This window comes from Polypterus senegalus, chromosome 6 (genome assembly GCF_016835505.1).
Source record: "Polypterus senegalus isolate Bchr_013 chromosome 6, ASM1683550v1, whole genome shotgun sequence".
Lineage (NCBI taxonomy): Eukaryota > Metazoa > Chordata > Cladistia > Polypteriformes > Polypteridae > Polypterus > Polypterus senegalus.
Genome location: NC_053159.1, coordinates 11,569,884 through 11,714,062, shown reverse-complemented (window position 1 = coordinate 11,714,062; position 144,179 = coordinate 11,569,884). Strand labels below are relative to the sequence as shown.

Below are 144,179 nucleotides of genomic sequence, written 5' to 3'. Positions count from 1 at the left end.
ATCTCCGGTCCTCCAGGGCATCCCGGCCGGGTCGCCACCCCTGCCACCTCTGACAAAGGACAAATAATACAGTATTTGAATCTGTAAATTTTGTATCACTGAAATATTTTGAATATGTTATGGTCTCATTTTCACAGATGCTGATTCTCCAGCTATAAGAAGCCTGGGAAATGCCGGGCAGTTGAAGTCAATATAAGGGCTGCCATCTTGCTTAGTGCTTTTTGAACAGGTCCCATCATTTCTTGCAATACTTTCGTAGGTACCGCCACGTCATGGACATCAGGAATGGCCATCGCTAGCTTTGTGGGACATAATGAGTGACATTCGTGGACTGCGGCAACACTCTGACTGGCATCCAAACTTTGGATCCTCAAAACAAAGATCTGCAAGAGCAAAAGAAGACAGAAACCATAAATAGCTTAGTTTGTTTGCAACTTTGTCTGGATTTTAAATGATAATTTTGGAATAATGTTTTAGTTTAGGTGAAAAGCTCTTGGGGTGGTACGGTGGTGCAGTTGTGGTGCTGTTGCCTGGCAGTAAGGAGACCAAGGTTCACAACCCTGGTTGTCCTCTCTGTGTGAAGCTTGCCTGCTCTTCCCATGTCTGTGTTTTTTCGGGGTGGTCTTGTTTCCTCCTTCTGTCCAAAGACATGCAGGTTAGCTGATTTGGTGATGATAGATTATCCCTGGTGTGTGTGTGTGTGTGTGTGGTCACCCTGAGATGGACTGGCACCCTGTCCAGGGTTTGTGCCTAACTTGCGCTCTGTTTGAGATGGGATTGGCTCCAGCAGCCACGTGACCTTGGTCTGGATTAAGTGGGAGAGAACATGACATGACATACAGCACAATACAATACAATACAATACAATACAATACAATACAATACAATACAATTTATTTTTCTATAGCCCAAAATCACACAAGAAGTGCCGCAATGGGCTTTAACAGGCCCTGCCTCTTGACAGCCCCCCAGCCTTGACTTTCTAAGAAGACGAGGGAAAAATAACCCTCATAGGGAAAAAATTGAAGAAACCTTGGTAAAGGCAGTTCAAAGAGTGGGTGTCAAAATAAGGGGGTCAACACACCACAATACACAGAACACAACACAAGTAATCCTCATACAATACAATAATACAATAAAAATATTACAAGAGCAGAGCAGAATTCAACAGTAGATGATATCCCATAAGAGGATTCCGATTTGTCCAGAGTCCTGGTGACCTCAGCCATCAGGCTGCCACAGCTGAGTCAGTGCTGAGCCAGCCAATCCGATGAAAGGACCCCTCTACTCGATGATTCTTGGAATCCTCCATCAGAGTTGACTTTATCTTAGGCAGGCAAAACAACTTGGCAGGTGGGCAGTGGCACCAAGTGGCACATTTGAGTACCGAGAAGAGAAACAGAAGAGGGTTAGTAACAAATTCTAGCTATCATGTTACTTATGTTTTAGTGTTAATGACTAACAACAGAGATGCAGTCTGCACAGTGAATCAGCAGCTCTAGTCAGGGTGTGCTAAACTGAAGTTGTGAGTCTTCAGCCAGGAATTGAAAGCTGAGACCGAAGGGGCATCTCTAGTACAGAGAAGAGAAACAGAATAGGGGAGGGTTAGTAACAAATTCTAACTGTCATATTACTTATGTTTTAGTGTTAATGACTAATAACAGAGATGCAGTCAGCACAGTTAATCAGCAGCTCTAGTCAGGGTGAGCTAAACTGAAGTAGTGAGTCTACAGCCTAGGATTTGAAAGCTGAGACCGAAGGGGCATCTCTAGTACCGAGAAGAGAAACAGAATAGGTGAGGGTTAGTAACAAATTCTGTCATACTGTATTACTTATGTTTTAGTGATGACTAAGCACTAACAACAGAGATGCAGACTGCACAGTAATTCAGCAGCTCTAGTCAGGGTGAGCTAAACTGAAGTAGTGAGTCTACAGCCAGGATTTGAAAGCTAAGACCAAATGGGCATCTCTAGTACCGAGAAGAGAAACAGAATAGGTGAGGGTTAGTAACCAATTCTAACTATCGGGTTACTTATGTTTTAGTGCTAATGACTAACAACAGAGATGCAGTCAGCACAGTTAATCAGCAGCTCTAGTCAGGGTGTGCTAAACTGAAGTTGTGAGTCTTCAGCCAGGATTTGAAAGCTGAGACCGAAGGGGCATGTCTAGCACCGAGAAAAGAAACAGAATAGATGAGGGTTAGTAACCAATTCTAACTATAATATTACTTATGTTTTAGTGCTAATGACTAATAACAGAGATGCAGTCAGCACAGCTAATCAGCAGCTCTAGTCAGGGTGTGCTAAACTGAAGTTGTGAGTTTAGAGCTGAGATTTGAAAGCTAAGACTGAAGGGGCATCTCTAGTACTGAGAAGAGAAACAGAAGAGGTGAGGGTTAGTTACCAATTCTAACTGTCATACTGTATTACTTATGTTTTAGTGATGACTAAACACTAACAACAGAGATGCAGTCAGCACAGTTAATCAGCAGCTCTAGTCAGGGTGAGCTAAACTGAAATAGTGAGTTTAGAGCTGAGATTTGAAAGCTAAGACTGAAGGGGCATCTCTAGTACTGAGAAGAGAAACAGAATAGGTGACGGTTAGTAACCAATTCTAACTATCATGTTACTTATGTTTTAGTGCTAATGACTAACAACAGAGATGCAGTCAGCACAGTTAATCAGCAGCTCTAGTCAGGGTGTACTAAACTGAAGTTGTGAGTCTTCAGCCAGGATTTGAAAGCTGAGACCAGAGGGGCATCTCTTATAGTAGCAGGCAGCGCATTCCACAGTTTAGGGGTCCTCTAAAAGGCTCCTTTAAATGAAAAGCATTTGCCGAATGTGTGACACTCCTATTTGACTTCCTCTGCCGCTCAAATCTGTGCAGATGAACACGACAGTTTTCTTAACAATTTACATTCATTAACCAGTCCATGCTGTTTCCCTGTCAACGGATATGGAAATCGATGGAAATTGTAATCACGAAAGTTTGTTGAAGGACTTTGGTATTATGACTTTTTTTTTTTTGTTCATTATCTGACATTTAAAGTTTTTCAGATATAAATTAGTCACCTGCCGTTGTTAGCACTTATCGCTGATTTAGCTCATGCTAATACCCAGACGCATGCATTTACAAACAGGAGCTGCTCAGGTTTAACATTTAACTCTAATTGAAAGTTGATTGCTAATTGTGCATCCACAGATTGTTCCTAAATATTTTTTTAATTTGCAATTCTCTGCTTAGATGATTTTAAGTGAATCGGTATTTTAAATCAAAGAGAGAACGCTGTCATCAGCAACATGACAAAAACTATAAGCAAAGGGCCATCAGCTCCTGCTGGTGAAGTGAAGATTTCAAATGACTGGCACTGAGCACACTCCTTATACACTTATAGAGAAAGCTCTTAGGACCACTGCGCTAATTCCAGGTGGGGGGGATCCCTTTGCTCTCAATTCTTTACGTCATGGATTCCACCAGATCTTTGAAACGTTCCTTTGAGATTCTCGTCCATGTTGACCTGTTGGCATCACACACGTTCTGCAGATTTGCCAGCTGCACATTCATGCTGTGCATCTCCCACATTGCAGAGGTGTTCCTGTGACTGGGAAGGCCACTGAAGAACACTGAATTCATCGTCACGTTCTTGACATCAGTTGGAGACGACTTTGGCTTTTTGATTTCTGGAAGTGGCCATTGGTGGGCATGAAGGGATGCTCATGGTCAGCAATAATACTCAAATAGGCCCTGGCATTCAAACGATGATGACTGGTAATAATGGGCCCAAAGTGTGTCATGAAAACATTCATCACACCATTACGCCAACGCTGCCACCACCAGCCTGGACTGTTGATACAACGCATGGATTCATGCTCTGGGACCAAAATCTGAACATCTGTGTGAAATTGAGGTTCATCAAACCAGCTATATTTTCACTCACAGTTTTGAGGAGCCTACGCCCACTGCAGCCTTGACTTTCTGTTCTTGGCTAACAGGAGAAGGTCTTCAGGCGTAGTTGCAAATCCATCTCAAGGTCTGACGTATTGTGAATTCTAAGATGCCTTTCTGTTTACCACAGTTGAGTATCTGAGTTACGGTGGCCTTTCTGTCAAGTTGAACCAGTCTGGCCATTCTTTTCTGTCCTCCCTCATCAGCAGGTCTTTTCGCCTCATTCTGAATAACCTCTGAAAGACTGGTGCGGGTAGAAATCCCAGTTCCAGAAACCAGCCCGTGCGGCACCAGCAGTCACGCCAGGGTCATGTGATCAGTGTGATCATTCTGGTATTTGATCTGAACACTAGCTGAAGCTCCTGACCTGCATCTGCATGACTGTATGTATTGTCCTGCTGCCCCATGATTGGCTAATCAGACAATTGTATGGTTAAGCAGGTATTCCTAATAATTTGACCTGTGAGTGCCCAATATTCATAAAATGTCAAATAATAACAAAAGACTGTCAGTAATGGCTTAAAATTGAGTCATTAAAAGGACAAAAGGGTTGTGTGACATCTAAACATTAGCTAAGAAGCAGGTCAGCTGTGTGACTAACTGGCCCAGAAGAGTGTCAGCTAAACTCAGCCAGGAACCCCATATACTTCCAGCAGGCTTCGAGAAGAGCAGGTGCCAAAAATGGGGAGCTGGTAGAACAACGCTAAATATCGAGAATTCAATATAAAGGTCCCATGAGAGGGAGGATGTCCAACAAAACCCCAGGCTTGTGAACAAAAGGGCAACAAAGGATCTTTAGGAATCAAGGGATTTGATGACAAAAAAATAAAATAGAAACATACAGAAAAACGCTCAGTAGAGCAAAAAAAGACAACCCTAGAGCAAATGAGTACCAATACACAGTCTAGAAGAATAATCCAAGAACAAACAGAGGATAATAAAAAAGAAAGAAATACTTCCAAGACTCCACAATGAATAGATGAATGTTTTCCCACATCTGTGTCTTCTCAAATGAGTAAAATAGGCAGAGAGGGGGCTCAGGAGGCCTCAAACATCCAGTCCTGCCCCATCCAGAGGGTGTTGTTAGGACAACATGTGAACTCCTCATTAGCTCTGACAATGACTGACACTATAGGATTGAGTGTCTTCAAAATCCAGCCCCGCCCCTAAATATCCAGTCCCATCCTGTCCAGAGGCTGTTGTAAGGACAATGTGTGAACTTAGCAGCAGCTCTGTCAATGACTGAGACTAGGACTACGTGTCTTCAAAATTTACCCCAAACCCAAACACCCAGTCCTACCTTATCCAGAGGCTGTTATAAAGACAATGTGGGAACTCTGCATCAGCTCTGATATTGACTGACACTAGGACTGTGTGTCTTCAAAATCCAGCCCCGCCCCAAACATCCAGTCCCAGCTCTGATATTGACTGACACTAGGACTGTGTATCTTCAAAATCCAGCCCCGCCCCAAACATCCAATCCCAGCTCTGATATTGACTGACACTAGGACTGCGTGTCTTCAAAATCCAGCCCCACCCTAAACATCCAGTCCCAGCTCTGATATTGACTGACACTAGGACTGTGTGTCTTCAAAATCCAGCTCCATCCCAAAACATCCAGTCCCAGCTCTGATAATGACTGAGACTAGGACAGAGTGTCTTCAAAATCCAGCCCCGCCCCAAACATCCAGCCCTTCCCTATTCTTCAGACTGCAACAAGGTGTACTTGAAACAACAGGGGAACCTCAAATGGCCTGCATGCTGCTCTGATCTCAACCCTGATCAACACCTTTGGGATGGACTGGAACACCAATTGTGAGTCAACTCACCGCACAAATGTGCTTTTGGCTGAATGTTCACAAATTCCCACAGACATACTCTATAATCTTATGGTAAAAGAAGAGTGAAGGCTGTTAGAGCTGCAAAGGGGGGCCGACTCCATATTAATACTGATGGTTTTGGAATGGGATATCCACCAAGTTCATACAGGTATGATGGTCAGGTGTGCACAAACTTTTGGCCATATTCTATATGACCAATGGTGGCACAGGGTTACTGCTGCTTCCCAGTCTTTTCAGAATGAGAATACGTATAGGTGCCAGCACCCTAAGCCTTAAAACTGGACTGTGCAGAATCAGTAAATGGATGAAATGGAAGATGAAGTGCAGGAGTATGCAGGACCCTGTCCAGGCATGGACCATTCCAGTTCAAGTTCAGTTCCTGCTTTGTTCCTTGTGCTGCTAGGATAGGCTTTGGCTCCTTAACGCCCCATTATGTGAGAGTTGGGTAGATCGCCAATTCTAAACTGGCACAGTATGTACATGACATCCTTTTGCAACTCATATTGTCAGTCAGTCAGTCAGTCATTGCCCAACCCGCTACATCCTAACACAGGGTCACAGAGGTCTGCTGGAGCCAATCCCAGCCAGCACAGGGCGCAAGGCAGGAACAAATCACGGGCAGGGCACCAGCCCTGGTCTCATGTTGTGCTGAGATGAAATTCAGAAATTGTTCTTAGTGGAAGAACCAATTTTGAGAAAGCTAGCTGGACAAAGCTGTCTAATAATCAGAAAACTACAAACCCCGTGTGTTAGAACAGGCCTGGCACACATAAAGAAGTCTTGTCTTGTCTGAAGCCCACCTAGCCACATTAATACAATCCCCTTGAAATGTGTATAAATTCTTCATAATGGCCTTTTCCATCAAGAAGCCTTTCACTGATAAAGTGCATCTGCCAGAATGACTTTCAACTCACCCGTAACTGATTGTCCTCGCAAATCCAATAAAATGTTCAGAGCCTGAGTGTCTTTTGTATCCGTCGATTCATCAGCAACAAGAGATGTACTGTCAGAAGAGTTCCTCATTTCATGTTTTAGTCCACCACTTGATCCCCGGTTCACGTAGTCAGCGTGGATGCATCTTCTAACACGTCTTTAGGTTTAAAAGCTTGAGTTGGGCGGGAGGAAATGGGGAAGGTGGGGGGAGTGGCCACCTTTTTAGATTTCACTATGAAATGGGTGGGGCTGTCTACATCAGTATCCACCCCCTTTCAAGGATTTGACATCAGTGCTACTCCTCCCACTTTCTTTCCATTGGCTACCGGTGCACAGCATTTTGCTATTTTTTTAATTTAGGAATGAGTGTAGCTGTGTACTTGAATGTGCCTTGTGACGAATTAGTTCCTCATCCTGGGTGGCTTCCTACGCACGCTTGTTACTCAAAGCTGCCAGAACAGGCCCTGCTTCCATGAACTGGATAAAGAAGGTTAAAAAATAAACAGATTATAATTTTACAAACTGTGCTACTTGTCTAAGATGGGTTGAAATCTAGTGTAGATCTCAGGATTAATGCACCATTTTGTAATAAAATGTGTTACATTTGTCATTCCAACAGATGGTGCACCACAAACCTTTGTAACAGTAGGTAGATCTGTGAATCGTAAACATGTGAAACACGAGGGCTGACCTGTATATATAAAAATGACAATAAATAACAACAAAAACACACATAAGAACTTCTAGCTTGGATAATGAAGAACTGCTGCCTTCTGATAACAGGCTTGTAGGTGACAGTAAGAAGGTGAGACCTGTCCAGATGTGCCCTGGGTTTATATCTAAAGGCTTTAACATCTGATTCCAGCGTGTCCAGCTTGCTGCGTCCACAAAAGGAACACACCGTTAGAAGTTTGTTCATTCCAAAGCTGCATGGTTGAAGACGCCAGCGTTCAGAATGACTCATCTTTAGAGTGTTCACAACAGAGTGAAACATTTCTGCTGCTGAGTGTAAAACTACGCATCAACAAGATGATGCAGCCCGATCCTAGTCAATAACATGGACAGAGTCAGACTGAATTTCAAAGTCTGCGTCGCACATTTCAGCTTTAATTGTAATGTGCTTGCTTTTTATAATAAATAATAATAATTAATAATAATAATAAAATTATTATTATAATAATAATAATTATTATTATTATGAATTAATTAATTAAATTTATTTATTTATTATTATTATTATAATTATTATTAATTCTTTGCATTTATATAGCATTTTTCTCACTACTCAAAGCGCTCAGCAATTGCAGGTTAAAGGCCTTGCTCGGGGGCCCAACAGAGCAGAGTCCCTTTTGGCATTTACAGGATTCAAACCAGCAGCCTTCCTAATACCAGTGCAGATCTCTAGCCTCAGAGCCACCGCTCCGCCAGGAGTTTTTCTTACTGACTGAATTAAGAGGACTGTAGCGTGAGGCCAGGGCCGGACTCCTCCAGGCTGGGAGGACCAGGGGAGCAAGCGTGGCCGGTATGTTATCTAGATGGGGTGCAGCGGTGCCTCAGTCTCCTGCAGGGCTTCATGGGAGTTGGAGTTCGGTGCAGCCCTGTTGGGATCTGCAGGCGCCACCAGAGGGTGCTGCAAGCTGGAGTTGCTGAGCCGTTATGGGCAGTCCTTCCACCACCCCTGAGATTGTTTCCGGAAATGGGCAATCAAGCACGTGGAGCACTTCCGGGTGCCTTATAAAAGGAGCCAGCGGCCACTACTCCAAGAGCCAGAGTCGGGAGGAGGGAGACAAAGCTACCAGGAGGGGTGGAAGAAAAAAGAAGATCTGATTTGTGTTTATTTCAGTTTGTGCTTGTGCTTAGTGTGGGACTGTGTTGTGCCTGAGGAACACGGGGAAGACGTGGCCCTCAGGTGAAAAAAAAGTAAAAGTTTATTTCGTTTATAAGTGTGCCTCCTATGTCTGTCTGTGTCTGGTCGGCGCTCATATAGCGCCTTTTTGTCATAGGACAAACAACATCAGTGTTTTGGGGCACCTTGCTGCCAACCCTGTATAAATAGAATGATGCAAATTAAAAAACAGACTCAAAAAGGACAACGCAAAAAGGAAATCGAGTCTTCCTCTGACTTCCATCTCCTCAGTTTGACTGCCCAAGATGGCGGCTCTTTCAGTTATCAGGCATTCTGGGAGGAAGAGGCGGATCCAGGTGGACAGAACCCGGAAGTGACATCAGAGATGTAAAAAATTGTCAGTCTTCCTTTCTGCTTCCTTTCCATTATGACATAGTGCCATCTCCTGTCTTAGTAGAGAATTGCCATCACCCAAGCCTATAAGCTGTCTCTCTTGTGCATGCGAGTGGCATCGTGTAAGTCGTCAGGCCCCCTTCTTGCTTTTTGCCCTTTGTCTGATCATATCAGATGTAACCCGTCCCACATTAAATTGTATCGGATATCAAAAATAAGCAATACCCAATCTGTCACCATACCTGTGATTGATCTTTCAACCTAAAACGAGACCGAGGCTGGCCAGCTTTTCACTTTACGTTTACCCTCGCTCTGGATCTTCGCCTTAGCGATCCTTGAACGAGCGGTCCGTACGATAAAATGTGAGGTAGATCCTTTGGCGGTAGTGATGCAGTGCTACCAGCTGAGAACAGGAATATAGAAGATATCGTATTTTACATTTATCAAAGTCTCTTACATTTACAGATGTAGTGGACGTAAGGTAGCCTTCAGATCCTCAGCGCTCACCATGTAACATTTTTGAAGTTCACAGCTCATCAATTGAGTCAGTGATGACAGCAGCATATCCTCAATTTTAAGGACCACTTAAAAATTAAATAATAAATAGTAACAAGCCAGAGGACACATGACTTATAACAAGTGTTGCAGTGATGGTTGTCCTTCTGGAAGTTTCTCCTATTTCCTGACAGGTTTGTGCGGTGGGGTCTATTGGTCAGCTGTCTTACCAAGGCCCTTCTCCCACACTAACTCAGTCACTCTGGGAAGAGTTGTGTTTGCTCCTAACATCTTCCATTTAAGGATTATGAAGACCACTGGGCTCTTAGGAGCCTTCAGAGCGGCAGATCTGTGTGCCAACACAATCCTGTCTGTATTATCGAGGTATTTCCCTTTACTTACCCTTTACCTAGGGATAAGGGTACTCATCAGGTTCATTACCGGGTTGGTCTACTGTCGCACCTTAAGGTTATCACACACATACATAGATACACACACACACACAGACCCTAACCACAACAGTGCCCCCTATGAATGACACACACACAGCTAGTTAACCTCTAGCACTTTAAACCACACAGGTGCCTTAGGAATAACACAGCCTGTCACTCTCTCAGCACTTCAAGAGACTTGCTTATTATTGGCACGAACAACAGACGATGTTTTAATGATATCTCAGACCTAAATATTACTTTTTGGTCTCTAGAAATATATTCAAACATTAGCTGTGTAAGTCTGTGCTGTAAAAGGCCCGGGGTACTAGAAACTATTGAGGTCGTCAGAAAAAAAAGAAATGTAGAGTTGTCAGGTAATTGAAAGAAACTACGTTGAGCATCTCTCACCTAGGAGGATTCATTTTGCCTACATGCTTGCATCACTTGTGCATTAGCAGTTAAGTGACTTTGTCTTTCTTCTGAGGTTTCGTTTTGCCAACGTGTTCATCTCATTTGTATATTAGTGGCTAAGCGAGTGTCTCTTTCTTCGGAGGTTTTGTTTTGCCGACGTGCTCGCCTCGCTTGTGTATTAGCGGCGGGAGGAAAAGTAAAAGGGATACCATTTTGTCGATGTGTTTGCCTCACTTCTGCATTAGCAGCTAAGCTACTTTGTCTTTCTTCTGAGGTTTCATTTTGTCGATGGGTTTGCCTTGCTTCTGTATTAGCGGCTAAGTGAGTGACTCTTCCTTCGGAGGTTTCGTTTTGCCGACGTGCTCGCCTCGCTTGTGTATTAGCGGCGGGAGGAAAAGTAAAAGAGATACCATTTTGTCGATTTGTTTGCCTCACTTCTGTATTAGCAGCTAAGCCACTTTGTCTTTCTTCTGAGGTTTCATTTTTTCGATGGGTTTGCCTTGCTTCTGTATTAGCGGCTAAGTGAGTGACTCTTCCTTCGGAGGTTTCGTTTTGCCGACATGCTCATCTTGCTTGTGTATTAGCGTCTGAGCAAGTTTGTTTCCCTGGAGGTGGAGCCCTAACCCCGATTCTACCTCTCAATTCTGGGCCAGACAGACAGAAATGCACACTTCCATGCGTAGACGTTTATATATAAGATGCAAAGGTTCAGCATCCTTGGCTATAGGCCATTTATCAACCAAGAATGCCTTACTTCACGTCCTGTTCAATACTATTAGGTGGAGCTCACACCCTCAGCCTCAATAAACTTTGCAGCACAGAGCGTATGGCAAACCTCCGGCTGCACCAGGTGCTCAAAGAAATCTACCTAGTACTTCAATCACTCTAGACATGAAGACAAAGCATAGAAAGTTAAAAGCAGCATGGTATTTACTACAAGAATAATAATACCAGTAGAGAAAAGCATAAAAGAAAATGTGGATAGCAAAGTCTGGATATATATAGTCTTTAGAAAAAGCTTACGAAAAGTTAAAAGATGACAAGGATGAATGCCCTAGGCAGTACACATGTACAGCAGGTTAGATATTGTGAAAGTACTAAAATTCGAAAGTCTCAAAAAACTGATAGTAAAGATTGCATTAGCGTAAACAAGTGGAAATTATTATTTGATGAAATAACGGAACAGCAAAAAGAGATCGAATATATGGATATAGTTGATAAGACAAAAGTATATAGATATTGTTTGGCTTTAAACTTTATGTCGGAGACTTGCAGATCATGTAATTCATGTTGCCCTCAGGGAAAAGTAGTGTTTTATCCCAATGAAGAGGCGCATCTGCGAGAATTAAAATATTTGTTGTTTGGTGAAAGTGAAATCCACATACACGAGCGGCAGAGACACAAAGTGGTTGGCACATAGCGCCCATCCAGGGGTTGGCGAGTGAAGCGAGCAGGGGCCAGAGCCCCCTAGTTAATTATTAAATTCTACCGTGGGAGGGGGGGTTTGCAAGATGTGATTGTTAGATATTCTGATTGGCTGGCTGTCAATGTGATGAAAGAAGATAGATAGATAGATAGATAGATAGATAGATAGATAGATAGATAGATAGATAGATAGATAGATAGATAGATAGATAGATAGATAGATAGATAGATAGATAGATAGATAGATAGATACTTTATTAATCCCAAGGGGAAATTCACATAATCCAGCAGCAGTATACTGATACAAAGAAACAATATTAAATTAAATAGTAATAAAAATGAAAAAAATGAAAATAAAATTAATGTTAGCATTTACTCCCCCGGGTGGAATTGAAGAGTCACATAGTGTGGGGTCTCCTCAGTCTGTCAGTGGAGCAGGACGGTGACAAAAGTCTGTCACTGAAGCTACTCCTCTGCCTGGAGATGACACTGTTAAGTGTTAAGTGTTAAGAATTCACTTGTCTGTTTTCCCAAACAATACAACTTTTTGAATGTTGCTTAGTACCTACTGGCATGTCTTCCTTTCCCAGACTGTAAACCAGTTTAGCAACTTGTTGTCCCAGATGCCCAGGTTTTAAAGTCATCAAAGGCCCTTTGGCATCTCCTGAATTGCTGGTCAGTTCAAACAAATGGTGCTGTGATTTAGGAAAACTGATTGTCTTTGATCTTAACTGTCCATTCAGGTATTATGTTTATCTATACCAGTGGTTCTCAAACTGTGGGGCAGTCCCATCTAGGGGTGCGTGAAGTAACAAAAAGAGGGGCGTGAAGATGTGAAAAAAGAAAACAAGAGTCCAAAATATGAAAAATACATCTATTGAAACCAAATCAAATTAACTTAAATTACATTCTGTTACTAGAAAAATAATATATAGAGTTAGATAAATGTTGATAACAGTTAAGTAGGTATAATAAAATATGCATCTATGATATCTCATTAATTAAAAAAGAACAAATTGGTATTAGTGGGCTCTTGTTAAAATGTTAGGGGGGCGCAATTAAAAACTGTTATGAAAACTCGGGTCGCAAATACTTAAAGGTTGAGAAACGCTGATCTGTTGTTATGTCTTGAACAAAATGTAACGAAAGCATAGACCAAAATGTACAGATTTTGTACCTCACAACACTGTAATGGCCGACCCCTTACCCAAACTGGCCATTACACTACCAAGACTACTCCTTGGATCACCTGAGGTTTCTTGCTCCTTACAAGTTGAACTTTTTTCCCCACACGATGAAATAACCAGAAAATAGTCAGGAATGTAAAATCAAACATGGATATATTGTAAATGAAAAAGACAACAAATATTCAATAACGTAGATATGTGTGCACAAAACACCACTATCCCAATGACACCAGTGACTAATTACTATATAAAACACGAATGTACAAATATTTACATTGAACCCTCCCTTGCCCCTAAACAATGAATAAAAACACGTAACACAAATACAAACACAGATTATTTAAACACAGCGATTGAAATGTGGTGATGAATGAATCCAAAATAAAGTCCGGCGGTATTGATACTGGCTGTAGTGTTATTGTGCTCCTTCCCGACAACAAAACAACCTTACCGTGAAAAATCCAGGCAATGGCTGGGATGAATCCGAACCCCGGGGTTTCTCGGCTCTGGCTGTCTTGATGTTGAATCAGATGTTGAAAAAGCATAATAATGAGATAAAGCAATGAAGGGCAGTGATGAGTTGATAAATGAATGGTTAAATTGTCTTCTTTTCGCTCCTCGATTTTCTCTCCCTTTACTCTACATCCTCTCTCTTACCTTTCGCTCCTCTTGCGTAAATTCAAAATGTCTGGGATTTAACTGGTGGATCCAATAGGTGTTTTCTGTCTCGGGGCTGCGGTCTTTCTCCATCATCCATTTACTGACGCACATGTAATGGACAGTAAAGTATTAGGATTAAAAGTCAAGACAGAGGTAAAAAGCTTAGGGGTGATTGTTGACTGTAATCTGAATTTTAAATCACATATTCATCAGATCATTAGGACAGCATTTTTTCACTTAAGAAACATAAGTAAAGTTAGACCTCTTATATCACTGAAAGATGCTGAGAAATTAGTTCACGCGTTTGTTTTCAGTCGACTAGATTACTGTAACGCACTCCTCTCAGGACTACCCAAGAAAGACATCAGAATGCAGCTGCTAGAATCCTAACTAGGAAAAGAAAATCCGAACACATTTCTCCAGTTTTGATGTCACTACACTGGTTACCTGTGTCATTCAGGATTGACTTTAAAATTCTGCTTATGGTTTATTAAGCCTTAAATAATCTCGCCCCGTCTTATATATCGGAATGTCTGACATCTTATATTCCAAATCGTAACCTCAGATCCTCAAATGAGTGTCTCCTTAGAATTCCAAAAGCTAAACTTAAAAGAAGTGGTGAGGCGGGCGGCCTTCTGCTGTTATGCACCTAAAATCTGGAATAGCCTGCCAATACGTAAACGTTAACATTATACAAAGTTATTGTCTGCTATACCTGCATTGTTATCACTCTTTAATTTAATATTGTTTTATATCAGTATGTTGCTGCTGGATTATGTGAATTTCCCCTTGAGATTAATAAAGTATCTATCTATCTATCTATCTATCTATCTATCTATCTATCTATCTATCTATCTATCTATCTATCTATCTATCATATAGTGCCTTTCATATCTATCTATCTATCTATCTATCTATCTATCTATCTATCTATCTATCTATCTATCTATCTATCATATAGTGCCTTTCATATCTATCTATCTATCTATCTATCTATCTATCTATCTATCTATCTATCTATCATATAGTGCCTTTCATATCTATCTATCTATCTATCTATCTATCTATCTATCTATCATATAGTGCCTTTCATATCTATCTATTGTCCCGTTGGCAGTTTGCAGCTCCTTAGGGTGCATTTCAAGAAAAGTGGATACTGTAAATGCGCCTTTAAGGGGGTTTCGTAACATGGACAGGATGGTTGGTGCTGAAGACTTTAAACCAGAAAAGAGGGGGGAGAGAGAGAGAGAGAGCGATATCGTGCGGTGGAGCAAAGGGAAGCGATGAGGAAGCGGCAAGAAACACACCTGCTGGAAAAAGTTTTTTTTGCTCACTCAGCGACACACAGTGGGCCGAGAGAAGGGACCTTCCTCACTCACTCGCCAGCTTCGGGGCATGGTCCTTAACTCTGCTTAGCGAGCGAACGAGAGAACAATTGAATTCAACTTTGTTTGATATTTAAAATAAAGTGTTACGTAGTTCGGGCAGTGCAGTGGGTATCACTGCTGCCACACAGTAAGGAGACTTGGGGTCGTTTCCTGGGTCCCCCCTGCATGGAGTTTTCATGTTCTCCCCGTGCCTGCGTGGCTTTCCTCCCACAATCCAAAGACATGCAGGTTAGACGCATTGGTGATCCTAAATTGTCCCTAAGTGTGTGTTTGGTGTGTGTGTGTGTGTGTGCCCTGTGGTGGGCTGGCACCCTGCCTGGGGTTTGTTTCCTGCCTTGCGCCCTGTGTTGGCTGGGATTGGCTCCAGCAGACCCCGTGACCCTGTAGTTAGGATATAGGAATTTGCCAGGCTGATACAGTAGAGCACTTTAAAACACTGCTGAAAACACATTACTTTAACATGGCCTTTCTATAACTTCAATTTAATTTCACTTTAACTTAATCCTGATACTCTATATGTTCAGTTCATCATAATAACTATTCATGGTGGCTCTAAAATCCGTACTGACCCCTACTCTCTTTTCTGTTTCTTTTTCCGGTTTCTGCACCTGCGCCACCACCACATGCTCAAAGCTTCATGATGCTCCAACAATGATGGATGGATTAAAAGACAGAAGTCTACGTGACCATCTTCATCATCAAGCCCTTCCGTGAGAACCCTAAATCCAAAGAGGACTGTTTCATTTATGTTAGGTAGAATGCCCAGAGGGGACTGGGTGGTCTCATGGTCTGGAATCCCTACAGATTTTATTTTTTCTCCAGCCGTCTGGAGTTTTTTTGTTTTTCTGTCCCCTGGCCATTGAACCTTACTCTTATTCGATGTTAATTAATGTTGATTTATTTTGTTTTATAATTGTGTCTTTCATTTTTCTATTATTTAATATGTAAAGCACTTTGAGCTACTGTTTGTATGAAAATGTGCTATAGAAATAAATGTTGTTGTTGTTGTTGTTGTAAACGGGAGGATGAAACGAAATGAATTCGGCACAAACATAGAACATTCTATTATTATGTAGCCAGGCTACAACACTGCAGGAATTCCCTTTGGCCACTTGGTTTGGTTTTTGCTCAACTGTAGGACCACCTATATAGGGTGGTCCAGATCTAATTATGCAATTTTCATTATGCTAAAACTTAAATTAAGTTTATTACATAGAAAATCACCCGAAAAATTCCCGGACCATCGAGAAGTGTGCGAACTGACAACATGAAGAATCATCTTTGTGCCGAACTGGAATCGTCCCCGCATAAATCAAAGTCACCCAGACAGATCTGGACCACCCTGTAGAGAGGTGGGTGCCACTCCTAGTTTTGTCAATCAGTTGAGTTGACCACAGATGGACTCCAAGTAAGGTGTACAAACATCTCAATGACGACCAATAGAATGGGATGCACCTGAGCCAAACGTCAGGGGTCACAGCCGAGGGTCTGAATACTTGTGTCAGTGGGCCATTGCGGTGTTTTATTTTCAATAAATTTGCTCACATTCTTAAACTTCTGTTTTTGCTTTGCCACTCTGGGGTGCTGAGTGATTCTTGACGATTGAAAAAATAAAAGTCCATGATTTTAGCACAAGGCTGTGACATCTCGGGGTCTGAGTATTTTCTGAAGGCACTGTATGTAGATAGGGTTGACACATTCATCCAAGGCAACACACAAGATCAGAAGACGGTGGAACTCTTTATGGAGCGACTTGCTGAGGGTCACACGTTGAGGCAGCGGTGGGATTTAAATGCTCCATCTGTAAACACAGCTAAGGTTCATTTAGCTCGGATTACTTACTCTTCATTACATTTCCATGCCTCTTCTAATTCCGGCTGCCTCGTAGCAACTGTAATAATCCATTTGTTAGCATTAAATCTTGCGATATTATTCTATCAGAAAAGATTTTGTACCCATGCAGCTGTATGCAGAATAAAATTATTTATTCCACGTGATTCACTCTGAACTTGACACAGTGTTTGAAAAAATCAAGGGCGAACATTGAAATTTCAGAACAGTTTAAAACCAAATGAAAATATTCTCTTTAGAATGCACTTTCATGCTCAGAGGTTTAAGGGTTTTATTAACCAAAGAAACAAAATATGGAATTGTCTTTCATAGCTGAGTATTGACAGCAAGTGATGTTGGTCAATCCCGGCTGTTCATTTGCAGGATGCACTTTAAAATATGAAGTCTTCTGCTCTGGTCATGTTGAATCAAAGTGGCAAAGCTTTCCTCACTAAGGCTGCGTGTCATTTTAAGAGCCTCAGAGTTGATTATTTGCACAACTGCTCCATCTAGTGGCTCAATGATAAATTACACCCAGCCCCATGTTTCTCTATGACTTGCATTAGTTTCAAGCTACATAACATTTTCAAATTTTCTTCATCCAAGTTAGGATTGTAGTGTGGGTGGAAGGTAAGAACAGCGCTGGAATGGCCAAGGTTGCCCACCGCTGGCATACTTAATTGAACCCGGGGTCGTCGATAATTAAGTCTGAGGATGACCCTCTAAGGACACAACACAACAAGAGGCAGGTGCAAAAAAGTGCTCTGCACTATTAAAACAAACCAAAGCAAAAGCAAACCATGTCCAAAGTGCAATAAATAATCCATAAAAAACAGGGATAAAAGTGGAGGTTAAAAGCAGTCACTGAATAAGTAATATAAATTGACACAAAGAACACAGATTTGGGGTACCCCATATAATCTAACAGTTTGAGCAGAGTGAACACGTAATATCTATACAGACACGAGTCCAAACAGAACCCAAGTAGGTAACTGGTTTGCCAGTTTATGAAGGAAGTTGATAGGAAGGGGCGGGGCACCAGTGATGACATCAGTGATGGTAGGGTCATCAATCACCCGGTTGGCACAGAGAGAAAGGATCAGAGGACAGTGCCAACAGTGCCTGGCTCGGCGGGTAATTACATTTAATAGAGCACATTAGCTGCCCCCCCATGTGCACGTGCGTGACAGTACATAATCCAAAATGATAAAAATTGGGATTACAACAATCCTTAAGAACCATTATGAGCCTTGGCACATCACTCTAAAACCACAGCTCACCTGAAAGGGTCAGCAGACGAGTGCAGTCAACCCATAAACCGATTTGTGTCCCTCAACACCATCCTTTGGCATCTACGTGAACCCCATGAGCCCTACTACTTTCTCCCACCGCCATCTAGAGGCCTATAGCAGGAGCCCACTCAGTGCATTCTGGGAGCAGCAGTGACCCTGCCCTTCAACGCACCTTACAATACAATACAATACAATACAATTTCTTTTTGTAAATCCCAAAATCACACAAGAAGTGCCACAATGGGCTTTAACGGGCCATGAGCCCCCTTTTTTTTACTCCCAAACTACCTGGAAAGGGGTCTCTCTCACAACTGCCTTTCCTCAGGTTTGGTATCCACCATTCTGGTACATATTGTCCAAAGAAAACTGTTCCAGAACTGGACTGGTCAAAATCTAATCTGTCCTTCCTATGCTTGAGGCTTACCAGTCTTTACTTTCATGAAGTCTTCACTTGCTTGTAGGCTTTGGCGATGACAAGTTGACCTCCTGGAGAGTGGTCTTGGTTGGGCTACATGTTCTGAAGGGGTTCATCTTCACCAAGAATAGAATACTGCAATCATCCAGGCCAGTTGTCTTCAATGATTATCCAGACCTTCTGGAGTTGTTGAGCTCACCAGCGCGTTCCTTCTTGTTAAGAATCTACCAAATGGTTGATTTGACCACTCCTGGTGTTTCTTCTGTCTCTCAGATGGCTATTTTTGTTATTTCAGCCTAATGATTGCCTGCTTTTACTTGCATGGACGGCTCATTGGACCTCAAATTGAGAGTTCACAGTGACAGCTTCTAAATGGAGATTCTACACTTGGAATCAACTACAGACCTTACAATACAATACAATACAGTTTATTTTTTGTATAGCCCAAAATCACACAGGAAGTGCCGCAATGGGCTTTAACAGGCCCTGCCTTTTGACAGCCCCCCAGCCTTGACTCTCTGAGAAGACAAGGAAAAACTCCCAAAAAAAACCATGTAGGGAAAAATGGAAGAAACCTCGGGAAAGGCAGTTCAAAGAGAGACCCCTTTCCAGGTAGGTTGGGCGTGCAGTGGGTGTCAAAAGTAGGGGGTCAATACAATACAATATACACAACAGAACAATTCCTTAAGACAGCATAATAATAAAAATTTTAAAAGTACGGTTTAACAGTAGATGATATGACATAATTAGGTTTGGATATTTTTAGAGTCCTGGAGACCTCATCCATCTAGCTGCCTCCCCATTTGGCCAGGCCACAGGTGAAACGTTGCTCCGATGAAAGGACCCCTCTTTCCCATGATTCCTGTGATCCTCCATCAGGGATGACTTTACCATAGGCAGGCAAACAACTTGGCAAATGGGCCGTGGCACCAATTGCCACATTTGGGTACCGAGAAAAGAAACAGAATAGGTGAGGGTTAGTATTCAAATATAATTATCATGTTACTTATGTTTTAGTGCTAATGACTGACAACAGAGATGCAGTCTGCACAGTTAATCAGCAGCTCTAGTCAGGGTGTGCTAAACTGAAGTAGTGAGTCTACATCCAGGATTTAAAGGCTGAGACTGAAGGGGCATCTCTTATGGAAGCAGGAAGACCATTCCACAGTTTAGGGGCCCTGTAACTAAAAGCTCGACCTCCCACTGTTATTTTATTAAACCTTCTACTACTTTTATCCATCCATCCATTATCCAACCCGCTATATCCTAACTACAGGGTCACGGGGGTCTGCTGGAGCCAATCCCAGCCAACACAGGGCACAAGGCAGGAAACAAACACCTGGCAGGGCGCCAGCCCACCGCAGTCTACTGCTTTATAGTTAATAAAATAATGAGGGACCTGCTCACACCTGACCATGGAACAGCTGGTCGGTCAAATGTCCAAATACTTGTGAGCTCCTTAGAAATGTACGATAATGCCTGGTTACACTATGGTTAAAATTAGGGTTGGGGAAGGAGTTATCTGACTCAGGCCTGTAGCGGGTGCCACATGTGCTATTGGATGATAACTTGGACTGGACTGCCAGTACTGATGTTCTGTGTAAGAAAGGTCAGAGCCGACTATACTTCCTTAGAAGGCTGGCATCCTTCAACATCTGCAGTAAGATGCTGCAGATGTTCTATCAGAAGGTTGTGGCGAGCGCCCTCTTCTACATTGTGGTGTTGGGGCGGCAGCATAAAGAAGAAGGACGCCTCACGCCTGGACAAACTGGTGAGGAAGGCAGGCTCTGTTGTAGGCACAGACCTGGACAGTTTGACATCCATGGCAGAGCGACGGGCGCTGAGCAGGCTCCTGTCAATCATGGAGAATCCACTGCATCCACTGAACAAGATAATCTCCAGACAGAGGAGCAGCTTCAGTGACAGACTGAGGAGACCCCACACTATGTGACTTTTCAATTCCACCTGGGGGGGTAAACGTTAACATTATACAAAGTTATTGTCTGCTATACCTGCATTGTTATCACTCTTTAATTTAATATTGTTTTATATCAGTATGTTGCTGCTGGATTATGTGAATTTCCCCTTGAGATTAATAAAGTATCTATCTATCTATCTATCTATCTATCATATAGTGCCTTTCATATCTATCTATCTATCTGTTTTGCCTTCCCTATCTATCTATCTATCATATAGTGCCTTTCATATCTATCTGTCTATCTATCTATCATATAGTGCCTTTCATATCTATCTATCTATCATATAGTGTTTTTCATATCTATCTATCTATCATATAGTGCCTTTCATATCGATCTATCTATCTATCATATAGTGCCTTTCATATCTATCTATTGTCCCGTTGGCAGTTTGCAGCTCCTTAGGGTGCATTTCAAGAAAAGTGGATACTGTAAATGCGCCTTTAAGGGGGTTTCGTAACATGGACAGGATGGTTGGTGCTGAAGACTTTAAACCAGAAAAGAGGGGGGAGAGAGAGAGCGATATCGTGCGGTGGAGCAAAGGGAAGCGATGAGGAAGCGGCAAGAAACACACCTGCTGGAAAAAGTTTTTTTTGCTCACTCAGCGACACACAGTGGGCCGAGAGAAGGGACCTTCCTCACTCACTCGCCAGCTTCGGGGCATGGTCCTTAACTCTGCTTAGCGAGCGAACGAGAGAACAATTGAATTCAACTTTGTTTGATATTTAAAATAAAGTGTTACGTAGTTCGGGCAGTGCAGTGGGTATCACTGCTGCCTCACAGTAAGGAGACTTGGGGTCGCTTCCTGGGTCCTCCCTGCGTGGAGTTTTCATGTTCTCCCCGTGCCTGCGTGGCTTTCCTCCCACAATCCAAAGACATGCAGGTTAGACGCATTGGTGATCCTAAATTGTCCCTAAGTGTGTGTTTGGTGTGTGTGTGTGTGTGTGCCCTGTGGTGGGCTGGCACCCTGCCTGGGGTTTGTTTCCTGCCTTGCGCCCTGTGTTGGCTGGGATTGGCTCCAGCAGACCCCCGTGACCCTGTAGTTAGGATATAGAGGGTTGGATAGTGGATGGATGGATCGATGTTACTTAGGTCTTGATGAGTTTGAGTCCGGATATTCCCTTAAGCGTATGCCACATTGAAAAGACAGATTGCAATTCAGATTGTGGATTGTGATATGATTTTTTGGAAAGATCGCCAACCCCTAATTTGACTAATCAAGTTTTCAAACTGATGTAGGATTCATTAACCCTTTGGTGAGCTACTTAGAAAGGGGTTGCGAGCTACCGGTACGTGTTGGAGGCCCTGGTATATGTGCTGTGAAATTGTTCATTACTTGTGGCTGAGGTGGTGGAGAGCACTGTGAAGAAAAGAAAAGGAATACAACGTGTTGTTGGTGCTTTTAACTCGTGCTGTCAGCATCTGTCTGTTGGGTTAGAGGAGCGGCAGTGCCCTCTAGTGTTACAGTCTGATGAGATCAAGTATTGTGTGTGTAAGGGAAAGGTATTGCTGGAGGCTGGATGGGCATGGAGGAATTGGCGGAGGTGTTCATAGATGATGGTGATGGGTCTGATAGGATTAGGTTTGAGGTATGTGGAAACAAGGCCTCTAAAGTGGTGTCATTGCTGTTTTCCACACTGGCATGGCTCCTGTGTCTATCAAATGCGAACCCCACCAATGTAACGGAATGCTTACCTACCAGCGACCGGAACAGTCTGGTTTTACCCCTAAGAGTTCTACCATCGACCGCATCCTGGCACTGAGGGTTCTCATGAAGTGCAAATGCCAATATCAGCAGAGTTTCTTCGCAGCCTTTGTCGATTTTCATAAAGCGTTTGACTCAGTTGACCGAGCTACCCTGTGGGACATCTTGAGGGTTCACGGGATCCCCACGAGGTTGCTGGATATCATGGCTGGCCTGTACACTGGTACTGTGAGTGCTGTGCAGAGTGGAGCGAGAACCTCTGTGTTTTTGCCAGTTGATTCTGGGGTTCGTCAGGGGTGTGTTCTGCTCCTACGCTGTTCAATGCGTGTATGGACTGGGTGTTGGGCAAGGTCGTGGGGTCCAGCGGCTGTGGGGCATCTGTTGGTGAAGAAAGATTCATGGATCTTAACTTTGCTGACGATGCTGTGATCTTCATGGAGTCAATGGAGGCTCAGATAGATAGATAGATAGATAGATAGATAGATAGGGGCACTCGAGAGACTGAGTTGAGGAGTCCGAGTGTCTGGGCTTGCAAGTGTCCTGATAAAAACCAAAGATCAGACCTTTAATGACCTCTTTGGCATGACCTTCAGCAGTGTGTCTGTCTGCGGAGAGAGTGTCGACCTCATCGAGAAGGTTTACTTACCTTGGCATTGACATTCATGTCTCTGGTGACTCTTCCTATGAAGTCAGTAGACGGATTGAGAGATCATGAGGGGGCTATGAGGTCACTGGAAAGGGGTGTGTGGCACTCGTGGTATCTCTGCAAAAGGACGAAGGTCCAAATCTTTAGAGACCTGGGGCCTCATGTATAAACGGTGCGTATGCACAGAAATGTTGCGTAAGAACTTTTCCACGTTCAAATCGCGATGTATAAAACCTACACTTGGCGTAAAGCCACACACTTTTCCACGGTACCTCATACCTTGTCGTACGCAAGTTCTCCACTCGGTTTTGCAGACTGGCGCCACCCAGTGTCAAAGCAGTGCTACTGTTCCTGTGTGGTTACACCTTATTTTCCTGACGCGGCTTTATAAATACACAGAAACTAACCACATATTGTTTATTAGTGTAATGCATCTGATTGTAATTAACTCGTAACAATATAATGGTCCAGGGAACAGCCATAGTATTTCAAATACCATAACTGCTTTAGCGTTGTTACTCTTACTTCTTCTTCTTCTTCTTCTTTCAGCTCCTCCCGTTAGGAGTTGCCACAGCGGATCATCTTTTTCCATATTACTCTCACTGCACCACTCGGAGTATTTATATCACTGTATCTGAGTGTGAATCACAGCAGCAGCTGATCGGAAAGAGAATTATCGATATCTTTAAGGACACGCTGTCTCTGCCACTGCGAAATGTTTTAAAGTCTTTCCTGTGCGGACCTCGCAGTTCAAAACAGTTTCATCCCAAGAAATTTAAATGCAGCCAATCAATTGCACCTTGTAGAACTGTTAGTACTTATAAGTACAATCACCTCACTGTAAACTTGCACTACAGTTATAATATCGCATAACCTGAGCCACTGTATAAAGCGTGTATTTACATATGATGACGATATCATTTTTAAGGTGAAATGCAGCAAAATATGTTTGTTAAATTATACACATAAAACTTTAACTTCATTTAAATAATCTATATTCTACACTGGGAGTGTCGTTAAGGATAGAATAATTAAACATGTACTACGAAGATATTTCAATGTTCCTTAAACGTTTTGAAGAATCGGCGCTAAGCTTACAGATGGCTTAATTTCTATTACAGAGCTGATTGTGTGGCGATCGGTTATTTGGGGAAAGAAAAGCAAGGACTGCAGTGACGGCTACGCCAATATATATTGAATATAAAACAGAAAGAGAAAATAACAACACAGCTAAAAACACAGCGACAAATTTCGGCAAAAGTTAAATGCTTGTGTCATGAGCACGAGGCGGCTATGCAGCCATCCACTGTGCATAAGCTACCTTACTGACATTGGCGGGCGAAGGAGCCACCGATTCTTCCTCTGCCCAGTGCCACCACAAGCCTAGAGCCGCCCCGGAGTACTGCTGCAATAAATTATTTCATCGAAGTGAAACACATGTTTAATAAGGTGCTTTAACTCCTATCATCATGAAAATGACATCACGTATACATCTCAGTATTTTAGTTATTCAGAGAGCTGTAATATCACGAATGTAATGGACTCTGTGTCCAGTTGGAGGAAGAGAGCCGGTTTAAAAAGCAAGTAGTGATTCACACACATAGATCACATACGAGTAGAAGATCAAATACAAAACAAAGCATTTAACGTGCTACTTTAATTACGATGTGATTTGAGAAACTGATTAATTAAACGATTTTAAGATGAAGTTTATGATGTTCTACTTTAATGACAAAATCAACTACGTGATTAAAGTGGAAAATTCGAGATTGAAGTTGACATTTCGTGCTTTTTCCCCACCGTGTGCCTTTTTTCTCTGTACCCTAATAAGCTTTCATAGGACACTCAGACAGTGGGCTTACAACTCGGCTTTTCACGGCGACTTTGATATGTGACTTCTTTTTTATTTCTGGCACTGTGCGATTTGTGAATGTGAGCTTTCAAGTTTCTCCAACATGCTATGTCACTCGATCAACTTCATTTTGTTGATTATACCACGGTTTATTTCAACAAATAGTATGTTTTTCCTTTGCCTCCACTTGGTATTCGCTGAAATTCTTATATTTTCCCCCGTGCTTTTCCCATTGTCTTTTCACAGAAGGCTGCGCTTAAGATAGATAGATAGATAGATAGATAGATAGATAGATAGATAGATAGATAGATAGATAGATAGATAGATAGATACTTTATTAATCCCAAGGGGAAATTCACAAGGGAGATTTATATTGATTTGCATATTCAAATAGGCGTAATTCTGGGAGGATTTGGGGTGTTACATAATGCGCGTGCACGAGCGTTAGTTTTCACGCTGATCGGGATTTACGTAGCGGAAGAATGTGGAAGTTGGAGTACACACAGATTCCTGCATCTGGATTTTTCTGTGCGTAAGCACATTTCGGCTTTTGTGCTTACGCCATGTTTTAATGCGAGTTCTACGCACGGCATTATACATGAGGCCCCTGGTGCTTTCTGTCTTGGTCTATGGTTTCGAGACATGGACGCTATCCAGTGACCTGAGATGAAGACTGGACTCCTTCAGTACTGTGTCTCTTTGAAGAATCCTTTGGGTACCGTTGGTTTGACTTTGTGTTGCTCATGGAGTCCCGAATGAGGCACATTACCTGCATTGTGAGGTAGCGCCAGTTACACCATGTGGTGCGTTTCCCTGAGGGTGATCCGGCTCGTAAGATCCTCATTGTTGGAGAACCAAGCGGCTGGACCAGGCCAAGGGGTTGCCCATGTAACACCTGGCTGCGGCAGACAGAGGGTCATTTCCGGAGATTGGGACTGGACCGCGTGTCTGCCTGGCGGGTTTTTTCGTCATATAGTACCAGCGTACCAGTGTATGCTTCCCAACTTGACTTGACTTGATCACAGTATGTACTCAATAAAAATGTGTCCCTTGGCATGTTCTTCAGAGAAAATGAGCCGAGACGTGGACAGTAGAAGGAGCGCAGGAGAAGTGAGATGTGATAGTAATGAGAATGCTGAGATGGATGTGTGGAGTTACAAAAGAAGAAGAAGAAGAAATGAGACCATCAGAGGTACAACAAAAGTGGGAGAAAGTAGAGTGGAGTGGTATGGACGTGTGGCGAGGAGAGACAACGATAATGTGGACAAAACGGTGATGGGAATGCAAGTATGGGGGGGAAGAGAAAGTAGAGGTGGATGGATAAAGTAAAGGAGGAGGTGCAGGACCGAGCTGTGTGGAGAAATTTGATCAAGCACATTCATGACACAGAGAAGAGGGGGGGGGAAGATGAAGAGGAAGAAGAAGAGTAAACACTGAAAATGGGTTTCATGACCTAAACACCACACACAGGATACATTTGGATTCTCTTATTTTGGGAAACAAACCTAAATCTGGCACAATTGTCATAATTTTGGCTCTGTAGGTCATCACAATGGATCTGAAATGAAGCAATCAAGATGTGATTGAAGTGTGAACTTTCCGCTTTCACTTAAGGGGTTTACCAAAAAATATCATATGAGCCATTTAGGAATGGCATCCCCCCAAAATTTCTAATGAGCTCACAAGTATTTGGACGTTTGACCGACCAGCTGTTCCACGGTCAGGTGTGAGCAGGTCCCTCGTCATTTCATTAACTATAAAGCAGTAGAAGGTCTCCATTTAGAAGCTGTCACTGTGAACTCTCAATTTGAGGTCCAAAGAGCCGACCATGCAAGTAAAAGCAGGCCATCATTAGGCTGAAATAACAAAAATAGCCGTCTGAGAGACAGAATAAACACCAGGAGTGGTCAAATCAACCATTTGGTAGATTCTTAACAAAAAAGGAACACGCTGGTGAGCTCAACAACTCCAGAAGGTCTGGATAATCATGGGAGACAACTGGGCTGGATGATTGCAGAATTCTATTCTTGGTGAAGATGAACCCATTCACAACATGCAGCCCAACCAAGACCACTCGCCAGGAGGTCAACTGGTCATCACCAAACTAGAGAAAAGTACGAAGAAGAGAAGGAACGGCTCACGAACTGATGAATACCACATCATCTGTGAAACATGGTGGAGGCCGTGTTATGGCCTGATCATGCATAGCTGTTAATTAAAGTGGGTTGCTCGTGTTTATTGATGATGTGACTTCCAGCAGAAACAGCAGGATGAATTCTGAAGTCTATGGGGGTTTATATCATCTGCTCAGATTCAGACAAATACTGCAGAACTGATAGGACGATGCTTCACAATACAGATGGACAATGAGCCAAAACATCCTGCGACAGCAAACCAAGGGCTTTCCAACACAAAGGAGTGGCATATTCTTCAATGGCCAAGCCTGTCAACTGACCTCAACCCAACTGGACAGGCAGTTCACTTGCTGAAGACAAATCTGATGGCAGAAAGTCCAACGAGCAAGCAGCACCTGAAGATGGCGGCAGTAAAGGCCTGGCAAACCATTACTGGGGTAGAAACTGAGCACTTAGAGATGGACATGGATTCAGACTTCAGGCAGTCATTGAGTGCGATGGATTTTCGACCAAGTATTGGAAATGATCCTGAAATTTTTGATTATGTTAGTTTGGCCAAACACTTTTGAGCCTCCGAGAATGGGGGTGGGGTGGGGTGTATAAAAATGCCCGTCTCCTCTAAACAGCTCATATAATATTTCTGTTAAACCCCTTGAATTAAAACTGAAAAGTCAGTCAGTCAGTCAGTCAGTCATTATCCAACCCGCTATATCCTCACAGGGTCACGGGGGTCTGCTAAAGCCAATCCCAGCCAACACAGGGCACAAGGCAGGAACAAACACCAACCCACCGCAGGGCACACCCACACCAATCACACACTCGGGACAATTTAGGATCGCCTATGCACCTAACCTGCATGTCTTTGGACTGTGGGAGGAAACCCACGCAGACACGGGGAGAACATGCAAACTCGAAGCAGGGAGGACCCGGGAAGTGAACCCGGGTCTCCTGACTGCGAGGCAGCAGCGCTACCCACTGCGCCACTGTGCCGCCCTATGATATTATATTATAGCTCATGACACTGCTTAGGACGAAGTGTGTTAGAAAATGAATGAATTAATGAATGGATAATAATTCATTAATCAATCCATTTTCTAACACACCTCATCTTAAGCAGTGTCATGGAATATAATCTATCTATCCATCCATCCATTATCCAACCCGCTATATCCTAACTACAGGGTCCCGGGAGTCTGCTGGAGCCAATCCCAGGGCGCAAGGAAGGAAACAAACTGCGGGGAGGGTGCCAGCCCACCTCAGGGCACGTGCACGCACACACACACACACACACACACCAAGCACAATTTAGAATCGCCAATGCACCTAACCTGCATGTGTTTGGACTGTGGGAGGAAACCCACGCAGACACGGGGAGGACATGCAAACTGAAACGTCTACACTTCAATCACATCTTGATTGCTTTGTTTCAAAGGGCATCATGGTGGCACACAGAGCCAAAATTATGAAACTTGCATCCAAATACTTTTGGACCTGACTGTACTTTAAAACCAATTAAAATGTACTTATTTGATAGAGAAACAAGTATTCCCTTCAAAGTATGTTTATGATTCTTATTTTTGGGCACCACTGCCCTGCCCCAAAAGGTGTTCAGGGCAGCAAAGTGTGGAGGAAGACCTGTGGATAAACCCAGAAAATGTCTTTTAAATGAGGATTCATTTGTTGCATTCCCTTCTGCCCCATTTCCATGTACTAAGCTGCTCCTCCAGCTGTTGTGCATGCATTTTGCCTCCATTACAGCTCCTCTGCCATTTCAGACGGTGCCCATTTAGTAATGAAAGCACAGCCTCCTGCAACTCCTTTTTCTCTTTTATTTTATTTATTTTTTTTAAATCGGAGGTGTCCTTGTACCCAGTAATCATATTTTAAATCCATCTCCCTCTCCTTTACAGAACCGAAAGACTGGCTGTGAAAGCAAACAGCTGGAATCTGAAAACCATTCGGAGACATAATTGAAATCATTAAACTCCCTTCGTAACAAATAAAAGGCTGGAGAGGAGCGCTGTCAAGACAGATAAGGCAAATCTCTTCCCTGGACTTATTGCATTATTTCCCTATCAGGCCATTAAACTGCCTCGACTTGTGCAGCTCAGCTGAATCCATTTCTGTTCACACCTATTTACCTTATCAGCTTTTCCACTTTCTGCATTCTGCTTTCTCCATTTTTTATTGGAGAGGCTCCATATCCATTGTAATGACATGTGCTATAATCGCTTCTGTCTTCTTCTGCCAAGTACAATCCCCGAGCTGGGCTCTAGAAAAGAATTCCCAGTTTACCATAAAAGAAAAAAGAAGGAAAAAAAAAAAAACTCAGAATTTCTGCTGACAATTTTAGAAATCACGCCAAACCCAAGGGGCAGCTGCATGAAGGGCAAAAGGCAACCAAAACAGCACGTCTGACACTTCAGCTCCCTAAGGGCAAATCGGTACTTTTATTTTTACTGTGGATGAGCTGTGCTACCCGTCTAAGAAGGGACAGCAGTCAATGTAGGCCTCTATGTTAATATCTGCGAGCACCACCTACTTGAATATACAGTATGTTGTAACGCATGTAGTAATAAAATGCTGCATTACGACAAATGTTTGGGATGTGCCATCAGTTGAAATGACAAATACAATGCAAATAAATGGATTTGTTATATGCTATTTGGTATGGGATTTGTAAAATCAGTGTTAATGTTTGTGAGGCACCATCAGTTGGAATGAAAAATGCAATGCAAATGCTTCTCTTATATGCCATTTGGTATGGGATTCATAAAAACAGTATTAATATTTGTGATGTGCCATCAATTAGAATGATAAATGCCATATAAATGTCTGTGTTATATGCTAGCTAATATGGGATTTGTAAAGATTAAGATAATATTTGTGATGTGCCATCAGTTGCAATGCAAATGTCTTTGTTATATGCCATTTGTTATGGTAATCGTAAAAGCAGTGTTAACATTTGTGATGTTAATATCAAAGACATAGCAACCAGATGGATCCACTGATACTTGTGTGTCAAATCAGTAGCCATGTAAGACGGAGATTAATTGTAGGCAACAGTGTGCTGCCTCTTTAAAGTGGGCATTTCCAACTGTTTTAATAAAAGGAAAATTTGAATGTTGACCGTTATTTTCCATTTGCTTTAATGAGAAAGTCTCATCATTAAGCAGCAGTCTGGGATCTCAGTTTTAAAAGAGAATTGGGACAGAATCAGATGCAAATAATAAAGATAAGAGAATGATAGGACAAATTACAACATTTCTCAAGAATTGAAGGACAAAAACACTCAGTCAGTCAGTCAGTCATTGTCCAACCAGCTATATCCTAACACAGGGTCACGGGGGTTTGCTGGAGCCAATCCCACCCAACACAGGGCGCAAAGCAGGAACAAACTCCGGGCAGGACGCGCACACACACACACACACACACACACACACACACACACAAGGGACAATTTAGAATTCCCCAATGCACCTAAACTGCAAATGTTTGGACTGTGGGAGGAAACTCACGCAGACACGGGGAGAACATGCAAACTCCACGCAGGGAGGACCAGGGAAGCGAACCCGGGTCTCCTTACTGCGAGGCAGCAGCGCTACCACTGCGCCACCGTGCCTCCCATGATAAAAACAAATCTGTGAAATACAGATACGCATCTGGTAACTAGATGCCAACATTTGCGCGGGTCAAACAAAAACTGTTCTTTTATAATCGAATGCCAGCTTTTGCCTTTGAATAAGAGCCCTTTAAAAATAAATATGACCTATATTCAAACAGTGACGTTCGATCTAACAGCCCTACTGAGGAGTAAGGCAAAGCTCCAGTTTTCCAACGGTCAGCAGTCAATCATATAAAACCTGTAAAAAGTGATGAAACAATATTTACACCAATTAACCTAAACTATGCACTTTCATGGCAATTAACATTTAACGTATGCACACTACACTAAATCAATATCATTTGTATTCCGAAAAGAACGGGCAGACTACACACAATTTAGAAATGATTTTGTGCCTTTATTGGAATGTATCTAGGCATTTTGTACACCAATTTTTATCACTGGATTATTTGGTTTGAAACAAAAAACAAGGCTTTAGGCTAGAATACTGGTCCAACAGTCTTGAGTTTGTTTTGTGTTTTTTTTTTTTCTGCAAAAAAGAAATGAAAGGCATGAAATATTTAGAAAGCACTAGCAGGCATTAGTTTGGAGAAAAACAAAACAAAAAAAAAATTCAAAAATGAAGAAAGGTTTGTTCCCAAAGCACTTCCTAGCAACCATTCATACGACTGGGAAATGGAATTGGTCACGCAATCAACAAAAAAAAAAAAAAATTATTGTCACATAATTGTATGAAGAAATGTATACATGTCACATCATTTCATATGGGGAACTGCTAATTTCATTGTTTTGATTGTTATAATCTTTTGACGACTTTTTAAATCTCACCTGTAAGGTTTATGTATAAAAACTTGTATGAAATAGAAACACACTCTTTGCCTTGTACAGGTAAAAGAGTTCAATTCAAGTATAAGAGAACTGATGTTTTAAAGGTACTGTATTCAAATCCTGTCAAAAAATCCTGAATAACTCATCCACATACAAAAAGGGCACATTTAAAGTTCTAAAACCATTACGGAAGTTCATAACAAAAAATTTTCACAATGCTTAGCATATACGAAAATTTAACTGAAATTAATTTGGCTTGCTATTTCGTTCATTTTTGAAGACATGTTTACTATATTTTCCAGCCTGATTGAATTTGGTCTTTTTAAACCAGTAATTATTTTTTGTTTTCCTTTTTAATATCCAAAATGGAAGCCATCCAGACAAAAAAAAAAAAAAAAAAAACAGCCAGTCAAAGCACATCTCCCTCCCAGAGTCAGCCCTGAGGTTACTGAGGTCATTTATGACATCACTCCAAACACAGGGTTGTGGCGACAGATGCTGGGTCCAATTTCTTCATAATCTTTTTTGGTGTGGCATACTTGGTAGAACTCGGGCTAAGAAAAGGAAAGAAAAACCAAATATTATAAAATAAGAACGTAAGAAATATGACAATTGAGAGAAGACTATTTACTCCAGGGGTGTCGAACTCCGGTCCTGGAGGGCCGCAGTGGGCGCAGGTTTTCATTCTAACCATCTCCTTTGCTAATGATCAGTTTTTGTTGCTAATAAACTTCTTTTGCCTTTGTTTTAATTGACATGACTCAGACCCCTTAGTTGTTTCTTTTTCCTTAATTAGCAGCCAAACAATAATGAGACACAAAACAAGCCGCCACATGACACAGCTAACCTGTGCCCATCACACAATAGCTGAAAATAAAGAAAGGTGAAAGTCTCAGTAAAACAGAAAATCAACAGTTCTGGAAATGTCTGCTGTGGCAGAATGAAAGCAGCAACAAGCTATGGAATGAAATGACGGGTTTAATTAACAGCAAGAATCGGCATCTCATTAAGAAACTGGTTTGAGTGAAATTGGTTGGAGTTTGAATCCCCAGTTTAACTGGTCAACTGTTAGCTCGTTTCATGTCTCAATACCTGTTTGGTTGTCATTTAATGAAGAAAAGAATCGATTCAGGGGACTGAAGCCTTAAAAAAAGGGCTAAAGAAAAGAATTATCAGTTAAAACTGGTCATTTATTACGAAAAGGGTTAGAATCAAAACCTGTTGCCACTGCGGCCCTCCAGGGCTGGAGTTCGACACCCCTGATTTAGTCCATCAAGCTCGTTTGTTTAGCTAATAGCTAAGCTATCCTGCTATCTCATCTAGATTCAAATTAAAGGTTGTCAAGGTTTCTGCTTCAACTCCATGTCTCGATAGTTTGTTAGTTTAATATAGTTTGTTCTAGTGTTTCCTGGCTTCAGTTTGAAATGCACTTCCCCTTAATCTCCACTAGGTGTCCTCGACTACGTGATTCTCCCTTAAGCTCAAAGAATGCTGCTGGATCTACTTCATCAGAACGATTAGACACAGTAAGAAAATTAGATTTTTACTAATTGAGAGAAATTACATTATGAGTTGTCTCATAAAAAAAAAAAAATTTTACTGGCTAGTATTTGTTTCACAGAGATACAAAGGTAATATTGCCGTCTGCTGCTGTCTTACAAACAAGAAAAGAATAAGTGCATTGTGGTCACAAAATGTATAACAAAACTCAATGGTGTAAAATAAACCAAATCTGCTAATTGTACCACAAACATAATTTTCAGACTTCGAGACATGTTAAGGAGAAAGTAGAGCTTCTCTAAAGTAGACCTCTTTGGTACTCATGTAATATATTACACCACAGGGTTGGGAGCATGCACTGATAACACATTGCCGCATCCCACCACCCAAATTTCCACCTGGATTGGGACCCAAGTGTAGCGGGTGAAGCTTTAGCACTGCACTGGAACATTGTGAGGTGTGGTGGTTGGAGTGCCAGTCCTGCCACCAAACCCCAAGTTTTCCCATAATGCACAAGGTCAGGTCAGGTCAGGTTAGGTTAGGTACAGAACGATGCTGCACCCACCACACGATGAAGCAGCTTGGGATCCTGGTTGGCAATTCTCCAGGCAGACACGCGGTGGTCCAGTCCCACCCTCTGGAAATGACCCTCTGTCTGCTGCAGCCAGGTGTTAAGTGGGCATCCTTTTGTTCTAGTTCAGCCACTCGGGTCCTCAACAGTAAGGATCCTATGAGCTGGATCACCCTCGGGGAATCGTGCCACATGCCTGTAGTGCCATAACTGACGCTTCCTCACAATGCAGTTAATGTGCCTCACGTAGAAGTACCCAAAAAATATCTGGTCTATTACAAATGAGCTAACAATTTCTAAATCATATTATTAACAATAATACATTATCAGGAAAAATAATAAAGCTCTTTAAAAATGTTATCATCATTTTTCATTGTTTTACATTTTGCTAAAAAGTCATTTAACAGTTTTTATGAAATGTATTCACCCTTGGAAGCTTTCACATTTTATTATTATACAACAATGAATCACAGTGGATTTGAATTTAGGTTTTATGACACTGAACAACAGAAAAGACTTAACATCTGAATGAAAAAATGCCTTTGCGAAGAGGCCTGGAATTAATTATAAACATACTGTAAAACATAAAAGTACTAATTGCATGAGTGTTAACCCCATTTAAGTCGGTATTTAGTAGATACATCCATGACAGCCTCAAGTCTCTGTGCTCAGGTCTCTTTCTTTTCTTATCAGCTTTACACGTTCAGACACTGACATTTTTCTCTGTCCTTCTTGCAAAGCTACCTAAACTTTGTCAGTTTGCATGTTGATTGCGAGTGAACGGCCATCTTCAAGTCCAGCCACAAATTCGCACCGAGATTTTGACTCTGCCACTACACATCATTCTCTTGTAGTTCTGAAGCCATCCCTGTGTAGCTTTGGTTTGGTTTTATGCTTGGGGTTATTGCCCTGCTAAAAACACACATTGTCTTCCAAGGTGCAGGCTGGTTGCAGACTGCATCAGATTTACCTCTAGGATTTTCCCATATTTTGCTGCATTCATTTTACCTTCAAGCCTTCCAAGGTCTGCTGTAGACAATCATCCCCTACAGCAGGGGTCCTCAATCACGGTCCTGGAGAGCTGCAGTGGCTGCAGGTTTTTGCTCCAACCCAGTTGCTTAATAAGAAGCACTTATTGCTCAAGTAACACTTCATTTTAGTTGTCTCGCTTGTTAAGATTTTAAACCCTTATTGCTCATTTCAGTCTTAAACAGGTGTAGTCTTGGTTTTTAATTGCTCCTAATTAGCAATAACAAGCAAATGACAAAAGAGACCAGCAATTCTCCATTTTCACCTGTGTGTATTTATCATGCACTATTGGGTTTAATTAAATACTTGGAAGGAAAGTAAAGAGAAAAAAGTGAAGGACTGAGAATTCCTCCTCCATTTTAGCCTTCAAATCATTTGGATGATATCCTTAGGATGGGGATGAAAATCTAGGAAGTGAGAATGGCCTGACATAGCAGAGTTAAAGCACTAACAAGCCATGAAATTAAATTATTGACAAGAATGGCTTTCTAATTAAGGAACTGGGTTAGAACAAAAACCTGCAGCCACTGCGGCCCACCAGGACTGTGATTGAAGACCCCTGCCCTACAGCAGGAAGCTGCCACCCCCGTGCTATATGGTAGGGATGGTGTTTTTGATATTATGCACTATTTAGCTTATACCAAATACAGCATTTAATCTAATGTCTATAAACCTCAACTTTAGTTGCATCAGACCATAGAACCTTCTTCCAATTGACTTCCAATGGTGCTTTTCCTCTGCATAGTACAGCACAGCACGGTTCAGTACAGCTCACCTTGGTTCGGCTCGGTTTGCGTTTCGACTGCAGTTTAGTACCGCTTTAGAGTGGGCGGGATTATCCACGTGTCGTTATAGTTGCGCCGCCTCAACTGCTCGCTCTTCATTTTTTTTTAACTTGTCCCTACACTGTTTGTAAGTCCGATGGTAGCCATGTGCGCCCAAGAGCTTAGCGACCTCCTGAAAAACTTTTTCATTCCGCGTCGCCCCATCCAGCTCTCGCTGGATCCGCTCCTCGGCTACGAATGAAAGGAACGTCTGTACTTCCTCAATAGACCACGAAACAGCCATTTTTGGTTAAAACAAAATGGTGCGTCTGAACCTTCGCTGGCTGTGCTAAAAATCTAGCGGGTCTGTTGTGTCTCGTGTTGCAAGTTCAGTGACGCAGTAATGATGATTCTCTCCGGCCAATCAGTGACCAGCAGAGTTTACACGTCACGTTTTGGTAACAGTTCGGCGCTTGGAACCTCGGCTGAGGTGGTACTAAAAAAAGGACCAGGTACCAGGTACTGTTCCCAGTGGAAAACCCCCCAAAAGTGAGCTGAACTGAACCGTGTCGTGCCGTACTATGCAGTGGAAAAGCGCCTCAAGTCTCCCATATATACCTTCTGGCAAACTCTAATCGATATGTCACATGTTTTTTCTCTTTGCTACTCTCCCATAAAGCTGCAACATGTGAACCACCTGGGCAATAGTTGTTGTCTACACAGGTACTCTACAGTCACAGAAGCTTGAAACTCCTTTAGAGTTCTCATAGGTCTGTTGTTGGCCTTTCCCATTTGTCTAAATCTTGTACAACCACTCAGTTTCGGTAAACGGCCTACTCTAGGCAGATTTACAACTGTGCCATATTCTTTCTACAATATTTCTAAATGATTTAACTGGACTCCTGAGGGATATTCAGTGACTTTGATATTATCTTGTCTCCATCCCATGACTTGAGCTTTTCATAATTTACATAAGAGTGTTCTTTGGTTTTCATTGTGTAGTTTAGGCCACCATATTAGTGTTTGCTTAAGCAAAATAGAACACAGTTTTCTTTCATAGCTATAGATTATGGTAAAACCTTTTCTGCCCTGTAAGTTAACATGAGAGAGAACCTTCTTAGCTATAATACAGGGTGTTAATTAAATCAGTGTGTGTTTGGAATTGGCTCACTGAAAGACCCACTGGCAGGACGTAAATGGGACAGACATACAGTTACAGTATCTGACCATTTACAAATGGTACCACTGTATGAGTGGACTTAAAGAATGAAACAAGATATATAAAAGTGTTAAGCAGAGCCTTTCTTACATGAAAACTTTATTTTTTATTTGCTATATCAATTTTACCTTGAGTTTTCACTAAAGCTTTTAAAAACGAAGATATTTTGTCTGTGGAATCATTTCAACATGTCAAGCTATTGCCAGAATCCCATGAAGCAAACTAAAGCTGCAGAACTTTGGAAATTTTGGGTAAACATGGCTACAATTTGGCTGACGTCTTTATCCAAAGCAACTTACAGCATTTGAGATACAATTGGTTACATTTCTCTTTTTTTTTTTTTTTTTTTTTTTTTTTTTTTCCATTTGGCGCACAGGTGGATGAAGTTGACTTGCTCAGGGACTCAGAGTGTCAGTGGCAGGATTTGAACCAAGAACCTCAGGGTCTGAAGTCCAAAGCCTTAACCTCTGTGCCACACTGCCTGCCTCAATCAAATTAAACCCACTGTGACTCAGTGTTGTATAAAAAGAAAATGCCAAGAGGTTGAATATTTTTTAGGCAATGTATGTTTTATAACAGACAGATTTTTAACAGCTTCTTATAATGGAAATGTAGAATAAAGTGTTAGAAAAAAAAATGTTAGATATTAATAACAATCAGAGTAACAAAATGCTAATTAGTGTTGTTATTCCATTTTAAAGCTTTCAAAGAAAAAACAAGAGTTTACAACTTACAGTTGATGCTAGCATAGATCCTCCAAACCAGACTGCATATCTCTGCATGTGATGTGTAATGACCTGCACATCAATTGGTTTTGGCTGTACAAAAAAAATTAACAAAAAGCATTAAGAACATTTCAACAAAGGTTAAATACATTCAAAGTATAAAGTTTGTAAAATCCACACCTAAACAGACAGACAATGGTGGTGAAATAGGCAGCAGCACAACAGTTCCATCCTAAGTTTAAGACTCGGTGCATTATTTGAGAAAACTGAACGTGTTCACATCGATTTCCTCCAGTTGCGATGTGCTGTATGGTTTCCCATTTTTAAAATATGTATCTTTACAGGCCTGTGAGAAGTGTCAGATAGACCAATAGTTCTGAAACACTGGGTTGTGACCTATCGTTTATAATGGTAGTGGCTTGTGCTTGAAGCGATCTCTGGATCACACTCAATTTCCCCTTGGGATTAATAAAGTATCTATCTATCTATACAAGGCCCAGCTCTGACGATACTGTTCAAAAGTCAGGCTTGATGATTATACTCGATTCACCAAGGGGGCATCAGTGGGTCACAAAGACACTTGAAATGGGGAAAAAAAATGGATTAACACCCCAGAAAGGATGAGAAACACAGAGCCAGAAGTAGAATCTGGAGACAGAGTCTTGTCTAGATTTTTTGAGATATCACAGGGTTACACTCTCCATTAATGCTAGTCATAAAAATGGCATTTTTTACTTTCTCATATATGAAGCATATGGAAAGTATTAGACTTCTCCAAAGATTTGATGTTGAGATCTTGATGAATCATGATGTTTTAGACCTTCCTGACTTTCTCATATATGAAGTATAGGGAAAGCATTGGAATCCTCCACAAATTTCATTTCAAGATTTTGATGAATCTAGACGTTTCAGACCTCCCTGAGGCCGAAAATACCGTTTTTGGAATAATGTCTGTGTGTAAACATGATAACTTGAGTATGCTTTCACTTAGGTGAACCAAATTTTGCATACAAGTATTAGGTACAAAACAGCTTTCTTTCAACTTTTGGGTGATTTACATTAACCGGAAGTGGTACTTAACCCGCTTAACACATTGAATTTTTTTTTTTTATTTATGCAGCTGCAGAGTCCGATTTATTAAATTTGACTTTTATTGTAATTGTTCAATATATTATTAATTTGATTTGATGTTGATGGTTCTTTAATGTACATAACATAAAAATCAAATCATTATCTCGTGGTTTGCTTCTCAAATATCCATCCCCATATCTGATTATACGAGAAAGTCTAGGGTATACCACTTCAGATTTTTTCACTGTGGATTTTACCACACTATAGTTATACAATACACATAATTTTATAATATGTAACTTCTTGAAGCAGTGCTCCACTGTTTAGTGGTGCCCTTGGGTGGCAAATCATTTTGAAGGAAGAGCCATGATAAACGCCTCTGTCCAAAATAACAGCTTTGCTATTTGTTGCTTCTCCTAAATGCAAAGATTATAGCCTACTTTAACTTATGGGATATTCTTAAACCTTTGGTAATATGAAAACATTGTGTACAATACTACTGATCTGTTTTATTATAATAACAAAATACCTTAATATTCTCAAAGCTAGACCCAAACCTAGAAAGACATTGAAACATAACTTATGTTACAAAGGAAGAAGAATAAAAAAAAAAGCCGAGCAGCACATGTTTTCGCTCTGTCTGCTTAAAACATTTAACTGCTCCAATCAGTGCTCGTTTTATAGAGGTTCACATTGCTTTTATTGAAAGTATCCTCACTTTCTCCATAACAGTCTAGTATGGCAATATGTCTGCTCACTCAAAACAAACTGCAGCATGTCATTTGGAGAGCAGAAAAGATAGTTTGTCTGAAACTGGACTTTGCTGGGTACCTGTAAATATCACGGGTCAAGAAACATGCCAATCATATGATCAGAGGCTACACTCACCTGGGTAACCATCTCTTTCAGTTATAACCATCAAGGAAACCTGAGTGGTTACTAAACATATGATCTAAAATAATGTACTCACTATGGTTAAACACAGTCTTTAATTCATCTCTGTCTTTTGCTGAACTCGAACCTATCCCGTCAAACCTAAACGTCTATTCTAAAAAGACTCCCCTGAGCGCCATTCCACATTGTTAAATTGTTTCACATATTTGTGCTTTGTATAATGTATCATTATTCACTGTTACTGCACATAGTGTTCTGATGGTGTCATGTATTTTATGTTATAATGTTAACAGTACTTGTCTTGCTTTGTAATGTGTATGGCTGTAACAGCAAGCAAAATTCCTAATAACTACACTGTCTGGCAATAAAGTTCAAGTTAACTCCACCACAGTGTCACTCAAGTATACAACCACAAGCAGACAATTTTAAAATCTCAATTAAACCTAACAAATATGTGTTTAGGGTGTGGGAGGAAAACCTGAGCATCTAGAGAAATCAAAAAACAGAAGTTCTCCCTCCTATATATTGGGAGAATGTCTACAGAGATGGTGACTGGGTGGCAGGATTTGAACAGAAGAGGCTGGGTTGCTAACCACTCTTCCGCTTCACAGCTATTGAATTTTCATTGTTTTGCCTTTTTCACAGATTTCCAGTTAGAATATATTTTCAGTTTATATTAAAACTAGGGGGCTTTGCCCCCTGTTCACTTCGCTCGCCAACCCCAACCTGTCTCTAAAGCTCACATTGTCAAGAACGGGGCTGAACGCACCCCAAGGAGATGCGGTCGCTCCTCCGAAACCCCCTCTTAAACATACAATGGGTAACAAATAGTTTTTTTTTTTACCTCCTCTTTGCTGCTGTTGCCGTGCCACGTGATCTGCATCTAACGCAGCGCGGTTTTGTCATATCACCTATGTTCATATATTTGATCTCTTTTTACTTTTAACTTTTCATCAATATCGCATTGAATTTTGATTCTGTGTTTGGAATTACATCGTGCCAACAGAACGTATAACTGCCCGCGAGTGAATATCTTTTTTTTTTTTCTCTACAAGAAATGTGTCTGAGAATAGCATTCACACAAATGAGAAATGATTTTTCTTGCGGGATTTCACTTTCACCAAACAACAAATCCTTTAATTCTCACGTTTATGCATCTTCATTGGGAAGAAACACTACTTTTCCCTGATGGCAATACAAATCAGACGATCTACAAGTCTCCAACTTAAAGTTTAAATCCAAACAATATATTTGATCTCTTTCCGAATTTCCATTATTTCACTAAGTAATAATTTCCTTTTGTTTGCACTAATGCAATCTTTACTATCCTTTTTTTTTTTGAGACTTTTGAATTTTCGTACTTCCATTATCTCTAACCTGCTCTGCATGTGTATCGCGCCAACGTTTTAGAATTCTTTAAGTCTCGCAGGACATGAAAATGTCTCTGTGAGAAAATCACACTGTGTCTCTTCCAACCTTCCAAGATTTTTTTTTATAATACAGAGATAATATTGTTTTTAACAAAAATCAGGCATTAAATAAATGAATTGTCTTCATTGATCAACTCAGGAGAGATGATGTAAAGAAAAAAAAAAAAAATCAGGCATATTTTATTAAGGCACTTCATTATTTTCAAGTTTTTCTTGTAATATTTAGGGGACAAGTTCTTCTTGAACACCTTCTGCTGAAAGAGTGGAATTGCACAAATGTTCTTGTAACTTTTATAATATTAATTTAATATTAAAATCTTTAATTACGCAAGACATCCCTTCCTTAGAGATATTTTGTAACTGTGAAATTCATAGCATCACGCCTCCCAAGGTGGAGATGCAACAACAAGTAAAAACATCCTGTTTAACACTGTGCAGGCCTGCTGAGAGAGTTAAAACCAGAACAGAGGATATCAAACATCTCAGTAACCAAGCTGCATTACAGGACAGGCTGTGCACTCATTAAAGGAAGCAGCAGAAAAAGAGGATGATGGCAAAAAATCAGAGGTCATCATGATTAATGGTGCCCACGGTCACCATGACGTGTCGTCCTTTAGCCCCTTCCGCCAATGGCTCATTCCACCAAGGATGGATGGATGGATGGATAGATAAGACACTATATAGTAGATAGATAAGACACTATATAGTAGATAGATAAGACACTATATAGTAGATAGATAAGACACTATATAATAGATAGATAAGACACTATATAATAGATAGATAGATAGATAGATAGATAGATAGATAGATAGATAGATAGATAGATAGATAGATAGATAGATAGATAGATAGATAGATAGATAGATAGATAGATAGATAGATAGATAGATAGATAGATAGATAGATAGATAGATAGATACTTTATTAATCCCAAGGGGAAATTCACATAATCCAGCAGCAGTATACCGATACAAAGAAACAATATTAAATTAAATAGCTAGCCATCTGTGTGATATGAATATTAGCATAAGCCAAGCAAAAGTCTTGCCCTTATTTAAGGCTACTCATGAAGTTTTACTAACAAATACAGCAGCAATAACTTGACACATTTTCAAACCTTTATACTGAAAGCCAAATTTAAAAAATATGCTTTCCCTACAACTTACTCTTTAGCACTGCTTCGAAATTAACTTAATGGCAAGCATTTTACTAGTGTGAACAATAAAACTGTTTAATGAGAAATTTTAAATATACTGCTGTAATAAGAACAACACAGAGGTTTACCCGAGTAACAGTAAAAATAATTGTAACAATAACATTAAAAACAAATTACCAGCAAAAACGAAAATGTTAAAGGGCACTTTAAAAATATATTTTATAGTGATGATAAAATTGCTGTAAAAATGTACAGTATTTTACTGCACTCAAGGAGCAGTAGCCATGATAATGCATGTGGATAAATAAAAATCAGCGAAATTTATCAGTTACTAACCTTTAGTTTTCCTCCACTCAACTCTTCACTGAGTTTCAGCCGGGCATCTACTGTTCTCTTTAAATCTCTTTGTAAACGGCGTCCAAAATCCCTAAACATTGTTGATCCTCCAGATAAAACAATGTTCTGTGAATAAACAAAGAAATAAATAAATACACATCTGCTGTAAAAATGAATATCAAACTTTCCAATCTACTCTGTTAAAGTGCAAGCCTTCAACATGTAGAAAATCAGTCGCAGAAATGAAACTCAAGTAGAATTCTGCAGAACAGCAGAATTTATTTATTTTTTTTTTTAACTGAAAGCAATACAAAAAGGGCAAACTTAAATAAAGTAACTGCCTGCTTATGAACTAAATTGTTCTATATATTTCTTCATTTTGCATTTGTTTCTTTGTGGTTTTCTATGCATCCATTGATCATTTTCTAAATCCATTTATTCAGAGCAGGGCTGCAAGGAAGCTGGAACCTATCCCCTATAGTATACTACGCTGGACAATATGGACAGCCCCATCACCAGGTGAACAGATAAACAGACGCAGACACAAATCACCAGGGTCAGTTTAGCATTGCCTATCCACCTAACCTGCATGTTTTTGGAAACCCACTTGGAAATGGGAGAACATTCAAAGTCCATGCTGGGAGCACCCAGATCTTGAACCCCAGCCTCTAAATTTAGGAAAACAATTAAATGTGTCTAGGCCACATCTGATAAACTCATATAGTTACATCCATCCATCCACTATCCAACCCGCTATATCCTAACCTATATCCAAGGCAGGAAACAAACCCTGGGCAGGGTGCCAGCCCACTGCAGGGCACATACACTCACACACCAAGCACACACTAGGGACAATTTAGAATCACCAATGCACCTAACCTGCATGTCTTTGGACTGTGAGAGGAAACCGGACCACCCGGAGGAATCCCACGCAGACATGGGGAGAACATGCAAACTCCACGCAGGGAGGACCCGGGAATCGAACCCGGGTCTCCTAACTGCGAGGCAGCAGTGCTACCACCGTGCCGCCTCATATAGTTACATTTACTTGTAAATACATCTTTTTCTATTTCTATAGTTTAACTGTAATAAATACTCAAGAAACAATTCATACTGCAAAATAACCTGTAACAGACACAATACTCAGTGCATCACAAAATCTTATTGTCATAGTAATAGCCATCTGTCTTTGTACATATTAAATACATAAAACATCAAAAATATGCTCACCTTGTAAAGGGGGCGCCTTACGTCAATGGGGCAGTTCTGAATAACTTCATCTACTACCTCAGAGATGGGCTGTGTAAAATCAGGATTTGCAAACTGTGCAAAGACAATATATTAAATGTTAAATGATATAATTGTTAGTTAATCTAATAATTGTTTTAATTAAGGATGACTGAAGAATGAAACAGCATTTTTCAGAATTCTGATGGTTACAGTCAATACGAACACTCATCAGAGAGTAAAAACAAAGGGTAAAAAAGATTTAATAGAAATTTGCTGCACGCTGGGCAGTAGCTGTTTTCACTGGCAGCTCTTTTAATTGGACACCATTGTAAATCCTAACATTCAAGTCCCTTCACTGAATGTGTGGCATACTTTGCCTCTTGAATGATGAAATAAGGAAACAACTGCACCATACACTTGTGAACTATAAATCATTCTGAATGTTCGCATCATCTAACTCTAAATGAATAAATGTTAAGTTTGTAGTTTTAAATTTACTCTAAGTAAAGACATGCTGAAGTAGACTTAAAAATTACCTCTGGGTGGAAGAAGATTTCAGGACCTAGGAATCTTTCATAGCCTACATCAATTGTAAATTCTTTCTTGCTAATAGCATTAATGCCAGTGTACTGTTTGATCCATTTTGCACCATCTGTGTCGTACTTGCTGAACTCCTTTACTAAATCTGGACAAACATAGCTGAAGCGCTCCTATTAACAAAAAAAAAAAAAAACAATACATTGTAATAAATCTTGAGTCAACAATACGCATGTACAATTGTTGCTATGTAGTAAAGAAAGTGTGTGGATAACATCACAAAATATATTAAGCCAGACTTTCCTATAAGGTTATGGTACTTTAATTTACATTCACTTTACCTGAAAAGGACAAATCAATGACAGAATCTCTAACAAGGATACTATGCACTTCATTAAAAATTAAACAAAGCCTGGTTTTAGTTGCTAAACTTTGGAGAGAAAGCACATGCTGGCACCACAGAAGTTGTATTCATTTCTTATAATATTTCAAGTATGGCAGTAGAGTGCAGATAGCTTGATACTATGCACATCACTACAACACAGTAGTATAACTGGATTTTATTACAGATATCACAATAATGCCACAGTACAAAAACAAAAAATAAGCTTTAATACATTTATTAGGACCCAAGTACATATTACCAGTTCATTTACATTCAGTGAGCTATATAAACTGGAGCTGCCCAGAAAGCTTTGCCTTTTTTTTTTTTTTATTTCTATAATTTGTTTTTCAAAATTATGTGAACACACTTCGGTTGATATCTAAATATATCTGCCGTGTTCCTTAATTTTTTTATATAATCTTCATTAACTTTCATAAACATGAGCTTGTGTCCCCTTGTCAGAATCCTAGAAGTATCCACGGCTTCAAGATAAAAAGGACACTTTAATTTGATAAACCATACTGTGTTCCCACGTTTACAAAATCAGAGGTCAGTTTGCATTAACAAAGCTGAAAAACACAACACCAGATTAATCTTGTTGAAAAATATTTATCTTTTGATGGATTTACTTACCTTAACTGCTTTGGCAGTTTCAAGCGACTGCTCAGGAGGAATTCCAATCTCTCTTTCTCTCAGAAGCTGCTGAGTAAAATACGTGATATCACGCCCAGCAATTGGAATGTGTTTTATGCAGCTGCCAATCACGTAACCTTCTGCCTATGAAAAAGTGAGGAAAGAAGAAATTAAAATTAATACAAAAATAAATACATTCAGTAACATTTTAAAAGTTACAATTCAAAGAGAATAACTCCAAAAACATTTTTGCACATCTTTTTTTTACTTTGGAAAATGTCTGAAAAGGAAAGACACGTACCACATCAAACTAGCATTAGTTATACAAGGTAGAGTTTGTGATGGATGGCCAGCATTTCAATCCGGTCGGGACGCCCCTCAAATGAATACAGTGGTCTTTTAAGGACAATACATACCCCCGGGAAGCTAGATGGCAGCTTCCCTGCATGGGACATGGAGTCCGGTTCTTCAGCCTTGTTGGGTGCCGTGGGTGCCACCAGGGGGACCTCACCAAGAGCCAGGGGGATATTACGGTGACATTAACTAGGAAGTTACTTAGGAGTCAGGAGAATGGAAACCTGCAGTACTTCTGGGACAACAGAAGAAGGCATTTGACCCAGAGACGGAATACTTCCAGGTCAGAGACTTTAAAAGGACTATGGGAAACCCCAGCAGTTTGAGCCGGAGTTGGGTAGTAGAAGACGGAGCTGCTGGGAGTGGAGGAGTGCTTATTGTATTTCTATTATTGATTGGAGAATTGTTAATTGTGGAGAGTGCGGTGCTTTGTACACTATTATTGAAGAAAATTATTATTAGAATCTTCTTGCCGTTTTACACGTGTGTCTGGGACGTCCGTCTGGTGGGTTCAACGGGGCAACAGCGCCTCTAGCGGCCACAGGTTGTAGAGTTAAACTGATGAAATGCCGATACAAAAATGTTACGCAAAGAGAAAGTGTTAGGTATGTAGAACTCCAATAATTGAGAAGCAATGGGTATTAAATGTCAGTCAGATGCAATTAAAGATGCCCAAAATACAGCTCAGATGAAGTAAGGTGATCCACTCATCAGTCCAAATTGTGTTTTTAATATTTTATTATAGATGTGGAGAAAATGGAACGCTAGTTAAAAAAAATAATTGCAGCTAAAAGCTTTCCAGTGATTTTCAGTTGTAACTTTCATTTTCATAATTACCGTGAGTTGGCAGTGCCCTCCCATGATGGTCAGTCACACAGTCTGACATACCCAGTGACACACTCCAACTAGCCCACTGCTCTCCACGACAAAATGAAACCGGTCCGATTTTGTCTTCAGTTGTGGTGAGCTCTGTGTGCATGGGGGCTGACAAGCAAAGGATACTCATCCGGAAGTACAATGCATACAGTAATGAATCAGGTACTTGGGTGTTTTAGACTTCATAAACTGAAGAGAAACTTGTTTGTCTGGTGTCTCGTGTTTTACATACCATGACAAAATGGGGAAAAAAGAAAAAAGGGGCCAATATTGTGACTGAACTCGCCATACAGCACCAGCTCTGTCAGCCAGCATGCCATTGGCTACCAGAAAAAGGAGCAAGCAAGACTGTGCTGGAAAGTCGTTGTTAAATTTGACATGCCCAGAAATTTTCAGTCATATCAACTGACATGGTCCAGCAATGAGATCAGCAACTGCAGTTTGCAAGTCTTGACTAGAAGTTATGTAATGTGACATCAGCTTAAGATGAAAAATCAAGGTATACACAGTAGACCTAGACATCACAGACAAGAAGGCTTTACATTGTTTTTTTTCAGAAAGATGCCTCCATTTATTGCTTGACTAGAAAGCTGCAATAAATGAGAATATTAGAACAACCTGGCTGAGAACAGGCCATTCAGCCCAACAAAGCTCGCCAGTTCTATCCACTTATTTCTTCCAAAAAAAAAATCAAGTCGCGTTTTGAAAGTCCCTAACGTCTTGCTGTCTACCACACTACTTGGTAGCTTATTCCAAGTGTCCGTCGTTCTCTGTGTAAAGAAGAAATCTTTTAGCATTTGTCATTTCAACTTTAATATTTAAACAGTAAAGGACACACTAGATGTTGTACTGATTCAAACAGCAAAGGCAACTCTGTATACATGGGTAATTACTAACTGTTAAGAGTATGGATATGTTTTCATTAAGGCAATTGTTCATAGTATTACCCATGGGACATTTAAGTTTACCTTATATGGGATTAATCTATTGACTATTATGATGATCAAGCAATTCTGTTAATCAGCATCATTCAAACAAAATCTCTAATTCTGCATTATTGGTCATCTCAAACGGTACAGGAGTTCTCAGTTACACGCTCAGCATAAAACTTTTTGAAATACCATCTCTCTCAGCGGTTACTCAAAATGAGAATGAGAGCCATCAAGGATATATGCGTTTATGAAATACTACTTTTAAACTAAAAATGAGATTAGGGCATGGTAAATGATCCATTTCATCATCAGGTAATGATGTGACTCTTAAGTTCTTGAAGATGAATTCTTAAACAGCAGTTTAAGCACATACAGTGGGATGCCAAAGTTTGGGCAACCTTGTTAATAGTCATTATTTTCCTGTATAAATCGTTGGTTGTTCCGATACAAAATGTCAGTTAAATATATCATATAGGAGACACACACAGTGATATTTGAGAAGTGAAATGAAGTTTATTGGATTTACAGAAAGTGTGCAATAATTGTTCAAACAAAATCAGGCAGGTGCATAAATTTGGGCACCACAAAAAAGAAATGAAATCAATATTTAGTAGATCCGCCTTTTGCAGAAATTACAGCCTCTAAACGCTTCCTGTAGGTTCCAATGAGAGTCTGGATTGTGGTTGAAGGTATTTTGGACCATTCCTCTTTACAAAACATCTCGAGTTCATTCAGGTTTGATTGCTTCTGAGCATGGACAGCTCTCTTTAACTCACACCACAGATTTTCAATTATATTCATGTCTGCGGACTGAGATGGCCATTCCAGAACGTTGTACTTGTTCCTCTGCATGAATGCCTTAGTGGATTTTAAGCAGTGTTTCAGGTCGTTGTCTTGTTGAAAGATCCAGCCCCGGCGCAGCTTCAGTTTTGTCACTGATTCCTGGACATTGGTCTCCAGAATCTGCTGATACTGAGTGGAATCCATGCGTCCCTCAACTTTGACAAGATTCCCACAGCATGATGGAACCACCACCATATTTTACTGTAGGTAGCAGGTGTTTTTCTTGGAATGCTGTGTTCTTTTTCCTCCATGCATAACGCCCCTTGTTATGCCCACATAACTCCATTTTAGTTTCATCAGTCCACAGCACCTTATTCCAAAATGAAGCTGGCTTGTCCAAATGTGCTTGAGCAGACCTCAAGCGGCTCTGTTTGTGCTTCCTCTTCATCACTCTCGCATACAGCATCTCCTTGTGTAAAGTGCGCCCAATGGTTGAACGATGCACAGTGACTCCATCTGCTGCAAGATGATGTTGTAGGTCTTTGGTGCTGGTCTGTGGGTTGACTCTGACTGTTCTCACCATTCGTCGCTTCTGTCTATCCGAAATCTTTCTTGGTCTGCCACTTCGAGCCTTAACTTGAACTGAGCCTGTGGTCTTCCATTTCCTCAATATGTTCCTAACTGTGGAAACAGACAGCTTCAATCTCTGGGACAGCTTTCTGTATCCTTCCCCTAAACCATGATGGTGAACAATCTTTGTCTTCAGGTCATTTGAGAGTTGTTTTGTGACCCCCATGTTGCTACTCTTCAGAGAAAATTAAAGGAGGAGGGAAACTTACAATTGACCCCCCTTAAATACTCTTTCTCATTATAGGATTCACCTGTGTATGTAGGTCAGGGGTCACTGAGCTTACCAGCCAATTGGAATTCCAATAATTAGTTCTAAAAGTTTTGGAATCAATAAAATGACAACGGTGCCCAAATTTATGCACCTGCCTGATTTTGTTTGAACAATTATTGCACACTTTCTGTAAATCCAATAAACTTCATTTCACTTCTCAAATATCACTGTGTGTGTCTCCTATATGATATATTTAACTGACATTTTTTATCATAACAACCAACGATTTATACAGGAAAATAATGACTATTAACAAGGTTGCCCAAACTTTTGCATCCCACTGTATTTGTGATTTCTAACACCCACAGATTAACACATTTACATCGTTTGGTATTTGAATTATGACATAAAAGCAACAGCGCCATAGAATGAATCCTGTCTGCTTTGTCACTTCTAAACAAGTCACCCTAAATGAAATTTTTGTGCCATGTTTTTTGAGGTACGTCACTTTGTACAAGCAGCAGATACAAGAATGGTTCAGAGCACTGATACTGCAGTATTAGAAATATAACATATTGTATGTCTAGAACAACTGATATGGGGTTGGTGGGATAGAAGTTATTTGGGTTGGGTTGTTCAGAGACAGAGAGAGATGGAGATTGTACAACTTACTTATAAGAATGGAAAAAAACAGCAATTTTGGAAATTCCTGAAATTTAAACTACATGAAGTCATAAACAGTTATGGGTTTCTAATTCACTGCTTTAATTCCACTTAACACTGCAACTCCAAATGCACAAAATAAAATGTGCTTCCTCTATCTGATTATGGCTAATGAATATTTGATGTGCTAACTCATCACTTTTTGTGCTTTCCATTTTCTAATCTTGGCCATGTTAATTGCAATGACTGGTTAGCATTGAGGCACTGCCTCCATATTGTATGCATGTAGTGAGTTTGAGTAGCTGCCAGTTTCATTGTTATGCATTTGTCTGACATGAGAGCAAAAAAAAATAATAAAATAAACAGTACAGACTCGGTGAAATGATTACAAAACTACCTGACAAAAAACAAATAAAACGCACAAAATTAAATCTCGCTGCATATCTAAAATAGGCCACAAGTATCAATTACAGTCAAAGATAGTCAATCAATAACAAATAAGCAATTAAACATAAAAGACAAATTAGAAGAATACATTTAAATATCTATAGAAATTTACGTTGTTTTAACCTGCCATAAATGTTAATGTTTGTTATAAAATACTCCCCTAAATAATTAATGCAAAAAGGTTTTAATTCCTTTAGTACCATTATTACTATTAAAATTTTTAAACGTTAAACTACTTACAACAGGGATGACATGAGTAACACCATCTCCACTGTCTATCACTGTTCCAGTCAATGTTCTCTCTCCAACTTGTCTTGATGTCCACGATGCAGCCAAGGCCAGGACTGCCTAATATAATAAATAAATACATAAATAAATAAATACTGAGACGGAGACATGCAGTGTTTCTATACTGTACAATACTGATTTACAGGGCCATGCAAGCGTATATGGTTATACTGTAATTCGAGAAAACAATACACAATTACAACAAGGAAAGCATTTTTAATATCTTTTTGAATTTAGAATAAAGCCCTTTAAAATTAATTTTCCCTGCCAAAATTGTTGTAAGCATGGTTGTATTTCACCACTATGGCAAGGCAAGAAGTTTGGGGACCAGGGTGGTGAGTATCTGCTTCTTTTTTCTAAAAAAATGTTTAAGAATAAATTCTTAATCTTCAAGCTACTTTCACTTGGTGAAGATAACTTGCAACAAAAAATATGAAAAACATAATATAGAAAATACAAAGATAATACAGACATGTTAACAAAGCATTCATATCATAATGCATTTCTTAAAATTTTTAAACACCACAAGAAGGAAATAAAATGAGGAAGGATCTTAATTACCTGAACAGCAATATACAGACCAGGAACATTAAAGGACTCAAACATGATTTCTGCTGTATATTCTCTATTCTCAGGTGTATTTAATGGTGGTTCGGTCTGAAAAAAAAATAAAATCATATAATGTATTTAAAAAATGTAAAAAAGAAAACTGGACAAAATAAACCTATAAATATCAAATGATCGCATAAAAAATGTAAAAACCAAAAAAAAAAAAAATCAAATTCTGAAGGAGTGTCAGTAGGCTTTGCGCCCTAGGAACAAAGTTACCCGAACTACTCTATAACATTTCAGTAATTGTTTACCGCTCTGATGCTCATCTTTCTGATCATAATATAGTTCATTACAATAGCACTAGATGAGAAGAATTAATAATTAATTGCAGAACTACAGTATTTGAGGGTTCCCCTCGAGTGCCTTTTTCTCTTGCACAATTTGGCTCAAAAGCTAATCAGCACATCATCATCTCATAACAGACTTAAGTTCCAAGTTTGGTATTTTTCCATCCAGCTGTTTTAGCTCTTGACTGTCCTCAAGTAACTATGGCACACAGACACACACAACCCCATCATAAACAGATTAATGTTTTCAGTCTCGTGGGACCCTAAAACGTCAAGATCCATTGAAAACCCGAGATCGAAATTTTTGACGAATCTAAAACTTTCCATCCTCCCCCATAGGCAATAGGTTCTGATGGGGGATGACACAAAGGAAAAATAGAAGCATTTTAAAATTACATTGGACACAGTGCCAAGTAAGCAGGTGGCTTTGAACAAAAAGCAAATGGCACACGCCTTTAATGATACAACATTTAGTTCAAGAAGCCAAACCCACATTTGTGAACATCTAAAACTTATTTTTGGAAAAAATGCAGAATTGATTAATAGCAGCTATTTTAGGTATGTTGTGATGTACTTCAAATCGAGGAGAGCCAAGAAATAGGACTTGTACAGTTTCACAATTTGTTAGATATGTTAATGGTACTTGAAGTGCCAAAGAAAAAGAAGAAAAAAATACATAAACACTTGCATAAAGGCCAGGTTTGTGAAAAGATCTCATTATAAATGATCACAAAAAGTTGCTATTGAAAAATAAAATAGACTGTGTGTATAAGAGCTTTTCAACTTCCACTGTGGGAATACAGTACAAGTCTGAGAACCTCTGCACAAAGCACCCTATTCATTCGAGCGGAAACCACAAAAAAAATCACTCCATTTACCACCACTGCACCACTAATGCTAACATTTCTAAATCACTTCCATGAATCAGCCAGCAGACAAAAGCTGCTTATCTGGCATATAGTTTCCTTTTCATAAAACTCACTTCTCACTGACAAACTCAGAGGACAATATCTGTGATATAACATACTGTATATCAATTAAACTTCGCTAATACAAAGAAAAATGTGTTAAAGATACATATTTTCACAAAAATGTACTCCCAGTTCAAAGCATTCTTGCTTCAAAACTGTGAAATCTTTTATTCAGATGTCAGACAGGCAGAATACAGTACAACTGTACGGCCACTGATTTTACAAACTGTTTGGACAGATGACAAAATATTTAGCTTAATGCTTCTGATCAGAAAACGTCTTAGTATCTTGTGTGATAGTGCATTCAAGTGTACTAACCTACCAGTAAAAGGTAAAATACTAATAGTTAATGAAAACGCAAAATACGTCCAGTGTGTTAGACTGTTAATGAAAATGGAGGATCACTGCATCAGACTTAACAGTATTTTCTTTTTGTTTTTAGGCAACTGTGGAAAGTTCAAGTTCAATATATTGAATAAAACAAATCACACTTCTTCTGAAAGTTCTCTTGAGCTGGAATTCTTATTCTAAAACAAGTCTGAATATTTAAAATCATTTCAAAAGCCTCATATTTGCCAAGTATCAAATGGGAATGGTGATGTAGTGGTGAAAACCAAAACCATTTATTTGAATCCATCCTTTATTAAATAATCCAATATTAAGCCAAAGCACATGCTTTATAAATGTGAATGAGTGGTTGCAGAGGAGTTCTGTAGTTTTGTAGAGTAGCTTGGACAGCATACAGAAAAAAAATAATTTTCTGCAGCTTCTAGAGCAGCGCTTCCCGATTCATTTTACCCTCGTACCCCTTGTGACGGACGAGGCCGATTTCACACCCTCTTGGTTTGAGAAGAAGTATAAAAAAATATGAGGTTAACGCAGAAAAACAGATCACCAATTGAAGCTTTATGAATAATGGATACTTTATTCTCCATCAATAACTGTTTTGGTAAAGCCATACTCAGTATAATCCTCCTTCCATTTTCTAATTTTTTCGCGACTAGCCATGATTAAATGAACGGTAAAAAAGTAAGAGCGAAGCGACGGTGACTTATTGAGGCAGGCAGGCGAGAGAACAATAGCACGTGGGCTCAATGTAATGCGCATCAAGTCGATCTAAAATGCGCAATCAGATTCGAAAAAATATACAGTGGGTAAGGAAAGTATTCAGACCCCCTTCAATTTTTCACTCTTTGTTATATTGCAGCCATTTGCTAAAATCATTTAAATTAATTTTTTCCCTCATTAATGTACACACAGCACCCCATACAAAAAAAATAATTTTTGAAATTGTTGCAGATTTATTAAAAAAGAAAAAATGAAATATCACATGGTCCTAAGTATTCAGACCCTTTGCTGTGACACTCATATATTTCACTCCGGTGCTTTCCATTTCTTCTGATCATCCTTGAGATCACCTTCATTTGAGTCCAGCTGTGTTTGACTATACTGATTGGACTTGATTAAGAAAGCCACACACCTGTCTATATAAAGACTTTACAGCTCACAATGCATGTCAGAGCAAATGAGAATCATGAGGTCAAAGGAACTGCCTGAAGAGCTCAGAGACAGAATTGTGGCAAGGCACAGATCTGGCCAAGGTTACAAAAACATTTCTGCTGCACTTAAGGTTGCCATGAGCAAAGTGGCCTCCATAATCCTTAAATGGAAGATGTTTGGGACGACCAGAACCCTTCCTAGAGCTGGCCGTCCGGCCAAGCTGATCTACCGGGGGAGAAGAGCCTTGGTGAGAGAGGTATAAAAGAACCCAAAGATCACTTTGGCTGAGCTCCAGAGATGCAGTCAGGAGATGGGAGAAAGTTGTAGAAAGTCAACCATCACTGCAGCCCTCCACCAGCCAGGGCTTTATGGCAGAGTGGCCTGTCGGAAGCCTCTCCTCAGTGCAAGACACATGACAGCCCGCATGGAGTTTGCTAAAAGACACCTGAAGGACTCTGAGATGGTGAGAAATAAGATTCTCTGGTCTGATGAGGCCACGATAGAACTTTTTGGCCTTAATTCTAAGCGGTATGTGTGGAGACAACCAGGCACTGCTCATCACTTGTCCAATACAGTCTCCACAGTGAAGCATGGCGGTGGCAGCATCATGCTGTTAGGGGTGTTTTTCAGCTGCAGGGACAGGACAACTGGTTGCAATCGAGGGAAAGATGAATGCGGCCAAGTACAGGGATATCCTGGACAAAAACCTTCTCCAGAGTGCTAAGGACCTCAGACTGGGCCAAAGGTTTACCTTCCAACAAGACAATGACCCTAAGCACACAGCTAAAATAATGAAGGAGTGGCTTCACAACAACTCTGTGACTGTTCTTGAATGGCCCAGCCAGAGCCCTGACTTAAACCCAATTGAGCATCTCTGGAGAGACCTAAAAATGGCTGTCCACCAACATTTACCATCCAACCTGACAGAACTGGAGAGGATCTGCAAGGAGGAATGGCATAGGATCCCCAAATCCAGGTGTGAACAACTGGTTGCATCTTTCCCAAGAAGACTCATGGCTGTATGAGCTCAAAAGGGTGCTTCTACTAAATACTGAGCAAAGGGTCTGAATACTTAGGACCATGTGATATTTCAGTTTTTCTTTTTTAATAAATCTGCAACAATTTCAAAAATTATTTTTTTTGTCTGTCAATATGGGGTGCTGTGTGTACATTAATGAGGGAAAAAAATAATTTAAATGATTTTAGCAAATGGCTGCAATATAACAAAGAGTGAAAAATTGAAGGGGGTCTGAATACTTTCCGTACCCACTGTATCTTTTCAAGTTTTATTTGGATATAAGTAGGTTCTATTTAGTCGACCGAAATATCTTTGGTAGGAATGTAAGTTGAATTTAGTCTTTAAATTTCTATGGTGAAGAAAAATGTATGCAATGATGACTAAATTTAACTTACATTCCTACCAAAGATATTTCGGTTGACTAAATAAAACTTAATTATATTTAAAATTTAAATAGAACTTGAACAGATACAATAATTCATAATACTCACGCAGCACTAAGTGCGTGTGAGAGCGGAAGTCATCCGTTTTAACAAGCAGCGTATTGCACTGATACGAAATAGCCTGCCACTTTAATTATTTAGGAATGGATAGATAAATTAAGATTTTGTACAAATAATGTTTTTAATTTTTCCTCTTCGATGGATTCTGGCACCCCCAGCAACAGTTGCTCGCACTCCCAATCGTGAAGCACTGTTCTAGAGAGAATAATAAAGTGACAAAATGTTTAAACTGTAATAATAATGTAAATTTAACATGATACACACACTGCTCAATGTTAAATAGATAGATAGATAGATATGTTGTGTCTGTTAAAGTGCTTCACTTTTTAATCTACACAGACGTCACGTGACATTAAAAACAGTAATATAATAGGTATGGCAGATAACTACAACAGTAATCTTGGCATTACAAAGCATAATTTGACATTTACATATCTGGCATAAAAAAGCCCTACTACTTTCCAAGTGAAGCTTCTCATCATACAGCTTTTCATTCACTATGGTTTAGCTTTTTAGTGGTTTGGGAGGGGATACAATATGCTAAATGTTACACCTTCATGAGAGTATCTGTGGCAGTATTCACAATTTAATTTACAGGCGTTCTGTTGGCAGCACAGTATTGTCTTACCAAAAGAAAGTAATGATCTTCTGGCTCGGCCCTTAGGTACTTGAAGATAACCTGTTCCATGAAGCGTTCCATCAAGTCCCAGTCTTCAACAATGCCATGACGAATAGGCCACTAAAAGAATAAGTTTGGCAAAATCATAAAAACATTCATACATCTGTTACAAACTTTTTGCAGGCAGAGAGGAGTGCTTCTGCCTCCCAGCCCCACAAACCTGGTTGCAAGGTCACTCTCTCCGTGAACTCTGCATGTTCTTCTTATGTGCATAAAGGCTTTCTTCAGGTACTCTGGTTTCATCATATGTTTCAAAGACACGCGTGTTAGATTAACTGACTTGGTGCATAAGAAGTCTGCATTTGTAGTAGTGAGAAGCTTTCACAGTGGATGCCAATAGTTTGACAACTTCATTAGTACATTCACTGCTGAAACCAATTCTCAGCAAACTGCTATAATAAAGGGTGCTTTCTAGACAAGTGCATAGGGAAAAAAAATGAACAGAAAAGGCACTATGTTACACACAAACAGACAGAGACCCCTAAGGGAATTCACTAAAGAATTCAAAAGAATAATTTTGATTATATTCCTGCTCTGTAAACCTCTTTATGACGATACTCATTGGTGCAAGATGCTACATAATACAGGCTTTGCACTCTGGGAACCAAGTTACCCAAACTGTTCTACAGGGTGGCACACGAAAAACTGAACCGTCTCCGACCGGCTGGCTCAGGCTATTATACAGACGGGTGCTGTCACGATCGCGGAGCCTCATTGTCGCGATGGGGTCAGCAGTCCCAACTGTGCATTGGTAAGGAAACTGTGAGCCATTGGGTTATTTCATGAGTGACAAAGCGTGGTTCCATCTGTCAGGACATGTAAATTCGCAGAACACCAGATATTGGTCAGTAGACAATACCTATGGAATTCATGAAAAGCCCCTTCATGATGAAAAAAATTGGTGTCTGGTGTGCGGTATCTGCTACACGGATTATGGGTCCCATATTTTTTGAAACAACAGTCAACACTGTTCGAGGAATTTTGCACACAATTGACCCCAAAGAATGCAAGTACGCTGTCTTTCAACAGGATGGAGCGACATGTCACACTTCTCGCGAGTCACTTTCTTGAATTCACAACGTCTTCATAGAGGAACGAACTGTCAGCAAAGGTTTGTGGCCACCAAGATCACCGGACCTATCCACTTGTGACTTTTAGGGGCAATCTGAAGGGAAAAGTGTATGTCAATGATCCAAAGACATTAGAGGAACTGAAGGACAATATTCAGAGTGAAATTCGAAAAATTGAAGTGGCTGAGCTGCGTCGCGTCTATGACAATATGGTGCGGCGTGCAGAAAAGTGTATTGACGAAAAAGGAAATCATTTCCAGCACCTCCTCCAACCAGTAAATACAGATTTTTGTATTGCATATCTTTTGTTTCGTATACGGGATAAGAAATGTACGTCGACGTTGAAGTCGGAGATAGTTGAGTTTTTCGTGCGCCACCCTTTATAACAACATTTTAGTAATTATTTACTGCTTTAATGCTGATCATTCTGATCATAAAATAGGTCATTTCTATAGTAATTAACAAGAAGAATTTATAATTAATTGCAGAATTATGTTATTTTGAGGGTCCCTATAAAGTGCTACATTCTCTTGCATGATCTGGCTCAAACATTAATCAAGCACATCGGCATCTCATAGCAGGCTTAAGTTTTGAGTTTTTCCTGTCCGGCTGTTTTAGCTTTAGACCATCCTCAAGAAACTGTGACACACAGACAGACACACACCAGTCATCAAAATATTAATGTTTTCGGTATCAGGGACCCAAAAACATTGAGATCCGTCAGAAACCAGAGATTGAAATTTTTGACGAATCTAAAGCTTTCATTCCTCTCCCATAGACAATTGGTTGGGGTGCGGGAGGGCACAAAGCAAAAAATCATTTTTCCCAGCTAATTAAAAACATTCTGTAATTCTACCATTGTGCACACACTTCTGCATCTTTTATGATCAGAATATTACTGTTTTTATTTTAAAATCACTCACCTTTGTTGCATATGTTGGTTTGTCGATTGCCTCATCCCCAATATAAAAGTCTAAATCATCAACTCCCTTCATGACTCTCCTCTGCGCTTGATCCCCAACCTTGGCAGACTCTTTGATTGCAATACCTGATACAAAAAAGAGAGACATGACAAGTCAGAAAGGTACACAGAGCTGAATGTGACTTAGGAATTTTCAAGATCACAGACATAAAACACGTTTAACAGGTGTCAGTGCTAGATAATTTCTTATTTGCTAAAATAAAAGAATAACTTGTAGGTTGAATATAAAAAAGTGGCAGTGAATAATCACAAGAAAATAGAGTAAACCTGCTTTTATTTTAAGTACTAAAATGTATTTTATATTTTTAAATCATCTTCAAAATATCTGTTTGTAGTTTTTTTTATAGCTAATTCCAAACCTTCACACTTTATGAACTGCATACAGTTATTTGGCTGTATAAATTTAAAAGCAGCACTGAGCACAATAGTTTACAATTGAACCATTCATTTACACAAAAATTGTGTGTGTCACTTGTACGCCCATTTTTATGTGCTGATTACCAATTATAACTAATCTAATCTACACTAATAAATGGCAAAGCCCTCACTGACTCACTCACTCACTGACTCATCACTAATTCTCCAACTTCCCGTGTAGGTAGAAGGCTGAAATTTGGCAGGCTCATTCCTTACAGCTTACTTACAAAAGTTGGGCAGGTTTCATTTCGAAATTCTACGCGTAACGTTCATAACTGGAACCTATTTTTTCATCCATATACTATAATAGACGTCTGCTCGATGGCCGTGGGAGGCGAAACTCCGTAATTTAGTGCTTGCCCATATAAGGCCGTCCGTCAGCGGCAATCCAATAGAAACACTGCCGTTAAATATTCACGGGTGAAGGACTTTGCTTATGCAGAGGAAGATGAGATGGTCAGGGTGGTGTTTGGCACAAACTCAGCGAAACTGCGAGAGAAACTTTTAAGTGCCGGGTCTTAGCTAACATTAAATACAGCCGTGGGGTGGAAAAAGTCAATGTCCCGCTAAAGGAAGACAGCGTAAAAAAACCTGTGCATGCAGTGTGTCATGTCTCAGATAAAGAGGAAGACGAGCTGTTTATTGATGCAGTAAGAAACGAATCGATGAATGAAACCGGTTATCTTTACAACGATTGACAAACACGGAATGTAACTTGAACACAACACATCCTACAAATACGAACCTGATTGAAAGAAATAATGATAATCAAATCCTTGATGACAGCAACACTCATAACAGTCACAAAACAATTACTGTATATTGACAATCATGTTACGTTATTTTTAAAATGTTCCCTTTTCTTTTTCATAACTTCTTTAACACACTACTTCTCCGCGGGTATATATATATTTGCCTCTAGCGCCGATGTCCGAGGTTCGATTCCCGAGAGGGGGTGCACCGAGTATGTATGCGCGCTTCCCGATTTATTTTACCCTTGCATCCCCTTGGTTTGAGACATATGAAAAAATATGCGGACAACGCAGAAAGACAGATCACCAATTGAAGCTTTATGAATAATGAATACTTTCTTCGCCATCAATGATTGTTTTGGTAAAGCCATACTCAGTGTATTCATTAGATGAACGGTAAAAAAGTAAGAGTGAGGGGATGGTGACTTATTGAGGCACGCAGGCGAAACCACAATAACACGCGGGCTCGATGCGTCGGTGCGCGTCAACTCGATTTGAATTGCGCGATCACATTCGAAAAAATATATCTTTTCAAGTTCTATTTAGTCAACACAAATATCTTTGGTTGGAATGTAAGGTGAATTTACTTTTTACATTTGTATGGTGAAGAAAAATGTATGCAATGATGCCTACATTTAACTTACATTCCTACCAAAGATATTTCTGTCGACTAAATAAAAATTCCTTCTATTTAAAATTTAAATAGAACTTGAACAGATACCATAGTTCATAATATCCACGCAGACTTGCACGTAAGAGCGGGAGTCATACATTTTAACAAACAGCGTATTGCACTGATACGAAATAACCTGCCCATTTAATTATTTAGGAATGGATAAATAAATTAAGATTTTGTACAAATAATGTTTTTCATTTTTCTTCCTTGATGGATTCTGCCACCCCCAGCAACAGTTGCTCGCACCCCAAAGAGTGAAGAGTGTATATATATGTGTGTGTGTGTGTGTATATATATATATATATATATGACAGCAACACTCATCACTCACAACAGTGACAAAACAATTACATTGACAATCATGTTACGTTATTTTCAAAATGTTTCCTTTTCTTTTTCATTACTTCTTTAACACACTACTTCTCCGCTGCGAAGCGCGGGTATTTTGCTAGTAGCTTTATAAACTGCTTCTTCTGATTTGCCATGATCAGTTGTAGGTGCCATGGAGGAAGGACGGGCATCCTAGACAGAATAAAGGATGGATCCTTGCCTAGACAGGCCATAATGGGACAGCCTCGGGTATACCAGGAGCAGTTCATTAACCCCACACAACAGGTGGCAGTGTTACTCAAGGCTGAACCCGATTAGGACACCCACAGGGTGACAAGCGAGATGGAGTCCAGAAACACATCCTTCTTGGGGTCTTTGAGTACTGCCAGAGGGAACTGCTGAGGAAGGATTGCCCTGGTTTCCACACGACATGGAAGTGCTCTGAATGACCAGGGAGTGACACTGGAAGCAGTGCCCAGGTCGGAGTCAAAAGGAAGTTCGCAGCCTCATTTGACTGAGTCATAGTCAGGAGGCAGCAGGCAACACTCTATGGGATGTGGAAGAAGAGAATTTATAATTATTTGTTGAGGCTGGCGTTTGTATAAGGAAGTAAAAACCTTTAAATTGAACCTGGAATTGTGGTGGGCCTTACTGTATCTGTGGTTTCTGTCTCAGTAATGCCCCCTTGTGATCACACATTAAATATAATTACACTTTCAGTCGCATAATCTACCAATCAAAAGTTTTAGAACACTCCCATGTTTCTAGTTTTTATTAAAATTTAAGCAGGTCAAGTCTAGTATAAGCTGTACTCACATACACTATGGCTTTCTTTGCAATTTCTGTGAAAGAAAGACTTGCACATTTAATTGTTGTAATAGTCTTGTTTGTCTTTGTTTGTTTGTTGTTATCATAATGGCGAGAATTATCAGTGCAGTATTTTCAGATTAATGCTTTAGAAGGTGGCATTATTCAGGCTTTTATTCAGACAGGGTGTCTGTAAGTAATCAACAAAAGTTGGGACACTGGTAGGAATTGCCTGCATCAACTTTCAAAGTTTCTTTAACTTCCATTGCTGCAGAACAGCTTCAAGTTGTTAACCCATCACTTGTTTCCTAAAAAAAGGTCTTTCTGTACTGTCTTTTTTATTGGTAACCTTAACATTTTTTTCTTTTTTTAGCCTGTCAGTTTACTGCTTAACTTTGTACCATATCAGGTTATTCACTACATTTGAATTGCTTAAATTTATAAAACAAAACTGGAGAAAACTGGGGTGTTTTTTTTTTTGTTTTAATGAATTTATTAAAAGCATATAACATTCCATACTATCAAATTAAACTTAAGAAAGATAAATTCAAATCAACCCCCACCAATGAGAAAGAGAGGAAGGCCAACTGCCAGAGTGTATAAAAAAAAAACAAAAAAAACACTGGGGTCTTAGAAAATTTTTGGCCGGTAGTGAACGTTAGTTATAACCTATAAGTAACAGCGTTTCCATTGTAAAGCTCAGGTTTATCATATCTTTTAGCAGATCACTAACTACAATTCATAGTGTAGCCCTTTTTTTCCCCGAATGTTCTTAAAATTCCAGAAAACGATATTGTTCTCAGTACATGCACAACTGACCCTAATAAACACAAGTTGCACAAAAGTTCAGTGGTTTTGTTAATACCTCAATGCAAGGAGCCAGTTTTTGATATCAATGTCTCTAAGTGCTTCTTGTGTAGTAGACTGACTGACACCCAGGTCATAGCTAGTTATCTTCTGGTGCCTGGGTAAGCTTTGTTACCCTTGTCAGGAAGGAGAAAAAATATTATTTTATCTGTTAGTTTCTGTCCTTGTTTTTATACTTGCTGAATAATCCACTGTATTTTGAATATCTCTTTTGAAAACCACCAAATATTTTTTCTTTCTGTCACTTAATCACTTACCCAGTCCAAAAAAAAAAAACAAAAAACTATTTTAAGTATGTTGTTCTCCATTCAATTTACAGCACATCAATAATCTCCACCCTACCAATTGTACTCATTTTATTACAGGACACAAACTTCAAAATATGCTTTCAACCAATTAGCCGTCACATAAGAAAACTACCAAAAAATGTTTATTCAAAAAACCTCTTTGAATGAAGAAGAGGCAAAATTCAGTGGCACAGTATGGATATGTATGACGCATTCTGTTTTCAGAGGAACGTATGAAAGAGCTTTTTGTATTCCAGACAGACTGAAGTACTGTTCCCTTTCCCTATTTTGGAATTACAAGTAAGGAACACAAAGTAATAAAGGAATCTTACTTTGACATATACTATTAAAGACCTTTTCATCATTAATTGCAGTTTATATTTTAAGGCTAAAACACATTTTGAAAAAAGGGCCAAATTATTTTGTATGCCTCAAAAAAACTAAATAGGGAATTCATTTTCCTGCCTTAATTAAAAGTTTCTTTTTTAGTATAGCAACATTGTACTTCCATTGAGTTTTCTTTATCATGTCATGTCATTTTCTAATCTTTTTAACCCATACTAGGGTTGTGGGGGTGATGGGGCTTATCCCAGCATAGGGCGCAAGGCAAAAACAAACCCTGGGGAAGGTGCCAGTCCACATACATACACACACACGGGGGCCAATACTGCATCGTCAATTCACCTAACAAGAATGGAAATGGACAAGACGGAGGAAACCCATGGAGAACAAACAAACTCCACACAGGGAGGGGACGTGGGACGTGAACCCTGCTCGGTCTCCTTAATGTGTGGCAGCAGCATTACCACTCCGCCACCGGAGAACCTGAGCTTTATTTATGTTTTAATCATATACTGCTATCTGAAAGCATTTTGAACTTTTAATATTAAATATATTATCATGTCATGTCATTTTCAAACCTGATTAATCCAGACCAGGGTCTTGGCAGTGATGGAGCCTATCCCAGCATAGGGCGCTAGGCAGAAACAAACCCTATATGGGATATTGGCAGAAGAATTAATTCTATTTATTTGAGATTTTAATTTAACATTGCAACTTTACTTTAATTACAGAACCAATCAAAAAATATGCAAGTCCCCTTACGAGTTTGTAAAGATGTTTTTTTTTTTTTTCTTTTTTTCTTAAGACTTTAAAATGCAACCTAACAAACATGGTTTAGAGTTCTGCCTTAAAACATGACTTCTAATTCACGGTATGGTTTTATTTAGTTTAGATTTCTTGTCTCTAAGGTTCAGTAATTATAGCAAAGTTGGAATATCAAATTAAAGTCTCCAAATGAATAGAATTGATTCTTCTGCCAATGCGCCTTATATATTAAAAGTTAAAAATGTTTTCACATAGCAATGTATGACTAAGTAAAGCTTGGGTGGCCTGGTGGCAGAGTTGTAGTGCTGCTGCCACACAGTAAGACCACCAGGATTCGCATCCCTGTGTCGAGTTTACAGATACACCCCAGTAAGTTATGCAAGTCATAGTAAGATATTATGTGGACATTTAAAATTCTGCATTTCTTGTTATACAAAATAAATCTGCACAAGAGCTCAATGCTTCAAATTAAGCATTTTTGTTCTATTACTCTAAACAGAAACACACAAATGATATTTCTAGCTTAGACCCATTAAAAAATTCACTTCTTGCTAAAAAAGAAAAATAATCTGCTAACATGGCAAATGAAAATTTCTTGAAGTTACTCACATGATGGAACAATGAACTGTGGTTCGGTATTTCCAGCATAACCAAGTTTTGTGTACCTAGGCATTGCAAAAAGAATAAATTAGAATAAAAACACATTTCTTAAGCAAAAGTGTGAGCAAGAACATTTTTGAATTCTGTATTTACTCCACTTTTCTTAACAAACTTACATTTAAATTATATGAACTTAACCAAAGGAACATTACCTGTACCAGAATATTAAAACATGTTTTCCTCGGTTTCACTAAAAAATGTTATTGCACTCAGAGATATGGTGCCGTCTTAAGTAACCCCTTATACCAACCTTAAAAAAAACAGACATAAAAGGGTGCAAAAATTGCTTCCCATGGAAACAAAATTAAGTAGCATTACATTTTGATAAGCATTTTCTAATAATGTAAAAAAATATACATTATTCAAAAGGTTGCAAAACAATTACAGAGCCTTTATAAAAGCAAAGCCTCTCCGTCTTTCTGCATATTATATGGGGCTCTGACTGTCTCATTACATTACACTGTCTCATTGCAATATAGATGGATTCTCATTATACATGCAGCAGATTCATGTGCAGACTGTTTGGTTCATAATTAATGCCTATATTACTTAAACATATTTTTGCAAACATGTTATGAATTTATTAAAATGTGTAATTTATTTTTGGAATTAACCTTGTTCAGAGTCTAGAAATCCCACTGGGTAGTCAAACCTGGAAATTGTGCCACTATGTCCCGAGGCAGCTGCCTTGAGCAAAGTATGTGGAAGCGACCCACAGAAATTAAAAAAAAAAACCCACTGGAACTGAAATCCTTCCTTGCATCAAAATAAAAAAAAAAAAATAAAAGGATTCTTTAACTATTGATTTCTGTTTCTGTACTGGCCACAACATCCTCTCTTTGTGCTTGTCCCTTTGAAGAGAAAAGCACACACATGGACAACGCTATCAGTAGCAAACAAGTAAAACATTTCCTAAATAAATAAATATAAAGTAAGAGGTGGAAATAAGTTTACATAATATAAAGAGGACAAAAAAATGCAAGCTTTTGGATTGAAGCCGTTAGTCTTCCAAACTTCTGTACTTGCTAAAATCAAATGCGTTTAATCTAAAAGTCATTGTACGCTTCTGCTTCTCTAAAATTGTCAGGCATGGAAAAGGGAAGATGATGTTTTTTCTTGTTACCTTGTAAATTTTAGATTTAAAGTAGATCACTTCATACAAGTATGGTCTTTAATGGACTGAATGCTTTTAATGCAAGTCAGTGTAAAATATACCATTGTAAGCATACCTTTTACCAGCTGTGATACTTGTCTAGGATGGGTTGAAATCTAAGTAATCAAAGTAGACCTCCGTGTTAATGTTTGCAGTGCAAAACCTATTGAAATGCATCCTAATGAGCTCTGGGTTCGAACCTCAAAGGGGGACATGCTCCTCAGAGAGGCAGCAGACTGTCTGATGGGGCGGGAAAACCTGGAATACCACTTTAACTGGAAGTGTCTCCCGGCTGCTGAAGTTCATCGGCTCAGATGAGTCACCGCCAGAGAGTCTCGGATTGGACCTTGGACTTTTTTTTTGGCTCTTTTATTTTGCCTTATACTATTTCTTTTATTATGTATTTGTTAAGTTTTCACATACTCCTTAGGGTCAGAGCGCAAGGTCAACGCCCCTGGAGCAACTGCAGGTTAATGACCTTACTCAAGGGCCCAACCGAGTAGGATCTCTTTTGGCAGAAACAGGGACTCAAACTGGCAAACTTCCGGATACAGGCACAGATCCTTAGGTTCAGAGCCACCACGCTGCCTGGACGTGGGTCAGAGCAGCGGGGGTCCTGAGTGGCATATGGATTGCCTCTTACCCCAGGGTCAGGTAAAGCTGGGTGCCATTTGTGAAGGGACAAAGGAGCATGTGGTGTCGCTGAAGACATGAGCAATGGGAAGAAACAGCACTGAAGATGCCAAAAGTCCTTTTTAGGGCCACTCACCAGCAATCTGCATTAAGAGGCTAATACCGCGTTTCATTTGAACTGGGAAGTCAGACTTTATGAGTTTTCTAGTTAGAATTTTCAACTGGAATGCAAAACACAATAAGCAGGATTTCCTACTCAGAAACTCCAAGTTTGTCCTACTTTCGATTATTACATCAATACAAAATGGCAACATACACCATGAACTTCAGTGAAAGCTGTAGTATTATACTCTTTATTAGCACTTGTATTTGTTTCTCATTAATTCAATCATTCACACAGTACACTCTAACCTCTACCTGTGGACATGTTGCTATCAAAAGAATACTCATTGCTTAGAAGCTGTCTGCATTCTGAAACACTAAACTCAACAAAAAATTTCTTGGAGGCGTCTGTATTGTTTTTTCAAATGTTTAACTGAAATGCGGTCAACAAGGACGTGACGTCATTCCCAGCTTCAACATCCGACTTCTGACATAAATGGAACGCTGTATAGTTCCACTCCTCCATGTCTCACACTCCTCTGTTGTTACAGTATTTTTTTGTGATGCATGAAGTAATACAATACATTGCATTTGGCATTCCAACAGATGGCTGGAGCATCTCAAACATTTCTAGTAATGAAATTACAAATGTTTGCGACATGCCATCTGCTGGAATGGCAACTGCAATCCAGTCTATTAGTACAAATGTTTGTATGCACCTTCTGCTGGAATGACAGAGATATAGCAAATGAGACTTTTAAGAAGGTGGATGTGTGGGTTGCTTCGATTTTAAAGCAGGTTCTGTTCTGCAATGTGTGCTATATAAGATAAAGATTGACCTAGACCAGGGGTCTCCAACACGTTGCTCGCCAAAGGGTTAATGAATCCTACATAAATTTGAAAACTTGATTAGTCAAATTAGGGGTGGGCGATCTTTCCAACAAATCATATCACACTCTACAATCTGAATTGCAATCTATCTTTTCTATGTGGCATAAACTTAAGAGAATATCCGGACTCAAACTTATCAATTAACCCAAGTAACACTCTATTTTAAATATCAAACGAATTTGGATTCAATTGTTCTCTCATTCGCTAGCTAGGCAGAGTTAAGGAACACGCCCCAAAGCTGGCGAGTGAGTGAGGAAGGCCCCTCCTCTTGGCCCGCTGCATGTTTCTCGGATTCGCACAAATAAATCTGTACCGCAAGCGAACTATTATACTTAGCGCGATGAGAGAAGTTCCAAAATCAACCGGAATGTTCAAGCAAATTATAGAAAAAATACCTGATTTAAATCCGTGAAGAAGTTCTCTCATGAAAAGCGGACCGACGGTCAGACGTTGAATTTTATATATTATATACAGTATTAGTAAACCTTCAAAATAATGTGCAGTTAAAGTCTCAACAGCATTCTCAGCATTTCTGGAGCTTAGTAGAGCCAGATAACTAGCGCAGCTCTGAAAATGTCTGCTTTGTTTGGGTCTCCATCCCTCTGTGAGTCTGACACGAACGTCATGAAATCAAAACTCAGAACAAGATTGACGGACAAGCATTGAAATGACTCCATAAGAGTGAACCTGAGTGGCTCCACTCCACCTTACACCTGCCTCTCTTGTTGAGTCATCTGACTAACTAAAAAACACATCACTCATGCAACTAGACATGTGAATAAAGTGAAACAGTGACAGGTAACAAAGTGACAAATGAATAAGTCATATCTGTGGATTTGGAATTGCATTGTTTTGTTTTGACAGCATTCATGTTTTAATTTAATAGTGTAAGATACACTAGAAAATGCATACAGACATACAAAATGCACTTGCAGGTGAACTAAATATTTTTTTGTGCAAAATGTGAGTTGTGGACACCGACATTTTGCAAATGTTCAGGCAAGATAAGCTTATTCAGTTTGTTTGGGTTGAAATAAGCTATGAGAATAAACGTTAGAAATCATTAGTAGCTCTCTGCCATTTTCATTTTGTAAAAGTAGCTCTCAGGGGAAAAAAGGTTGGAGACCCCTGCTCTAGACCATCACAAAACAAAAGTATTTCAGGATGCATCAAACGATACTTCTGATGTACAGTAAATCAGAAGCTTTACTGACAATAAAAGCCATAAGTCAATAAGCAAAACTAACGCAGAACATTAGCACTCCAAAGCAGAATGCAGTAATGTCACTTTATGGATGAGGAGATTTGATGGTGCATTTCCAGGCATAGTGTTTGAATCTGGAGACCGCAAGAAGCAGGGCTGGCATAAAAAGTGAATACTATAAATCTGAAATGAGTGCCTCCAGACTTGTGCACCATGGCATTAAAGTACTTTCAGACAATGCCAAGTGAAGTATGGTAGGTTTATAATGAATGGGGAAAGCACAAAGGCTTTGAAATATAAGATAATGTAATGCCTGTTGCAGTGGCAGAGTGGTGCTGCAGGCTCAGCAGGTACAGTGTCCTGGGTTTGAATAGCACATCTGGTCATTACCCTGGTGGAGGTTGAACGTTATCCATTTGACCTTGTGGGTTTTACTTCTGGGAACGCCCTTTCTGCTCCCACATCTCTGAAAACATGCCAAGATTCACTGCTGATGCCAAACTGGAAGTGGCCTGGCCTGAGGGCGAGGAAATGAGTCCTAAGATAGACTAGCACTCTCTCAATGGCTATTTCCCACCTTAAGCTTACTACAGCCAGAACAGGATGCTGCACCTCAATGGCCTAAAATTGATTAAGGGGGATACAGAATGTTCAGTAATAATGTGCTGTTTTGTTTATTATAATATTAGGGGCAACACATTGGTAAGCAAAAGGTGACTACAGAGGGTGTCCCACCTACACAGGAGTCTCTTAGGTTAGACACACGCTAGGGACATTCTCAACAATGTGGATTCCGTCCTGGCTGTGCAAAAGCAGACCAGCTCACTGGCACACAGTTGCTGGAGGGTGCATGGGAGGCAGTATGATAATTCCAGTCCACATGTGTTTTGAAGTTTTGGGGGGGGGGAAACGTGTTATGGGATGGGCTGCAGGAATAGGGGGTAACACAGCTGCTCTTGCATGCTGTTCATTCCCTATATGAATGCAGTGATAGCCATGTCCAAATATGTGGAGCCAAGTCAAATTTGTTCACCGTGACCGCTACTGTTTGTGGTTTTCATGGACAAGATATCAAGGCACAGTTGAGGATGTGAATGTCCAATTGAGGGGGCCATTGTTGCTCCATACAGATGGATGCTGTGCCCTTTGTCTGATCTGACTGTTACCTTTAGACGTGCACCTGAGAAATTTCCTACCAAGTGTGAAGGTTAGCACCTCTAACTCTGAGGTCATGGCTCTCTCTCAGAAAAAAAAAAGAGTGGACTGTTCTCATCGGGGGAGCGGGAATGGCTGCTCTTAGTGAAGGCGTTCAAGTGTCTTCTCTCGTTTGTCAAATTTCTCATGTTTCGAAAACCAAGTTTCTGATTGAATGGGCATCTATGGTGACCAATGCTAGACAACAGCAAACAATATAAAAAAAAAATCTCACGATACTCATATTGCATAAACCACATTCCAATTGTTTGCTTGAAAGAGATTAACATTTAATCTTTAGTTTTACACGCCTTTTCAGTACATGCTTTTAGCGGGTATCACGTGAAGCTGAAAATTAGCCAAAGAATAAGCTGTTACTGGGATGGACTCCTAAACAAAGAATGAAGGAGGGAGACGGGTCTTCAGTTCAAATGCTTGGGCACGTGTCGGGTGTGTTCCACTTTCATTTTCATGGAGCCATATTTAAGTAAAAATACTGTGGGGGAAATAAGTATTTGATCCCCTGCTGAACGTGCAAGTTTCCTCACTTACAAAGAAATGAACAGTCTCTCATTTCTCTACTTTTAGTGGAGAGAGGCAGAATATCAATCAAAAATCCAGAAAAAAAACACGTTATATAAAAGTTATAAATTGATTTGAACGTCTTTGAGAGGAATATCCCCTACAACCCGGCCAGAATTATGGCTCCCACAGATTGGCTGTGTGTCCATGTGGCACACAGCTTACAATCAGTCAATCAATTACAGATACTCCTGATCTAAAACTGTTATGTGTGTAAAGCCCACCTGTCCACAGAATCAATTTCTTCCGCTCCAATCTCTCCACCACCATGGGGAACGCAATACCAAACAGCTGTCAAAGGACGTCAGGGACAAGACCTGCACAAGGCTGGAATAGGCTACAAGACCATCAGCAAGGCCCAGATGTTCACTGGCAAACTTAAGACGGGTCTGTACATGTGCCTTCTTGAGCAGAGGGACCTTGCAGGCGCTTCAAGATTTCAATCCATTATGGCGTAGTGTGTTACCAATGGTGTTCTTGGTGACTGTGGTGGTCCCAACTGCCTTCAGATCATTAACAAGCTCCTCCCGTGTAGTTTTGGGCGGATCCCTCACTTTTCTCCTGATCATCCTCACCCCATGAGGCAAGCTCCAGACTGAGGGCGACTGATTGTCATTTTAAATTTTTTCCATTTTCGAAAAATTGCACCAACAATTGTCACCTTCTCACCAAGCTTCTTGCTGATGAGTCTTGTAGCCCATTGCAGCCTTGTGCAGGTCTTGTCCCCGACGTCCTCAGACAGCTCTTTGGTGTTGCCCACAGCGGTGGAGAGGTTGGAATGGAAGAAACTGATTCTGTGGACAGGTGGGCTTTATATACATAACGAGTTGAGATTAGGAGCATCTGAAATTGATCGATCGACTGATTAATTGATTGTAATCTGTGTGCCACACGGGCACACAGCCAATTTGTGGGAGCCAGAATTCTGGCTGGGTTGTGGGGGATCAAATCCTTATTCCTCTCAAAGACATGCAAATCAATTTACAACTTTTATGTAAGATGTTTTTTCTGGATTTTTTGGTTGATATTCTCTGTCTCTCTACATTAAAATGAAAATACCACAAAAATTAGAGACTGTTCATTTTTGGTAAGTGAGCAAACTTACAAGTTGAGCTGGGGATCAAATATTTATTTCCCACATGGTACAAGTGTTTGGCACAATGTGAGCGCACAACTAGAAGGCCTTGCATGTGGATTATGCAACATGGGTAACATGAAATTTTTAGCACCAACTTTTTGATTTTGGTCCCTTTAGACCCCCTTTGAAATTAAAAAAATTATTTCCATTCTGCATGAAAATGTGAGATTAAATCATTTTCTGGGCCATCTCCACAAACTAAACTGGGTTAGTAATTTATAAAAATATTATTTTAAGTGGGAGTATTCATTTACAATCGAGATGAAGGTAGTCTAAAAGACTGAAGAAAAGATCACATGAAAAATGTATTCATACAGAACCAAAACTAAGACAATTCTGTATTGACTTTGCTACAAATTAATTACCAGTCTTTTACTTGACAAGAAGAGGCCTTTTCAGAATCCAGGATGTGAAAACAACATGACAGGCATGCATGTATGGAAAAGAAATACCTGCATAGTCTGCGTGTTAAAACAAGTCAGTGTTATGAGGGAAAACACCTGGTGCACTCTGAAATGTTCGTGATAGATACTATAGAGCGACCTACTTTTAGGAAAATGTCATACTAATCTGTAGGATACAAATAAAAGAAATGGAATACTACTCGAAGAAAAGACAGCATATTTAAACAAAACCTTAATTTATTATGGCAAACGAGCAGTCAGTACTGATGGAATAATTTTAATAGAGTACCCTTCTTGATTTCCCCCCGCATAATAAAATCTGCTCCTTTCTCTAACAAAGAAACTCCACAGACTGAGTGGTAGAGTTCTTCATTATTCACCCGTTAAAGTCTTCATAGTAATGAAGTCTTAAATATCAGTTAGACTGATTTTCACCCTTTGCAGGGGGCAAGGGTTGTCAATTTGACAAGTGAATGACTGACTTTTATCCAGGAGAACAAAAAAACCTTCACGAAAAATTCTGCTGCGGCATGCAAGTCATAACACCATAATAATCTGATTGTGTTTGCATGATTAAACATCTATACTTTCCATCCCAATACAGATACAGTATACAGTTATATCTACAAAAAATCTGCCAAAAGTTTCATTAACAAATAAAAATGCACCACATAATAAAACTGTAGACATAAGGCAGGAGAAACATACAACGGGAAACCCAAAGACTCACAAGAGTGACTCCCCGTCAACGCTGGTCAAGAGTCTTGACTTCAATTATGCATCAGAAATGGTGGTGTGTAATACTGGAGCACCTCAGTGAACTGTCCCGTCTCCCTTACCGTTTACCCAATAGCAGTGCTTGACGTCTACAGACATTTTCAAATAACTCGTCCATCATAGGCTGTATTAATAATGGAGATGAATCAAAGTACAGGAAGGTTGTGGTGGACTTTGTGTTGTGGTGCAGGGACAACAACTTGCAACTCGATATCAGCAAGATAGAGCTGGTGGTGGACCAAGGAGACTCTGAGACTCTGAGAATGTGGAACTGAGCTACAAATACCTGGGGGTTCACATAAACAACAAACTGGACTGGTCTGCCAACACACTGGCACTGGACAAGAAGGGCTAGAGCAGACTGGACTGGCTAAGGAGACTCGAGTCGTGTAACGTGTGCAGCAAGCTGCTGGAAATGTTCTACCAGTTCACAGTAGCCAGTGTGGTGTTCTACGCTGTAGCTCTAAGCTCAAAAGAAGCACGTGCCTTAACAAACCTGTCAGGAAATCCTGCTCCATCACAGGATGAACCCTGGGCATATTGGAAGCTATTGTGCAAAAAATAATGGTAGCAAAATTGGATGCCATCATGAAAAGTCCTCTCCAGGAGGCGCTCAATTGGATCACTTTTACCCACAGGCTCATTTCACCACTGTGTGCTAAGAAGAGCCTCTGGGGGTCTTTTATGCCCACTGATATCAGGCAATTCAATCCTTCCAACCCAATGTACTCGTTAATTTTATTTTTATTTATTTAATTTCATTATCGATTGATTGCTTAGCTGCATTATTTGTCCTATTAGTCTAATATCCTTGTTTTTTATGTTTCTGCTGCTATATGCATCTGAATATTCCTATGGGATTAATAATGTTTATCTAATCTAACCTTAATATATATTAGTATATGAAGTCTTAGGCTACCCAACGAACGTGAACTTGAACGTGTTCAAGTACAGTATTGGTCTTGTAGGGCTCAGAGCTGGCAAAAAAAAATTCTTGCAGTAAGGCTAAACGCAGAACAGACTGCAGCATACAAAAGAGTGACAACCAAAGGCAGCATGACTTATGGAGTGAGGAGTCCAAATATGAAGGTTTCTGATTCACTAAGTACATTTTAGCCAATATTAAATGGTGTGCAATCAAAGATCAATGGAATGATGACTGCAGATGGCAGCTAAGAAATATAAGCAGCTTCTGGTTCCTCGTGGTTTACCTTTAAAAAAATTCCTTGTTTGCGAAAACATAATCTTTAAGCTCGATAAGGATCATAAAAGCAAGAACACCTACTTGGAAGCACTAACAGCATTACAGTGGCCACCTCAGTGTCATGAACTCCACCTAAGTTAACTTTTATGTTATAACCTAGACCTACGGTGGGGGGTTTATGGGGCGTCTCAAGCAAACAAAGTGAAAAGAAGAGTTACGGCAAATCCTGCAGGAATATTATTTTAAAACTAGCCAACCCGCGGCGTGCCATAAGCCGCATAATCAGGCCGGTTTTTTAATCATTTTTAAGCACAGGGAGAAAATTTAACATTTGCAAAATCGGTAATGTAATAAATCAGCAAGAAAAGCAACATTGTAACAATGCACGGAACGAACCAACACACAATCGTCCGTGCGGCGTAGCGAGGTGGGAGGGGGGTGTGTACAAAGTGCAGGAGCATCTAAGAAGGCGCATGTTTGCGCGGATGCGAATTGCTGTATGTAGCGTGTACAACACTTTGCTATGCTGCACGCGGTCGTGCGTCGTAACCGAAAACTCCTTTTTTAAAGACTGCTCACTTCATTGTGTTTTAACCTCAGTTGTAAAGGAATGTTTTAATGATCCCATGGGATACCCCTCGCAAACAGTTTTACACGCTGCATATGGCGATTCACCTCCGCGAGAAACATGCCTCTATGAACAGTCAACGTGTGGGAGGGGGGTGTGTACAAAGGGTAGGGACGAAAACAGTGGGAGCGTATGAGTCGCACTTAGTGGCAATTCCACGGTTTGCACTGCAGCCCGAATGGGGTTCAACGGCTTACCCACGCCTAGACACACGCTCAATCTCATGCATAATTATTTATTGAATGGTAAACACTTCTGGAAAGACACGGTTGTCTAAAACAGGTTAGTGCGAGAATACAACAGTAAGTGAATGAAAAGATTGAACTCTGGAGAGAGCAAAATACAACACAATAGTGAACCCGTGGCATAACAAACGCCGCATAATTATTTATTGATGGTTGAACACTTCTGGAAAGACACAGGGACACCCCTCGCAAACTGTTTTACACACTGCATACAGCGAATCACATCCGCGACATGATTTTTCCTAGATGGTCCTGTCGCGTCCACCCTCGCACTCGAAGCATACACACTGCCTGCTCATGTGCCCGGTCGCAAGCCGCGTCCAGCCTCGTTCTCGAAGCATACACACCGCCTGGTTATGTGTCTGCTCGCAAGAGAAACTCACGGAGAGCCGCCCACCAGCTGCCTGTGTGTGTGCCTCTGTCTGTCTCTGGCGCTTTCTCTTGCGCTGCCTCTGTGTGAACCGGTCAGGCACAGAGAAGGTCAGCTGCTGACAGAGCGTCTCGACTGTTGCAGGGCCTGCATTGGTGAAGCAGGTGAGACGGTAATGAAACAGAGGCACAGGGTTTATTGGTTTTTAAAGACTGATTCCTTCAGTGTGCTTTAACCTCAGTTTTAAAGGATTGCTTTAAGGATCCCATGGGATACCCCTCGCAAACCGTTTCACACGCTGCATATGGCGATTCACCTCCGCGAGAAACATGCCTCTATGAACAGTCAACGTAGCTCGGAGGTACATGACATTAACCTGACCTGTACTGCATGTGGCCTTTACGATAGACGAACATATATGACGCCATTTTTTTTGTGTCGTTGCGTCCGAGTTGGTGGGCGTGGCCCTGCGAGTTGTCGTCGTATCCAATGGTCTTGGAGTTGGTGGGCGTGGCTCATTCCTGTGTGCGCCATAGGTGTCTCACTTGTTGGCGGCTTAGTGAATCCACGCCCCTTGTTGTCTTGCCTTAGTGAATTATATATATATATATATATATATATATATATAAATATTATATATATATATATATATATAGATGTTATACAGCAACACATTACAGTGAACCACTTTAGTCTGCAATTCTAAGGAAGGTCACGAAAAATATTGGCTTTTAATTTTTTTTTCTTTATTTTAGCAATATTTATTTGTCGAACTCCGGGACTGGAGGGCCGCAGTAGCTACAGGTTTTCATTCTAACCCTTTCCCTAATCAGTGACCAGTTTACACTGCTAATTAACTTCTTTTCCTTTCACTTTAATAGCCCTGTTTTTAAGGATTCAGTCCTCTGAACTGATTCCTGTTTTGATTAAATAACAGCCAAACAGAAATGAGATGTGAAACAAGCCAAGAGATGACCAGCTAAACTGGGGCTTCAAACTCCATCCAATTTCACTCCAACCATTCTCTTAATGAGAAGCTGATTCTTGCTGTTAACTAAACCCGTTATTTAATTCCAAGGCTTGTTGTTGCTCTCATTCTGCCACAGGAGACATTTTCCAAAGCTGTTGATTTTTCTGTTTTTTCTAAGAAAACCGTCAAGCTGTTTTGGTGACCGGAGAGATCAACCTTAACGAGAGTATCCCATTTCTTTATTTTCAGATATTGTGTGATAGGTACAGGTGAGCTGGTCATGATGGCTCATTATTGTTTGGCTGCTCATTAAGGAAAAAGAGACAACTAAGGGGCCCGAGTCAAGCAAAAATTGGTCACTAACAAAGATGATGTTTAAAATGAAAACCTTCAGCGACTGCGGCCCACCAGGACCAGAGTTCGACACCCGGGCTATAGAGGGTTTCCACAAGCAAATAAAGAATAAAGTTTAAAAAATAATTTTCTTTGATGGCCTAAAGGCCATGTCAAATTACATGACTTTTCAAGTGAATTCCCTGTCGGAGACTTCATTCACACAATCTTAGCGAGATGCATAGTTTTACATACCCAAGTGACTTGGTTCAACCAGTCTATGACTTGCACTTACTTAAGCTGCAGTGGCGGGCTTGTCTCCATGTGAGAGCTGACAACCAATGATCACTCCCCAGGAAATATAAAGCGTAAAATGCAGCTGCAAGCAGTAAGAAATTTGGGGGTTTTGGATCTGACAAATAGAACAGACACTCGTCTGTCTGATGTCAGGTGTTTTAAGTGCCACAACACAACGGAAAAGAAAGCAAAATTGTGGCTGAATGCACCGTACCTGCAAAACCTGCAAGGGCACCAGCTCTGTCAGGCAGCATGTCTATTGGCAGTCATGAAAAAGGGAGAACTCATAATACTTTGGAAATGTGAAACTGTGTTGGAATGTTACCTTCAGTCATCTGATCTCACAGGCTAGGCATGTAATCTGACATTGTCAAGTGATGAGAGCAGAAAATGCCATTATCAGTCTTGAGCTCCACTCTGACTAGAAGTTGTTTAATGCAACAATGGCATAAGACTTGCGCCAAATATGGTACCAAATATGTATGCAGAAGAATCAACACAACATAAATAAAAAATGGATAGGAGTCCATCCAGGATTTACTGAGTCCAGTGTTGCCAAAATGGACCCTTACCATCTGTGAAACTGTATTATAATAAGCAGGTGTGGAAAAATGAGAAAAACACAAAAAGGAATTTACTGGATATTGGCAAGAGTTATGTATGGTTCAATCTGATTGGCTACGTCCCCCTATAACTTTGCATTGAATTAAGCAGTTTTGACAACGTATGTCCATTTAAATTTGACAATTTGAAATGGGTAAAGAAGTCTGAAATAAAGCTGTGCCTTTCTCAGTGGCAGTGTGTTGAGGGAGAAAGGAGCTGCGCTTTCATTGGTTTAAGCCTGAGAGGTGGAATACCTGCTATTGATGCCATATGCGTAGCACAGCACTAACAAGAGTTTATGTGCACAAAAAATCATTACTATATTTGTTAAAAAATATGTTTCAGTCTGAAAAGCATCTTCTGCATATTATACTGATGACTATTAAGTTTAATATTGTAAAAATAATAATACATTTTGTTTATATAGAGCCTTTCCCCATGCTCAAGGTGCTCATAACACTGTTAAGAATTTAGAATTATATCACAATATGCATTTCTGGCCATGCCACCTACTTCTTCAGATTCCTATGAGAAAAATACAGAGATGCTTGAAATATGCTTTCACACGTAAAATATTAGGATGAACTGAGTGAACGGTACTTCTTACTAGGCATAAAATGTTACATTCAGTCAAATAAATGGGGAATAATAGCCTGTAGATTTAAAACACAATACTTAATAATTTAAAACATAAACACTTATTTTATTGCTTTTAAGAAGGTAAATAAGACCTACTACTTAAAACATTTATATTTTTGTTGCATAATTTTAGCTTGCAACACCTTGGTATTGCAAATTATTCTGCTTGCTCAACTACCTGATATTGCAACATTAGATTAACTAGGAACAACAAGATGCTTAATGGAAAACAAAATACCATTTAGTATTTTACTTCAGAGAAAACAGTTTTGGTTCATTTCCAATATAGTGTGTCAGTTTAATGGTAACGTACAGCCACTTCCTTTTTTGTACACTACTGTTTAAAAATAAAGAAAAACTCTTACTTCCTTTTTTGAGTCTCAAAGGCAAGTAAAACTGACTGAACAAAAATATTTTACTGCTTTATAATACCCTAAAAGTTCACTGAATAATGTTACATGAGATCAAATCTACCTAGCCACAGAATAAAACTGGAATTTATGAAAAACTTTAAAAAAAATAAAAAGGGAAGCTTGTAGAGCTATTACTACAAATGGGAATGTAGAAGGAGTCAAATATGACCAGGGCTGTGGAGTCAGAGTTGGTAAAAATGAAACAATTCAAGTTCATTACTTTACTCGTTCAGTTTTAAAATCGTTGCACTTTCAGGCTTAGGATTATATATATCATAAGCCTAAAATTGCAACGATCTTGTGCAACTTTTTATGCCATGTTTTTTGTCTTGGTTTAAATCGGGCTTATTTTAAAACCTAAATATATATGTTTGGTATTATTCAGAATTTATCAGACTTTAATGTGATGTTGTTAGATTTTCAGATTCTTATTCCTTTTTTAAATGATTTGCTCTCTTTCTCAGGGTTGGGGGTTGATTTATTTTCAATCCTATTTTTTGTAAAAAAATTGATCTGTGTGTATGGAATGATTACAATAAAAATCAATAAAAATAAATAAAATAAAATAAAATAAATAAATACATTATAAACTAATAATTACCAAGAATTCACATCCCATGAGACAAGAGTTTGTGCCAAGAGATTTAACCACGCCCAGGGCTGGAAATAAAAGACAAAGAGTAGGACAGCTGCTGTGCAGGCTTTTAAATATTCGTAGCACCGCGCGAGATGCAGATCAAATGGCACGGCAACAGCAGTAATCCAGCAGCTGATCGAGCAAAGAGGAGGTTAAAAGAAAAAAAAAAAAAAACAACTATTTGTTTCCCATCGTATCATCGTTTAAGCGGAGGTTACAGAGGACCAACTGCGTAGATATTATATATATATATATATATATATATATATATATAAAATGTACACATACATACATACATAGTGAAACCCCAATTATCCGAGGTATTGTGGACCGATGCTACCTTGGATAGCTCCTGTAATGCTGACACTACACAGTGAAGGTGGTGGCTGACACCCAGAGTGATCAGGTGACATCATCAGGGAAACGCACTGCTCAAAGTGGTAAGAGTCGGGCTTTGCGTATTTGATGGAAGGAGCTCTCCATTTAGCTCATGTCACAAAGAGCTCATCTGTGAGCCAGAGAACGCAGGTCCACAGCACATCAAGGTTAAAATTTTCAAACAGAGATGCATCGTGGTGCGAGTCCACAGCACTTCAATTGGCAATAGAGACAGGATTTGCACTATGAATGGATGTAGTTTGGTAGGCGATGCTGTACAGAGGAGGTGGGGGGTTGACACATAAAAAGACCACTCATTGTGGTTAGAGATGTGCTCTGTGTGGCTGATGGATGGAGCTCTCCATTTAGCTCACACCACAAAGCACTCGCCTCTTAGCCAGAAAATCTCGGGTTTGCAGTTCCCACCGGCAGTTTACTACACAACTTTAAAATGTAAAAACATAAAAATTCTTAATTGAACGAATCCTCAGAGCATGTGTAGACGGTCACCACTAGTGACACACGGTGAACAGCCGAGAGCGTGAGTCACGTCCACATTCTAAAAGGTTAAAAGTATAGTATATACACACTCGGTGCAGTATTTACGGCAAAGCTTTTATGAGTTAAGGGAAGTACTGTATTACATTTTGTTCGCCTCAGATAATGGGGATCCTTGGTAAGACAGGGTGCGGACAATCAGGATTCTACTGTATTTTGCTTTTTTATTTTTCCTGAGCTTCTGTAAAGTTTTAATTTCCCTTTGGGGAGCAAATGAAGAACATCTATCCATCTATTAAGTAATAAAAACACTGGCACAACAATACACTAAAAGCTTCCCCCTTGGAAGATTTTTAAAATAAAACAAGTGTGTTTCTGAAGCCCTTAATATACTTCAGCGTTTTTTCCTTATTATTCATTTTTTTCATATGAAGATCCATAATGAGAAAAACTCTTTCTTTCAAGCAAGATCTACTGAAAAATAGTTATGATAAATGACAATGCAAGTTATGAAATAAATATCCTTTGAACCTCCAATTAAATGTAGCTATGGAGTCTATGTGGAGTTTACATGTGGCCACCTGTGTTCACGTGCATTTCCTTCCAAATACAAGACATGTACCATTATAGGACTGGCAGATCTAAAACGACTCAGAGTAAGGAAGTTTACATTGCAATGGACTAACCTTCATATTGAAATTATTGCTACCTGGGTTGTCTTTGGTTATCTTATATTAATAAAAGTCAGTTGAGAAACTTAATACATGGTTGTGTATCAGTGTAATATTTCACTCCACAACTGTTTAATGTATAATGCACTTAAAAATACTTAATAAAATAAAAGGATCCTTTCCTCTAAGCTCTGGTTAAAATAAAAATAAATATAAATAAATAAAGCATGCCAAAAATTACCACACACAGGCCTAACTATTTTGGGGAACTGATTGAAATGTTCTCACACTTCAAAGAGCACACATTCAACACTGCATTAAACTCAACCTTATGTAGCATTCACACAAATGAGTCACAACAGCACTTCTGCTTTCTAAAATGACATCTTCATGTCAGACCTGCAGTTTTTAATATACAGTACAGCAGCTAATGATGTCATTTTTCCCCCAATAGCACACTTTCCATTTACAGCTACAGAAATCTGTATGAATTTACAATTAATCATTCAAAATAAGACATAACACCAACAGAAAACACCTTTGTCTTGCTTGATTGTCTTTCATACCAAGAAATCACATTCTCAAACTCAAGAAATTCAATATAAGGTCATAAGTGGGGCAAAACCAATCCTGGCAGAATGCGGGGCAAGGCAGGGAACACGCCAGAACAGGGTACCAGTTCACTCACACAAACACCCATACTTGGCCAAAATGAAACCGCACACAAACCTAACTAACATGCATGTCTAACTGCATGGTCCAGTGCTAGATGATTTGGCTAATTGGTGTGATGAGTCTTTTCTGCACCTAAACTTAAGAAACTAATGATCAATTTTTGAAGGAACACCATTTGCCCAAAATAAACAATCAACAAATACCAAGCAGTGGAGACAGTTGACAATTACAAATATCTCCAAAGTGATATCTAATGAAACAACCAAAATTTTCTGCAAAATGGGACAGAAGCACCACTGCTGCCTAAGGAAACAGAATGTTTTTAGCAGACATCAAACATGGCAGGTTATAGTACTTGTAAACAGCTGTCTCACAGATACAGTTCCTGGGAAATATGCTGTCTGTGTCTATGACCAGTAGCAGTGGACTGGCGATATTCATGCAACATCAAAGAAGGACTAAGATGTACAAGTGGTATTTATACATCCTCACGATCACTCTTAAGGCTTACAGCTGGTCCAAGAGAAAGGACATCTGTCGGGTCCCTTTTGTGCATATCCTGATGGTCACTGATGCACCTCTTACATCAACGGGCACGCTCTATAAACTTCCAAATGACACTGAAAAGGACATCTGTGCATTGTTCAAACTTTCAAAGTAGACACTGTTTCTCTGTAGTTTGTTTAAAATGTAGAACTGCATTTAGCAAAATAAGGGAGAATAAAAATATTGACTATTTAGACATAAAATATATAGAGACGGACATCTGCACCAGTGGACTCAATCAACCAACAAATAGAAAATATTCGAGAAAAAAAAAAAATCTAGAAAGGTTCAAAAAAAAAAAAAATAATAATTTGAACTTGCCGCGTGCCAAGCACTGCGCCGAATCCACGCAAATGAAGTGATGTGTAGGCATACCCTGAAGCAGCCTACTCCAAAGAGTCAACGTCTGTGATCGGAACTTGGTTCTTCTGACATCGACACTGTAGGCACCATACAGAAATCACCATCATTATCATCGTCAACATAATTGTACAAGGATTTTTAAGGTAGAAGAACAAAAGGTGTTGGTGAGAGTTAACACAATGTGTGTGTATATGTGTTACAGATTAATTTATAATTTTCTCAATTTATAATCATATTTTCCAAAATGTACTTGTATTATACAGTAAATATTCTGTTTTATTCTATGTATTTCTCTATAAGGTCATTGAACAAAAGCAGCAAGTGTGGAAAGAAACAAAATATTACGCCATTGCTGATGTCTACTAGGTAGTTAGGCTACAATGGTTGTTTCTCTACTAGACAGGAAGACTTGTTTTTCCGGTCACTACTCCCTAACCCGGGGTTTCTCATGAAAGTGTCTTTGGGATGCACCGACGGCAGGAGGGAGGGGGTCCCCTTCATGAAATGAGTGAGACTGACATAGCAGGGGTTGTGGTGGGGTAAGGGGAGGTATGTTGTTAGGTCCACCTTGGTGAACTGAATGCAATTGTGACAGCTTGTAGTGGATGTGGGGGTCCCTTGATGAAGTATCAAATCATGCTTGAAACAAGTGTGATGATTGGAACAGGGACTAACTGTGACTCTGTGTTTGGACTTTCATCGTGACAACGCAAAGTATAACCGCCCGTGATTGAATTTCGTTTCTTTGCCTCTATTAAACAAAATTACTTTTTTTAAACGTTTGGCTCTGAGATTTGTAAATTGTCTTTGCAAAAGCTAGTCTAATGGGAAACTGTTAATGTTTTAATACGAATGGCATATCAAGATCTTCTTTGTTGTGAAATGTTAGAAGATGTACTACACTACCTTTGTTGGAAACATCCTTCTTTCTACAGTAATTCGTGCAGCGGAAGACATTTTTTAGGAGACTGTAAGTTTATGTTTTCATCTTCCACACGATCAGCACCAACTGTTTCAGCATAGTCTATCGATATGCATTTAACCAATTTGCTGTGTAACCAATCGTCATTTTTGCCATTAACTAATTTGACTTCATCGTTTTTCGGTGCTAGGATTGCCCGTGTACTCATTTTTTATGTTAATAACCTTTCCTGATGAAATTCTTCAATAAGATTTGGACATAATATGTCTTCTTAAATTGGGAACTTAAAATGAGGAAAACGTTAAAATTCATAAGAGCTGAGAGAGCAGAAACTGTGTCTGTCAAAAGCATTCACACTAAAGAGAAGCGAGATTGCCGTGTGCATGGCTGAAAATAGTTGAGAGGAGGGCGTGACTTGAATAAAATCTCATGGCCAAAGTGAATATGGTTGAGAGGAGGGTGTGACTTGAAAAAAAGTCTAATCTTGCGGGCCTTGAAAAAATCTTCAAGAAATTTTTGTTGCGTCACAGGATTTTTTTTTATAGAGAGATATCATCCCATGATCAAAAAGTGGCTCACAACAATCCAATATTTACAACTATTTGCATTGTATTTGCATCATTTACATTGTAGTAAATTAATCTATAGACGATGTAAAGTAATACAGAAGGATGTGCAAATACTATGCCATTTTTTTTAAAAGGGAGCATCTGTAGATTTTGGTATTTGCAGGGTATCCTCATACTTGTATTACACAGGTCTGTGATTATACACAGGGTGTCTTTGTATTTTGCATTTCTCACTGTAGTAAAACATGGAATGTTTGACACCTTAGAAAACATAGCTTGATTCAAGGTACCACCTTAATATTTTGTGCATTTAGTAGGTAAACCATGCTCTTTTCAGTGTTTTGTTTTTTTTAAACAGCAGACTCTGTCATAAAAGGCCAAAATGCATTTGAAATTTAAATATTATTATTGTTTATATTTTAATGCCTCATAAAGCATACATATTGATTTCTTTCAGACATGCACCCTAGATGGGCAAATGGTAAAAGAAAGCTAACATTTAAAGAATTTGCCAAAAATGCACATTTCTGAACTTTATTTGCCTGTGAACATACTAACACGTGTATTTCTAAATGCAAAATATGAAAAGAAAAAATTTCTGAACCGTTATTTGTGACTCATGTTGGAATGAACCCCCTTCCATCCCAGCGGTACCCCAGGACTAAACTTGGGCACCGGAGCACTAGACAACGGTGCTAACCACAGTGCCACCAAGTTGGTCCAGTGTGGCTTTGTAATGCACTGGCACTCCGTCCAAAACATATAGCGAATTTAAAACAGCAATTAAAAAATGGATGGATGGTTTCTCTTTCTGTGGGGTTCCTGATTTGCGCAAACGCTGCTTTGGGTGGCTGCTTAACTCGTTTGGTTTTGTACTGAAAGCGCGATTTCCTGAAACTAACACCATAAACTTATAGCCGCTTCTGAGCCTCAAATGTCACTTGATTTTTCGCAAGGGTGTAGTTGTAATATATATATATATATATATATATATATATATATATATATATATATATATATATTGCACCCGGTACTGCAATGACAGTTCATTTAAAACACATCCATTAAAAACATCGGTCTACTTCCGCTACAATCTCGCAATCCCCCGTTCCGTTTCGAGCAAAAATCCCACCTCACGGTTACCTGTGATCCACATTCGACCGTCAACCAATGGCCGTCTTTAAAAGCACAAATTATAACGAGTGGGAAAGAAAACGCCTTATAAGGCATTGCGCGAAACGCTTGAAAGCAGGAAGAGATTTTTGACAAGACTAGGAAGTTGTTCTGCGCCTGCTCAAACCAAAAGCCTGCTTTTTTTTAAAAAAAAAATAAGAAGCCTAATAGAAAGAAAAAAAACGAGAACACTGATAATAAGATGTATAACCACATGAGAACTTTTTTTTAATAAGACGCACAGTATACGTCAGCTTAGTGGCATGTAGGCAGGGCGCCGTGTCACACACAACTCGGTCCCCGGCTCTGCTCGACAGACGGAATCCTCCGTACCGAGTTATGGGTGGATCCGTTCATTGAAGAAAAAAAAAAAAGCCCAGGCAGGAAGAAGATGACTTTCTGATGATGAAAGCAAATACCTCCCCGCGGCTACACTATTCTATTGGCGACAAATGTGTAAAGAAACGATCTCAAACAGCCGTGCACCTTGCATAGGTCCTCCTCATTTTAATTAAATGCAAAAGCTTGCACGAACCACTTCAAATGGGTACCTTGGTCAAGAACAAGCCAGCTGCAGAAACGTACGAAAACACAAACACACGCACACACACCCTAGAAGAGAGAGAGAAAAAAGTGACTCCATACAAATCATTCCACCTCCGCTTCCTCTTCGCCCGTCTTGTCAAAAAAAAAGAAAAATCAAACGCGAAAAGGCACGTCTTACCCCGTTCCACAGTCAACCACGCAAGCCGGCAACCTTCCTGCCATGTCTCGGCGTTCCCGTGGATCCGATTGTACAAGGTGGGAAAAGGTGTAATCTGCTTGAGGAGCCCCTTGTCTGACCGACCGTCCAGAGGCGGAACCCTGAACCCGCACGGCCAAGTTCTACTTCCGCACTCAGACGGAGGAAGCGCCGAACGACGCGCTTTCAGGGGAGGAGCGACTGAGGGAGCGAGCGGGCGGTGGCGGCGACGCTACAGAGCGAGCGAGAGAGAGAGAGAAGACGAGGATGGTAATAAGGATATACAATCCCAGAATAAATTTATGTTTTTTTTTTCTTTTAAATCTATTTTAAAATAACATTCTATGTGTGAGACCGTTTAACAAATAATTAGAATTACTGAGCTTTAAAGAATTATGAGTTTGGTTTTATAAGAAAATCTATCCTACAGTGGCCGATCTACATTTTTGGCTGGGCCGTCTTAACAGCATTATAGGCCCCCGAGCAAAGCAGTGCACTGGAGAACTATACCTACACAACCACTCAGCAAGTCACAACATACATAGATTAGCATGGGGTCCCTATGCTCATGAGGCCCCCCGGGCAACTGCCCAGCGTGCCCATGCATTAAGACAGCCCTAATTTTTGGGGCCCTGAAGCTTGAACTGTTATGGGGACCCCTTCACAACCAGCAAAGAGGTCTGGGTAACCACTTTGTCTTCTTTGTCTTCTTCAGTTGGGTTATTCCATGTCAGCTCACCACAATTTTTCTTTTAAAATGTAATAATAATAATAAGTTACATTTATTGAGTTCCTTTCACAAACCCAAGGTCGCTTTACATACAGAGATAAAAAAAAAAATACACAGATAACAAAAGGTCGTAGAAGAGGAAAGTTTTCAGTTGAGATTTAAAAGTGCAGAAAGAGGAGCAATCTCGGAGAGATTGAGGAAGAGAGTTCCAGAGTTTAGGGGCTATAGCACTGAAGGACCTGCCTCCCAAGGTGGAGAGTCTTGTGCGTGGGACAGTAAGGCGATTACTGCTCGAAGACCTCAGAGAGCGACAAGGAGTGTAAGGAGCTAGTAGATGAGTGAGGTAGAGGGAGGCAAGGTTATGTAGGGCTTTTAAGGTGAAAAGCAGAATCTTGAATTTAATCCTTGATGGAACCGGTAACCAGTGAAGCTGGGAAAGAACAGAGGAGATGTGAGCAGAACGCTTTGTGTGGATGAGGACTCTAGCTGTGGAGTTCTGAATATACTGTAGCTTCTGTATAGATTTTGCAGGGAGGCCAATGAATAGGGAATTACAGTAATCAATACAAGATATTATGAAACAATGAACCAGAGTTTGAGCATCATTAAAGGACAGAAATGGATGGAGGTGGGTGATGTGACAGAGATGATAGATTGAAATTTTGGAAAGAGACCTAATGTGTAGCTCAAAGTTAAGTGATGAATCAAACAAAACACCAAGGTATCTGACAACAGGAGCAGGTTTGACAAGTGTACCATCAACAGAAATAGAGAAATTGGATGCCTTAGAAAGTTGGGATTTTGGACCTACCAGTAACACTTCAGTTTTATTGGCATTAAGTTTGAGAAAGTTATTTTCCATCCATAGCTTAAGATCAGTGATGCAGTCAGTGAGTGTGCTCGGAGGTGAATGTGTAGGGGAGTTTGTACTAAGATATAACGGTATATCATCTGCATAACAGTGGATGGTAAGGCCCTGTCTGCGAATAATCTGACCTAAAAGAAGGATATAAAGCAGAAAAAATAATGGCCTAAGGACTGAATCTTGAGATACACCAAGCAACACAGGTGAGGTGGAGGATTTATATTGCCCTCCGAGTGTGACAAACTGTTGCCTATTAGAAAGATATGATGTGAGCCATTGAAGGGCTAAGCCAGAGATGCCTACGGCATAGAGATGTGACAGGAGAATTTCCTGATTAACAGTGTCAAATACTGTGCTTAAGTCAAGAAGGAGGAGAATATTAAAGGAACCGCAATCTGCAGACCAGAGAAGATCATTGACTACATGGAGAAGAGCTGTCTCAGTGCTGTGCTGTGTACGAAAGCCAGACTGAAAAGGCTCATAGAGTATATTATCTAGAAGAAAATCATGGAGTTGTGCATCTCAAATGTTGATTAATATTGCTGTACTGAATTACACTATATGTTTAATATTATTATGAAAAAAATCTTTTTATACAGCAGACACCCAAAATGTTTAATCAATGTGGACTAAAGTTGCTTATGGGGCCAGTCTGGGATTTGGGGCCCTGAAGCTGATGCTTCATTAGCTTCACAGTAGATCTCCTCCTGTATCCCACAAAATTTGATGCAGATAGTTGGTTATCAGGTGAGTCTCAATTTTAAATATTTCAAGTTTCACCTCATCCCTTCTGTTAGTTGAAATGGATATTAGGAACCCCAACCCCTAAACCACCCCCACCCCAACCAATGCAGGGTTTTTGCTAATGACATTGTGGTGTATAGCACCACAAAAGAGAAAGTGGATAGGATGTTGGAAGAATAGAGAAAGGCTTTGGAAGATAGCAGGTTGAAGATAAAGAGGAAGAAGACAGAAAATATAAGGTGTAATAATAATCATTATTCAGTTATTAGCCTGCAGGGAGGGCTATTGAAAAGACAGGATAAGTTTAAATATCTAGGATCAGTGGTAGCCCGAGATGGAAAATTACATGCAGAAATATCCTACAGGAACAATTGGAAGAAGGTTTCAGGAGTATTGTGTGATTGAAGAATGAAGGTGAAGGTTAAAGGTCATGTTTCTAAAACAGTGGTAAGACCAGCAATGATGTATGGAGCTGAGACTTGGGTAGTAAAGGGGGAGCGCAGGAGAAGAAGTTAAATGTGGGAGAAATGAGAATGTGGAGATGGATGCGTGGAATAAGAAATGAGCCAATCAGAAGTATAACAAAAGTGAAGGAGATATCTAAGAAATTACAGGAAAATGGGTTGAAGTGTTATGGACATGTGATGAGGAGAGACAATGAATATGTGGGCAGAAGAGTGATGGGAATTGAAGAGAAAGTGAGGGAGGCCAAAGGAAATGTGAATGGATAAACTAAAGAAAAGATCTGAAGGAAAAGAGCTTGACTGGTGAGGAGGTGCAGGACCCAGCTGTATAAAAAAGGCTGATCAAGCACATTGACCTGGCGTAGAAGCGGAAAAGAGGAAGAAGAAGAAGAAAAAGTCCAAATGTAATAATAGATATACAGTATTAGGGAAGATTCCTCCCAGTCATCTACAACCATCACACATGTGAGATGGAATGTTGAGTTTGGTGATATTGACTGGAACACAATTTGGTTAATACCAAATAAATATTTTATCATGAATAAAGTTAAAGAGGAAGCTTTTAAATTGATACATAAAATTTATCCTGTTAATGTTTTTTTCTTGTGCGTTGATTTACGATTGAAATGGACAGATGAATAGTGTGTATTTTGTGAGAAGGATCCAGAAACGTTTTCCCATCTTTTCTGGGAATGTTAGTACTCTATGGTGCTCTAGACTGATTTACACAATTTTCTTAGCTAGCGAATGAGAGAACTACTTAACGGATTTAGATCAGGTTTTTTTCTATAATATTTTTGAACATTACAGTTAATTTTGTGACTTCTCTCATCATGCTAAGAATCATAGTTTGCTTGCAGGAGCAATATATTTGCGCTAATCCGAGACAGAGGCTGCGGGCTGAGGGGAGGGAGAAGCATGACATCCTCACTGTCCTGTTTCACTAGTATTGCATATATGAGTGAGAGGTTTTGATTTTTAATAAAAACCACCGAAGCAGGGCCAGTGGTAAAACTGCTCAGACAAAGGATGAGGAAGATCACAGAGTCAATACAGAGCAATAATAGAAGGAAATTTTCAAAACTTAGATCTAGACCTGGAATGGTGTTTGCAGTGTCAGTTCAGTGAAAGAAAACAGCTGAGAGACCGGCACATCTGCAGCTTCAGACAAGAAGGTTTGCCTGTTCATTTGTAATCAATGGGTCACCCCCGTGGAAGTGCAGTGTTTAACACCTCTGCTGCACCACCTGACAGCATTGAATTCAACACCCAGCCATGCCATCTGACATTGCAGCATATAACATCCCTGTTGTGCCACCTGATGAGGAAGCACTCAAGACCCCTAATGATGTGCTTTTGTCACTGGCCACATGGCTGTAGCAGGAACTACGACCACCCTACCATTTCAAAGACTTTTATGTCATTTCATGAAGTTGGAAATGATCATTGGGGACAATGATTTTGAAGAGAGGGCTATATATACAGTAACTCCACATACCAGTTGCATCAGCCAGTGGTGAGGTACCCAAAGTATTAGATGGCATTTCATCATGCAAATGAGCAGCTTCCAAGCCACTGGCAGGGATGCCTATAAAAACAGCAAGCCTGTAGTGTCACAAACAGAATTCCATCTAATGTGACAATGACGAGCAATCCTTTCAGGAATAGTGAGCCAATTAAAAGAGCAATGTAAAGAGGAGAGAATCCATTCTTGCACTCTTTGCCAGTGCTACAGTATGTATTTACTATTTATTGTCTTTTTATATTCAGTATTCCCTAGACCATTTCAAGTTTAGTGAACTTGCCACAAGAGGGCAATCATCTGCTGACCAAAATCATGAAATTGGCATAAAGCCCCACTAGCCACTGCCCCATTTCCCAAACATGTGCCTGTTAGGTTAAAATATGACTCTCAGCTGGCCTTCTAAGAGTAAGTGTAGGTGTGTGTGTGCTCTGCGATGGACAGAAACTTCATGACAATTTGGTTTACCTTTCATGTGATTGTGGCAGACAATCCTGAATTGGTTTACCAGGTTAGAAATTAGATGGATACATGGACAATGTTCTTATAAGCATTTGAATCCCAGTTCATTGAGTGATTTTCCTGTTTACTCCACACTTAAAAGATAATTTGCTCAGGTTTTATGGCCAGTACATAATGCTTAGAAGTAGCTACTGTAGTAAGGTTATGTCATCTTGGTAATTGCTGATTGTAATCCAGAGGCAAATATTATTTACAGGCTAGTCTGTGGCAGCTTTTCCCATTAACAGCTCACCACTAAACATAGATAATGCACAGCAAAATAATCATTGCATAGCTGTGATAATAGACATTGTGATCTGTAGCGATAGTACGGAGCAGGTTGAGGAGAGAAGAGAAGAGAGGAGAGGAATGAAGGTCAGTAGAAACAAGACAGAATACATGTGTGTAAATGAGAGGGAGGTCAGTGGAATGATGAGGATGCAGGGAATAGAGCTGGCGAAAGTGGATGAGTTTAAATACTTGGGATCAACAGTACAGAGTAATGGGGATTGTGGAAGAGAGGTGAAAAAGAGAGTGCAGGCAGGGTGGAGAAGAGTGTCAGGAGTGATTTGTGACAGACGGGTATCAGCAAGAGTGAAAGGGAAGATCTACAGGACGGTAGTGAGACCAGCTATGTTATATGGGTTGGAGACGATGGCACTGGCCAGAAGGCAGGAGACAGAGCTGGAGGTAGCAGAGTTAAATATTCTAAGATTTGCAGTTGGTGTGATGAGGATGGATAGGATTAGAAATGAGTACATTAGAGAGTCAGCTCAAGTTGGACGGTTGGGAGACAAAGTCAGAGAGGCGAGATTGCGTTGGTTTGGACATGTGCAGAGGAGAGATGCTGGGTATATTGGGAGAAGGATGCTAAGGATAGAGCTGCCAGGGAAGAGGAAAAGAGGAAGGCCTAAGCGGAGGTTTATGGATGTGGTGAGAGAGGACATGCAGGTGATGGATGTAACAGAACAAGATGACGAGGACAGAAAGATATGGAAGAAGATGATCCGCTGTAGCAAACCCTAACGGGAGCAGCCGAAAGAAGAAGATAGCTGATCGTTAACATTCATTAAGATAAATTCTGAAAACTATATCAAAAATTAATAGCATTAACAAATCAGCAAAATGCAAACAAACGTACAGCTGTTTCACCAAGGGACGAGCCAGACGGCACACCTAATCAATGACCCTGTATAACCGGTCAAAGTCAATCCGCGGGAGAAACGAGGACCTCCGTGGTCTCGTGACGAGCGTGCGTTGCATGATGGGAGACGTAGTTTTATTTAACTGCTTGCCTTCTCTCTTTGAGTTAAGTCCGGAAATGGCGAATACTACATTTCCCAGACGCGTTTTTGGCATCATCCACGTAGCAGTATTTCTTGTCAGATGGTCAGGAAGCCACGGGAAGGGGTTGGAAGGTGTCAATGTTTACAAACTGAAATTGGAACGGTTCCCGCAAAATACAGGTACAGGTATTTAAAAGCTCATCTTTTAGCGATGGTTGGTTTCATTTTGACACGTGCTTTTTGAACTATTCACATTAACTTATGTCGCTTAGTTATTGACTTTCCTATTAAAACACCATTTTTCGCACTGTCGTTTTCAAAAAAATGCTCTGACAGCAGAACAGCAGTACCAGACAGTCGGCAATTCGTAGAGGAGGCTGTATTTGCGATGTTTTTTCATGGCATCTCTAGATTAGTAAAATTGTTCTGGTGTTATGTTTGTCAAATGACAATGTATTTGGAAACGATGCGAAACATATTGCACTTAATAACTTTTGCAAAATGTAGTCATGATTGCTTAATCTCAAATAATTGCCGGTGCAAGACAAGGCTTGAGAGAAGCTTTGCTTTATATTTGTCATCAGATAGTATGCCCGAGACGGAAATATAATGTGCCTTTTATATCTGATCCTGCAAAAAGTGGCAAATAGTGCTGCCTAGTTCGTTTCGGATACCTCCTTTCCAGTAAAAAATTCCAGTACAGTATATTAATTTTGTTCGTTATTAATATCTAATAGTTCCATATAACTGGAAATCTCTTTTATTATTCCTCATTTATTACTTTGCATTTTAACCTTTGCCATGCTTTTGATCATGTTACAACATATACAAGTGTTAAGGCAACATTTTGCCTTTAGGTGATCTAGCATTCCTTTATTATTCCAGTTATGATTATTTTAGGTTAATTGGCCTCTAAGGAGTTGGTTTACCCAAGTGGTCTAATCCAGCGACTTCTAAGTACGTTCAGAAAGTGTATCAATAGATTCAAATTTGTAGTTAGGAGACAATGTGTGTATAAATATGTATATGTCCACCTATACTATGTGTGTATAAATATGTATATGTCCACCTATATGAAAGGTGAAGCATCTGTCTATATGTCCGATTGCTATTCCTTTCAAACAGATGGCGCATTGCAAACATTTTAGTAATACCATTCATTACATTTGTCTTTCCAACAGATAGCACATCACAAACATTGACACTGCTTTTATGAATCCCATACCAAATGGTATATAACAGAGGCACGCATTGCATAGTGAACTGCAAACGTTAATGCTGAGGTCTATGTTGATTGCTTATTTCAACTTGCTTTAGACAGGAAGCACAGCTAGTTTGTATATACCATATATCTTATAAATAAACGTCGACGGGTGGAAGTGTGTGTGTCTGTCCGCCCCGGAAGTGAGAGGTGGAGTCGGGGTTGGGGTAAACAGAAAACTTGCTTATCCACTAATAACAGAAGCGATGCGAGCACGTCAGCAAAACGAAACCTAGGAAGAAAGACAAGGTTGCTTAGCCGCTGACATTGGCAAAATGATATCCCCTTTACTTTCCCTCCTGGCGCTAATGTACAAGAGATGCAAGCACATCGGCAAAGCGAATCCTCCTAGAAGAGAGATGCCCAGAGTAGTTCCTTTCAATTTTATTTCTGACGATTTCAATAGTTTCTAGGACCATGGGCTTACACAGACAGTGTGTATACGTACGTATGTATGTATTATATATATATATATATATATATATATATATATATATATATATATATATATTCACATATATATATATTCACATATATAAACAGTGGTGCATGAAAGTTTGTGAACCCTTTAGAATTTTCTATATTTCTGCATAAATATGACCTAAAACATCATCGGATTTTCACTCAAGTCCTAAAAGTAGATAAATAGAAACCAGTTAAACAAATGAGACAAAAATATTATACTTGGTCATTTATTTATTAAGGAAAATGATTGAATATTACATATTTGTGAATGGCAAAAGTATGTGAACCTCTAGGATGAGCAGTTAGTTTGAAGGTGAGGTGTCAGGTGTTTTCAATCAATGGGATGCCAATCAGGTGTGAGTGGGCACCCTGTGTTATTTAAAGAACAGGATCTATCAAAGTCTGCTCTTCACAACACATGTTTGTGTACCATGGCACGAACAATGGAGATTTCTGAGGACCTCACAAAAAGAGTTGTTGATGCTCATCAGGCTGGAAAAGGTTACAAAAGCATCTCTAAAGAGTTTGGACTCCACCAATCCACAGTCAGACAGATTGTGTACAAATGGAGGAAATTCAAGACCATTGTTACCCTCCACAGGAGTGGTCAACCAACAAAGATCACTCCAAGTGCAAAGCGTGTAAGAGTCGGCGAGGTCACAAAGGACCCCAGGGTAACTTCTAAGCAACTGAAGGCCTCTCTCATATTGGCTAATGTTCATGTTCATGAGTCCACCATCAAGAGAACACTGAACAACAATGGTGTGCATGGCAGGGTGGCAAGGAGAAAGCCACTGCTCTCCAAAAAAAAATGCTGCTCGTCTGCAGTTTGCTAAAGATCACGTGGAGAAACCAGAAGGTTATTGGAAGAATGTTTTGTGGACGGATGAGACCAAAATAGAACTTTTTGGTTTAAATGAAAAGTGTTATGTTTGGAGAAAGGAAAACTCTGCATTCCAGTATAAGAACCTCATCCCATCTGTGAAACATGCTGGTGGTAGTATCATGGTTTGGGCCTGTTTTGCTGCATCTGGGCCAGGACGGCTTGCCTTCATTGATGGAACAATGAATTCTGAATTCTAAAGGAAAATGTCAGGACATCTGTCCATGAACTGAATCTCAAGAGAAGGTGGGTCATGCAGCAAGACAACAACCCTAAGCACACAAGTCGTTCTATCAAAGAATGGTAAAAGAAGAATAAAGTTAATGTTTTGGAATGGCCAAAGTCCTGACCTTAATCCAATCGAAATGATTTGGAAGGACCTGAAGTGAGCAGTTCATGTGAGGAAACCCACCAACATCCCAGAGTTGAAGCTGTTCTGTACGGAGGAATGGGCTCAAATTCCTCCAAGCCGGTGTGCAGGAATGAGCAAAAGTTACCGGAAATGTTTAGTTGCAGTTATTGGGGGTTCACACCAGATACTGAAAGCAAAGGCTCACATACTTTTGCCAGTCACAAATATGTAATATTCAATCATTTTCCTTAATAAATAAATGACCAAGTATAATATTTTTGTCTTATTTGTTTAACTGTTTTCTCTTTATCTACTTTTAGGACTTGAGTGAAAATCCGATGAGGTATAGGTAATATTTATGCAGAAATATAGAAAATTGTAAAGGGTTCACCTTCAAGCACCACCGTGTGTGTGTGTGTATATATATATATATAGATATATATATATATATATTTTTACACACACATTTGCATGCATACATATTATATATATATGTATGTAAATTTATATGTGTATATATATATATATATATATATATATATATATATATATATATATATATGTATATATATATATATATATGTAAATTATGTTAAGGTCTGTCATGCAAAAACTTGTGAACTAATGGGTGTAGGACCTTGATCTAAGGCCTGATGTGTTTCAGGAAATTAAAAAAAAAATTAGGTAGTGGTAATGTGATGGCCAGAAAAAATTGTATTTATTTTTTTATAATTAAAACACGGTCCTTCAAGCTCATCTGATGATAATCCCCCAGGACACAGTACATACGTGTGCAGAATTCATAATCATCTGAAAGTAATGTATTGACTGAACACCAGATTTTATTGTATGTAAATAAGGGGCAGCAAAGTGACCTGTGGTCTTGTGTTTATGGCAAAGTAATCGAAAAACCAATTAATAACCACCATAGTGGCAGGAAAAAAAAGAGCAGTGACATCTGCTGAGCATGAAGCAACATCCTAGAATGCAGTTAAGTGACGAAGAATGAGAAAGAATAATAAGACAACATAATGAAGCACATAGACAAGCAAAAAGTAATTCTGCTTATAGAGCCATGCAAGAAAGAAGAAGAAATAGATTTGCATGGCGACAATTCAGAAGATTGTCACTTGAAACTTCTTCCTGTATGAAAGCATATGCTTATAAATCTTTAAATTAAAGTTTCTTTAAGCAACACTCCTTAGCAAAGGTACATAAGCAATGTGATCAAAGTCAACCTGTTTTTTTCTTTTTATTATGTATAGTGGGGAAAAAAAGAATGTGAAAGTTCAGCTTGCTCCATATCTGCCACCACAGACAATAAAATGCATTATAACTTCCATATGAACTGAAAGAAAACAACTGTTTGGAAAACATAAGAAGTATCAACAGCTCTTTAACTTATTTTTTCATTGCCTTTTATTTTAGGACCATAGGTCTGCATGTTTCACTACTGTAGTATTAAGTAATAATATCACTGTTCTATGTACACATGACTGTACCTCTGCGATTACTGCTACTGCTCTTGAACAACTGAATGGTACTGACTTTTTCTCTGTTTTTATTTTTTTATTTCTCTGTCAGTAATCAGAAGATAAATATAATGCTTAAGCTTTCATATTTCAATCAGTTGTCATCAGAATCGTAAAAAAAAAAGCTAAAACTTGCTATAAAATGCTTAGCTGGACAGAAGAAGCTTCTATATTTAAGGCATTTTTCTTACATATTTTTTCACGCTGAAGTTACAGATTCCGTATTTTTAAATAAAAGTAGAAACAAGTCTAATGCTAGTACTCATCTCATTCTGCCATTAACTTTCTAAATTATGAGTATTGCAGAATGCTTTCATTACCTAGGGAAATGTTGGCTTCCACCAGATTCTTCTAAAGTTTTTTTTTTAACCCATATTTGACTAATAATATTTTGTCTACCGTTGGTAAGTTGGTATAATCACAGGACTTGTTTTTCCTCGTTTATTCTAATTTCATTGTCCTTTAACTGAGAAAAATCATGTAAAACTTGCAAATAAAATGAAAAAGCAAGTTTCTTTTCAATAATTACAAACTGTAACAGTTAATTCTTCTAGAATTAATTGTTAAGATGGCTAACATTAATTTCTTTCATATAAAGAATACTAATAAGATTAAATATCCCAGGAAAGTTCCTTGTTCACAGATATTTGGACAATGCAGGGATCTCTTGTGGTGACAAAGTTGACATGTGACAGTCCCACTTCAGGTGATGGGACTGGAAATTTGAAATGTGCACAAAAAGTCAGAAAAACCTATACTAACTTATGTTACATTTGGGTTGTGTTGGACTAAATTGAAATAGGGCAGAAAAAAGTTGGCCCACAACCATGTTTAAGTGCTGTGTATTTTCAACTGTTTATTTGATTTTTTATAAATAATAGGATTTTGTATTGCTTTTATCTATGGTTTCTGCTTTTGATGTTGAATAGTTTTCAGTGGTAGTCCTTGATGGCCATTGTGACAACAGATTCTTCATTGTTGCCATTCACTGAATTCAAGGCTTCTTCTTGCCTTATATTGAACGCTGCTTGAGTATAGTACTTTTGCTCCTGTATTTGTATTTAAAACCAATTAAAAAGTGTAAATAGTAGTACAGTACTAATAATGCAAAGGTCAGTAAAGAATGCAAATCAGCCTGTGATTTCAAGATTGGTTGCAGTAAATTCTGTAGCCACTGTTGGCCTCCAGAACAAGAATTAAGTACACCAGTTGTGACTTTTTTTTTTTCTTCTTAAGGTAGTGCATACTATGTTACTGTACATTTTAAATATTAATACTGGGAGATATGCATTCTCAAGGACTGTGTTTCTAGTATAGATGTGAGTAACATTAGAACAATTTAGAAGAGAACAGGCCATTCAGCCCAACAAAGCTTGCCAGTCCTACCCACTCAATTCTTCAAGTCGAGTTTTTAAAGTCCCTAACGTCTTATTGTCTACCACACTACTTAGTAGCTTATTCCAAGTGTCTGTCGTTCTTTGTGTAAAGTAAAACTTCCTGATGTTTGTGCAAAATTTACCCTTAACAAGTTTCCAACTGTGTCCCAGGGTTCTTGATCAACTCATTTTAAAATAACAGTCTCCATCCACTGGAGCACCACAAGGAACACTCCCAGCTCCTTTCTGTTTGCCCTGTACACCTCAGAAAATAAATATCATAGAAAGTCATGTCACTTGCAGAAATTCTGTGATGTTTCTGTGTTGACAAGTTGGATGATACATTGACTTTTCCTGCACCAAAGAGCCTTTATACCCAGCCACTGTTAAAGGAGTACAGTGCTACATGTACTTGGGTATCCATATCAATGACAGGCTAGACTAACACAGAGGAACTGTATAAGAAAGGGCAAAGCAGACTCCTTTTTCCTCAGTTAGTGATATCCTTTACAATCTTGAACTCTGTGATGGTCATTATGAGTTGGTATGCTGGGTTGGTAACATCTGTTCAGGAGAGGCCCACCAAATCTGCTGGCTGATTACAAAGGCTGGCTCAGTTGTGGAATGCACTTTCGACCCTATGGAGGTGGTAGCAAAGGAGAGGATAAGAATTAAACTGAGTACCGTTATGAAAAATGCTGCACATCCTCTCTGTAACAGGCTAACATTGAGTACTGTCAATAAATTTTTCAGCAGAAGTGTGTCAAAAAACAGTTTATACCAATGGCAATACATCTTTATAATGCCTCGTTGTGTCTGTAATTGCTCATTCTGTCTTTAGCCAAGTCAGATTTCTATCTATCTATCTATCTATCTATCTATCTATCTATCTATCTATCTATCTATCTATCTATCTATCTATCTATCTATCTATCTATCTATCTATGTGTTATATAGTGCCTTTTCATATCTATCTGTCTATCTATCTAGGTCCAATTTTCAGTAATGTAGATAAAGGTAATTTACATGTATTCTCTGAATTAACAGTTGGCAAGATTTGCAGCAAGTCAAAGATGACCTTTACAGTACACACGTTTGCAGTTGCTTTGAAGCTGCATTGTTCTAACATAGTGTAGCCTACTGGCCAAAGTGTTGTACTGCAATCAGTTTAACTCGCTAGTGCTTCACTTGTAGTTACAGTATATACAAAGTAGTTTGCTATGCAGTTTTTTTTTTATTGTAAATTTGCTATGCACTCAAGATATACAAAACACATACTTAAAAACTGTGGATAGATGCAAATGTACATTTATTAACAAATTCTGAATTGTCTGAAATTAATTTAACAGTTTGTTTTGTATTACACAGGTGCATTTCCAATAGTGCATTAGTAAAAAGTCAAGCAAAACGACACCTTTTATTGGCTAATTAAAAAAAAATTACAATATGCAAGCTTTCAAGGCAACTCGGGCCTCTTCTTCAGGCAAGATCCTGAGCTGCCTTGAAAGCTTGCATATTGTAATCTTTTTAGTTAGCCAATAAAAAGTGTCTTTTTGCTTGACTTTTCACTACATTCATAATGGCTAACACGGTACAACACCCTAGTACTACAATAGTGCATTATAAAATCTTTTTATTCATTAATGGTTCAGATACTGTAGATATCTATCTATCTATCTATCTATCTATCTATCTATCTATCTATCTATCTATCTATCTATCTATCTATCTATCTATCTATCTATCTATTTTAAAATGAGTGACTAGTTGAAGCTTTGATGACTGGTAGAGCCTGTTAAAATAATGGGTTTTTTTGAGAATGGGGTACTTGATCTATTAATTCTTTATATTTTGTAACCTGAGGAGGGAGAATCTATTAGTTTCCCAACATTTTGCTGCACAATATTGTGTGACAGGCATGAAGTGCATAGCTGGTACTTTTCAAAATAAACTAATTATGAGGCTATGACATTGTGTGTTTGTAAGAAGGATGTATTTAATTAGTTGAATTTCAGTGAGAGTAGGAAGGTTTGGGGTCATCCTTCAGCATTATGTGGCCAGTAGAAATGTACCAGATGGCAAGGACCTATCAAAGCTGGCAGCATGTTTAAAGGCAGTGTATTTCAAAGGAGATTACATACAATGTGATTTCTTTTTATTTTGCTTTTAGAAATTACTTATTGATTTTATCAGTAGTAATGGCCCATTCGCAGAACATGGTTGGGTGCTTCCTTTCGTAGAGCATGTATAGTGACTATTTTTTACTGTTAAGATTTAATGGTCATTCTTAACTAGCAATGACTTTACCGTTGTTTCTTTGTACGACCTGTGACTGTCATGTATCACAGTGACCTAGCATTTTTACATATCTGTACCTGCCAGTCTTTCTTTCTTGGCAAAAGTAGTGTGTATTTAAAGGTTGAAGCTGATAAATTATTTATTTCTCTTTTTTTGACCATTTAGATTTTTTAAGTCACCTTTTCTTTGTACCTAATTTAGCAGGATATTTCTTTATATTTTTGGCTGCTTCTTTGAGATTGCTGTTTTAGGTTGTAGATTTGAAGTGATAAACAGATTGTTGCTCTAACGGTTGCCTAATGACTTTGTGGCCACACATGCATTAACGCATTATGATAAGAATGACTGAAAGTAGTCAGAACCATGGGAACTTAAAACCAGATAACTAAAATTCTTATCATTCAAACACCTAATTTAGATTTTTTAGGAAGAGAATATTGTAATGATTTTGTATTCAGATTTGTAAACGTGTTACTCACAGAAGAACTCAATGTGCACATGATAGACTTTTGTTCTGTCCAGGGTAGGCCCCTGCCTTATACTTGGTGCTGCTGGTACCGCCATTTACCCCAAGGGCCCTGTATTGGAATAAGCAGGTTCAGAAGATCAATGGATAGTGGTTCATGTTGTCTTAAAGTGCATTGGCTTCTCCTATTTTCTAATTGTATTTCTGATTTTCTTCCAGTTTACAGATGGTGTGGGTATTTATCATGAATCGAATGAGCTCGCAGAGCAATTCGTCAGCTCAGCGAAGGCGCATGGCTCTAGGAATTGTCATTCTCCTGCTTGTTGATGTTATTTGGGTTGCTTCTTCTGAACTTACATCGGTATGTGATTTTTTTTTTTTTATCTAAAGTTTATTTTGGAGTACTGTACTTACAATTAAAAAATAGTTTTGTCCCTGTTAGGTTTGGAATGTTTGCTCTTAATATTAGAAAAGTAAAAGGAATGCATTAGACATGGATCAAAAGACTGGGTTAATCTTCAGCATTCACACATTTTAGTCCTGTTTGTCAGTCTTGGTCTGTAATATTTTCAGTTATGCTAGTGTTGCTATATAGTACACGCTACTTTTCTTTGTACTTTAACTCGGACTTGATTTTTTGCTGTAAATACTTTTATTATCATAGAATATAATTTAATTTGTTGAAGCTCGTATATACTCACTGTGCAAAATTTGGGTATGGCCTCCTTTTGCTTTCAAACAAGCCTCAATTTTTCATCACATATATTATACAAGATGTTGTCCTTTGAGACTCTTGCCCATTTTTGCATAATTGCATCACACAATTTCTGCCGATTTTTGTTAGCTGCACCTTCATGCTGCAAATCTCTCATTTTGCCACATCTCGAAGGTGTTCTATTATCACATTCATGAAACCAGTTTAAGACAACTTTTGTTTTGGGGCATCATGCATTATCATGTTGGAAGTAGCCATTAGAAGATGGGTAAATTGTGGCCAGAGAAGGGATGCATGTGGTCTGTAACAACACTCAAAAAGACTCAAATAGGCCGTAGCATTCAAGTGATAACCGATAGGTATTAACAGTCCAAAGTGTGCCAAGAGATTATTCAACACACCATTACCTCCCCACTCCCAGTCTGGACTGCTGAAACAAGGCAGTTTAGGGGTATGGATTCACGCTGTTGGTGCCACGTTGTGACCCTACCATCTGTGTGCCTCAGCAGAAATCGAGATTCATTAGACCGGGAACATATTTCCAGTCTTCCATCTGTTCAGTTTTGGTGAGCCTATCCCCACTGCAGCCTCGACTTTCTGTTCTTGGCTAGCAGGAGTTGAACCCGACATGGTCTTCTGCTGTTGCAGTCTCATCCACCTTAAGGTTCAACATGTTGTTCATTCCGAGATGCCTTTCTACTCACCACAGTTGAAAAGTGTGGTTATCTAAGTTACTGTATCTTTTCTGTCTGATATGACCAGTCTGGCCATTCTCCTTTGACCTCTCTCATCAACAAGGCATTTCCATCTGCAGAACCAGCGCTCACTAATGCATTTTGTTTTTTGGCAAAATTCTGTGTAAACTCTAGAGACTGTTCTGGGAGATCAGCAGTTGTAAAAATACTCAAACCAGCCAGTTCGTCTGGCACCAACAATCTTGTCAAAGTCAAAAGCATTGAGATCACATTTTTTTCCTCCATTCTGCTTTTTAATGAGAACACTAGTTGATGCTCTTGACGCGTATCTGCATGATTTTGTGCTTTGTGCTGGTGCAACATGATTGGATGATTACATAACTGCATCTGCCCAGGATTGGTTCCTGCCTTGTGCCCTGTGTTGGCTGGGATTGGCTCCAGCAGACCCCCGTGACCCTGTATTCAGGATTCAGCGGGTTAGAAAATGGATGGATGGATGGATGTCTACGCAGGTGAAAAAGTTTTTCTGCAGTGGGTATAAATAACATTACCAACAAATAACCTAAGGCCAACAGTAATTGTCATTACTCAATAGCCCATAAACATTAACAACAGATTTAGATATCACTATATTATTACTAAGATGACTCTTTTAGCAAGATGTAGACCTTGCAGTTAAAATGTTTGCTTTTCTGTATATTTTGTTTATTAGAATCCATTTATCTGTATTTTCAGTGTTATTTTTTATCTTTATTTCCTCGTTCTGTTACCTTTATTTCTGTGTTGATATTAGTCATTAATACCAAAAATTTTGCTGGTCAGAAATATAGCTTTTATTAATGTTAATTTTAATATGTAGTCCGGAAATACTAAGCAATGTTTTTTTTATATATCATATAACAATTTTTCTTGAGAGGCATATTCTGTGTTCTGTACATAGATGCCCAGTTTTCATTTCTTCTAATCAATTTGCTTTTTTTTTTTTATCACTGTTATTTTTTTCTTTAAAGTATATTTTTAAGCATCAAGAATATAATAAGCCTTTCTTCAGTACCTTTGCAAAGACATCCATGTTTATTCTGTATTTGCTTGGATTTCTCGTGTGGAAGCCGTGGCGACAGCAATGCTCAAAAGGATTTCGGGGACGTCATGCTGCTTTTGTAAGTATCGATTTTTATATAAGGACTTTCACTAGGTCATCCGTTAAAGGTAGTTTCCTGTTACAAGTATGTCTTAAGATTTAAAGTAGCTACATCACCCTGTGGTATGAGAATTACATTTTCTCAGGTAAAGGACGTTATTAGTTGTTACAAGGGTAACGACCTCTTGGCCACAGCCATCAACAGTGTGTCTGTCTGCGGAGAGAGTGTTGACCTTGTCGAGAGGTTTACTTACCTTGGCAGTGGCATTCATGTCTCGGGTGACTCTTCCTATGAAGTCAGTAGACGGATTGGGAGAGCTTTTGGGTCATGAGGTCATTGGAAAGGGTTGTGTGGCGCTCCTGTTATCTATTCAAAAGGAGGAAGGTCCAAGTCTTTAGAGTCCTGGTGCTTCCTGTCTTGCTATATGGTTGCGAGACATGGACGCTATCCAGTGACCTGAGGTGAAGACTGGACTCTTTTGGTACTGTGTCTCTCCGGAAAATCCTTGTGTACCGCTGGTTTGACTTTGTGTCGAATGAGCGGTTGCTCGTGGAGTCCCGAATGAGGCACATTACCTGTATTGTGAGGGAGCATCAGTTACGGCACTACGGCCATGTGACGTGTTTCCCTGAGGGTGATCCAACTCGTAAGATCCTCATTGTTGGCGACCCAAGTGGCTGGACCAGGCCAAGGGGTCGCCCATGTAACACCTGGCTGCGGCAGATAGAGGGTCATTTCCGGAGGGGGTCCAGTCTGGGGGGTTGGGGGGTTGCCAACTGGAATCTCGAGTTGTTTCGTCATGTAGTGGTTGCGGGAACACACTGTACTAGTGCATGCTCCCCAACTTGACTTGACTTGACTTGACTTGAAGGGTTTAAACATTTGTGGAAATCAAACAGGAAAATTCTATTCCACTTTCAGATCAATTTAGAAAAGGATGTACAGGTAACTATGAAGAATAAACTAAATAACTAACTTAATCAGTTTTAATGAGAAAAGATGTTGCTGAAAGAAGAGTAGCAGCGGGCCGCTAGGGTGGAGAAAAGAAGAGCTGCTCAGGAAGCAGCAAGTGCATCAACCGCGGAGTAAACGAATGCTAAACATACAGAGAAAGAGTCTGAAAACTAGGAATGCTCAAGTTCGATATATTCATATTCACTGCATGTTATCGTGCAGTATGCCGTTACTGGTTTGTGTGTGTGTATATATAGAACAATAATGAAAGATATATATATATATATATATATATATATATATATATATATATATATATATATATATATATATATATATATATATATATATATATATATATATATATATATATATAAAATCTTTCATTATTGTTCTCATGTCACTGGGTCCCATTCTGACTCCAGCAGGGAGAGGAAGGGCTTCTTTAAGGCTTATTTTGACTCTATATGACCAATTTTATATGCATAATTAGCCTTGTGGTGCTACCAGTTGCACATAGGAGTCCGAGTTATATATCCAGTGTCAGTACTCATTATAGTCAACTTGTGTACCCCTCAAATAAAATAGAAGTTTCCTGTTGATCTTTAAACACATGTGGATACAAATCTGGCTGGACAGGATTGTGACATCATGGATACCAGAAGCAGATCAGGTAGCAATCTTATTGAAATCATGCATGAAAGTTCTGTGCATGGCTGCTACAGTACTGTAATGTCACAGTAGCCTCACAAAGCATCATGAGGAATTTGCAAAAAAGATGTTTGCCTACAAAATAACCCAGAAAATATTTGGTAGAAAATAGTTTCCCAGCAAACACAGTATATTTGCTTTGAAACACACTTTGGCAAATTTTTGTAGATCAACTCTACAATTAGGGTACCAACCCCACAGAAAAGGTGAAAAAGGGCTAAATAACTTAAGAATTTAAAGTTACAGCACAAAAAATGTCAATATATAATAGTGTACTGTTCTAAATTCAAAACAAAGAGAAGAAAAAAGTCCACTTAATTAAACAGATCGATTAGATATAGGACTATCCCTAATTTGTGAAATTAATTGGAATAAAAACATGAAGACAGACACAGAGGTATAGCCAGGGCTGAACTTGAGAATGACACTTCTGGTTGCTTTTAGAAATTTTTTTTAAATAGGTGTAAAAGAGAAGACGCAACAACTTTAATGGGTTGGAGCACCACCACTGGGTCACTGGTGGTGATCCCATATAACTGAAAAAGATAAAATTGATAAAACACACAACAAGTTGCTGTTAATTGAACTGAAGCAAATTGACAGATTCTGGGACTATATGGTGACTCGGTAGGAAAGAACAGGTCCAGGAGGGTGGAAAATGAAAGTGGCATCAGTGGTTGAGTGGCTGTCAGTCATCTGTTCTGCATTGGGAGGATGAGAGAAAGCATTAGTCCATAACGCTAACCCCTTGTTCACTAGGTAGCTACCATCACCAGAGCCCATAAGCTGCCTTCCATTCATGTTTGCATCACGTAGGCTAAACTTGTCTTCCAATGTTCACTCCTTCAATACCTAAATTGATCAAATGTTAAAATGTTACACCCATAAACTTGTAATGATTTTTTCCTTTTTTAATACAAGTGAATATTGTTTCCTGCTCAACTGTAATTTTTCATTTAATTTTTATTTCAGTTTGCTGATGCGGAGGGCTACTTTACAGCATGCACTACAGATAGCAGTCTGAACAATTCTTTAGTAAGTACAAAAATCTTGTTATATTTTTAGTTTATATTTTTATATCATTTAACTTTTATGTATTTGTATTTTCTTGAATGTTTAGGTTCCCCATTTAAAACACAATATACTGTGGCAAGATTTGAATTAAAAATATGAAAGACTTAAAATATTTTACAATTGTATATGCATTTTTCCCTGCATGAATAAAAAGTATTTGAATAAAAATAGTCATACATGTACCAAAGTTAAACAGACATCTTAAATCAATGTAATATGCTTCTCTATTTCATTGAAGATTAGCGATTTAAGAAGTTCCTACAAGCATTTACAAGCCATGGTAAATTTATTGTTCTCTTATTTATCATCCATAATTTATCAGTGCTAGCTTATGACTGATTGCCTGTTGTTCTAGCAGAGGTTCTTAAACAAGAGAAGAAATGTAGTTCGAAAACCCCCATTGGTTTGATGCTAGTTTAAATTACTGCATAAAATGTATGTACCAAGCCCCTTTTGTGTAATTCTGGAATATTTGGTCATAGACCAAAGGGCATTTTTGTCTGCTTCCTCAATGATACCGTGTTTCACATTATAGTCACAATGCTCCTCTTCACTTTCTCTCTAATCACACTCCAGAATACTTTGCGAAAGTTCCATTGATGTTACAGTGTACTCTTTATAGCTGTTAAAGTTAGACAATGTGTATAAAAGAAGGGCGATTTTTACTGTGTGGAAACTCATTCAGCACTTAGCAGTGTTCTAGTCGGGGATGGTCATTTATTCATCATAGTCATTCTGATGAAAGTTTGATGAAAGTCTTTTTGCTATGTTGCTTTAAATTACATATAACAACAAAGGACACATGTATAATGCCGTGTATAGAATTCATATGACATATGGGCAAAACTAGAAAATTGCGTTTGTTCAAAAAATACAGATGCTTAAAACTGTGCATATGCCAAGTTTCACACACTTCCTGTTTATTAACCCCAATGAATTTGAAATTTAATGCATGTGCGCACACTTACTGCCCCACACTGACTTCTCCCAGAATTTTGCATATTTGAATATGCAAATCATTATAAATACCCCCTTCCATTCAATGTTTTGTTAAAAGACAATGGCAAAGCACATAGAAAAAGGAAGAATTTCAGTGAATGTGAAGTGGACGCAAAGAAAAACATACTATATGTTGGCTTAAGCAGTGCCGGCCTTAGGGCGAAGCGAACGAAGCAAACGCTTCAGGCCCACAGCTGGAGAGGGGCCACGGCTCCCAAGGTTTTTTTTTCCTGTGATGCGACACTGCTGCGGAGGGCCCAATGGAGCAACAGACTCCTTCACTCCAACCTCTATTACTAATTTTTTTTATATATAATTCACAGGCAACATAATTCCATCACCTAATTATTCCACGTAGGCACGTGCGCCTGTTGCCTCCTCCACGGCTCATCTGTGCCTCTGTCCTCAGTAGGCGACCACTTACGCTTCAGTCTGGCATTGATTTCAATTGAGCAAGAGATAGTCGAATCTCTTGACTATTCTGAACTTATTCATGAGTTTGCCAGTGCCAAGGTTCGAAAAGTGTCTTTTGTGTGAAATAGATTTCAATATCTGCTGGTATGTTATTTTATATGGAAATCTGAATATGTCAAAGTATGAAATCAAGCTTTAAAACCGAATAAAAATGTAAAAACAAAATAATCTTCATAACATAAAAAAAAGAATATTATAAAGAACAAAAGAAAAAGTGCTTGGCCTAGCTATTTACCTCCACGTGCTGCCTGGTGGAAACAGCAAAAGCTGGCTAAAATGTAGCTTTATCTGTTAATGTATCGTCACTAAAGACATTTATGCGGGCCCACTCCGACCTCCATCACTCATACCTTTCACTCAGGGCCTTGTATGACAGTCTGCGCTGACAGCCTGCAAATTTGGCTCCTGTCAGTGTGTTACGGTTACGGTTGTCAGTGTCAAACGGAAATGGTCAAAAAATGATGGTTATAGATGCCGGGAAAACGCATTTCTGCAGCTCAGAATGCAGGAAATCGCTTGGCGGCCAGAGCTCTGCCCCGGACCCTCTAGCTGCAGGGGGGCCCGAAATTGTCTAGGGCCGGCTCTGGCAGTGGTATAAGTAACAAAAGGAAGTTGATGGAGTGATACAGCGTGGTGGAGACACTCAAAAGTTCAAGTTCAGAAAGTCATACAGTGCCCATAATAAAAAAAGAAGTGGTCAGATATCAAAGTCGACTTGAAAAGCAAGTCACAGCCCACAGTTTGTTTATTCTGTTTCACACAATATTGCAAAAGCTGACCCACGTGCTAAGGATTCAAATCCATGTGGTGATGGTGCAGCTGTACCCAGCACATCTTCAGGCACTGGCTGTGCCCACACCTCTGACGGGCGCTGTTCTGGTGCCACAAAATGCAATAGTGGATGCCGTAAGAGATGTGTGGCCAATGAACTAAGAAATATAACGGCCGTACTATGTGTCATTGACCACAAATTAAATGATTTGGTTAAAAAATAAATACTGCATCTGATTACCTATTTTTACATTCTGCTAATTAGATTCAAACTAAGTTGTAACTCTTAATCATTTACTGGTCAGGGTCAGGTTCGTCATACCACATCTCTTCAGGTACAGGAAAGCCATGATTGTATGCCACATTATGCAACACTCTACAAGCTTGCACAATGCGACACACTTTCTGTGCACTATAGAGCAGCATATTCACCGAGTGGAAATGCTTTCTATTCACATAAGCAAAGTCATTTTCTGAAGGCGCTTTTATAGTGTAGCATCGGCACCAAGAGCCACAGCGGACAGATTCTCTGCTCTTTACATCTTTGAGGTGCCTTCCTATCTTTAAAAGGACTGTTTGCCTTTTGCCACACTAGTTGGAAAAAGCACCTACAACTGTGTGGAGTTGCCTTTTTTTATAGTCTCTCTTGCTATATATGATGTAATGCCAGCTTATTCTTTTGGTGATTCATCCCTTGCTGATGTAACTTGTCCAGCACTGTTGCAATAGGAATGTGCATGCAATTGACTGCTTTGAATACATTTGAAAAAACGGATGTTGCTTCTAATTGTCCTTTGGTGTTTCCCAGTTCAACCACAGTGTAAGGAAATCTTGTATTATCCGTTGTCATCCAGATATCTAACTGTATATACCTATACAGTTGGCATGACGTGACTTAGTGATGACTGAGAAATACACGATCGGTCAGCAAGTTAATGTTTAAAAGCTCCCGTGGCTAAAAACCCATGGATAGACAGAACTTGTAGTGGAGCAGGTAGAACACAATTCCTCAAAGTCTGCCTTTGTAAAGCTGACGCCAGTTTAGCACACGGCTCCTAGAGGATTGTTCTTGGAAATCGAAATCGACGTAGAAGCCAGTCATCAACATCTGTAAATGCACACTTGCTTCAAATTTGTCCATTTATAATGTCTTCCAACAACGCTAAAGCCTGCATATTACTTTGTTGGGTAGTTTTCTCACATCTAGATACATGTCCTTGAGGTTTCTTTGATTTTATGTAAAAAGATTTCAGTCAAAGATCACAGAGCAGTGAAGCTTACCGGACAAAAAGCAGGAACCAGTACTGGGCTAGTTGTCAGTCTATATCACAGACCACCGAATCTCATTATAGAAAGGCTGTTCAGAGCAGCTGTCCTTGAAGATGTATTTCAGATACTTTGAGTTTGCTATTTAGACTTCGCCTAAGTCTTCTTTTTGTTTCAGAGTGAACCACTCTATGTTCCTGTGAAATTTCAAGATGCAGCTACTGAAAAGAATGGAGATATTAACACTGAATGTGAATCACGTAGGTGATAAATATTTTTTTTTTTATTTTTCTGTGTTCATCCAGTTTATTGTAATATCAAGGCACACATTCACTCATGATTTATTAAAAAATAAATCAGATTAAAGTCTTCACTTTTACACTTATTTTTCCATACTATTATTTTTGTAGTAATATAGAACGTGTGTGTATATAATATACTGTATATAATATATATATATATATATATATATATATATATATATATATATATATATATATATATATATATATACAGTGCATTCGGAAAGTATTCACAGCGCATCACTTTTTCCACATTTTGTTATGTTACAGCCTTATTCCAATAATGGAATTAATTCATTTTTTCCCTCAGAATTCTACACACAACACCCCATAATGACAACATGAAAAAAGATTACTTGAGGTTTTTGCAAATTTATTAAAAATAAAAAAACTGACAAATCACATGTACATAAGTATTCACAGCCTTTGCCATGAAGCTCCAAATTGAGCTCAGGTGCATCCTGTTTCCCCTGATCATCCTTGAGATGTTTCTGCAGCATCATTGGAGTCCACCTGTGGTAAATTCAGTTGATGTGACATGATTTGGAAAGGCACACACCTGTCTATAGAAGGTCCCACGGTTGCCAGTTCATGTCAGAGCACAAACCAAGCATGAAGTCAAAGGAATTGTCTGTAGACCTCCGAGACCGGATTGTCTCAACGCACAAATCTGGGGAAGGTTACAGAAAAATTTCTGCTGCTTTAAAGGTCCCAATGAGCACAGTGGCCTCCATTATCTGTAAGTGGAAGAAGTTCGAATCCACCAGGACTCTTCCTAGAGCTGGCCGGCCATCTAAACTGAGCGATCGGGGGAGAAGGGCCTTAGTCAGGGAGGTGACCAAGAACCCGATGGTCACTCTGTCTGAGTTCCAGAGGTCCTCCGTGGAGAGAGGAGAACCTTTCAGAAGGACAACCATCTCTGCAGCAATCTACCAATCAGGCCTGTATGGTACAGTGGCCAGACGGAAGCCACTTCTTAGTAAAAGGCACATGGCAGCCCGCCTGGAGTTTGCCAAAAGGCACCTGAAGGACTCTCGGACCATGAGAAACAAAATTCTCTGGTCTGATGAGACAAAGATTGAACTCTTTGGTGTGAATGCCAGGTGTCACGTTTGGAGGACACCAGGCACCGCTCATCACCAGGCCAATACCATCCCTTCAGTGAAGCATGGTGGTGGCAGCATCACGCTGTGGGGATGTTTTTCAGCAGCAGGAACTGGGAGACTAGTCAGGATAAAGGGAAAGATGACTGCAGCAATTTACAGAGACATCCTAGATAAAAACTGCTCCAGAGTGCTCTTGATCTCAGACTGGGGGTGACGGTTCATCTTTCAGCAGGACAATGACCCTAAGCACACAGCCAAGATATCAAAGGAGTGGCTTCAGGACAACTCTGTAAATGTCCTTGAGTGGCCCAGACACGAATCCGATTGAACTTCTCTGGAGAGTTCTTAAAATGGCTGTGCACCGACGCTTCCCATCCAACCTGATGGAGCTTGAGAGGTGCTGCAAAGAGGAAAAGGCGAAACTGGCCAAGGATAGGTGTGCCAAGCTTGTGGCATCATATTTAAAAAGACTTGAGGCTGTAATTGGTGCCAAAAGTGCATCGACAAAGTATTGAGCAAAGGCTGTGAATACTTATGTACGTGGGATTTCTCAGTTTTTTTTATTTTTAATAAATTTACAAAAACCTCAAGTGAACTTTTTTCACGTTGTCATTATGGGGTGTTGTGTGTAGAATTCTGAGAAAAAAAATGAAATGAATCCATTTTGGAATAAGGCTGTAACATAACAAAATGTGGAAAAAGTGATGTGCTGTGAATACTTTCCGGATGCACTGTATATATACTCAAATTTTTTTCGTCTTACTACAAGAAGAATATTATTCTTATAATTACCATTGTTTTTGAAGCAGTAGGCAAAAAGGAAACATTTTTAGTGTTTTTTTTTAATCCCAAGTAACCTTCTATCTTTGTATGGTTAATTTTAGTTTTTTTGTAAATTTTGAGTTGTTCATTTTGGCTGACTTTCATACACACATTGTATCTCATTAGATTATACTGATTTTGTTTTGTGGGCATTTTAGCCTGAGTTATTTTATAGCTGTGTCCTTCTGCAAAGAAAAAAAGGTTAAAGGTTTGTTTTCTCCATGCTTAAAAGGAAAGAACGTTAAAAGCAGAATGTTTCAGCTATACAGCCTTCATCTGGTGTACAACTGTCATGTAGGTAATTTTAGAACCAGATCCACAAATTCCCTTAAAAACTATTAAATGTACATTTCCCTTTACACTGTACAAACATTAGTTCTGTGCCCATCTCTCTTTCTTAGTTTTGTTCAACCATATGTATGTACTCTTTTTCGTTCAGCAGCTCTGAAGAAAACAAGAGTTCGTTTTAGCAATATTATGGAGGTTAGACAACTGCCATCCACACATGCATTAGAAGCAAAACTTTCAAGAATGTCATATCCTGCAGCAAAAGACCATGAATCAATGTTAAAAGCGGTTGGAAAACTAACAGTGACACAAGTGGCAAAAATCAGTTTCTTCTTTTGTTTTGTGGTAAGATCAACAAATTACTTTTAAAAAACCATTCTCTGCAATAATACTGTTTTTGAGTGAGTGAACTAAAATGTCTTCCATTGTGTGTATATTTTTTGATAACTTTTACTGTTAAGTGTTTTCTAAATGGGAGATTTATTAATTAAGGTAGGATGTGGTTTCAGATAGATAATTGTAAGTTGGGCTATTATTAAATTTTAAAAAGTAGACTCAAAGAACTATATAGCAAAACGGTTTATTTATATTAAAGGTGTAATTTTTAAAATATCCTTCAGATGGCAGTCTGTTCCTGTGATTTCTGGTGAATACTCCAAAATTGGCTCAGCAGCTACTGACATAGTCTATAAAATTTGTTTATTGCTTGTATGTTACATTAAAATGTATTCTTATTTATTTATTTAGAGATGTGGTGACAGGGCTATTAAAAACACATTTGCTTCTCTTTTATAGGTCAAAGATCATATTTTACATATTTTACTGTGTTGTTTTTGCATGCTTTTTTATTAATACTATTTTTTTAAATTCAGGAATTGGTTTGTTAGAACATTTTTAGATGTGTAACTAATTTACATATGTGGTTATGTATAGTTTGCATAAATGTATGTGTTTGTTTATATATAATTGCATGGTATGCATATTACAAACTAATACAATACCACCAATAGAGTTATATTTTAATTAGAAATAGTTATTGCACATAGTTAACATGGGTGTAATGCACAGATACAGGTCTTATTTTGATCTTTTTTTTGGTTACATCTGCCTATTCACCTCCTGGTCCATTATAGTTGTCAATGCCACTTTGCTCTTAAAACAGGATTTTTAAAATATTATTTTTAGAAATATTCATTGCAGTATACAAAATAATATTAATCTTTATATTTGTATAGTACTTTTCCTGCTACTCAAAAATGCAATTTTAAAAAGTAAAGGCTTCTTTTTTTTAACACTGAATACAAGATATTATTTTTCTGTTTTTCAAAACGAAGCAAATGGCACATTATAGAGAAGCTTTGATAAATGATGTTGTGTGTGACCCCCATTTCTCTTAGACTTTTGTCCTTGTAATACAGTGAAATGCTGAGTAATCACCCATTAACAACTGATGAATTTTACTGCATTGTTGTTTTTCTGTTGTTTAGTGGTTTCTGGCCAATTTTGCCTATCAAGAGGCCCTATCAGACACACAAGTAGCCATTGTGAACATTTTGTCCTCAACATCTGGTAAGATTCTAAAATAAATTAAGCCTATCAAGCACTTTAATTTAGGTTTTTTTTTTAGCTAACAAATCTTTTATGACAAAGTGTAAATTGGCTAAAATGTGAATGTTAGGTACTATAGTTATAGATAGATAGATACTTTATTAATCCCAAGGGGAAATTCACATAATCCAGCAGCAGTATACTGATACACGGAGCTGCTGGTATAGATTGTAAATATGTGCATGGTTCAACATATACATTCAATTTCATGCTTACATCATTTTATCCCAAGTACTGCATTTAACTAAAATAAATTCAATGGTCAAAAGTATGTCATTTTTCATTTTTTAGAGAAATAATGTGACAGATGTTTTTATCATAGCTTAACCATTCAGAAACAACACTTCCAGAAATGTACAAATCCTTTTGCACACCTAGCATTGCCAGTAACCTCAATTTTTTGAGAGCAAAGGTTAAGGTAATATTATCATAAGAATTAGGAGTGCAGAGGTTGTTTGATGTGGTTTTGTGGTTCTTTTGGGCATCCTGCATATTACTTTGTTGGGTGGTTTTCTCACATCTAGATACATGTCCTTACTTTTTCTTAGATTTTATGTGAAAAGATTTCAGTCAAGGATCACAGAGTAGTGAAGCTTACTGGACAAAAAGCAGGAACCAGTATTGGGCTGGTTGCCAGTCTGTATCACAGACCACCGGATCTCATTGTAGAAAGTCTGTTCAGAGCAGCTGAATAGGATTAACTTTGTGACTTTAGGATGTTAGAGGAAAACCACATAGAAATATACAGACTTTATATATAAACCCAACATTCAGTTCTCTAAATACTGTGAAGAAATTAATACTCACTGTTTTTCCTTTCTTTCTTTTTTTTTTTTTTTGTCCACCCATACAACCCCACAAGGACTCTTCACTCTTATACTGGCATCAATATTTCCTAGTAATAGTGGTGATCGGTTTACTTTGTCTAAGCTTTTAGCAGTAGTTCTAAGGTGAGTGAATACAAATTCCAAAACTGTTTTTCTCTCTTTTGTTCTTCAAAATGTCCTTGTTTGTACTTGCCTAAGTGTTACTTTAAGCCATATGGTACATTTTATTCTTTTGTTGTTTTTTCAGCATTGCTGGAGTAGTCCTTGTAAGCCTGTCTGGGTCTGATAGCTCTGATGGGAAGGACACCATAGGTATTTGTTTTTACTCTGCTGCAATTCTTTTACTGGGATTGCACTGCATTATCTAATAGAGAAACACATTTGTGAACCCTTTGGGAGTTTTTGGATTCCTGCATACATAGCTCCTAAAATGTAATATCTTCTTATCTAAGTTACAGTAAAAGATTAAAGATAAGTCTAATTAAGTAAATAGCACATGTCAAAATTGATATAATCAGGTCTTTATTGAAGATATTCTCTAAATATGCACTGTCAACATTTATTAAATTGTTTGGTTAACTCTTTTATAAGAGCGACTTACGACGTTTGAGATTAAATTGATTACATCTCCTTTTGTTTTTTCCAGTTGGAACACAGGTGGGTGAAGTAACTTGCTCAGGGTCGCACAGTTTCAGTGGCAGGATTCGAACCCACAACCTCAGGATTTGAGGTCCAAAGCCTTAACCACCATGCCACACAGCGTGCCTGTCAAGGTTGAGGAAAATCATAATATGAATCGCTAGGAAAAACACATGAATTTAAAAGATCATAACTTCACACAGTACTTAAGATGAGGCCTCTCAAGTACATTACTAAATTTAATAATAGGATCTATTGACTCTGCATATCTTAGTCACTTTTGTCCAATGTGTATGTACAAAGTGAAGTGTCCACCATGACTCCTAGATCCTTCTCATAAGATATATTTTTGAAGGTCAAACCTCCATTTTGAAACCTAGCATTTTTACTTCCTACATGTACTTATTTACATTAAATTTAATATGCCATAAATCTGCCCAAGGCTGTATGTCCCACTGTAATGATTCAGGTTATTCTACATTTCGCTTAGTTTGATATCATCTGTAGACTTACCCAAGTTATTATTTGCATGCTTACATAGACCATTAATGTATATTTAAAGGAACAGCGGAACTAGAACTAGTCACTGAGGGATACCACTTGGAGCATCACCTATTACAGAAAAAAATTCCACAATAATCTATTGCTTAAGATGTTCACACTTACCAAACACGGTACAATACCCTAGTATTACATGTTTAAAAAAAGAGTGCAACATGACCAATTAAAAAAATGATGATGAAGATGATTTGCTGACGCTCATAAAACTATAAATACAAACATTTTTTTTTAAAGACAGGCCAACAGCAAGTGTGCACCATGAAGACATTTCATTGGTACTTTTCCTGTTAATGGGTGCTCTGCAGTGATCCCTTGATTTGCATGCATTTCGACACTGAAGGAGTTAACATCTAAGGATCTGTAGCCATTTCTCAGTCAGTTGGTCAGTCATTGTCTAACCCGCTATATCCTAACACAGGGTCAAGGAGGTCTGCTGGAGCCAATCCCTGCCAACACAAGGCGCAAGGCAGGAACAGATCCCCCAGCAGGGTACCAGCCCACCGCAGGGCACCCACACACTCACCAGGCACACATTAGTGACAGTTTTAGGATCCCCAATGCACCTAACCTGCATATCTTTGGACCGTGGGAGGAAACCCACATAGACACGGGGAGAACATGCAAACTCCACGCAGGGAGGACCCTGGAAGAGAACCCAGGTCTCGTAGCCATCTCTCTTATTTTACAATATGCTATGTTCAAGGCACTAGAAAGGAAAAAAAAATACTAAACAAGTCACATAGGAAACCACTGCTCTCCAATAAAGAACAGAAAAACGAAATGTGGTTGTCTATTTCATCTATTTCTTGATTGTCCACAGCACTGCTGTAACAGTGACTTCTGAAGACAAATGTATACTTTGTTTGGTGAAATGCTTGGAGAAAACGAAACACTGTATAGCAACACCAAATCCTGATTCTAACTGTGAACCTTTGTGAAGGGATCATCGTAGTGAGGAGCTGTTTTGCTGCCTCAAAGCCTGGGTGGCTTGCAATCATTTAAGGAACATTGTATTCCAAGTTGCTTCTGTAGATTCCTTAGTTGAGTATCAGTGCATCTGTCTCTAATCTGAAGCTCAAAAGAACTTGAGTCTTGCAGTCCAAGGAATAAATCACCACAGAGCAGTATAAACAGAAGAAATACCATAGTGCAGAACAGAACAGCAAAGTCCGAGTCCTGACCTCAGTCCTATTGAAATATTGTGGCATGATTTGAAGCAAGCTGTTCATGCAGATCATCCCAGGAATATAAATCTGGCCAAAATGCCTTTTAGACACTGCACAGGTCAGATCAGCAGCTACAAGAGGCATGCCACTTACAAAATGTAAAGGTTCCCACTATATTTTCAACTTTAACCATATTTAAGCACAGCTGATGATTTTGTGTGCTACATTTGTTTAATCAGACTATCTAATATTAAGAGTTATTAATGAAGGTAACATTAGATAGATAGATACTATAGGGGCCATTCATATAGGAATCCAGAAAATTACAATGGTTCTTAAAATGTTTTCTCTATACTGCATGCTTTTTATGGATAGAGCAGGCAAATATTAACAAGTAATCTTGGTTGATGAGTCATTTACATCCTTAAACCTGATACTTATCTAGTGGATTATTATTAATGTATGAAAAAATATTTATAAAAAAAAAAAAGATTTGCAGTGAATATATACCATTTGTCTTTTTGGTTATATGTGAACTGTTTGTGCCTGTTGGCACTATCACAGATTTTCTTAACTTGATAAAAGGTATTGCTTTAAAGGCTTATTACATCATAGTCAGAATTGCAGGATTGTATGTTTTATATTAGTATATACTATAAATGTGCTTTTTAATTAATTTAATTCTAGTGATTTTATAGTTTCTTACTGTACTATAATTTAGTATTCAGGGTTTCACTTAGAAGATGGTTAGGTGGTTCTGATGTTAGTGCAACTGTCTCACAGCCCCGGGAGACTGGGTTTGAATGTTGGCTCAGTCACTGGCAGTGTGGAGTTTGTGCATTCTCCACATGACTGCTTGGGTAATTCTTGTGCTATGCCTGTCTTCAACCCATACCTAAAAACATTTGTCTTAAATGAATTAACTACTTTAATTTGGCCTTGTTTGAGTGGCTGAGAATGAATGAATTATTTTGCCCTGTGATTTCACTGTGGACTGATATGTGATGCCTATCTTGTGCCCGTTGTGCCTACTTCATTTAAATAAGAACCTGCTGCTAGAAAGCCCTAAAATTGTAATTATTGGTCCACTGTTAATAAAAATGAATGGAATGGTTTGACTTACCATCTCACTTTTAAATTGTAGGTTCTGTTTGGTCATTAATGGGTGCAGTGCTGTATGCAGTTTACATTGTGATGATCAAGAGAAAGGTTGACCGTGAAGACAAACTTGATATTCCAATGTTTTTCGGTAAGCTTGTTTGTTTTGATTTATTCTAACAAGAATCTGCAATAAACTGAGTAGACTTGTGGGAAGTGAGCACCGTTCATGTTTAATGAATTGTTAGAAAACTGCATTTGGAAACAGGGTAATTCTGAATCCACAGATTCAATAAAAAAGGTGGAAAACAGTGTCTGCTCAATCTTAAAAATGTGTTTCAAGGGAATATCTATACTGTGATTTAGGAGATTTATAATAAAAACGTGTATTTACTGCATCCCTTTGGGCACAGGTTTAGTTCTGCCTGCTTGGCATCATGCTATAATTTGCATAATTAAGAATAAGCGGTAGAGAGGCCTACTACAGTTACAAACACGCTTCAGTCTCACTGCTTGTCATGTTTGTGGTTAATTTAAGGCAGCATCAAAGATCTATGAGTTTTTTAAATAGTAACCATTAGATTTTTTAGTTCCCGTCCAAAACCAAACTAGTCAAGTATTAAAGTGTGATAGAATATTATCTCCTAGAAAGTTTGAAAAATTAAATATATTGTTTATTATAGTAATTATTTTATTGTGTTTATCAGTTCTTAAGCTTTGCTATGATATATTTTTTTACACATTTATTAAACATTAATTGATCAGTGTATCATTTTTATATATAAAACAGTTTTTCAGTGTGAAGCATCTATTGTACTATTGATGACTAGCAGGAATACAGAAAATCATCAGAAGAGAGACGTAGTCAAGTAACAAAGCTATGGTTGAAACTTTGAAAATCAAAATATTTAAAATGTCAAAACATGAAAGTTAAGTGAAAATCAAAGTTGAAAGTGCAAAGCAAAAACTCAAACCAGAGAGATATTTTCAGAAGGTGATTTATTTACAAAGGTTTGTTTTATCCACAATCTCTGATTACAAAACAAGGTTAATTGCTGGCCTTTGAACCCACAGTGTCGTAAGGTCAAGGTTCTGAGAACTCACACTCTGCTGAGGATGTACACAAAATGGCATTAAGAAGCGGTACAGAATGAAATGACAAAACTCCATATAGTACTTGAATTTAGGCCAAGCCTTCATCATAAATGGAATTTTTAACCTTGTAAACCCTGATTGGGTACAACAGTTCCATAAAATTATACAAACAACCCAAAATGAATATATGACTATTATTATATCAGCATCCAGTTTTCACTACTGTATATTCCCTAGATTTTTTTAACTGATACTTAACCTACAAAAGGATTGACCGGTATTTAGACTTTAAGAATTTTTTCAATGTTCTGTGAAATTAATTTTAATATTATAATAAGCTCAACAATATTTTGTAATTTATTAATACAGGTAGTCCCCAGGTTACGGACATCCGACCTACGACTTACGAATGGGGCTGCAGCTGCAACGCATGCGCCTTAGTAACTGCCATGTCGTCATCATCGGCCTGGGACGCTGCAAGCGGTGGCTGGACGGATGCTGGAGGGGGGGCAATTTCGCTGCCCGTGCAGTGTAGTGTCCCTCGGGGGGGCTCCCGGCGGCAAGCGGTTTCACTGCCCGCCCACCAAACATGGCTGCCCCGTTCATTCTCGGTGGGCGGCTGGTAATAGATAGATAGATACTTTATTAATCCCAAGGGAAAATTCACATAATCCAGCAGCAGTATACTGATACAAAGAAACAATATTAAATTAAATAGTAATAAAAATGAAAAAAATTAAAATAAAATTAATGTTAGCATTTACTCCCCCGGGTGGAACTGAAGAGTCGCATAGTGTGGGGGAGGAACGATCTCCTCAGTCTGTCAGTGGAGCAGGACAGTGACAAAAGTCTGTCACTGAAGCTACTCCTCTGCCTGGAGATGACACTGTTAAGTGGATGCAGTGGATTATTCATGATTGACAGGAGTTTGCTTAGTGCCCGTCGCTCTGCCACAGATGTTAAACTGTCCAACTTTAATCCTACAATAGAGCCTGCCTTCTTAACAAGTTTGTCCAGGCGTGAGGCGTCTTTCATCTTTATGCTGCCACCCCAGCACACCACCGCGTAGAAGAGGGCACTCGCCACAACCGTCTGGTAGAACATCTGCAGCATCTTACTGCAGATGTTGAAGGATGCCAACCTTCTCAGAAAGTATAGTCTGCTCTGACCTTTCTTACATAGAGCATCAGTATTGGCAGTCCAGTCCAATTTGTCATCCAGCTGCACTCCCAGATATTTAAAGGTCTGCACCCTCTGCACACAGTCACCTCTGATGATCACAGGGTCCATGAGGGGCCTAGGCCTCCTAAAATCCACCACCAGCTCCTTGGTCTTGCTGGTGTTAAGGTGTAAGTGGTTTGAGTCGCACCATTTAACAAAGTCTTTGATTAACTTTCTGTACTCCTCCTGCCCACTCCTGATGCAGCCCACAATAGCAGTGTCATCAGCGAACTTTTGCACGTGGCAGGACTCCGAGTCATATTGGAAGTCTGATGTATATAGATTGAACAGGAACGGAGAAAGTACAGTCCCTGCGGCGCCCTGTATTGCTGCACACAATGTCAGACCTGCAGTTCCCAAGACGCACATATTGAGGTCTGTCTGTAAGATAGTCCACAATCCATGCCACCAGGTGTGAGTCTACTCCCATCTCAGTCAGCTTGTCTCTAAGGAGCAGAGGTTGGATGGTGTTGAAGGCACTAGAGAAGTCCAAAACATAATTCTTACAGCACCACTGCCTCTGTCCAGGTGGGAGAGGGATCGGTGAAGCATATAGATGATGGCATCCTCCGCTCCCACCTTCTCCTGGTATGCAACTGCAGAGGGTCGAGGCGTGGCGGACCTGTGGCCTCAGGTGGTGAAGCAGCAGCCGCTCCATGGTCTTCATCAGATGTGGCGTCAGAGCAACAGGCGGAAGTCATTCAGCTCACTAGGACGTGATACCTTTGGGACAGGAGTGATACAAGATGTTTTCCAAAGCCTTGGGACTCTCCCCTGTTCCAGGCTCAGGTTGAAGATGCGCTGTAGAGGACTCCCCAGTTCCAACGCACAGGCCTTCAGCAATCGTGGCGATACACCATCTGGACCCGCTGCTTTGCTGGCACAAAGTCTTTTCAGCTCTCTGCTCACCTGGGCTGCTGTAATTGTGGGTGGGGATGTCTCACCTATGCTGGTATCAGCAGAAGGATGGTTGGAGGATGCAGTACTCCGAGGTGAGAGTGGGTTACTGTGATCAAACCTATTAAAGAAATTGTTCATTTGGTTTGCTCTCTCCACGTCTGTCTCGATGGCGGCACCCCGCTTCGAGTTGCAGCCAGTGATAATCTTCATCCCATCCCACACTTCCTTCATGCTGTTGTTCTACAACTTCTGCTCCAGCTTTCTCCTGTACTGCTCTTTCGCCGCCCTGAGCTGGACTCGGAGTTCCTTCTGCACTTGAGCTCATGCTTATCACCACCTTTAAAAGCCCTTTTCTTCTGGTTCAAAAGGCCCTTGATGTCACTTGTAACCCATGGCTTGTTGTTAGCATAGCAGCATACTGTTCTTACTGGAACTACAATGTCCATACAGAAGTTGATGTAATCAGTTGTGCATTCAACAGCCTCTTCAATGTTCTCACTATGTGACCCAAGCAATATATCCCAGTCTGTAGTTCCAAAGCATGTATGTGTATGCTGCAAGCGGTGCGGTGACTGGAGGGGGACGATTTCTCTGCTCGTGCAGTGTCCCTTGGGCATCTCCTGACGGCAAGCGGTTTCACTGCCTGCCCAACACACATGGGTGCCCCGTTCGTTCTCGGTGGGCGGCTGGTAATGCTGCAAGCGGTGGCTGAACGGTGGCTGGATGGGGGCGATTTCCCTGCCTGCGCAGTGTTGTGTCCCTCGGGCAGCTCCTGGCAGCAAGCGGTTTCACTGCCTGCACACCTCACACAGCTGCCCCGTTCGTTCTCAGTGGGCGGCTGGTAATGCTGCAAGTGGTGACCCAGTTGTGGCTGAACGGAGGCCATTGAGGGTGAACGGGACGGCGGGGGTAGTAGCATTGTAGTGTGCATCGGATGGCTGCCTATTGAATGGGGGCAATTCACTACCCACCTTTGGCCGCACCGTGTTTGTTTCCGGTGGCCGTATGCTGCAGGCAGCATACTGTAGTGGAGGTGACTGTGAGGTGGGCTGGTGATGAACCGCCCGTCGATGCCCCCATTCATTCTCAATAGCAAGCCTGCTTGTACTGTTAGGTACATAGCAGGACGTTGTCTGTTGTCAGTACTCAGACGTGTTGACGACGGATGCCTTCCTGCTGTGATAGCGTGTACAGTGCTGTGCAGAAGAGGTCATCTTAATCTTTTGTCTTCACCCTTTAACAATGTCTCTGAAACACAAATCTGATGCAAGTGCTGGTGATACAGTAAAGAAGAGAAAAACCATCACCATTGAAAATAAAGTAGAAATAATAAAAAAGTCAGAGAGAGGTGACACTCCATCATTCATTGGCAGAGCACTTGGTTACAGTCAATCAACAATAGCATTTATTAAATTTATGTACCTGTTCTGACTTGCATACATACAATTTCAACTTAAGTACAAACCTACAGTCCCTATCTCGTACGTAACCCGGTGACTGCCTGTAACTAAACTTTATTAGTACATTTTTCCCAATCACCTTTTTATAAACACTATATATGAAATATATTCAGCAATTACTTGCACATAAAACAGGTTGGAAACATATTAGTAAAGAGGAGTAAAGTCAGTCATTTCTCAACCCGCTATATCCTAACACAGGGTCACGGTTGTCTGCTGGAGCCAATCCCAGGGGGTAAAGATGCATTTTAAATTTAGTGCCCATTAACCTGTGATTTTCTTTATTTTTTTTATATTTTTCTCTGTCCTTGTAGGCTTTGTTGGCTTATTTAACTTGCTGCTGTTGTGGCCCGGTTTTTTCCTGCTTCATTATACTGGTTATGAAGACTTTGAGCTACCAAGCATGCTTGTTTGGGTGTATATAATCATAAATGGACTTATTGGAACAGTACTGTCCGAGTTTCTTTGGTTATGGTATGTATGGCATACTCTAAAAATGTACGAATTCAAGATTTCTCACTTTCTGCTGATAGAATGTTTTCTTTTATTTATAGGAAACTTGGAAAAACACTAACTTAATCTCTTCTGCTGTTTTATTTAGCATTATTAACATGGCTATGTGTATAGCAATACATACATACAGTAAATACACAAGTTATTAGAAAATGACAAGGAGGAATATAAAGTTATTGTTATATAGCTAGGGGGCTTCACCCCTTGCTCGTTTCGCTCGCCAACCCCCCGGCCTGCGCTACACACCAGCCACTTCGTGTCTGTGCTGCTCGCGAATGTGGATTTCACTTTCACCAAATAACAAATCTTTTAATTCTTGCGGATAGGCCTCTTCATTGGGAAGAAACACTACTTTTCCCTGATGGCAACACGAATTAAAAGATCTACAAGTCTCCAACTTAAAGTTTAAAGCCAAACAATATCTACATACTTCGGTCATATCACCTACAGTATGTCCATATATTCAATCTTTTTTTGCTGTTTTTTTATATCACAGAGTATTAATTTCCATTTGTTTGCACTGATGCGATCTTTACTATAATTTTTTTTGAGACTTCCGAATTTTAGTACTTTAGTTATCTGTAACCTGCTCTGCATGTGTATCGTGCCAACGTTTTAGAACCTCTTAACGATGTTCTACTTTGTCATCTACTCTTTGTCTTTTATTTTTTGTCCCCAGGCATGGTTAAATCTCTTGGCATAAAGTCTTGTCTCGCGGGACATAAGATTATCTGAAAAAGTCTTGTGTCGTCCTAGGCTAAAAAGTCTTATCTTGTCCCAGGAATTTTTTATATAATAGATAGATGTGTGTATATTTACGATACTGTAATAATTCAGTAATGCATATATTGTGTTTTACGCAAGACACGAGAATATCCTTTTAATCTTTAGCCCATGTTTGGGTAGCATGGCAAAATAATTTAATAAAGTACAGGTGTCTTTTGTTGCACTGTAATTTTTTTCAGGACAGTTTGATTTGATCATTTACCAGTCTTTGTCTGTATCTTCCATTGATTCCTTCAATGCTGTGAGAGTACTACACATGTTTGATGTATTGTTTCAGATTTACGTCCTTTAATGCTGTGTGTTCTAGAGGTGATAAACTCTGTCTGGGCTTGATAAAGATTTCCAGAGTACAATCTCTTTCTCTTACGGTGGTGGTCTTCCCTGTTAAATTGTGTAGTGAGCCAAAGCCTGCAGAAAAGAAAAGAAAAAAAGGTCCTTGTAAATGTAAGAGATGTTCAGATTCTGGGAGTGAGCGATTGTTCATGCAGTGACACAGAGAAAGATATAGTGACTAAAGGATTACTGCCTGGAAACCGCAGAGAAACTTCTTCCTGCAGTTGGTTTTCCAATAAAGCATTCAGGTTTTTTTTCTCTCCTGTTATTACTGACAAAGTCATAACTACTAGAATTTAATAAGACTGATAAATGTGACAAAGCATTATAGATTAGGATTTTTTTTGTTTCCTAGACATTACTACTTGTGTATGCTATTTTTAAAGGACATATGTAATTAAAACTACAACTCAGTAAGAAAATGGAATAGAAGGTCCTTTTGTTTTCTAGCAAATGTCCAGAAAAAAGATGTACTGTTGAATTCCAAAAAAAATCATTTTGGAACAATCCTATGGATGTAGGGTCAGTAAAGAAAAACTGTATAATACAGCTGTAAAAATACAGACTTTGTGTTTAATGACAAACAGCAGAAAGCTAAGACAGGAAAAGCAGATAACAAGGACAAGGGAAGATAAAGAGAATGGTGGTCCAGACATGGTTAAAGTCCTGCTCGATCCCCATTTTTAGGAACAGTATTTACTCTGTATACAGCAATAAAATTGCACTCAAACAGCAGACATCAAATCATTAATAATATAAAATAATAATAATAATAATAATAATAATAATACATTTTATTTATTTAGCGCCTTTTCCATGATTGATTCTTCAACCTGAACTAAGGTATTTTTTAAGAACCATGAATTGCCCTCAGTCTGCTCCTATTCATTATAAGGATGTGCATAATCGGCCTGATAGCAAAATTGGCATTTTTAAGCAGTTATTTGGTGTTTGGTACAAGTACGTTTTAAGTATTCTAATTAAAATAACAATTTCCCTAAAGAAGAATGTTTAAACATTCTTTGCGTAAAATTGTGATTGTAGCTAAGAGAATTACCATTCTGTATCCACCATGTAAGACAATAAGTTACAGTATAAAAAATGTAATTTCTAAAGTTTTGTGAAGTTAAATCTTAATGTCCTACAGATTTATATACCAAACCGCTTTTACTTTACTTGTATTTAGTATACACACAAACATATGTAGAGAAGTACTCCTGCTCTTAATTATCTCATATTCCACTAATTTTGTCTTTGTTATCACCAGTTTTCATGTTATTAGACAGTTTACTGCAGCTGGCAAGTAAAGTTGCTTTTTTTTTTATTTTATTTTTATTTAATTTTTTAAGTACTGGAGACCTTGGCAAAGGGAATTCTCACCTTCTCTGCCTTCTAGACTGATAAGCCCAGGGGCCTCATGTATAAACGGTGCGTATGCACAGAAATGTTGCGTAAAAACTTTTCCACGTTCATATCGCGATGTATAAAACCTACACTTGGCGTAAAGCCAGGCACTTTTCCATGGTACCTCATACCTTCTCGTACGCAAGTTCTCCGCTCGGTTTTGCAGACTGGCGGCACCCAGCGTCAAAGCAATGGTACTGTTCCTGTGTGGTTACTCCTTATTTTCCTGATGCGGCTTTATAAATACACTGAAACTAACCGCATATTGTTTATTAGTGTAATGCATCTGATTGTAATTAACTTGTAACAATATAATGGTCCAGGGAACAGCCATAGAATTCAAAATACTATAACTGCTTTACCATTGTTACTCTAACTGCACCTTCTTTTTCTTTCAGCTGCTCCCGTTAGGAGTTGCCACAGCGGATCATCTTTTTCCATATTACTCTCACTGCACCACGCGGAGTATTTACAGTGGTGTGAAAAACTATTTGCCCCCTTCCTGATTTCTTATTCTTTTGCATGTTTGTCACACAAAATGTTTCTGATCATCAAACACATTTAACCATTAGTCAAATATAACACAAGTAAACACAAAATGCAGTTTTTAAATGATGGTTTTCATTATTTAGGGAGAAAAAAAAATCCAAACCTACATGGCCCTGTGTGAAAAAGTAATTGCCCCCTGAACCTAATAACTGGTTGGGCCACCCTTAGCAGCAATAACTGCAATCAAGCGTTTGTGATAACTTGCAATGAGTCTTTTACAGCGCTCTAGAGGAATTTTGGCCCACTCATCTTTGCAGAATTGTTGTAATTCAGCTTTATTTGAGGGTTTTCTAGCATGAACCGCCTTTTAAGGTCATGCCATAGCATCTCAATTGGATTCAGGTCAGGACTTTGACTAGGCCACTCCAAAGTCTTCATTTTGTTTTTCTTCAGCCATTCAGAGGTGGATTTGCTGGTGTGTTTTGGGTCATTGTCCTGTTGCAGCACCCAAGATCGCTTCAGCTTGAGTTGACAAACAGATGGCCGGACATTCTCCTTCAGGATTTTTTGGTAGACAGTAGAATCATGGTTCCATCTATCACAGCAAGCCTTCCAGGCCCTGAAGCAGCAAAACAACCCCAGCCCATCACACTACCACCACCATATTTTACTGTTGGTATGATGTTCTTTTTCTGAAATGCTGTGTTCCTTTTACGCCAGATGTAACGGGACATTTGCCTTCCAAAAAGTTCAACTTTTGTCTCATCAGTCCACAAGGTATTTTCCCAAAAGTCTTGGCAATCATTGAGATGTTTCTTAGCAAAATTGAGACGGGCCCTAATGTTCTTTTGCTTAACAGTGGTTTGCGTCTTGGAAATCTGTCATGCAGGCCGTTTTGCCCAGTCTCTTTCTTATGGTGGAGTCGTGAACACTGACCTTAATTGAGGCAAGTGAGGCCTGCAGTTCTTTAGACATTGTCCTGGGGTCTTTTGTGACCTCTCGGATGAGTCGTCTCTGCGCTCTTGGGGTAATTTTGGTCGGCCGGCCACTCCTGGGAAGGTTCACCACTGTTCCATGTTTTTGCCATTTGTGGATAATGGCTCTCACTGTGGTTCGCTGGAGTCCCAAAGCTTTAGAAATGGCTTTATAACCTTTACCAGACTGATAGATCTCAATTACTTCTGTTCTCATTTGTTCCTGAATTTCTTTGGATCTTGGCATGATGTCTAGCTTTTGATGTGCTTTTGGTCTACTTCTCTGTGTCAGGCAGCTCCTATTTAAGTGATTTCTTGATGGAAACAGGTGTGGCAGTAATCAGGCCTGGGGGTGGCTACGGAAATTGAACTCAGGTGTGATACACCACAGTTAGGTTATTTTTGAACAAGGGGCAATTACTTTTCACACAGGGCCATGTAGGTTTGGATTTTTTTTCTCCCTAAATAATAAAAACCATCATTTAAAAACTGCATTTTGTGTTTACTTGTGTTATATTTGACTAATGGTTACATGTGTTTGATGATCAGAAACATTTTGTGTGACAAACATGCAAAAGAATAAGAAATCAGGAAGGGGGCAAATAGTTTTTCACACCACTGTATATCACTGTATCTGAGTGTGAATCACAGCAGCAGCTGATCGGAAAGAGAATTATCGGTATACAGCTTCAAGGACACGCTACCTCAGCCACGGCAAAACGTTTCAAAGCCTTTCCTATACAGACCTTGCAGTTCAGAAACAGTTTAATCCCAAGAACTTTAAATGCACTCAATCAAGTGCTCCTTGTAGAACTGTTTGTACTTATAAGTACAATTACCCCACTGTAAACTTGCACTACAGTTATAATATTACACGACCTGCGCCACTTTATAAAGCGCGTATTTACATATGATGACGGTATCATTTTTAAGATGAAATGCAGAAAAATATGTTTATTATGTTATACAGATAAAACTTTAACTTCATTTAAATAATCTATATTCTTCACTGGGACTGGTGTGAAGGATAGAATAATTAAACATGTACTATGAAGATATTTCAATGTTCCTTAAACGTTTTGAAGAATCGCTGCTCTAAGCTTACAGATGGCTTAACGTCTATTACAGAGCTGATTGTGTGGCGATCGGTTACTTGGAGAAAGAAAAGCAAAGACTGCAGGGGCGGCCACGCCAATATATATTGAATATAAAAAAGAAGAGTACTGCTGCAATAAATAATTTCATCGAACGTCGCACACAATCACTGCGCCGTGAAACCCACATTTAATAACGTGCTTTTACTCCTATCATCATGAAAATGATATTACGTATACATCTCAGTTTTTCAGTTATTCAGAGAGCTGTAATATCATGAATGTAATGGATTCTGTGTCCTGTCGGAGGAAGAGAGCCGGTTTAAGAAGCAAGTAGTGATTCACACACACAGAGCACATAGAAGATCACATACAAAACAAAGCATTTAACGCGCTATACTTTAATTACGATGTGATATGAGAAACTGGTTAATTAAACGATTTTAAGATGAAGTTTATGATGTTCTACTTTAATGACAAAATAAACTACGTGATTAAAGTGGAAATTTCGAGATTGAAGTTGACATTTTGTGCTTTTTCCCCACTGTGTACCTTTTTTTCTCTGTACGTTAATAAGCTTTCATATGACACTCAGACAGTGGGCTACAACTCTTCTTTTCACGGCGGCTTTGATATGTGACTTCTTTTTTATTTCCGGCACTGTGCAACTTTGTGAACGTGAGCTTTCAAGTTTCTCCAACACACTATGTCACTCGATTAACTTCCTTTTGTTGATTATACCACGGTTTAATTAAACAGATAGTATGTTTTTCCTTTGCCTCCACTTGGTATTTGCTGACATTCTTATATTTTTCCCCCATGCTTTTCTCATTGTCTTTTCGCAGAAGGCTGAGCTTAAGGGCGATTTATATTGATTTGCATATTCAAAGAAGCGTAATTCTGGGAGGAGTTGGGGCGTTACATGAAGCGCGTGCACGAGCGTTACTTTTCACGCTGACCGGGATTTATGTAGCGGAAGAACGTGGAAGTTGGAGTACGCACAGATTACTGCATCTGGATTTTTCTGTGCGTAAGCACATTTCGGCTTTTGTGCTTACGCCATGTTATTGTGTGAATTCTACACACGGCGTTCTACATGAGGCCCCAGGTGTTTTGCAGGGCTGTGTCTGACCCTGAAGTGTGTCAGAAGAAGAACAGAACTGACATTAGAAATACTCTGGCATCTGTCTTCAAAGATGCCAGTGGTCATTGCTTCAGTGAATGAAAGTTCAAGCCAGCAGAAGGAAGAATGGCAGAAAGTGAACACAGGGGAGGTGTGAAAGTTTTTGTTGGTGCCTCATTTGTTGTACGTTTTCCTATAAAGCTGGTTGTTTCTGTTAACTTGTTATAGTAAGCCTGACTTGTGTCTTCTGATACTTCGATGTAATGGAAAATCTGGAATTTTGAAGATAATGGTGGGTTGGGTTTTACTGCACAGTGATGTTTTAATATTAAAGAACATCTGACAGTTACTTTAATTTTCTTGACAGGACATCCAGTATGCCAGATTTCTTTTTTTGAATGTTTACTACTGACTGAAAACTGTAGCCGATAGAATAATTGAATCTGGAATCTTTTCATTTATAGCACTGAAATATAACTGAAAAAATTTCTTAAAACGGTGAATACTCCTTTTGGTTTTTGGGATAAGCATTTGCTGCTTGAACTCCCTATCCTAGTATATAGTTCATATAATGTGGGTGACTGAAAGGGTCTATAACATGACAAACCTTTATTTTCTTGCAGCATTATTGTTGTATAATTTTTAATTACACATTTCAGCATTTTTCTCTCTGCCATGAACACCTCATTCATTGATGGGTCATTTTTTTTTTAACAATATTGTTAAAAAGAGTAAGAGGTCATCACTGTGTTGAGATGGTACCTCCTGGGCTGCTCCTTCTGATATGAGCTCCAATTAAGATTAAATTTGTATAAAAAAAAATCTGATCAAGATTACAGTACTAAATTTTCCGTAATTTCCTATAAAAAAATATTTTTAATCCATTCACATTTTTTTCCAGACACGTTTTTTCCTTTTCATGGTCAAAGGGAGTCAAAAATGATCCCAGCATCTTCAGTTGAAAGCCAAGAGCCAATCTTTGAAGGGACACAAGTGTATTTAAACACATCACACTTTCCCAATTTTGAGACACCAGTTAATTTAAAACTTATATCTTTGGGGAGTGGGAAAAGACTGTGTAGGCAGACAGACAGACAGACATTCACACTACACGAATAGTGGCCTGCCTAGGAACTAAACTCTGGTCCCTAGAATGGTAAGCCTGTAGTTTGAAACATGTATGCAAAAGTTTCAGTCCCCTTAGGCTGTAGGTAAATAAATGTATGTTAAAAATCAGATAATTAGGTTAAAATTTCAGTTTTTCCTATTTTGTTACTGGATTTGTAGTCCAGTTTAATCTACTATTTTTAAAATGCCAAGATTTTGTTCCTCAGTATATTTTAGAATTATTGCATAAGACAGATTAATTTTACTTAAATTTATATATACTGCATGTATTCATAATTTTTCTGACTCAGTTATCCAGTTCTTTGGCGGCTATGATTTTTCAAGTTAAATTTCATATTGGTACATTAACTTCACTCTAATGGAACAAAGAGAAAAAACGTAATGCTTCCTGCTTACTAAGAACTAGGGACATTATTTACAAATTGGCAAAAACATATTTTCAAGACATGGCTAGTAACGTGTGGTTTAATCTAATCAGCATGTAGCCCACACAAGCATTGCTTATATAAGGGAGTTCTGCTTCTTGTTAGACTCTTTATGTACTTTATTGGAAACCAAATTTACAATTTCAGTATAAGATACATTCAAATCTTCCTCCTGCAAATGGATCACATCTAGTAGTATTAGTATTGTATTAATTTTGACGTGAATACTTAATAATGTTGAATAAACATTCATATTGACAAAGTAATGTATTTAACATGTATAAAATAAATTTTTTTTTTATGTTTTAGGGGATGTTTTCTCACTTCATCGTTGATAGGGACACTTGCATTAAGTCTTACAATTCCTTTGTCAATAATAGCTGATATGTGCATGCAAAAGGTAAGTTGCTTTTCTTTACAGTTACACTTTTAATTTAATTATAAATGTACCTTGAATTATTTAATGGATTATATTTTCCATTGAAAACAAGGCAATATCTAATGTTCCATACCTAGGAATTGACCTTCTACTCATCTGTTAATGTTTGCTTCCTTTTTCTCATAAGTAGAGATGCTCTGATTAGATTTTATTAGAGCTAATACTGATCACCAATTTCATGTCACAAGAATTGGCCAATTCCGTTAGTATTTTTTTCCTTTTCAGTTTTTTTTTTTTTTTATACACATTTTTTACAGTAAATTCCCACATAACAGGCCATGTAGAAGCCTTATATTTTAAAGTTGTATTTTCATTGCTAAACTTTCAACCACATGGACTTTCTGTTCATTTTTATCAACAAAATTAAATTCTGTATTCTTAATTGTTCAGTGACCATAAAAAACACTTAACTAAAATTCTCCTAAAATACATAAAGTTTAATGAATAAAATATATATACAAAATATTGTCCATGTAATATATATTGCATAACAGAAAATAAAATGTTTGTCATAGCTGCAAGCCACAATTCTAATAAAATGTTCATGAAAGGTTTATCAAGAAGATACAAATCTAACATATTCTACAAGTCTACACATCAAGTACACAATTTTGGCTTTGGGACTGACTTTTGAGTAGAAGAATAAAGTATAAAAAGTATGTTAGAAAAACATATTAAATGCATGTTATCTTTAATTTAATGCATTTGATTCTTGATCCGATTGACTACTAATAATGGTTGAGAAATTTCTCATTTAAAATAAGTGAAGATTAATTTGATAATAACTTGAAGCTTAATGTACTGTAGTATAGCTTCTTGTGTTTTAAATAAACAACAGAAACCTTTCAAAACATTACAGCATTCTTTATTTTTCCAGGTGCGGTTTTCATGGTTATTTTTTGCTGGAACTGTGCCTGTCTTTCTTTCCTTTTTTATTGCCACCCTTTTGTTTCATTATAATAATTGGGATCCAGTGATGGTTGGTGTACGACGGGTTTTTGCGTTTATTTGTCGGAAACATCGCATACAAAGGTAGGTAAATACAAGTATTTTTTTTTTTTTCTTGGTACTCTACATCATTATAAAATTGTAATTTATGTAGAATACAGTTATTGATTTTTGGCACTTTCACTTTATATTAAATGTCTTATTTATCAATACCGTTTTTACTCGTGTACCACGTGCCCTTGTGTAAGGCACACACCCTAATTTTTACAAAGAAAATCACAAAAATCTTTTTGCCCCTTATACGACGTGTGTTGTGATTGTATAGGAAGCGTTTACAGAGAGAGAGAGCCCGAGTGCGCGAGAGAGAGAGAGAGAGCGCAAGAATGAAAGTGAGCGAGAGAGAAAGAGTGCGAGAAAGCGAAAGAGAGAGCACGAGTGCGCGCGAGAGAGAGAGAGCGCAAGAAAGAAAGTGAGCGAGAGAGAAAGAGTGCGAGAAAGCGAGAGAGAGCACGAGTGCGCGAGAGAGAGAGAGAGAGCGCAAGAAAGAAAGTGAGTGAGAGAGAAAGAGTGCGAGAAAGCGAGAGAGAGAGCACGAGTGCACGAGCAAGAGAGCGAGCGAGCCCAAGCAGAAGAAGTAAACATTACAGAATTACATTCCTTGTGTATGACGCGCACCTGATTTTCTAATGCTAATTTTTGGGAAAAAATGTGCGTTTGGTACACGCGTAAATACAGTATTTTTTGCCTAAGTTCTCTCAGATACTATGTCTTGTAGGATTATAGAATATTCTAATGACAGTCGGTTTAATCCTTTTGAATGTTTTTTTTTTTCCAATTTGTGAGACAGTATTTAATAAACTTGAAATAAATGCATAAAATTGTGTTATTAATTGCTGTGTAAGGTAAAAGTAAACTGTCAAATAGGGAGCATCTCTGAGATAACACATTCTCTTCCACTGCAATAAAATGTTTTAATGCAATTTTTAGTGAAGGGACTGGAAAGCAGCACGGGGATATTTGTAAATTAAAGTGACTATTGAATCTGACTAAGAATTGTGCTTATAATTGAAAGTGGCACATAATGCACATATCTTACTGGCATGACTGATACTTAATTCTGGCATGAAAACACCTACAGGCACGTTTCTTTGCCAAGTATGAGTGTATACCATCTTAGCCTCTAGCCAGTACTCAGCATAATGCATATCCCAGCATTTGCATTTGCCATTAAAGGGAACAAAAAAATTATAGTTTTTTAAAATAATTTCTCCATACATTACGTTTATTTGTATGTAATCAGCATATTTTTCAATCAAGATTGCATTGTTGGGGCTTTCTGATAATATTGCCTCTGGTTTAATTATTATTTCCTATTAATATTTTCATGCAGGCGTAAACTAAGCTACTTTATTCTTAGTGCTTGAAGACCTGCTCAGTTTCTAAAACTAAATATTAACAAAACAGAGCTGCTTATTTGGGAGATATCCAACACGTGTCCAGAACACTGGCCATTTCTTGATAACTCTTGGATCTTGGAAAATTGTTGTTTTTCTGTTTGAATACTTTTGTGTTCTATTTATATTTTTATCGGAAACTGATCTCTGCAAGGGGCATCATGGTAGCGCTGCTGCCTCCTAATAAAGACACTGGGGTTTATGTCCTACGTGCTGCCAGTGTGGTGTTTGTATGTTTCCTCTGGGTGGTATGGTTTTCTCCCATGGTTTAATGACATGCAGGTTAGGTGGACTGTGTTTTTGTGTGTTCACCCTGTGGTAGACTGGCACCCTGTATAGGTATTGTTTCTGTCTTGTGCCTAACGATTACTCAGATAGGCTACATCTATCCTGTAACCCTGCCTTTGATAAGCAGGTTAAAAAAAATGAATGGATGGATGGATAGAAGATCTCTACTGGTTTACACCATATGTTAACATACTTTTAACATTGGTGTATGTTTATAAAGTACTTTTAGAACCACTTTTATTGCATGTTGGATAAATTTATGAAGCATCCACATGTTACTTTCAGTTTAAGAGCCCACTTACAACAATGAATGATTGTTTAATTGTTCTGGTGGAGCCTGTTATAGCAGCATGGGGAATAAGACAGGAACAAAATCTGAATTTAACACTAGTGTGTTACAGAGAAGACTCCTAAAACTCCTCATACCCTACAGCCATTCAGCCTGGGCCAATTTGCAATCACCAGTCAATCTCCTCTGCATGTTTTTTGAATGTGTGTAGAAATTGGAAATACCTGTCGAAAGCCCTTATTGACATGGGGAAAACATACAAACTTCACCCAGGCAGTTCTTGAACTATAAATTAAAATTGTTGCTCTGAAGCAAGCAATTGCACCCAAAAGCTGTCTCCACAGATTTCAACTGCTTCCATGTTAATCTTCATTAGGATAGGTCAGTTTTTATTCTAAAACTTTCCATCTAGTTTATTAAGATTTAATTATGAATACTTCAAATGCATATATGAGATTAATGTCTTGTGTAAATCTCTGAGACAGCCATCACCTTACCTTACTGATGCCAGCCATCCTTTTATGCAAAATTGTACTTCCCTGGCCTTAGAAAATGCTTATTCAGTTTGTAGCTTAAACTCCATTTCTGCTCTGAGGTTGCTTTGGTCATAGCAGTAATACACTGAGCCAGCTGACTGTGAAGGACACCGTAAAAGAAAGAAATTAAACCAAATAGGGTTCAGATAAAAACCTGATGACTCCCCTTTTCTCTCTTGCTCTTAGAAGTAGTAATGTTGCATTTAATTCTTTCAAAGCTGACTTGAATATATTTTTGTATTCTTATAATTTCTAAATATATGTTTTTACAACCGCACATTTATTAGTAGTCTAGCTGAAATTCTGGACGTTTTCAAGAGCTACTCAGTTTTTAAAATTTCTGTTTGTGACTGTGTGAACTATGCTGTATTAGGAACTTGTTTGCGTCTGTCAAGAAGATAGACCACCATATTCCACTAGTGAAAGCTTGGATCAAGTGAAAAAACACTGAGACTGACTTGTGAAAATGTGGCTGTTTAGCTTGGATAATTTGAACATCAAGTAATACTCTCAGCATTTAAAACCAGTTAGTTTTAGTTATTAGTTATGTAGTTTCACTTGGAGATCTGAAGTTTTGAACTTGAAGCATTTTTTGTGCAGCCTTCCTGTCAGGATTTGCTTAAAATTTAAATTTTTTGAACTAAGATTGGTTTTGCGTCAAGGTCCGCTTAAAAGATTTGAACTACTGGACTAAGCACTTTTTCTGTCAAGATTTACTCAAAGATTTTAGATGCTTTGAAGGAAAAGTCCAGGGAGGGGCAGAAGTTACAAAGTAGGAGGATTTCAACAACTTGGAGCAAAAATTTATAATATAAGAATGAAATCTTAAAATTGCGCTGGGCTGGCGCCCTGCCCGGGATTTGTTCCTGCCTTGCACCCTGTGCTGACTGGGATTGGCTCCAGCAGACATCCAAACCACCAACCCCACCCCGTGACCCTGTGTTACGATATAGCAGGTTGGGGTATGACTGACTGAAACTAAAAAGATATATACATCATCTTGAATATAGAGAGGTTAGTCTGAATTTATAGCATTGGTGTTGAACTGGTGTGAGAATATTATTTTCATTATTGCAGTCAATTCTTGCTACCTGACATTGTATTCCTGAAAAACTCAGTGGATATGAAACTCAGCATTTATTGATCCTATAGGAAAAATGGTTGTTAGGTTCTGGTGGGGTGCTAACTTGTGGGCAGGACCAACACGGGGAGACAGGGTCAAGCAGACGTGCCAGGGCTCTGCTCTCGCCCCATGTGGTGTGGTTATAATCCTTTCACCGGTTCACCTACAGAAACCCTGTTACGACTTTTGATTCCTCTGTAGTCAAGTTTGATTGTTTTCTAGGTAAAAAAGACTCTAGTGGGGGGGTCCCTGTAAACCATCCAGTCGGAAGTAGCAACAGAAGGTGTGAACAAAAGACAGGAACTTATGACCCGCATTTACTGAATTCCTCATTCCTGGAGATCAATGGAAAGCTGCAGTACCCGTCATGAATGGGGTTCAGGGGCGAACACATTGAGAAAATCAGCCCTGGACATCTAAGGGCAACATCAGTTATAAAGTGATAGTCACAAAATGGTTTACACTTTTAGATTAGCTGGTAAGCGAAACCTCAGGAGCAGAATCCGTGGATAGCAAGCATTTACTGTACTTATATTTTGTGCTTATTTTATTTTATATTTGTATTTTATTTCTGTGCTTTAACCTACAGTGGTGTGAAAAACTATTTGCCCCCTTCCTGATTTCTTATTCTTTTGCATGTTTGTCACACAAAATGTTTCTGATCATCAAACACATTTAACCATTAGTCAAATATAACACAAGTAAACACAAAATGCAGTTTTTAAATGATGGTTTTATTATTTAGGGAGAAAAAATCCAAACCTACATGGCCCTGTGTGAAAAAGTAATTGCCCCCTGAACCTAATAACTGGCTGGGCCACTCTTAGCAGCAATAACTGCAATCAAGCGTTTGCGATAACTTGCAATGAGTCTTTTACAGCGCTCTGGAGGAATTATGGCCCACTCATCTTTGCAGAATTGTTGTAATTCAGCTTTATTTGAGGATTTTCTAGCATGAACTGCCTTTTTAAGGTCATGCCATAGCATCTCAATTGGATTCAGGTCAGGACTTTGACTAGGCCACTCCAAAGTCTTCATTTTGTTTTTCTTCAGCCATTCAGAGGTGGATTTGCTGGTGTGTTTTGGGTCATTGTCCTGTTGCAGCCCCCAAGATCGCTTCAGCTTGAGTTGACGAACAGATGGCCGGACATTCTCCTTCAGGATTTTTTGGTAGACAGTAGAATTCATGGTTCCATCTATCACAGCAAGCCTTCCAGGTCCTGAAGCAGCAAAACAACCCCAGACCATCACACTACCACCACCATATTTTACTGTTGGTATGATGTTCTTTTTCTGAAATGCTGTGTTCCTTTTACGCCAGATGTAACGGGACATTTGCCTTCCAAAAAGTTCAACTTTTGTCTCATCAGTCCACAAGGTATTTTCCCAAAAGTCTTGGCAATCATCGAGATGTTTCTTAGCAAAATTGAGACGGGCCCTAATGTTCTTTTTGCTTAACAGTGGTTTGCGTCTTGGAAATCTGCCATGCAGGCCGTTTTTGCCCAGTCTCCTTCTTATGGTGGAGTCGTGAACACTGACCTTAATTGAGGCAAGTGAGGCCTGCAGTTCTTTAGACGTTGTCCTGGGGTCTTTTGTGACCTCTCGGATGAGTCGTCTCTGCGCTCTTGGGGTAATTTTGGTCGGCCGCCACTCCTGGGAAGGTTCACCACTGTTCCATGTTTTTGCCATTTGTGGATAATGGCTCTCACTGTGGTTCGTTGGAGTCCCAAAGCTTTAGAAATGGCTTTATAACCTTTACCAGACTGATAGATCTCAATTACTTCTGTTCTCATTTGTTCCTGAATTTCTTTGGATCTTGGCATGATGTCTAGCTTTTGAGGTGCTTTTGGTCTACTTCTCTGTGTCAGGCAGCTCCTATTGAAGTGATTTCTTGATTGAAACAGGTGTGGCAGTAATCAGGCCTGGGGGTGGCTACGGAAATTGAAATCAGGTGTGATACACCACAGTTAGGTTATTTTTGAACAAGGGGGCAATTACTTTTTTACACAGGGCCATGTAGGTTTGGATTTTTTTTTCTCCCTAAATAATAAAAACCATCATTTAAAAACTGCATTTTGTGTTTACTTGTGTTATATTTGACTAATGGTTAAATGTGTTTGATGATCAGAAACATTTTGTGTGACAAACATGCAAAAGAATAAGAAATCAGGAAGGGGGCAAATAGTTTTTCACACCACTGTAAACTCTTGATATTAATTTGGTCTAGAGTTTTACTTTTTTTCTCGTCTCAGAGGTTCAGAAGGGGACGGAGTCAACTTTCATTGAAGGGCTAAACAGAGTTAGGGATGTTAAATACAGGCCTGTGAGACAATGGCCTGCTGCAGGTAACCAAACCTGTTAAAGTCTCAACACCAGGTGCTAAGACCAGCGATCTGGGAACTGCAAGGATGAACCTTAATTACCCAAAGATGACCATTGCCTTCATATCTCTCACCCTTAAGCATGGAGTGGAAAGTCAAACAAAATGACACCTTTTATTGGCTAACTAAAAAGATTACAATATGCAAGCTTTTGAGGCAACTCAACTCAGGCCCCTTCTTCAGGCAAGATACTACTACCCATCTAACAGTGCCCTGCCCCTTCTCATAGAAATTGAAGATACTGACTATATATTTGACAGTGTTTTTTTTTTTCTTCTCCTCCAACATTGTACTTAGGAACAGATAACAGATTGTTAAATTTGCCTCAGTCTTGTCTCCTCCTGACAGAATGGTTTCTCTACTTATGTTCCGAAATGCAGAACTTTTCTGAATTTCTTTGTCCTGGAGGCACTCATTATTAGGGAGTTTTCAGTGTCTTCTACGTTTTTAGTGCTACCGCTGCATAAAAATAAGTTTAGCTGCATCATACAAAATATTTCCAATGCAAAGATCTTTCAATATAACCACAAAAACGTTTTTTTCTTAACAAGTACTTGCACTTTAATACAGAAGTACTGGAATTTTTTATATATATATATATATATATATATATATATATATATATATATATATATATATATATATATATATATATATATATATATATATATATATATTTATGTTTACCTTGCCTTTTGTGTACAGTATGTAGAAGATTCCAAAATGATTGATTTTTTTCTTTGCAACTTAAGACCCCTCATTTTTGCAGGACTCCGGATGATAGTGAGCAGTGTGAAAGCCTCATTCCTTTACACAGTGTTTCTCAGGATGAGGGGACCAGCTGCTGTTCATAAACCACAGGTATACATTTTAAAAATAAATAAATTAAAGAGTAAGGTATTGCTTTGTTTCTTTGAGTTGTTTTATTGGCGTAAAGAATTCAATTATAGATTATTCTTAGGCAATGTACATTTCTTTATTTTTTCATAGCCAAACTGTAAGCACTATATGAAAATTTCCAAAAAGGACCATGTCAGAAATTTAAATTGTTTGATTCAACAATTTAAGAAACTATTTGTGACCTTTTATTTTTACAGTTATTGCTTTATTTTACAGATGAACAGCAGAATAGGTAGAAGTCAATATCCAAATAACATTCACTGCTAAGGGCTCGCACACCAAAGTTGTTTGAGGTTAGAATCCTTAACTAAATATAGCATGGGGATGTGAAGCAAAGCAGCAGCGACATAGTGCATCGTCTTCTGGGAATCAAGAACCCAGCAATGGTGCACTGCACCCTGACAACACAGCTGCAGAATATTGAAGCTTACAAAATGCTGATGCAAAAATAACTATAAAATTATATTAGCTTTTAGTTAGATTATTGATGCAAAACATTTACAGAATACCAGAAAAAACTGTATTTAATGCAAAAAAAAAAAAAAAAGCAACGTATCCCAGTTCTTGATAGTTTAGCGATGCAAATGGTACTGGACTTTGCATATCTCTTCCTTGGCTCGTGCTGCAGTGCCTTGACTGGGAAAAGCTTGAACCAGAGTTTTAAAGGAACAAAAGAAAAGATCTCATTTTCATACCAATTTTTTTAGGGGGGAGTGGGAGGCTTCAGCCTTGGATCCCAATGAATAATCTAGAAATTTCATCTTTATATACATTCACCAACACATCCAAAAGTACACCTAGAATACTGAAGGGTCAGCAGGGATAGCACTACCGCCAGAAACAGGCTTGCAATACAAAGCTTCAAAGTAATTTTGCGTACTGCAAATAGAAATTACATTAAGCATATGATGGAAAATTGGAAAAAATGAAATAGTTGAGGATTGTTATAAACATTTTAATAATTTACTAAGAAAATCATTTTACTTATTTTGCACAACATTTGGTGGAGGTGTACCCCACAGGTGCTCAATGCAAAAACATCATTATTCAATGTATTATTAAGTAAGAAATGACAAGTCCAGCTCTTTTTTTTATAAACTTTTGTGCCTCATTATTTCTTATCCAAGTCTACTTAATGCATAGGCTGTTAAAAAGCCATCAAGCTGCTCCTCTCAGGTGGATCATTCCCTTCTGGTGGCTTCAGGTAAAATGCATTTAATAAGGTGGCTGGTGAAATCTCACCTTTTATGCTTTTATTCTTCTAGTATAGGGGTGGGTAATGTCGGTCCTGGAGAGCCGGTCTTTTTTCCAACCCAGTTTCTTAATGAGAAGTCAGTTATTCCTGATGAAGTACTTATTGCTCAAGTGAAATTTTGATGCTTCATTTTAGTGGTCTTACTTGTTAAGGTTCCTCACCCTTAATAGCTTATTTTAATCTTAAACAGCTGTATTCACTGTTTTAATGGCTCTTTACTAGCAATAAGATGTAAATGACAGAGCAGACAGCAGTTCTCCATGTAGCTTGTTTCCATTTACATCTCTGTGTGTTCATCATGCATTATTTGATTTAATAAAATACTTCATAGAAAATGTGACAGAGTAAAAATGATCCGCTTTAGGCTTCAAATCACCCTTGGAAAGGAACAAATTTACGATATAAAAACCTAACATTGCAGACTAACAAGCCATAAAATTAAAGAAGGTCTGAGATTGGCAAGGATTGGCTTCTAATTAAGCAACTGGGTAGGAATGAAAACCTGTAACCACAGCGGCTCTCCAAGACCAGCATTGCCCACTCCTCTTCTAGTATATGTAAAAAAGCAATTTGACTTCCTTTAATTATTGATATACCTATGGCTACAGCAATTGTTATGTACACAATCAGATAAGGCCCATTATCAAATAAAGCACAGATGTCGATGGTATTTTGTGAACTCCAGCTCATTTGACTGTACAATAAGTCCATTGAATGTGAAGTGTAGTCTTTAATGGGGCATGAACTAGTAGACCATCCTGGAAAAAATGCACAGATGTTAAACATTTGTTGTGGTGGTTGTTGTTGTTTTCTTTGTTTGCTTGGTGAATGTGTGGAAAGAAGCCAATACTTTTGTTAATGTAAATCAACTGAAATGACTGCAGATGGTTCCCAAAATCTGGAATGACCTGATGATGGATAACAATGTAGGGAATGATTACTTATCATACAGAGATGTTTCAGTTTTTTTATTAAAATTATTATGTTTAAGTAAAAAGACATTTTGACTTATTCATGTAGAAATCTCATATGAATGTTTTTTTTTTTTTAATTTTGCCAAGAGGGTGTTGTTAAATACTCTGTAAAGGCTTCTCTTACTTTTGAGGGGGTTAAAGCAAAGTCACTTTGAGTAAAGCATTTCCATTCAGCCTTTTGTAATCAAAAAGGGGATTTAATTAAAGATAGCTTTTGCTTCTTTTCTAGGTTTAATAGGAAATCTCATAAATTATTGAATTGCTTTGCTATATAAATAAAACTTTAAAGTATTTAAATATACTTTAAAAATAATTATTTGCATATTATGTTAATATATAAGATCGTGATGTTAAATAAAAATGGTTTAAATTGTTATGAAATTCTGAAATTCAGAAAAAAGATGTTTGGTGAGATATCTTTCTAAATGATGTTAAAATGACTGTGTAAATTTTCCAGTAGGATCTAGCTGTAAACCCCCAGAGCTCTGCTCTTTTGACGAGCCAGTCAAATTACACACATCCTATGACATTTAGCATCCTATTCATTATACGCCAGTAATGTTATGCGATTTATTTGGCTATTTGAATATTTCTTAACACTCCCATGTTGAAGACATACCTGCATTTCATTGTCATAATGCATCCTTACACTGTGGTTAAGATGAGGGTATCTGACTATCAAGTAGGCGTGTCTTGCAGTGGGCGTGTCATGTAGTACTACTGTCTTTCGGGTAGAGGCAGCAATACTGCCACTTAGTGCTGTGGATTCTCTCATTTTTCTTTGTGCAAACAATATCACATAAGGAGCTTCTCAGATTTTCTGCAAGTAACAAAATGTAGATCTTGTCTAGGTCAGATACACTCCATGTCAAGAGTATAATTAGTACATTAGTTGTAGCGACATATGTTTTATCGGGCTGTCAAATCACCTAACGCAAAAGGTACCAACTAACTTCTTAGGTTTTTTTTTCTTAAAGGGAAATAGGAGGACATGTCAAAAGTGTCTATTTACCCTTTTTCTGGGTAACCTCCTACTTCTCTCAGTGTGCATTATGCAGGCAGCTTGCTTACTGGTGCTGTCTTTATTTTCAAACATTTACTTCCACCTAGTTTACCACCAACTTCACAAGGACACCCACTTGTTTTGTTAAGGGACCACAGTAATCTAAAAATCCCCTACCATAAACCTAACCTCCTAAGTGGGTAGTAGCAGTTAGACAGAGAGTCTGGCTTTAATGTTTTACTTAAAAATCAAAACCATTAACAGCAAGTATATAGTGATACAAAGGATCATAAAACATTGGTGTGTTTAGCCTTTATGCAGTCCAAGTAGCAGTACCAAGAGGCTGATGACCAATCCATTTAGATGGCTACTTTTACTTGCCGATTATGTGTTCCTAATTAGTTTGAAGATATTGGAAGTAAAAGAAAAGAATGCTTTACAATTTTTAAAAGCATGGTGGAGGGTTTCCTGAAAGTTGTTTTTTTTATTAAAAAATAAAGAAAGCAAATGGTATCAGTTTCCCTTCCTACTTGCCTAAAAATGAGTAAACACACAAAATGTACTGGTTTACATCTCAACAGGACATGTTGACATTTTTTTTGCAGTTACTCACAGCACAGGAAATATTACAGACATTATTATCAAAAGCTCATGGTTAGTTCTTTGAGAATCAAAGCTAAGTAAGCAATACGGAATTTCAAAGAATTAAAAAAAAAAAAACCTCTAGATTTCTGTTTTGTGTTACAACTTCCAACCTAGAAGCAAAAAGCATCTTACTTGAAGAGTTTAAATTTGTGTCCTGTACATAGTGGTGCATTTTCAGATATACATGTTAAAAGTCAGAAGTACTTCCTGAATCTGCAGTTCTACCCATTTTTTGTTATTGGTTACTGATTCATACAATAAACGTCTATGTAGTAAAACCAAAATAGTTCTGTAAGTGGTCAGGAAAAGTCAATTATTTATTTGTTTATTTATTTCAGATCACGCAAGAGCAGTCTTCAGCGATGTGACAATCTGCAACAAGCCTGAAGGAATCTTTATTTTTCAGTGCCTCTTTTTACCTTTTTTTATGTAATGTAAAACATTTGATATTTTTGAGGCAAAGTTTTGTTTGTAAGAGCCCACTTTCTACTTGACATTTATTTTTTTCTGTCTATTTATTTTATATTTTTTTTGGATGGTACATATTTCAGCTGAACTCCACAATAGTCATATTTTTGGAGTTGAAGACCTGCCTTATTGAATGTAAAGGCTCAGAAAAAGGGAAAACTACTTGAATCACTACACATTGCCGTGTACTAGAGCCCATAACAGTTCCGCTGTATGTTTGACGATGCTGCAAAAAGAGTAGTGAACTCTGTGGTCAGCCACATCAATATATGTGAACTGGTACTGCATTTTTCACGCTAAGCTGAAGAAAACTTAATGATCCTGTTGAAACTGGTGTAATGTTGCCAGTGTTCATCAGTGTATATAGCATTTATGATCTGTGTATTATGTGTTTCCTTATACAAAATGAAACACTTATTAGTGGTATTTCCTTTCCTTTAAGTGTGTGTATGTATGTATGTATATATGTATGTGTATATATATATATATATATATATATATATATATATATATATATATAATTGAACACTACATAATAGCGTCTATAAAAAGACAGCAACTTTGCTGCTATCAATAGTAATCATTGTAAACCGGAAAATAAGACTGTTTCTCAGGAAAGTGTCCTTCTATGTTTTTAAAAATTAAATGGGACCTACAAAATAGACTTTTTTTTCTTTGTGACTGATTGCCCAAAAAACGGTTTACAGTCTCACAAGCGAAAGATTAATGTCCACCAGATATCCTTATTTTTCACTTGTTTATACCACTATATAATTCTATTTTTTTAATCGACTGCCTTTTTAGACTGGTAAACTATCATCAGTTTTGCACATTATTTCACAGTTCTTAGAACTGATTTGCATCTTTTTTTTGTTTTGTTTTTGTTGTTGTTGTTGTTGTGCAATGTAGATTGTACAGGTAAGTTTACATAACTTGTACAGAGTGGGGCTTTTCATCTGTTTAAAACTGCAAATTCTGTTTTACTTTCTAAGGTATTGTCCAGTGTTGCTGTGAATTAACCAAAACAGTAAGTGATCTCACATAGAATAGTTTCAGTGATGCCATATGTGCATTAATTGAAATATGTTGAAATGTATTTCAGTTTAACAATTCAGCAACTCCATAATACTGTCTGGTAAATTTAGATTCTTTTTTTTTTTTTGTTCATTGAGCTCCTAGTCTCAACGTTAAGTGATCGTTGATATTGTATAACCTGTGCAATATTTTAGAAATTCATGCAAAAAGCAACAATTCAAGTACAAAATATATTATATTTATTGGGGTCACTGGGATTTTGCTTTTCAAATATATGTCTGCCAGAAAAAAAAGCACTACAGAAAAATGTCCCTAATGTGTGAAATGGTTTTACTTTTGTTTGCATTGATTATGTAAAATGAGTTCCAGAGAAACAAAGTTGATTATGGTTCTGTAAATAACATCTTGTCTGGAAAATGTAGAATTAAATTTTGTATATTTTTTTGTATGGGGTATGTAATTTGAATTCTGTGTTATTGGTGCTTTCATGATGTTTTAATGGCCGAATCTTGGGTATCTCTTTTAGGACTGTTTGAGAAACTAGGAATTTTGTTATGTTTGTGTTGTTTGTCTTGGGAATTTCATAAAAAAAAAAAAAAAAAAAGGTCTGTCCTGTACCTTGCTAAAAAATAATTATTTTCTCACAGTAATAATAAAATTTTAATAATACATATTTTTGTTATAATGCATTTGGTACATTTTGCAAATCTTCAAAAAAGGTTAAAATTATTGAATACATATATATTTTTGATTTTTACACTGCTTTGCTTAACTGGAATATATTCATTTATCGCTAACCTAGTTAAATGTTATGTGTCTGCATCATCTGCTTCATTTTTAAACCAGTTTACCTCTAAATATTATTACATGACATTAGTTAATGTGAAGTGTCTTGTGGTTCCTGAGTGAATGTCAGACTCACTATAGACAGCAGTCATTGACTATACTGATTTGCTTATAAAACATTTCAACCATACACGTGTTTTAGTGTTGTATAACATAAACACTGTGCAAAAAAGTGGTGAAATATAAATTAAATTATGAAAGCTTTATAAATATCAGAAAAAAATGTAAATGTATGTATTTTTTTTTTTAATTTGTTTGGCCGGGAATACTTTTCATACT

The 144,179-nt window shown here is 38.8% G+C and overlaps 2 protein-coding genes across 5 annotated transcripts; one reads left to right on the top strand and one right to left on the bottom strand.

Moving 5' to 3' along the window:
* Positions 1 to 30,810: 30,810 nt before the first annotated feature.
* LOC120530790 (actin-related protein 3-B) lies at positions 30,811 to 84,562 on the bottom strand. Its single transcript, XM_039755399.1, has 12 exons — positions 84,391 to 84,562; positions 63,404 to 63,459; positions 57,493 to 57,617; positions 55,449 to 55,559; positions 50,491 to 50,586; positions 49,882 to 49,989; positions 44,746 to 44,889; positions 43,727 to 43,900; positions 43,191 to 43,283; positions 41,961 to 42,086; positions 37,080 to 37,163; positions 30,811 to 31,816 (listed from the first exon to the last, which is right to left on the bottom strand). Exons 1-12 carry the CDS (start codon positions 84,432 to 84,434, stop codon positions 31,721 to 31,723), a joined length of 1,257 nt encoding a protein of 418 aa, XP_039611333.1. The 5' UTR covers positions 84,435 to 84,562; the 3' UTR covers positions 30,811 to 31,720.
* A 6,043-nt stretch (positions 84,563 to 90,605) lies between these two features.
* Positions 90,606 to 142,483, top strand: LOC120530788 (solute carrier family 35 member F5-like). Of its 4 annotated transcripts, none has more exons than XM_039755398.1 (15): positions 90,606 to 90,700; positions 99,373 to 99,514; positions 101,574 to 101,723; positions 104,343 to 104,405; positions 108,133 to 108,214; positions 110,627 to 110,817; positions 111,960 to 112,041; positions 112,943 to 113,030; positions 113,155 to 113,219; positions 116,418 to 116,522; positions 121,362 to 121,521; positions 129,626 to 129,716; positions 130,633 to 130,787; positions 137,544 to 137,635; positions 141,890 to 142,483. In XM_039755398.1, exons 1-14 carry the CDS (start codon positions 90,621 to 90,623, stop codon positions 137,626 to 137,628), a joined length of 1,539 nt encoding a protein of 512 aa, XP_039611332.1. In that variant the 5' UTR covers positions 90,606 to 90,620; the 3' UTR covers positions 137,629 to 137,635; positions 141,890 to 142,483. The 4 variants fall into 4 exon arrangements, with proteins under 4 accessions (XP_039611332.1, XP_039611330.1, XP_039611331.1 ...); XM_039755396.1 differs by having other exon boundaries at positions 137,527 to 137,635; XM_039755397.1 differs by having other exon boundaries at positions 110,624 to 110,817.
* The last annotated feature ends 1,696 nt before the right edge of the window (positions 142,484 to 144,179 follow it).

Excerpts from the sequence above, each read along its gene's own strand:
- LOC120530790 (XM_039755399.1), bottom strand. The coding sequence starts at position 84,434 with ATGGCAGGAAGGTTGCCGGCTTGCGTGGTTGACTGTGGAACGGG. Across the intron at positions 44,890-49,881 it reads TTACTCATGTCATCCCTGTT|GCAGAAGGTTACGTGATTGG; the intron begins GTAAGTAGTTTA and ends ACTTTTTCATAG. Across the intron at positions 43,901-44,745 it reads AAACTGCCAAAGCAGTTAAG|GAGCGCTTCAGCTATGTTTG; the intron begins GTAAGTAAATCC and ends TTTTGTTAATAG.
- LOC120530788 (XM_039755395.1), top strand. The coding sequence starts at position 90,621 with ATGGTCAGGAAGCCACGGGAAGGGGTTGGAAGGTGTCAATGTTTACAA. Across the intron at positions 101,724-104,342 it reads GGGGACGTCATGCTGCTTTT|TTTGCTGATGCGGAGGGCTA; the intron begins GTAAGTATCGAT and ends TTTTTATTTCAG. Across the intron at positions 112,042-112,942 it reads CATTTTGTCCTCAACATCTG|GACTCTTCACTCTTATACTG; the intron begins GTAAGATTCTAA and ends CAACCCCACAAG.